Below are 134,600 nucleotides of genomic sequence, written 5' to 3'. Positions count from 1 at the left end.
GGGCCCCGGGCGCCGCCCGCCCTGCGCCTCGGCCCCTCCGCCTGAGCGGAGCCGTAGCGCTGCCCCGGGCCCGGCCGGTAACCTCCTGCCCCGGGCAGGGCCGCCCCCTCGCCCAGCGGGGCGCAGGCGGGCACCGCCGGACGGGGCCTGGCGCTTCGCTGAGCGCCCGGCTGATATTTGACTAAGCCGCCCCATCCCTCTGCGAGGTCGGGAATTTATGCTTACGCCTTGGCGAAATAAGGAGTGAACGAGGCCGGGGGTCAGACCCGTTACCTTCCTGGGGGAGGTAAGGGGTGCCCAGCTGGGCCCAGGACTCGCGTTCGGCCACAGAGCCGACGAGAGCAGAAAGCGGAGAGGTTTTTCCTCGCGCCTTGGGCTCCTCCACAGCGGCCTGCGCCGCTGAAGAAGCCGGCTCCTGCCCTGCTACGTAAGTACACAAAATTGAAGGCGGCAGTTCCGTGGCCATCCTTATCGGCGTTCATCCTGTCACAAAATAAAGATACTCCCTCGCTGTATGAAGAACACTTTGACAGCACCAAGCAGAGCAGGTAAAATTGTGTAAGTCAGTCCATTTGATAGAAAGTCAAGTAATTACAGCCCAGCCCCTGGTAAAAGCGGCTGTATGGAGAAGCCTGACTGCGCTTGGCATGCTCGTGGGCAGTAACTGAGATGTCAGGTGAAAACACAGAACGTTTTGGGACGCGTGCTTTGCTGTTCCCCTGAACCCACCGAAAAACTCATCGCACACAAGCCAAAATTCCAGTTCTGGAGAAAGGCTTTTCTGACCTAGAAACAATATTCACAGTTTTCGTTCCAGCTGAGTCACAGATGACTTTGCAGGACGTTTCTTTTCAAGGAAACGAAGGATTCCTTGTCCTCTGAACAGCTCATTCTCTGTTATGCTGACAGCCGAAGTGCAAGTCCGAGTCAATTAGCAATTCTTACATGCAGAGACTGGCAAACTTATCTGGAATTTTACAGTGTCAGATGATTGGCTGGATTTGCTCGTTGCTTGTGAACAGCTGTCTTTTTACACAGCTGCACAGACCAGACCGCTGGTTTTTGCCTAATTGATTCACTGGCATAAATGTGGCATGTTAAACCTCACTGTCTTCAAAAGAATAGAAGGAAGGACAACTGGTGTAGGTGCTCTAGGTAGAAAAATGACGTCGGGAAGAGATAAAAACCTTCAAGTGGCAATTGTATGCTGATATTTATCAGCATTTTAAAAGTTCAGCCACGGAAAGAAAATATGTTCTGACTTTTCACCCAGTCTGTGCAACTTGTTACAGAGATGCAAACTGACATACGTGGTACGTTTTTGTGTCTTTGGCTTAGTCATGCAATTGTTTTAAAATGGCAGGCAAACAAAAAACACAATTAGAAGGAATATTAGCAAATAAATTAAATACTTCTATGTTTCAAAATAACTTTGCTAGGATTCTAATGAGTCATGACAGCAAAAATGCCACTTGTAGGAAAGATCAATAAAAAATGTAATGCTATTATAGTTTCACTTGAATGCAGTAATTTAATAAACAAATTTACTTTAAAAAAGTTTTTTTCTATTTCTAATAGTCTGTCCTGATGCTTGCTGCTTTCAGTGCTTTCTCTGGGAATAGCATTTTATGAGAAAAGTACAGTCACTGGAAAACTGAGGCACAGAAAAACCTACATGATTGTTCCATTGTAGCATTGGAAACATTGCATAGGTGAGAACGTGAAACTAAAGTTTCTCCTGAGTTACTGTCTGTCCTTGCAAACAACTGTAAGGATAAAAAAGATTGCCTCAGCTTGGCTAAAGAGATCTGAGAGCATTTGACCTACACAGTTCAAGTGTAACCTTTTTTAACTCTTTCTTTGAACACGTACAAACCCAGTAATTTCTGGACAATTAATACTGTGGATATTAAAAGACTAGCAGATTTCTGCTGAGTCCTACACCAAAATATTCGTTGCGCTGTGTGACTTGGCTTCCTTTTCATCATAAATACACCTAAGCTGCCTAGTCTGTTTTTTGATAACTTGCTATGCTTCTGCAGCACAATGGTCCTTGTTCTAAGACTCAACATTTCCTTGAAACTAAATTTCTGGGCATTCTTCAATCCTCAACTCAGTAGTTCTGTTTTCTCTTTTAATTCTTTGTTAGCCCAAATCAAGTCCAGGTGTTTATCAAGTAAAATTAAAAATATATATTGAGAAAAAACCCCAATGGATTCAAGCTATTCAGTATGCACCCCACTTCCAGAAAATCAAGCTCTCCAGTTCTCAAAAGTCTGTGTGCTATTTAGAACTATGGTACTTGATTAACGTGACAAAATTATGCCTTTAATTAGAGTAAAATTTCACAGTTATTACTGACAAAGTGAACGCTTAAAAAATCCAAACTATCTGTGATTATCTCTGAAAACTGTAGAAGGTTTTTGCTGGATTTTTTTATTTCACCCTTCCACACATACCTCCTTGCTTTTATCAAGATCTTTTCAGTGGGGTTTTATACGTATAATGGCTTCACCATAAAAAGCGTCACTATAATTTCTTAAAGATGGTTACACTAAGAGAACTAATATCATGCCTTTACACTGAGAAAAGAATTATCTCTACTGAAGTACTAGATTGAAACCACAGAATTAGCTAGTTTTTTCAGTGCAAGGCTATAAGCAGGCCTAAGTCTTGTCTCCCAATACAATGTTTTCTCTACAAGCACCCCAAAATAAATTGCATCAAATGTCATGATACAAAGGATCACCTTAAGGAAAAAAAAAAAAAAAAAAAAGGGTGATTTGTCCAGTAAAAAAGACATGCCCCAAGATATAAGCCTGAATTTGTAATATATGTGTGTGTATTCTCTCAATGTACCTAGGATATGTTGAACACGTATTATGGTCCTGATACAATGAGCTGTGTATCCTTGTTCCTTCATGAGCATTTCAAAAGCCCAGTTTTAACTTTGAAAACTGGCCCATCTGTTTGGGGAGTACTTCATGAGAGCCAAATTTATCCAATGAGTACAAGCAGAGATATCACTAGCTAACTTCTTGGCAGTACTGCATAACTCTTTGAAAGTTATGTGTGGCTGAATGTTTTGTGAGGAGTCTTGCCTATTATTATAGCTTGTATTGAATATTGAGTTTAGAATTACTGTTAAAATGTGTCTTTTATTGCAGATAAGGAAATGGTTCCAAGGGATTGAATCAGTACTGCCAGCCTCTGTCATTTCCAGAAGCTGCTTATCAACCTAGTCTGAAACTCCCTCTGTGTGCACTTACACAAACCACAGCATAGTAATACTCTGGTGTTTCCCCTGACTTAATTTTCCCTTTCTGCACTTACTATCAAGAAGCAGATTTGCACTGTGTTTTCTGTTGGTTTTGGTTTGGGCTTGGGATTTTTTACCTATTGAAAAGCAAGAATACTTTAGTGTACTTTCGTAAGACACTTGAGTAGAAGGATGAATTTTATTGCTAGCTTCGACAACAGTGTTTGCTGTTTCAATAGCAAGTTCTGTGATTCCCTGGGACAGCTTTGTCCTCAACCCAGAACATCCCCCTGCTGGAATTTTACCATGAACTGTAACACAGGAACAGAATTAAATTCTGTGCAGGGTTTTGAGAATAAGAATGATACTCTTCAAATCAATCAAATCAAATCAAGAGCTTATGATTTCTGAAAGGTCATTGTAGCTAAAAATGAATATTTAGGTTCAGCATAGGGTTGACTGGGTGCCATGTCGGGCTTGTGAGATGCAGGTCAGACAACGTGACATACTGGCTTCTGCTCCTTCACGCTAAGGCTGCATGAAATCAATCATTCAACAGCGTCTATAATAAACTGTGCGTTAGGTGATGCGATCTGCACTGGCCAACCTTGAACTTCTATAAGGCATAAAGTTCCTTCCTAGAGAGAACTCTAATAGTCCAGGGTGAATATTACATATGTATGGATTACAGTGGTTAGGTCTTCGTCTAATGGGTCTAAATCTACTGGACTAGATGTAATCTTCTGGGTAGTCATGGATGAATGAACCGAATAATATACTGCTGTGGTTATTTGTGGAAGTGAATTGACGAGTCCCAGGGAACTGATTTAGCAGTGCCAAACATTTGTAATGATAGTATTGTAATGGAAGAAACATTTTCTTCTAATACATTTCTCTGTTCTTATTAATCCCTTGTAAATATTTATGATAATTAATGCTTTATTAGTTTTAGAACTACTGTGAAGAGTGAACAACTTTAAAAATCACGTAAGTGATAAAATATTTGGATAAATTAAACAGGCGATGTTTCACAACAGCAGAGTACTGCTGCTACTTTTTATAGCCCTTTTTCTGGAACTCCACCTTACACAAAGAACGTGATTTCTGAACTTCTTATATACTTTCAGAATACTGCACACAAACATGTAATTATTATGGAGGGAAGGGTGCAGGTGACTATGCTATCTGGTACTCATGTTTATGCAGCACGTAGAAGTTCAGTTTCTGTAATGTGAGTTGTTTGGAAATCAGATTCAAGACCCTTTAACAGTAGTCATTTTGTAGAATGGGAAACAGAATACAAGCATAAGCCCTCCCCCCCCGCTCTCCCCCAAACAACAACAACAAAAAACCAACCCCCAAAAAAGCAACAAATGTAGAGCTAAAATGACTTTTCACAAACAGCCACAGCAGTCATAAGTCTCAACAGCATTTCTGAGCTGCTGCCAAGGACACTGAAGCAATAGTACCAGACAAAGCACAGTAAGAGTCTCCAGATACATGTAAAGAGGAAGGGAGATGTAAAGTTATTTTGGGCAAAAAGAAACAACATACTTGGTCAGACTCAAGGCAGGTAGAATTCCACTTTTGTTATCAAGAGAATAAGGATGATACATGAAATTTAAATACAAAATGAATTCTGTATTTTGAAATATTGACGTATAGAGATTTGTTTGCCTAAATGCAGGCATCTAATACCAATTTAGATACTTATTCTACCATGCCCTGGGAAGGCAGGGGTTTCCTGTTCATCCTGCATCACCTGTGACAGTGCAGTGTGGATGTTTCAGATATCTTTGGACATTAAATATGGCATCAGACTCTTTTATTTAGGTGCCTGAGTTTCACTCATGTTTTTTTCTGGTTCTGTAACATGCAGCTCACAATAGACTATCCATGACTTTAGGAAACAAAATGAAAGTCTAGTAACTTCAGATATATTGCATTGTGAAATTGCATTTTGGAAGGTTTCATTAGATCTGAGGAGATTTTTCTCTAATTCTGGCAATATTAAGAAATTTAAAATGTGATTGTATGCGTATCTGCATACATGTGAGGGGAGAAGGCATTTTTTTTCTTCCAAAATCACTAGAATAATTTAGCCCAGATTTGCACCCCCAAATTTGCACCAGCCCTGACTGAGCAAAGCAATTTCCAAATCAATCTACCTGTGCATGTGCAATTTAGAGCGCCTTGAAAATGGGCTCTGAAATGGAAAGCTCTGATGAACCTTAATGATGGAGTCATTACGTTCCTCCCAAACGACAGAAAGTAAAACAAACAAATGCTTATCTGGCCAGCTGGAATTCCTGAGGTAGTGCCACTGTATGATAACATATCTGCCACCATTTTAATACATCACCTGGTAGGACATTTGGAATGAATTAATCCCATAGAGTTTACACAGAGAAGGGGCATTTGCTCTGTCTCAGGAGTTTTTTTCCAAAAAATCTATATTCAGGAAATGAGGTATTCAATAAACCTTTGAAAAACCAACCTACCGTTCATGTTTTAAAAGCATTGTGCTGACTACTTGGAATTTATTATATTAAAGGGTTATTAATGCAAATGTCTGTAATTCAGGAACCCTATCTAACAACAACAATCTCAGCACTTATTATGAACCTAATTATCACAACATCAGTGCACCTAACATTTTAACGTATTTATTCCCCTTATACGGCTGAGTAAATGTTTGCATCTTTATGTGCCTGAACATGTTTAAAAATTAACCCTAAGTGGGTATTCAGAGAATGTGACTTTAGACACTATACCAAGCTAGATTGGCCATTTAACTCAGAGGCATAGAATTTCCAGGAGAGAAACCAGACTCCAGAGGTCAACTAAAACACACATAGGGGTTTTAGTGCTGACAACCATCCCAGAATAATTTTTTGTTTCTTCGGACTACATGGGAAATCTAGGGAGAACTTTCTTCTGACAAGCATCTCAGCTGTTGAATATTAGACAACACAATTAATTTGCTAAGTGATTTTCTCAAGATCTAATGGAATTTGTGGCTGAGTAAGGAATGCAATGAGTCCAGAATTAGTACTCTAATAATCAGGCTGTCCTTCTTTGTAACTATAATGAAGGTTTCTTGTTTCTAAAAATAAAAAAGGTAAAATGTATTAATACTTCAGTACTCCTGACAATAACCCAGCTTTAAATCTGGTCCAAAAGGTGATTTTCCTTTGAGCTAGAGAAAAAAGTACCTTTTGCTTTGATTTCATGTTTAGTAAAGCTGTGCTCTGCAGTTGTTTAGTAGCTACTGTACTTCATATTTTTCTAATAGTCCTAATTTTACTATGACGAATAGAACAATTTTATTACACTGAACATAGGCAACCTTCTAGTTCACTTTTGTGTATTTATGAAGGAGATATTACACAATACATGAATAATAACATACAAGATAATTCCAGACAATTGTGTTACACATAGTGGCCCTGTAAATTCAACTTCAAAGTCAAAAAGTCTTACAAAATTTGCCTTGGGGTGGGAGAGGAAATGAGAAAAATGCTGGCTACTGAACAAGTTCATAAATAATTTGCACCTGACTTCAAAGAAATTTAACATCTGATGTATCTGAAGCATTTGGGAAGCAAGAGTACAAACTGAGATCATATCTAAAATTAGGAAAATTGTTATAGCCACTCAACCCTTTTAAATTCAACTTCCAGTGTTTTCTGTCAGTTCCATAAATTTAGCTCAATCTGTTGTACTTCTTTGAGAACTCGAAATATGAAAAAGGCAATGCATCGGGTTTTTTGCATTCTTTGAACTTATTTTATAAAACAATAGCAATGCAGTTTTCAGACTTCTAACCCACTTATACTTTCATCCTAGCATCCAAGCAGAACTACTGTACTAATATGTTCCCTTTTCATAAATTCCAGATCTTTAATAAATCCACACTAGACGCAAAAGTTGGTATTCTTTCTCGTGACTGGATTTCTGTACTACTGGATCACGCAAGATGACATGCCCATTCCACAGAAGGAGTAAGCACACAGTCACATTTCTGTCAAATTAGCCATAGCGCAGGATAAAGAATCTGTAGCAGCTTTATGTTTCTGGGTTGACTTTATGCAGGCTGTGGGAGGACAGACAATATCTGATCTGGCAAAAAGCCTACTGGTAAATATTCAACCCATTGAAAAATGTCTTAACAAGTTTGAATTACTTAAGTAAGTTTGAGGATTCTTCCTGTTGCAACTCTTCAAGGCCTCAAGCCCATTTTAGCATGTTGTCAAGCCATGGCCTCAGGGCCAATACCAAGCCTCTGACCAAGAAATCATATTAAAGCCAGAACATGTCACTGAAGGTGATACATGAAACTTCCTAACTGATAAGTTGTACTTTGTGCAAGTGTTAGATGGTGCCTTAACTAAATTCCAGTTTACATTCCACCAGCCTGCATGGTTTTACTTGGAGAAGTGACTTTGCACTGTAGCTGGAGGTAGCCCATTGAATATTGCATTCAGTCCAAATGTAATTGCAGGTCAGCAGTGGGTGAAGAGAGATAATTGTTGCATGGGCTAAGTTTTGCTTCATTGCAACTTGGATTCAGGCAAAAGCGGATGTACAGTTTTAACAATGTTTTGAGTTTCCATAGGGAGTAAGAGGCCACCATCTAAATACGAGGCTTCCAAACATTCTACTTTCAAAGTGGCTTTAAAAGAAAGGTATATTCCAATCTCTTTTATTAGCACAGCCCCTTCAGAACATTTATCCTTTTATTTGAAGGGAAAATCTACCATTAAGTGATTTGTTAAGATGTTAAAACCCCATTCCATTTTCTAAGAGAGTTTGGCTGGCTCTCAAGCAAGAACGTAGGCTTCTATTATAACATATTGGGAGCTTTTAGAACTAAAGCATTCATAATAAATTTATTCAAATTGACACATTTCTGGTTACAATGTCTTCATTATTTCTTCAGAGTTACGAAACATGAATTATATCACTGTAACCACAACACTAGTCAAGGAAATCTAATTTGCTGTGAAGTCTGTTTGTACAGTCATCATGTAGCTCAAGGCATACATTCGATTATTTTCTTGTACTGTTTCTTATATTGGTGTTATTCCAAAGGCTATAGTGGTATTATAACCTCATTACATCTAACTTTAAAAAATATTCTTACATGGCAGGCTCTAAAAATATATAGCTACATAACAAATTAAAAATAATTACATCACTAAAATCTATTAGGCATACATTGAAAAGAAGTGTATTTCAGATTATTTTATATATTTCAAACACTTTCTTTTTAAGCAGTACATGCATTTTATCATCATAGCCAGCAAGCTAGCCAATATTTTATTCAATTCAAATTAGAGCTGAATTAAATTAACCCAGCATAGAATTCCTGAATCATGAGAACGGAATCATTAACATGATCAACATAAACCAAAAAAGGACTTTTTAAAGCAAAATGAAAAGGTTCTCCATAAGTATCTTTTCTCTCTTATACTTCGTTTATTAAATTCTTCTAACAAGAATGAAGTGAATTATAATTAAAAAAAAGAAGCTGATAGCCTCTTTTACAGCTTCTTAGGATAGAAAGATTTTTTTTCTCTCTCACTTTGCTGTCAGAAATGAAAGCCTGAGCTACAATTATTAAAGGTCTGAATTTGCATTTTTCAGCAATCCAGAGAAATGAGAGCAGCTATTGTTATGATCATTATCGTTATAAAGTTCTTTGTCTATAGATCTTCTAACAAAGTTGTTGGTCAGCTGTTTGTTAGATGCCTTGCCAGTTACCAGATAATATCATAGTAGATCAAAAAGAACAGCAAATTAAAATGATAGCTTTGTATACTCACAGATGGTAAATCCTCTATAAACTAAAGTAACTGAATGCCATGCCTAGTGCTAGAAGCTAACGCAGGAAATTTGTAGAAGCTGAAAATACATTGATGGATTTGTTTGTAAATAGCTGATAGGATTTTTTCTCCAAACCTGGTTCTCTTTCCTCCCAGTTCTTCTTGTTGAGAGCGCTGTACTAGACAACTTCCCAGAACTAAAAACTCCCCTAAGCCATGACCTCTCAAGCTTGCTGTATTCTGAACAGCTATTAAGGAAGAATATTAAAGTAAAAAAGACTCTTGATAAGACCTTGGTGGCCTGAACTACTAGTGAGAAGGACCAGCTTGAGAGAGTAGAGAGTGCAAGATCCCTTCTGGAGTAGCGGAAGAGGGTATCTTCTCTGCCAAAAGTCAGACAAGTTCAGATGGCTCTTTAGGCAACTGAGCTGACTGAGTAAAATAGGCAACCCCAGATTATTCTATGAATGAATCTTTATAGACCTGCCTTGGAACATCTCCAAAAAAGCTCAAGCAGACACCCACTCAAACAGTGCGTCAGGAGCTTATCTGCTGGAAGTACCTGACAGGAAAAAGTGAAAGCCAAGCAGAAGTTTATTGTTCCTAGGAAGGTTTAAAGTATGTGCATTTTATTTCCAGTTTTCCCTTACAAAGTATATTAACTTGTATTACTTTTCACTGTGGACAGGTATGTGCATATCTCTAGTCTTCATGTGGAGCCAGTGTTGAAAGATGGAGTCTAGCATAGTATCCTCTGACAAGTTTCTGCCCTGTTTCACTCAAAATTCTGTTGCTGCAGCAGTTACTGTAGAAGATTGCAGTGGAGGGCTACAGCTACAGACAGTCTTTTTGCCACTGGCAGCCTTTTACAGAGCCTTGACCCCAGGGCCTATGCAACCAACTGCCTATGTTCAGCCTGTTCCAAGGCAGAACAGGAGAGATGAAGTGAGGTAGCGGGTCCTCACATTTTTTTAATGCTTTGGAAGTAAGGCAAGATTATGTTCATCCGTGCAGGCTGGCTGTTAGGTAATCAACACTATGGGAATAAGTGTTTGCTTCCTGGTCCTGCAGAGGATGGGAGGACAGCTGAAAGACAGTGTCTGCATCTGGTGTAGGTTCCCTTACCACCTCTTTGGCTACCTCTGGCAGACTGGTGGCACGGTCACTTCAAAAGCTCTTGGTCCACCTTGCTATGCTATATATGCATTGCAAGTCATAGATGTGATAGAAGGGCTTCCCAAATACATGAGAGGTGGTGTGACGCTGTGGTGAGGCAGGCGTGGAGAACTCTTCTGAGTCTGCTGCCTAGATGTGGACAAGGAACTCTGACCTGAAAAGATCTTCTGAACTGCTTGGCAGCAGTCATATAGAGCAGTTGAGGTATTGCCATTGTTTCCAGAGTTCAGGGAATTAATGCATTTCCAGTGTCGGGCTGCTGCATAACTATGGGAACAGAAATAATTTAACAGGTACTGCAATTTGTTTTCATGCTAGGATTCCATTTTTCAGTGAGTAATAGTGAGAATATATCAAATTGTTGACCCTTTGCAAGCAGGCTTCAACAAAAATTAATTGTTGTGTAAAAAACTGAATTTAATGTTTACAGTGCCATTTGTCACCGAAATGGAGGCTCAATTAGAGTCTCAATGATTTACTAAAGACATTTTAAACATAATGTCCAAACAATGTTACATAAATTAAACATGATGTAATTGAGTGTAACACTAAGTGGCTCATCACTGTTGATTCATGTGGAAATCACAGAAATTTTACTGATCATTATGCATTCATTCAGTATTCATGTAGATACCATATGTGCTTCCATAGGGATTCTACTGTTACTCAGCATTCATTAAGTTTTAATGTACCATTAAAAAGGCATCAAAAGACCCATATAAAAATACTGCCACGAAGGTAGTTCATTTAAAGAGAGTTAAAGAAACATGTTTCGCTTTAACATTGCAATAGAAATTAATAATGAATCAGCAGAAATAGTTCAGGTGAAAACACTGTGTTTGACTGCAAGGCAGACTAGAAAGAATATTTGAACTAAAGGCAATACATTTTTCCTGTTCTCGATTTCTGGACAGCTACCTGTATTTGTAGGCAAAAATGCTCCTTGTGCAAGTACATGGTCTTCATTCAACTGATGCTTTACAGTAACCTTCAGCAGAGTGATTGACTACAGTGCAAATATGATTTTTTAAAAAAGGGGAGAGGGAGTACAAATTATGGCCAGATTGCCTGCTGCATTCAGTTTGGTGGACAGGGATTGAAGGGGGATGAGGAAATCACAGCAGTGTTAGTAACTTGCCCACAGCTCCTTGCTTTTCCTGCTAGGCCTGGTGTACATCTGCTAGCAAAATGTTTTTCCAGGGGTGAGCTCTAGCATATCTCAAGTATTACACTGCTGTAGCACCTTCCACTCCCTGGCATCAGAGCCAGGTATTGAGGCCCGAAACACATCCTCCCTTGTCTTGTGGGTTTGGCTCTCTGAGCTCAAGGCCAGGCCATTGCGCCTGGTGACCTTGGGAAGAGCTCTTCAGACAGCTCGGTGGGGAGGCTGTAGTCAGGGGTCTCCCCTTTCTGGGGAGCTGCTCTTGATCTGAGGCTTTAGTGCTTTGTGCCCACTTGAGCTACAGTTCCTGCTGCATCCGTGCCTGTGTCTGGCCATGGACCTGCTGGTCTGCACCCAGAGCCACAGACTTTTCCTCTTCACTATGGACTTGTCTGCTAATCTGGACTCTTAGCTGACCCTAGCTGCTCTTCCCAGGCCTGCCCTGCTCCCTCACTCAGGGGTGGTGGAACCCAGCTGCGTTCCTATGCTGGGTTCTGACTTGCCATCCCTTTGGGAGCAACAGCTCTTGGCGCTCAGGTGGGAGGTAGCATGAATGTTTGCTTGGCAAGGCGTTTTTTTGTTGTTGTTAAGCTTCTTCATTTCTCATCTCACTTTTGGAAATCTTATCTATTTGTGCCTTGATAACTTCCTGCAAAAATTGCTAACGGATGAATTAGAAAGATTAGATGAGCTATTCTAATCAAACATAGTATGTTGGTAGTGGATTTCAATAGAAATTACTATCAGAAAAATGGATTGAAATTTCACATATAAAGGTGGCACATTTTGGCTGTCAGAGGAATCTCATTATTTTAAGTTGAAACTAATGAACAACTATCGCAGTAAACTGAGCAACCTATGTATCATATCCTCAAGTTTTTAAACTCTTTTGTTCACTGGCCAGAGAACTGAAAAGATCATCTGTGAATCAGATGATCACATCTATGAATAAATAGGACTTCGCCAGGTTCTACTCAGCTGGATATTTAGTACTTTAGAAGTGTGACACACAAACTTCTCTCAAACTCTTGATATTGTACAGAAGATAGGTGTATCCTGCAGGTGACTCGCTATGGCAAACAGCTGCAAAAGGAGACAGATTTGAAAAATAAATGTGGCTAAGAGAAAATATCCTTTTCCCAAGATACTGAGAGAAGCGAGTCATAAGGCATGCTCAGACGTACATCTTTGTTTTGATAAACATCAATGGCATCTAACACATAAAATGGCAAAAGTGTACAAGCTTCAAATGCCTACAGTACAACCCCTTATGTTATGTAAAGACATGAGTGGCATGGAGAGCATAGATGGGGATTGATGAGTTAATGTCTCTTTCAGAAGAACTGGAGAGGATAAAATCAAGCTAGCAAGTGGAAGTTCACAACAAACAAAAAAAAAAGATGGTTCTTCAGACAGTGTCATTAAGTCAAAGAACTCCTTGTCACTGCTCAAAGTTTACTGGAGTTGAAAGAATGAGTAGCCAAGTTCTTGAACAAGACAACTACTTAAGACTATTTAAGACTATTAAATACATAGAAATCTTCTTCACTTAGGCATTATCAGAGCTAAAAATTGTTGAAAGTTGAGCATACCTGGGATATTACTTCGTGGGTTTTCTAATCTTTATGTTTTTCCATAGGCATAAATTTTTGATAATTGTCAAAAGCCAAGTAACAGGCTAAACAAACCTTCAGTTTGATCCAGTACAGCTATTCTTCCATTATACGCTTTAAAGTTGGAACAGCCTATTGCTTGAAAATACAATGATTAATCACTTGCCTTGGTGTAGCAACTTTTTTTGTGTTGAAACATGGCTATGTCATCTTAATCAGTCTTCCTTTTTTTTTTTTTTTTACACTAAACCAACCCCATTCCTTTAATCTTTCTTGACATGTTTTCTAAAGGTCTTATAAACTCTTGTTTTATTCTCTCTCTTGCCCAAATTGCCTTCCATCTTTAGATTATCAGTCTAAAAAGTCAGAATTCAATCTAAAATATCTGCTGCTTTTAACTGCTTTTTTTTCACTTTCTGAGACAAAATTGTCCCAGTTTGTTTTCTGCTATTTTGTTTTCCCCACTGATGATCAGGCAACTTATATTTCACATCACCACCAAACTATGTTTTTAAATTAATGTAATAGTTACACAAGAAAAGACTCACCTACTTCCTTTTTCTGACAATATAGTCTAGCAGACCCTTCCTTACTTCTCTTTTCAGCGTTTTATCTTTAGTGGGCACCAACATATACGCCTTCTACATCTACTAACTTCCAAGTACACCCAACAGCCTAGAATACTTTTTTCTTATTTTGAAAAGTCTCTTTTTTTCTTAAAGCATTAATAGCAGACAGTTTTAATAAAAAAAAAAAAAATAATTAAACCCACCATTTCCAGGTAGAGCCCTGAAGCCCATATCCCCCAAACCTCCCTCTCTTAGGGTCCTTTGTCCTGATGAGCCAGCCCCAGATGAACTCTGTGCATAGAACTCATGCCGGTGTCTCATGATAGCTTCTTGTAGACGTCCCTTACGCAGCTCACAGTAGAGCTCTGGGAGAGCTCTCTTACACAGCTATGCATAAGAGAGTTATCATACAGTTACCAGCAGCTACGCAGACTGTAATGCTGTCCTCTTGCCATCCCTTGGGTGTCTTGGGAGACTCAGGTAAACAGTGTCTCTGAGAGCTTTCAGTCCTCAGCACTCTGGAGATGGTTAAAACATGCCAGCTCTAAGAGCTGGGGCCATCAGCAGCTCAACTGCTTCTTGGCTGTCTCCCAACAGACCTTCTGACCTTTCAAGAATTACCCCTAGCAGTACTACAGCTTTTAATAAGGGTTAACAGTAACGGTATGCTAATCCTTGAAAGTGAGGCACCTAACTCTGCAGCTGCCTGGGTGCTCATCTTTCTCCCACTCCTCTACAATTTAAAGAGGAAGTCTTCTGCAATCCAATTCTTAAGCCTTTGCTTCACCTTTTTGTATCACTTAGGTGCTGGAGTTTAGAATTGCAACAGCTTGGCGTATGTACCATAGGGACTTAACTTGCTTGGTACACGCACTTTGTAGCTGCAGGTGTCTCCTGATGTGATCCATGTTTGCGTGGCCAAATACACTTCAGTTTGCAGAACACAAGTGTTTAATTAGCTTTTAGCATTTGAAGAAAGGGAATAGCATCTGCTGATGGGATCAATCATGCTGTTTAACCAAGGTGGCCAATTGCAGCTCTCTTCACATTTCTGCCCCCATCTCCCTGTTTAGTTCAAGTGTTTCATTTAGAAAACTGCAATCAGCTTAACTATTTTAAAGATGTTTTTCACTGTATTTTTGATAAATCAGAGCTATATAAAGCCTTAAGCAACTGCAAAATAAATTCATTTGCCCTTGCCTTACCACTTCAGGTTAAGTGTGACTGTAGCCATCGTGTCTTAGTTCTCACTCAGGATCACATAGGGGGAAAGAAAAAAAGAGAGTAAACAAACAGGCAGACACACACATACAGCTGGGGGGAGGAATTATGAAATTCTGAGTCCAACTATAGTTTATTATTTTTTCAATTAGAAATATATTAACCATTAATAAGTACGCTAATGGTTACTGTACACCAGCGCTAGTAGACTATGTACACTAGTCCTTGCAAATAGCCACTGTTGGCCAGATTTATTCTTTAACAGCAGTTGCAACTGCAGATTCTGTGGACTTAAATTCCCTGCCCTGCCCTGAGCCGATTGTATGCTTCAACACCTTTACTCCTCTGGATATTCACTATCACATATGCAAGCCCATTCTTTAACATTCTCATTCTTTTAATTATTCTATCACTTGTGAGAATTTCCTTGTATATGTACTGTATTTTAGTGCGTTCTTGTTGCTCTGGCTATGATATCAATTATCACAGGCTAAGCAAGGTCAGTCCTGCTTAGTACTCAGAAGGAAGACTTTAAACAAGTGGCATTACCCTCTGTGTGGTACAGGAAAGGGTGCTGCATTATTTGTAGCTGGTATTTTGCTTTTTGACTTACTGTGTTACAGATTGGTAAATAGTACTAGAAAACCCTGCTGCATTAAAATTTGCTTCTGTATAAAAAACAGATCACAAAAGGAGGTCTAAGAGCTCTGTTCAGTCACTAGACATGATAAAGTCAGTTCTGTAGAGGTGGAAACATCAGCTCTCCAGCCATACTGTATTCTAAGTAACTATATTCTCTGTACCCAGCTTTCCTTTGACACTTGTAAAAGACTATTCTACAACACTTTAATGCTACAGTCTACACCTGACTGATATGTATGAAACAATTATCCACAGACTTCAGTTTCAGTATTTCAAAGAATTCCAATCCTTATTTGAACAAAAAAATGTCAGCTGGTAGACTTCTTTAAATTACTCAAATAACCTTATGTTTTGTCTTTTTAATTAAACCTCACTATTTGTAATACATCACTATGTTCTATGTTTTCCCCTCCTTGTGTCTGTATCAGCTTACTTCAAAATTAACAAAATTTTCTGATCTGTACATTGATGGAGTACTCTCTTTTTTCCATTATTACCTGTAGGAATTCAGGTACCTGATACCCACATGAAAATAAGGTACAATTGTGACCATCTAACCCCATGCAGTGGTAATATTGTAGAACCTCATGCAGTAATCTCTGCATCAAGCCTATAATTTGTGATCAAGTTAAACCTCAATTCACATAGAGAATGTAAATAATGACTAAATCTAACTTTCCGTGGGAAGTTGCTTTAATGGTTAATTAATTGCTTTCATATTAGTGATGTTGACTTCGTTATGCAAGCTTCAGAGCAGCACTTACTCTTGCATTAGTGCCAGCAGCACACAATGTTCTCATTCTTAAATCAGAGCAGGCTTGAATTTATGTCTTAAAAATGACCAAAGACAGTTGTAAAGGAGCCATGACTACTAAAACAGGAACACCTTAATATTTCAAGCATTGCTGACATGGTATGGACATCCTCAGGTGCTGTTCTAGTCCATTTAATAAGGGAATGCCTCTAATCAAAGCCACTGTATACCTTAAGTGACAGTATTTCATTAATGAAGTGATAAGGTCCACCTAATTATATACTGTTAAACATCTGGGGATCCTTCACACTTGGAGGTGTTAAATCATTTTAACAGTTACACATTTGTTCAACATTTAAGTTCAAAATGATATTCAGATTAAAAAAAAATCCAAATAGAGACTTAAAACTAAAAAAGGTGATGCCTCATTGCTTTGACATTCTCTGAGCATGAGAGAATGCAGAAGCAGAACCCCCTATACTTACAATTGCTCTATTTTTAAAGTTTAACTTGAAACTTTGAAGACTGATGGAATATTTAATGAGCATTTTTTGGCACCCTGCAAATTCTTATCTTCACAGTAAACTGAGATGTGGGAGACTTTTACAGATTTACAGTTCACATAACCTGATGCAACTAGATACCACAGCTGCATAAAAATGCAGACAAATCGTAAGATTAAATCTGTGAGTGTTTGATAGCTATGTAAATACTTTTGAATATTCCACTGGGTGATCTATCTCCCTATTTTGCCACTAAATAACCAAGGGAATACGATACTTAATTCATACATGGCACATAGTTAGGTATACTATGAAGAATCATGCCAATCCAATGAAATCAAAGATTAAGGCTTTGAATTTTAGGTATTTCAGTTTATTCTCTCCAATGGAAGAAAAAAAAGGAATGGTCCATTAGCAAATTGTGGTTTTTTTCTGGAGGAGTTCAACTGCATTGATCTTGAAGCTTCCCCTCCCTCACCCCAACCTCCCCCACCTTCTTGATGCCCACTTTTTACTGAAAGTGGATCACTATTAATACAAGTAACAAAACAAGGCTGCCTTACATGAAATGTAAGGCAAGACTAGACTGTATTCTTCAGAAATGCCTAGTCTTCCACTCCGATTAAGTTTTCTTCAGCCTCTTCATCTATTTTACCAGTTGCTCTGAGGAATATTCAAATGACTAAGGAGCAACCTAAGAATTACCTTCCCACCCTACCCCTAAACTCCTGTTTAAGCATTGTTTGCAAATGCCCATGCACTCATGGAAACTAATGCTTTATAAATCACCAAGCAGATCATTTGTTGGAAGAGAAGACAGTTGTTCTTCACATACAGCAGCTGATACCAACAGGACAGCTACTAAAAATACACTCATTATACAATCACAAACTGGTAGCTAGTAAATGTCACTGGCATTTGTGTATAATCACATTGGCTATAATATGTTATTGGCACAAGACCATTCTCAAAGTTTGGGAAGTTCAAAAAGGAATTAGCAAATCCAGCTTTTATGGATTCTTTTTGGCCCTGGAGTTGTATCTATTTCTGCTGGAGATACAGCCCTTGTTACTTCCAGGCCCTAAGTTATACGTGCACAATCACTCTGAAATAATGATTGCCAATAGATGTAGTTGAAATTTCCTAGTTTTAGTGTCCTTTTCAGGTACAGTTGTTTCTCCTTTTCTCCAATGCCAAGAGATTTTCTTTCATAGCTGTATTAGCAAATGTGGAATAATGCCTGTCCTGCGCAGGATTCCATCATTGTAGTGATTACATGAATGGGGATCACAAGTTATCAGGCTTTCAGAGTTAAGCTTTTAGTTTCTGGCTTGTACCCACATGTTCCAAAATGGTACAATATTTGTAGAACCCTGAAGCCAAACCAGAAAACATAAAACATGACAGGTGGGGGGAGAAGCAGCACTTCCTATTGGAAGACACTGATGAAGAATACCAAATTCATTCAACATCTTCCACTGGGAAGCAAATGAAGTAATTCCTCAACTGATAATTTGCCCGTAGAAGATTACTCCTTTATGCATTAAACAGGGGAGGAGCAGAAATATCCTTCTGCCTGTCCTCACAGAAGTGGTGCTTCTCCAGATCAAGAAAAGCAGAACTCCTTTTTCTCTACCTCATCATCTCTCCTTTCCCTGCCCATTAATTTTATTCTCTTAAGTGTCTTGAATAATTTAGGAATAACTGAGTCCATTAACAGTTTTAGTGGTCCTTCCAGAATGATAGAGGGAGGGGGAAAGGAAACGTTCTATTCTTCCACTTAAACACTAGCTGTTGTACCATTATGTGAAAGTGAGGTTTAATACAGCTAAAAGGAAAAAACTATACATCTCTTCCAAATCTGCTCCTTAAAGACATATAACACACCAAAAATGTTAAGGTGTTAGGTGCTTGTGTTCACAAGCAGGAACAGCTGACAAAAAATAATGCAACTTTATGTACAAAACATTGTGATATTCTTGACACACAGTTTCTGTGTTAGTTACCACGTCACGTAGCTCTTACAAGGAAGACAAAAAGAAATGAAGTATTTTTTAAAAGTGTAGTTTCCCGTTACTTGCAAATTTCATGTCATTTTAACAAGGACACCTTGCCTCTCACAAAGCTACCTAAACAGAAATTTTAAAGGAAAAAAAATCCACCTTAGCTGTGATTTTCAATTGGATTGTATAAAATAATACACATAGAAAGCATCCTTTTCAATTAAAAGCTGTGAAGCATTTCTATTGATAGTGCTACAGCTTTGCTTTATCATTGAAATAGACTTCATAAGAAATCTGTCTATAACAAGCTGTTTCAGATTCAGCTATCCAGTCAGCAGCCAAGCGCTAACAGAACATCGCAGCTTCTGAACCTCAGACCATTCTCAGCACCCAGAAACAGTTGTTGTGCCTGTGAAGATGGCAGCTCTGGTCCAAACAAGACACATTTTCCCTTCTGCAAAGAGCTCTATTTGCGTGGCTACCAACCCATCAACTTCAGTCATTTGCAGTTACTCTTCAATCTAGTTGTAGTTGTCCAACATCTGATAGATGCACTCTGGCCAAGCATTCAAGGATGTACACCCTACTGCTCAACAGCATCTTTTCTTGTTTCTGTTTAACAGGATTCTTTCAACCTTGTCAGCAACTGTGTATTCAAATGGGATTCTAACCATCTCCAACTGAAAATGTTGGCTTTGGCTGGTAACAGGTGCCTGTACAAACAAAATTAAAAGCATTAGCTGTTCTCATGTTATATTCTCATCCTTCACCTAGTGTGTGTGATCCCTTACCTCTTGGTCCATATCCATGTCATTTTCCTGTCTTCCTTGGAGATCTTCATGTTGTATGCTACAATATGCTAGGGCACAAATCACAAGTAGCTGGGAAAAACTAGGGCAGTGAATACTAAATATATATCCCCAAAATGGAGACATCCAGTGGTTTAACATCTTTCAGCTGCAAGTATGAGAGCTCTTGCCTTTGCCTTAAAACCTCTAATCACAAGAATACTTCCAAATATTATCTGGTGATGCTCTCCCAGCAAAACCGCTCCCTTCTCCAGGTACATCTGTAGTCTTAATTTTGTTCTTCTGTAGAATAAAGAAAAATTATGTCATCTATAATAACTAATGAGATAATTTTTGCACACACACCCCCCCTTTTTTTTTTTTCTTTTTTTTTCCTCCTCTTCTAGCCTTTCTTTAGAAGTCCTGGAGTCTGAAGTAGATCAAGATCCCACTATGCTACGTGGATATCTGCTGCTTCTTCAAAGAACTCACGACACTAAGTCATAGCACACCTTTATTGGGGTCTGCTATTTTGTCTGCACAACTGCATTGTTTCACTTACTGCAATATCCTGACTTCCCTTTCCTAAACAGTTTGACTCCCATTCAAAAGCAGCAAGGGGATTGTAAGATGTATGGCATTAACTAGTTACCTTCTGTTGGAAGACATCTGTGATACATGTTGCCCAAACTGTAAGTATTGTCAGGCTCCCCAAAAAGTCTGTTTTCCCTGCATGCAAGGAATCCGCAACAAAAATTTACTGCTAACTTGGGCTTGCAGTTGCTAGAAACACTTACTTGTTACTTGAGCAGAAATGTTTTCTTGTTTGAACAATGAATAAACATGTCAAGTTCATCAACAAGAGTTTTTCTGGTAGAATTTAATAAAAGAGTATAAGAAAAAATTATTCTCTAGATATACAATAGCAAGATTTTAAAATGTTTTACATATATAATGTTGGAAGAAGGGTGAAAGATAAAGTTTTGCTAAACAATGTTGCCAGCTAGTAACAGAAAATCTCATCGAAGGGTTTCACAGTACTATTATAGTGTCTGTAGACATTTCAGTTAATTATCAAGCAAGTTCAGTTACACAGACAAGAAACCCTAAAATTGAAGCAAGTTGTTTTTAGTTTTAATCTCTGTTACATAAGATGATATTTGCCTTCAGGAATTCACACAAAAGGGCAATGTACTTTTAACATACGGGAGTAAGGAACATACAGTAGTATAGTTTCGTAGTCAAAACCAAAGGAAACAACAACCAACCATGGTTATTTGACCTTTTCACCAAACCAGAATAATTGGACTATACCAATTTGGTTGAAATAGTGGAATGTCATATAGACTTGTATTACCACAGGTGGAGATTAAATTAGTTTTATGAAATAACTTTGGTCACCTTGGTAGAGAATACAAAGGTTTGAGAAAAAAACATGTAACTCCCTCCCACCCAAAGTACAAACAAAGAGATTCCTTTCACAGTGCAACCTCTCTGTGTCAGTTACAGATCGCATATTGTATAGGAATGCTTGAAACATGGACTTCAAATATCACAATGAACACAGACGCTAGAATCCTGGGAGTGAGTTACAATTTTCAAGTCTGTCCCTCAAGACAGTGAAATCTAGAATGTGAGCCCCAGTTAGAAACTAGAAAAAAGCCCACCTCTTCTTTCTTACCATTTTCAAGTGAAGGATGAAGAGTTGTTTTGCAATCAGATCCTGAAACAGATCTTTTGAACTACCTTCTGGGTTCCCCCCGCCCTTGGAATTAGCTCTTAAATGGAAGCAAGAACAAGGAAAAGAAGGAAGTGGCAATACATGTTGACAGAGGACTAAGATATAGGAGAGAAAATAGGAGAGAACAGCAGTGAACAAATGTTCATCAGCTCTCTCTATGAATTTTTATTTACTAAAACGTTCCTTGAAGGGTTTCAGCATTAAGTTAACACTGTTATTTGTAATCAGTAATTGACTCTGCACTAGAAAAGTAATGAGACCTCTTTGAGATTATTGCACAAAAACCTGGCAGCAAACCGTTAATAAGCCCTTGAAATGCACATATAGATCAGTTTCTGAAACTGAGTTACAGAATGTCTCTAAAGTATAAAATAAATATATTGTTAAAGAATAGAAACTACAATTACTTTTATTTAAATCAAGTCCAGCAAGAAAATATTTTAATATGGCAAATACCCTAGCACTGGCTGCATGCATCCTTAATCTAGCTATTTCATCATAAGTGTGTGATCGTATTTCCACCCCTCTCCCCAAAATGTATAACCTTGACAAGAAATGCAAAATAGATAAAATATAACATGAAACATTTTCTTTTAATATATATTCCATTTTGGTATTTAATGCTTAATCTATAAATAGACACTCTCAGACACAAGAATGCTTTGTAAGTGTGTTATTGTGCTGTTTTAAGATTAAAATATTTTACATGGATAAGTCCAAAGCCATTCATTCTTTAGTCATACTTCCAGTGAAAAAAATTTTCTTCTATTTCATTAAGTATCAAAACTGGAATTTGCATTTTATCACTAAGTGACTATATGCTGATGACTACTTTAAGATATCTCTAGTTCACAAAAAGTATTGCTTATCTGAGTGCTAGGTAAATACTATATACAGGTACTGAAAGAGTAGATGAGAAACATCATGTAGTGCTATTGTTAAGAAAAGTTTTTAAGTAGTACAAAAATTTCCAATAATTTATGTCCTGATTTTTTTTGTCTGTGCTACCAGGAAAAAATTAAAGGAGATTTAAAAAAAAATAATCAAAAAACTTATCCCAACTACTCTCAGCTGAAGGAACAAAACCATCTATTTTTTAACCAGAAACAGTATTGCATATAATTAGAGATTTTCTACTAATTACAAATTTAATTTAACGAAGTAATATGGAGGCAGCATGTGGTAGATTTATATTCATACAATCTGTTAAAGTAATACACAATTGAAAATTAATGATCTAAAATTCTTAGATTGCTTTAAATCTGTAATTTCAACATAGTGCTACATATTGTTCAGTCTTGAAGGCTAAAATCAAGAATTTTTGATTCTCATTCTAACATAAGCAAAGCTCATCTGCACCTTCTCTTAAACCTTTTTTAGCAGCATAGTCAGCTTTATAAAGAGAAAAAGGCAAAATTTTACCATAATTTACATACTCTAATAATCTTTCCAAGGCATCAAAGGACCCAGCTTGAAATTCCTATAACAATTGACAAAAATATATTAACATATACTTGCATTTACATTTTCAAAAATTTGTAGTTAGTATTAAGTTGGCCTATGAAGCAGTAGTAAAGTGCAAAATATTTGGTATAATATCTAGTGATTAGCTTTTGCTTCTGTGGAATACAAATGAGTAAGCCTGGCTCTTCCGTTGACAGATACGGTGTTTGATGGAGGACCAACCTGGAGAGGCGGGGGGAGGGGGGGGGGGGGCGGGGAGGGGGGGTGTAAAAAAGGGAGAGAAAAAAAAAAGAGAAAAGAAATATTAACCTTACTTTTCAGATTCTGCTCTCTGTAGTATGTTACACAGTATTACTTCAATGAAACAGAAATACTGTTACTTCAGATAGCGTTTTACTTATTGCAATGGAAGACCTCCTATATGATTTCTGAACAAAGCACATATGCTACAGAAGTGGAAATATAAGAAATTACTTAAAAACATATTTTATCCTGTCTAAAAATTCCATGTGTAACTATTCAAAACATGCATAATTTTTAGTCCTTCTCCAGACCTGATTCCAACGAAATACTTGAAAAAACATCACTAAACCAAACACTTTTTATTAAATATTGAATAGAGCTGATTTCTTACAAGATCTTCTAACACTCCTTTATACCATGATAATGTTTCTTTTATCAGGAGCAAACTATAACTTTTAGGATAGATAGCAAAGACCTGATTTTCAGCGTAGCTGCATAAACCAACAACTCCAGTTGGAGTTAATGGGAGCTGTGGATGCTCTGAAGAGAAAAATAGTTAAAGAGAAACCTCACTTGACCCATTTTAGGTTAGTAGTTACCGAGGGCCCTTTTGAACAGAAAAGGCCAGCAACACAAAAGGCCACAGATCTGAGCATTGCATACTCAAAACGCATTAAGTAAAATGGCAAAAAATAAAGAATTTGGTTAGTTGTGCCAGCATTTTATTTTTTTAATGATTCTCTCACATAGCTGAAAGAAGGGAGAGTATGGTAAAAGGTAAAAAGAGAAGCAAGCACCTGACAGACCTCTTTCACAATTCAAATGGATCAGGTTATTACTCAGTTTACTAAGCGCAGCATGGAAGCTATGAGGTGAATGCATTTAAAAAGTCCTTTCAACACTGGAAATCACTTTTGTGTGCCAATAAGTTATTGATACAAAATGCTTAATTTCTCTGTCCTATTACTGCCAGTTCTCAGTGTTAAACATAAAATGAGATCCATGTTTTTAATAAATTTACCATAGGCCAAAACCCCTCTCTTTTCTGCTGTCAGACATACCTGTACCACAGCATATGTGCTCTGGGTAAGAGTGAAGAGAACAGCATGTACAATTTTATGTTTGGCAAAATTTCAGTGGGTTCTTCATTGCCTTTTTTGTGTGTGTGTTTCAGGGGTTTTTTTTTGAAGCCCGTTTCTGTGTTGCAGAATGCTTTTCTTTATGCTTACAGCATCTTCATTACTGTAATTTCTTCTTAAAAAGTATAGCATTCTCCTCATCCCCAGTCTTAACATATACTATACTGAGAAAGAGCATCTCCTGCCCACAAGAGAGAAAGGGAGGGGAAAGGACTTCAACCATCATCTCTCTCTTCTTCCCCATGCCGTTCTTGTACCTAGATTGATATATGGGTCAAATCTACCCCTAAGAACATTTCTATTGGAAAAGAATGAAAAACAACATAACGAAGTTTTTCTTTGTGTTCTTTCTAGTAGAAATAGACTTCCTGAATTTTGAAAAGCATATTATGAACTTTATTTTTTAAAACAACTACAAGCTACTGTGCCAACAGCCATGCCTATGCATATTTCCCATAAAAATCAAAACCCAAAGGTCACACACTATGCAAAATAAATAAAGTTCAGTATTATTCAGAATGTAATTATGCATTGGAGAAAAAAACCCAACACCTTAATAAAAATAGATGCAAAAAAAATCCAAACAGTATTTCTGGTAGAACAAATAGATTTGACCTCTAAGTGACTCTGAACAATACAGCATTTTCTTAATCTTATCCTGGTTTTGAAGTGGCTGTGGTTAGTGACGTGTAGTTAGAAGTAATAATACAGTGTATTATCTGCCACTCTTACTGACTAGAGGTCAAAACCTACTTGAGCGTGCTTGTAAACCTTCCGGGAAACTGAATCTTCCTATTCAGTGTAGAAATGATGGGAGGTCTACAAGCCTCAGAGAGGCTGTTGCAGTGCTACATTGAAACAAAACCTTAGGTATGAAATGGATTGTTCTAATATTTGACCATCCACTGAGAAATTTTGACCCTAGGGAATCAAAGACTTCCATAAAACCAAAAAAACCCCTCACATCCACCCACCACACATCATTTGTTTCTTTCAAGTGGGAAAGGGAAGGAAAACAAAAACTACTGAATTTCTTTAACTTTCTGCAATGAGAAATTATTCCTCAATAGAGAATGCAAAATACTAATGCTGGGTCAAGAAAGCTTTGTGCGAGATTATCGTTAAATTGTCTGGTTACAAACCAATAAGGATTTTTTAAGTGTGCAATGTTTTACCCAATGAGAGAAGTATAGGTGAATTTTAGGAGAAAGAAAAGAAAAATTAAGCCACAGTTTTAACCTGAGGGGGGTAGGGGAAGATGGTCCTACCAGGACTGTTGACAAAACACTGAGAAATATCTTACTAATGATACCAAACAGCAGCAGGAGGCTTGAAGTAGATTTAAGAATTAAGGACCTGAGAGAGTCTAATAAGTAGAAAAATACCATCTTCAGAACTTCTGTGTGTTATCTGCCTGCAAAAGATTGCAGCTACTTCAGGTCAAGGTGAAGCTGCTTAGCATGTATCTAAAACCATACCACTTCAAACCATATAATACAAGCAAATAACTGAATATGTTACTGATTTTATGAAAGAGATACTTAATTGATAACTTAAGAGATTTATAATTCATTTTAGGAAGATTTCCAATCGGATTTGTACTGTTTGAAAATATGGACATATGAAGCTTTGCGCGTGCATTCACCAGTTTATTCTGCAAAGCTGAACTCTCTTCCCCACCTCCCTTCCCATTGTTAAGAGATGTCCTGGCAGCACTTTGTGCCAAAGCTAGCTACTTCTAGTGCCAGGCATTAATATGGTAATTTTGAAGGAAGTACCATGAGTTCATTGTTATGGATGCAATGATGAAAACTCACCCTTTTCAATTTGGCAGCAGCTTCTCCAGAGCGGATTGCAGCCAGCAAGCTCTGGTGGATCTGTTCTGGGTCAGAGCACTGGAACGTCATCGCGGTTTGTCTCTTAGTGACAAGGGGCGGGTGGTCAGTGGAAGCACCTGACTGCACCTGACTCTTCTGCTCAGTATTCACATTGCTGCCTTTCTATAAAGGAAGGAAGTGGGAGGAAAAGCAAAACAAAAACCTTTAATCTGAGTTAGTCATATATGGAAAACTAAGTCAACCTGGCACAAGATTGCATATCAAACTGCCACCGTTCCAGTGTTTACTTCATTTAAGATTTCAGAGATCAGCGACATTTCCACTATAGCACAGTTTCTTCCTCAGATAATGATGCCAGCAAAATTTTATACCCCCATTCAAGTTGTGTTTGTGCCATGATCACTTGAAGCCAAACTGATTACACTACTCAATTAAATTTAAGAAATCAACATACAGAACCATGAACAACAAATCATAACGGCTCTGAACATAAAAATAGGTATACATAGTATAAATTATTCTATTTGATTTACTGTTCTTCGAAGTAGGGGATGCTAATTAGGCAAGAAATAATAATTTCAAATAATCTGAATGAGGTTTTTACTTTAACGTTCCCTGTATTCCTGTATTTCATTATGATGCTGTGCTACTGCTAGACACCACAAGGTGTTGACACTGTATGAATAGAGCACTTCCTGGTCAGGGAGCAGTTCAGAGACTAGCATCTAGATAGTTACCTTATTCATTAGACTATTTTGTGACCCCCCTGTTATGGTCTGTAAGGAAGGATTTTTCACTTGAGGCACGGAGGTAGGTGAGAAGGATTCAGCTGCCGAAGCAGCAGAGGAGACTTCAACAGAAAATTCCTCTTTCGGTGCCTGGCTAGTGATTGTACGCATCTTATTGAATGATTGTGACCTTTTGACTGCGGATGAGACAGCAAGAGCAAAAGGGGATGGTCTCGAACTGGAGTACGGCTTTGGAACTGCAAAAGTTCTTAGAGTTCTTAGGTTCAATGGTGCTGGTGGACAGGAGGGAAAACTTGGAGGTTTATTGCTTTTAACAGCGGAAGTGGAAGATTCAATTTTTTTTCCATCATCAACTTTTTCTTCATCGGCTGGAGGAGGAGAAGAACTTGTTTTATGTAAAGACAAAGAAGTTGGATCAGGTGATGAGATTTTTTTTCCCATCTCTGCATTCTTAGCTTCATTTTGAATGGAATTAGGAGCACAAACTGTACTTCTGGCAATTGCAGATGTCACATAATGACCTGAAGCTCTTCGTTGCATCTGCAGATAAAAAGAACTAGGCTTTGTTGTAGGACTTAACGCACTTGACTTTTCCTGAGTCTCAGAAGAAGGATTTGTATTATCCAAGCTTAGCATCAGTGGGACATGCTGTTTGGAAGACTGTGTTTGCGTCCAATTGCTCTCAGTAATAATCTCAGCTCCAGACGTCACAACATGTTCAGAAATGCTGTTCAGTCTGTGCAGCACATCATTTGCTGCTGCAGGTTCATTTTGTGAACCAGCCTGTGAATGACCCACACTTTTTGGAAGATGAGGAATTTCAGCTTTCACTATGAATTCTTTGGGGTCTTCATGCTTCAGAGAGTTTTCCAAAGTAGATACCTCTTGATCCTTATAATCCGATGGAATTTCTGATTCCCAGCTCTTCATTATTTCTAAGGATTTTGGAGGCACTATTTTATAAGTAGTCATTCCAATTTTTGGTATGTAATCCCTTGTAATTTCATTAGCGGGCTTGGGTTTAGGTTTGGTGTCCTGTCTATACAGAGCATGACATTTTACAGGAGAACCATCAGGAGTTTTTGCAGTTGTTTCTGGTGAAGCAAGATTACTGCCATTTATACAAACGTGACTCTGATCTTTCATGGGAATTACTTTTTCATGGGTAACTTCTTGTCTCTCAAGATTTTGTTCCGTAGAATTATCTTCATCCTCTCGTATTCCATCCATCACTTGAAGAAGGGGATTGTTTATATCTGTGTTGTGCTGAGGGACCAGTCCTCTAAATGTGGATGATTCACAACCCTGAGGTACAATAATTTCTTTCTGTGTAGTCCTTTCCAAACTGCTATCCAATGGACCCGTCTGGATTGCAACATCCTGAGTTTTTACTGTGTCCAAGCTGGTTTGATTTGTTTTCTGATCTTGCTTTTCTAGAATCAGTTGAGGATAATTCCTATGACTTACAGAGATGTCATTTTCACATGCCTGGCAGTTTGATAGTCTGTCAGCTTCAAGCTTGTTATTTTCTCTAAAATCTTCTGGTTTAATTTCAGCTGTCTGAAGTTCTTTCCCTTCTTCTGTTGTTGGAAGGAGTTTTGTATCACTGTGATCTTTAAGTTAAAGAGATATTCCAGAATTAATGCAAATGCCAAGAAGATTCAACCTTCCCCCTTACATCATGAAGGCCCGTATCCGAGTATTTAACTACAAGGACTGGCTCCTCACTGATACTGAAATTTTCCTTAACACTTACTTTTAAAGGCTATTTAAAGATATACTTATCTTTGACTAATATTGCTAAATAATAGTATTCTAACTCAGGTATTCTTCCTTAATTAACAGACTACTGGTGCCATGCATCAACGTAATAGAAAAATCTATTCTAGGATCATTTGACAAGTGCTAATGAATTTCAGTTGATTATATAGGCATCAGTGACTCAAGAGCTCAAGGACTATTCAATATTAAGTTAGATGCAATTTTTATTTAGTTCCACACTTTTGTGGCTTCTGTGCTTTAGTTTTAACATTAGAGATGTTATTTGTCAACTACAGCTTATGTATCTGTACAAGGGAACAATTGGAAAACATATTGACAAAAGCAATTTTCCAACTGTATTTTTCCAACTGTTTATCAGGTCTGATAATTCAGTTTTCTATCCCCACACTAAACACGTAGTCATCTCCAAAACACAGGAATATTTGGGTCAAATTGTTTTAAACACAATATTGGGAAAAACTAAATCCTTTAGGGATAATCATTTGGGGTGGTATTTTGCAAAAACCCAACATTTTAAGGATCTTATAAAATAGCAGTTAAAACTTGTATCACATATAAACAGGACTCATGCAGTATGTTGTTATGATTATAAACAGAGGTGTGCTGAATATAAAAGACTATGGAAGGCCTAATATATAAATCTGAAAATCAGTGTCACGAAAGGGTAAAATAAATCAGTCAGGTCACTAAATCCACAGAAAAATTTATGATCCATTAGATGCACAGGATGTCGTAATTTCTTTTCATATCAGCGTGTCACTTTGTTCTATTTGTGTTTAAAAAAATTTGCATTTTCATGCAGAAAACTCATGCTAATTTCATAAGCAAAGAACAACTGATGGCCTCTCCTTCCCCGCTGTGGTGCACTGCCCATGTCACACCATGTGGCAGGATAACGTCTGTGTCCAGACTTCCCTCTCCTCAGCACTGCTCCACCCATACTGCCCTACAACAGCAGGATGCAACTTTGACTACTGCTATAATAAAAAAAAAATAATTAAAAATAAAACACCAAAACCCCAAAACTGCAGTCAATTCTTGTCACCTCACCTCAAAGAGGATACACCAGAGCTAGAGAAAGTATAAAGAAAATAATCTGATGATAGCAATTCAAGAGTTGACTGTATTGTCACTTTTTTTTTCAAAGGAATAGAAAAGTTCTCTTCAACCTTGCTTTGAAGTATTAAAAATGAGTGGGAACTACTCACCATCAGTTTTATTTTGATCCAAAATTCTAAGCTTCCTGTCTTTTTCAAATGCAGCTTGCTCACTGCTTATCTTAGTCTGTAGTCCTCTGTAAAGCACAACAGTACCTTAAATATGCTGGTATCATTCATTTCATAAACACAAGAAACGATGCAAGAGAACTGGCAATATTCTCCAAACACAGATGGACAAAATAGAATCATTCTGCCAAACATTGGAGTACTCAGCAGAATAAATTGTGGGGTTTTGGTTGTTTTGGGGTTTTTTTTGTGTGGGTTTTTTTGTTGGTTTTTTTTTTTTTTTAAACAAGAGGAAATGCTGCTATGATATTTTACCAAAATGACATGCAGCTTTACTCTCTTCTGTGTAAGCAGATGATCAGTTTTCCTTTCTCCTCTCCCCCTCCTTTTGTTTACTCGTGCAGTTTGAACAAGCCCCTTTCCAGTAACAACTCAGTTTCAGTAAAACCACAATGGTTTATTATTCATATAAGAGTGTTCTTAGTGTGAAGTGTTCTGACACCCCCAACATTTAAAATATGTCCTTGATTTTGTCCCTGACACGATATACAGGAAGCTGCACGAGACACTGACTGTATATGAACATATGAACTGTGCAATATAGACTTTTCAAGACAGTAATGAAAAACTTTCTGTCCCTTTCAAGAAATACCTTGAGAACAACAGAGAAACGTGCATGCAACATACTACCTGCATACTAAACGTTTTGCAAATGCATAAAATTTCTGTCCTCAGATCACGGGGGACAAGAGAATCACACAAATGCTGAATAAACCCCTGACCTTTTTGGGGGGAAATATTAAGTCCTTGGCCTAAATACTTAAAATTTCTCTTCAAAAAAAGTTATTAGAACTTCAAATTTACATCTCTAGGACATTTTTATTTTCTGTAGTTACAAACACTGGCATTATGAAGATTCCAATTCATTTGCCACATCAAATGTATTAGTTGTCAGGAACCAGTGCCTTGAGCTGAAACATCTGCTTTGAATCATTTAAAATGAGAACTTCCTCAATAACCATCCATCCTCATGTTGCTTGTATGGTCCAAAATATACTGTAAGTGTCCAATAAACCACTAAACAGAAGCATACGCTCTCAAAATCATTGTTGGAAGAAAGTTGAAGCTTAGTCCTGCACTCTGTACTCTTGCTTATCTCCTTCCCATGAGCGCAGCTGAGGGACTGAACTACAAGTATTCACAACAGGCTGAACTGTTTAAAAAACAAAAAACAGAACAAACAAAAAGAACACCACTCCCCAACCCCCCAAACCAAACCCAAAGCCACAAAACACCACAGAGTATTGTTATAGAAATCAGTGGTTTTGACTGGAATATTACACGCATCCCTGGTTTGATTAAAAAGCACTTCTTCAAAGGAACTAGATCTTACATAATAGATCTGAATTATCAAAAGGTTTCCAGAAATATGTCAGAGAAACCCTAGTCCTCATTCTGGAATCCCTGTGGTATTTCAGGAAAGAAAGGATTGTCAAACTCTAAAGTTAGAACACACAGTTAGATGATACTCACCAGGATTATAGGCCATGAAAGGCTATTACAAGTTAGTGGGGGAAAAAAGAAACATCCCCTGGACAATTGGGCAAACTGGCCCAGTAACACAGGTCTGATAATTTGCAAGTTCAAGACAACTTAAAAATAACATTTGGCCGATCCTCCTCCTTGTAAATCCCCAGAGAGCAGACACTCCCAAGCAAGTGGCACATTTTTTGTCAGGACAGAGCACCAAAGATTTTTGCAAAGCCCCATTTGGCCTTGGACTGACAAAAAAGACCCTTGAAATACAAGTCAAAGCTCTCCATACTACCTTGAAAGTTCTTGGCTACAGGGGCAGTCACACATTTTGGCTTCAGTACAATAATTGAAATAGTTCTTTCAATTTAATTTGGGAACAGTAGCCAGTTTAGTTGCCCCAGGGAACAGAGAAAGAGTGAATTACATTAACACAATGGGACTTCTCTGGACAATCAACATTTATTTCAAGCAGGCACTAACTCATGTTGGAAACCTGCTGAGTCAGGTAGTTTAACAAACATGCTGAAGGGCAAAGGTACAGCATCACCAGAAGGGAAAAAGAGTGGTTAAGGAAACTAATGTGTTTATTCTTTAAAAAGGCAGAATTAACTTGTTTTCCTGAGAGCAGATGGATTGAGACAGGTCAAGACAACTGGCTAACATATAAGAAAAAGACAAAAGAAAAATTTCAACCAAAACAAATATGCAAGCAATAGATAATTATGTCCAGAAGAACAGAAATGAAATGGACAATCTACCTGTTTGTCCCCAACTGTAAGAATTAATTTGTAAATTTTCATTTAACTAATTAATCTAAATCTTTTCATGGCACGCTGCTCTAGTAAATATGCTGGGTATTTTAGAGCCAGGTTCAGCTTTTTGGGGTCCAGCTGTTTGAGTAGTAAGGAACGAGAGGCTTAAACAGAATAGCCTGCAGAACACTTCTTTGTCATTTTTGTTGAAAAGCTTCATGAATTACTGTGCACAGAAGAGTGCTACAATGAAAGCTAAGCATATTAAGCTCATTCCTCTCTCACAATTCTCTATTCTGTGCTCCACAATGAAACAGCACTCTACATTTTATTTGCCTCCCCCATTCCCTCCCCAGTGCTCCTTTCTTTGTCACAAAACGTACTTACTTGCCATCTGTGCTCATATTTTCTTGTTTTTCTTCCTTGAAGCTTTGTGAGTTGTCTACAGAAACACTGCCAGGAACTGGAGCTGATGAAGCAGGATCATTTTTTTCAGTTTCCAGTGGCACCTCAGCAGAGCTGAAGGCTGCAGTAACCTCTCCTATCCTGAGCAAGGTATTTGTACTTTCACTGTCCTCTCTCTGTTGCACACTCATCTCTTCCTTTTCATCAATTTCTTCCAGGTTGTATTCTGAGCTCTTTACACCTACACTCACAGGAAGAAAAAACAAAACAAAACAACAAAACAACCCACAGCTCTCAATGCAGGGTGTAGATACAAAGGGACTGGTGAAGTCAGCCTAAATAGTTTGAAGAAGGAAAAATGAGACTTCTTTCCATAATTCAGGTTAAAGAAAAAAAAAGACAACTCATTCAGAGTTTTAACTTCACAATATTTACTGGTTCTTTCCAACTCTCTCTTTTTACACACAAGAATATGCTCATCACTATGCTACCGTCCACCTGTTTCTGCACCTGTAACTACTGTGTAACATTTTCCTTATTTAACCTAAGTACTGGATTAGGATAGATCAAAATATATTTAACAATAACATAATCCCAAATTTCATGGAGGCACACAGTTTATTTTACCCAGATTTCTTAGTACTTCCATTAGCTCCCCAATGAGGTTTCAAATACATGGGGTTTTTATATCAGAGTAGGTATGCTAGAGAACTAAAGAGCAAACTAAATCTCAGTTTTGCCTGTGGTTTGAACAAGTTTGATCATCACTATCAAAAATTTCCCATAATTATCCTAAATGTATTAAATCATAGAAGTATATTGTGCAGTGCACTGTATACAGCAAAACCACACAAAAATAGAGTACATATAAAAGCATTAATCCATAAAAACAATTAAGTTTTCAGCTACAGCATTGTTAAATTAAAAAGGTTTAGTTACTGGATTAGGACACATGTACATCAGTGTAACTAAAGTTAAACTAATACATCTAGCTATTTTGATTTCCAGAGGGATTAACCATCTCTAGCTTTACTTCCCTGCCAGCAATGTTCCTACAAGATCATGATTCATATTTTTCAGATATTAGTAAGTAGACCATACAATTAACCTCTTGGCTTTGCAACTTGCATTCTATAACACAAAGATAGTAACTCCATCTATATAGTGCAATATGGTGCCATGGAAGACTACCGGCAACAACCGAGTCATCCAAGGCGTGCACTCTACCTGACCTGACCAGGGAATTCTTGTCAGCTTCGCATGCACCAATACCTTTCAGGTACAGGCCTTGCACCTGGGCAGTTAGGTTTCAGACTTTTCTAAGTTGTGTCGGTAAATTTCCGAGTGTAAACCAAGGCTAACAATGAAAACAAAATACTGGCTTAAAGCAAGCAATACTGGAAAGCAGCAGATCCCGGAGTATGAAAAATCTTAAGATTGACTTTTTTTGTACAGACTGGTATCCTACAATGCTTCCAGTACTTCTAGAGAAGTACATTGTTATAGAAACATAATAGAAGACTGTATATATTGGAGAAGATCTCAGTACAGAACAGAAACTTTGATTTTTCCAATAGGGTCATTAGTTAAGAGTTCAGTAATACCAAAGTTACTCATTCACAGTTACAGAGCAACTACAAAAGCCAAACATTTTACTATTTAACTCTAGTTTTTGTATTGCACTCTTGTAATAATGCTTTGTAGTTACACATTAAGCAATGCGATCAACATGTGTCATAGCACCAAATGTAGAGGTGATTTAGATCCCCAGGGAAAGAGGGGCAAGACTGCAAAGTGGTGCAGGTGAGCTCCTTCCATGGGATTTAAAGCACAGGTACATACAAATATGCCACACTGGTATTAAAGGGACTCTGTAAGAATTTACCATTAGTAAGGGCCTTCTCTTCCTTCCCCCCCCCCCCAAATCCTTTCATCTTCATCTAGGGAAAAGTCATGCCAGCAGCCTCATACTTTGGGAGATTATTTTAGTGATAGCAGTACAATGTTATGCGTGCAAAGATAAATATATATGTCAGAAGGCACAAACAAAGCATAACAGAATGTGGGCAAACATCAAACCTGCTGAGACTATTCCACAGCCCATAAGCAGCCCTCAAGAACACTGTCTCCTTCACCAATGAGAACTATTATGCCATGGGCCTGAGCCATCACCAGCCACAAAAACAAACACTAAGGCCTTTCGTCTAAATACTCTGTGGAAACCTGAATTATACAACAAAGCACAGCCAGGACTTCTGACAAGACAAATGGAAGCATTCTGGAGTTGCTATGGCTTTGTGCCCAGGCACTGCTGTCATCTCTATCACTTTTCCTCTGGAGAGAAGTATAACAAAAGCTGAGTTGTATCTATACTGATGGGATGGAAACTTAGCTTGGGTTGGTAGGAGGCATTCCTGACATTCCTGCTACATGAAAAATCTGTCCTTTGCTGTGCTAGGAACACTTCCAAGCTTTGGAGTGGACTAACCTGACCTATGAATGTATAATACCAAACAAAAACAACCCTCACACTTTTTCCAAAGTGCTCTACTTCATTTGTCAGCATATCAGCCTTGCTTGGTGTTAATTTCCACTAGTGGTTTTTCATCTGTTACTGGATCTCATTCCAGACCTGGGCCACCGCTGCTGCAGCAGAATGAAGTCTGAATGCATTTGATACATAAACAACATTTAACAGCCATCCTTCACTTACATCATGCAGTTAACACCCCAGAGGAACAGTTCAGGTTTTACGACTTGTTTCCACACCCTCACTTTAGAGTTTTTATATGCAGCACTTTGCTAGGAAGTACTTACAGCAATGCCGGCTACGTACTGTTGCCTTATTGCTTATATATGTTGGTCCATATATAATATAAATTGCATTTTCATCTGTGTATAATTTAGTTCCATATAATGTATGAACATTAGTCATTGAGTTTTAATTAGCCCTAAAAGAACATTATTTAAAGCCTACAGGATGACATTGTGAAGACATACCTCATAAGATGACTGACATACCAACTGCAAGTCCCCTTTGAGTCAGTAAGAATACCCTTTGCACAACAGAGAATAGGCTGACGCTTCTCTGTGAGCCATTATGCTTGTAAGCACCAAAGCCAGAAAGCCTGACCCCATCATGCAAATCTGCCAGTGTTTTTCCTCTTGACTCTATAGGCCTTAACAAGGGTCTTAACACATACGGTAACCAAGAAGATTATATCAAGGGATTTGCTTCATGGGAAATTATTAAAAAATCTGTAATTTTAAAATTTTTTTTTTAAACACCATTTCATCCTCTTCCCTAGAAAAAAACCTGAGCATTAATTGAACTTCAGGAAGGGGAACAAAAATCGTAATGAGAAAAAAAATTGTTGTTTATAATCCCAAATGTTCAAATTAATTCTCTGTCAATGTTTATTCTAGTAGATGTATGCCTTCAAACTACTTTTGTCAAGGTACAGGCTATATCTACACCAGGGGAAAACTCATTTCACAACAGAAATGTTGCCTATTCCAAATTACATAGCATAGTTCCACTTAATGTATACACATCCATTAGCTATGCACTACTTAGACACCAAATTGAACATTTTTAATGGTTCATTATAGGGCAGAAGGTAATGCTATATTTGCAGCTTAACTTTTTTTGCTTATTTGCTAAAGTAGCAATGCATAACAGAACTACTTTGGGAATGCCAGTCATAGCTGAGCAAAAACTCACAATGCTTCCAGAAGCCTGACAATCAAAGCAGTATTAATCCAAATGGAAGGAACAATCAAGTTTATTGAAAGTTAAAATTATATCCAACTTAGCAATTAAAGAGATATTAAACTATTTTATCTATTTAAACTAATACCCAAATATGCATAATTTTCAAACTAGGAATAGGACAAGTGTACTGCAGTTGATTTTGCTACAGGTGAATATTGGTTCTCACAGCATGATGGCTTTTCCTCAAAGGAGCCTTTATACATAGGCCTCAGGACAGTTTCAGAGATGCCACCAGAGAGCAGCAGTATCCCATGAAAAAGAGAAGAAAAAAACCCCAAAAGGCAGGGAAGCTGTGCTGTGTGACTCGTCTCTACATTTAAAAACAAAAAAAACCCCAACAAAAAAACCCCAAACCAACAAACCCAACAAACCACATTACATGAAGTCTTCAGCAAAGGACACTGCATGAAGACATCGGCAGAACTAGAGAATGAAGACTGTCACTAACTGCAGAGGTAAATCCCAGAGCTCAAACACAGATTGTTCTAAGCCCAGTGAAGATGATTACATTTCTCTACTTCTTTCCATTACAGCTTAAATTAAAATATTAAATTACAAAACTCAAATGCCTCAAGCAGAGGTTCCTAAATCTATGGAAAAGCAAACAAGCCATTTCTATGAAGTTCAGGGTTGTTTATCTACGCAGCACTTGGGACATTACAGTGATGGGAAATGCAGAAATTCTAGCACGGATCTACAATCTTAAAATAGAAACAAGAAAAACTCAAGAAAACCAAACCCCTTGATTTTCAATCATAGTATAATAACTTTGCTCATAATCTTGAACTCATCATATGTAGGTAAACATAGTTTTCAACACAGAAAATTAAGTACTAATAAAAATCATTAAGAGCCACTCACTTAGAAGTGACTACCTTCTAGCTGCTACAACTAGGAAAAGGAAAGGTTACAGCTTCATTACGTCTTCAACTTCAGATTGTACAGTATAGGTTGATACTTCCCATTTATTAAGTTACATATTATTTCCATTAAAGGTCTTTTCTGACAATTTACATAAATTGCCCCAAACACAAACCAAGCCCAAATTTACTGATTTATTTTTGCCCCTTTGCCAGAGACCTAGGATGGCAAGTGACACTTTCAACTCTTGTTGCGGTACATTTGTGTTTTACCACTCCAACCAAGTCGATTGGCATTCCAAATAAAACAGCTGGAAAACTACTTAAGAGTTGCTGTCAACTAGCACAGAAATTGAGTGCTTAGCCTCATGTAATGCCAGTGGCACTCCACATACTTCATGTTTATATATTTCATTCTTAGTGAAATACACTGAAGAGTGATTTTTCCAGACTGTACTGGCACTGATTATTCTAAAAGCTTTTACAAATTTTAGAAGACTCCTAAATGCTCTATCTTGTGTCTGATCCCTACAGTCTGACGCTTACAAACAACAGTACTTAACAGTACAAACTGCATAAATTAAAAAAGTATTAAGTTCAGCAGCTAAAGAATTGTATATTAAATAGCTTTATATACTTTTATATATCACATACATAATACTTTTATATATCACATTTTTTTCCATAGGACCAACAAATTATTTCATTTAATGTATGAACAACTATTTACTCATACAGTTTATATTTACAACCTATGTTTTCACAGGCTGTTCAGATGCAAACAAAAAGGCAGGCACAGATTTGCTTCTACCCCTAGATTATGCAGGTCAAGTGCAGCACAAGGCAGGGTTCTGAAAACAAGACTGGGCTTTCGCTTTTGAAAGGCTTGTTATGAGATACACAAAAATCACAGAAGTACTAGCTTGTCCTGGTCTACAACTTGTGGGGGAGGAGGGAAAAGAGGAATAATGTTTAGTTTATTAAATGTAAAGCACAGAGACCAATAGAAAATACATTGTGTGTGTTTCTGTAGACAGAAAAGGTAAAACATCTTTATTTTAGAAAGTCATATTTGTACTTCAAAGGAAAAGTTAATTGATCTAAAGCATTAAAATTAGTTCAATACTTATGACACATCTATAGTATAGTAATTCATTACTATGAATTATCATAGCTTGCTATGAAGGAGATTTTATCGATGCATTTGGAAAAAGAACCAACCTGTTTCGGACTGCATTTCGGTGGCTCTTTCTTCCACTTCAGTAGGGACTGACGCTGTTGACTCTCTTACTGCAAAAAGTCAAGCAAGAAGCTTTTTTATTGGCTCACAATTTCTGCACCAACAAAAGTTCTAGATAAAATGTTAAATTGTGATCCTACAGACTGGTGAGTTCTTCAAGAAATGCACATTCTCTTAAGCAACCAGTGCTCGTTGTCACATTTCCCAGATATTTTAAATCTCAACTCCTGGTATTTTTGAACCAGAGACTTGAATTTCTGATCAAACAGAAGAATTACAGAAGAACAATACATAACTTTCTCTAAAATTCTTCACAGTGCATTTCCTATTAAACCCTCTCTGATCCAGAGAAGCTCATCTTTTCTCCCCACCCCAGGCTGTCCATCTGACTAACACAAACACAATTGCTATAGTTAACCGAACTACAATTAATTTGGTATTTTCTGCTTTTTTCTGATCCGCATGCCCTAAAACCTGCCTGCTTTCTCACACTTGTGGGAAAATAATGGAAGATTGGCAAGAGGCATTGTAAACACGCTCAAGTGACTTACAGCTGTGGTATAGAAAAACACATGTATCATACTAATTGGTGTTTACCTTTGTGTGTTTGACAAGTAGAACATCAGTTTTCAGGTAAACATAGGCCTGTGATAGACTTAGAGGCACCCTATCAGACATGCTTGAGATTCCTGCCCTGCTGCGGGAAAAGATCAAAGCACCGTGGTAAACTCTGCCTGTGTGAATCCCTGATACACAGGTGAAAACAGCAAGTTCAGTGATCCTCCAGCATAGACTGAGCTCTGCGGTGCCTGTGTCCCCGCTTGGGTGCCTCTGCCCGGGCGCTGCTTCGGGGATCCCCTGGTTGGCGAGGTAATGAAAACAAATTTACGCTTTGCATTTCATCTGTGGTTTTGTGGTTGCTCCTGCGTCCCATCCTGTGCTGGCTCACGCGTTTGGCCTAGTTGGCAGGATCCAGGAACAAGTGTGCCATGGCTGGCAAAAAAGTCGGGGACTGGGGAGGCCACTATGGTGGCTCCCCATATTCTGGGATGACCCAGTTCTGAACACTGGACCCCCATGGCTGCTTTCCTGGCTACATTGGCTCCGCCAGAAGCATGGCCTGAAATAGATGATGGGGCAGTGGTTACCCCCAAGAAAATTGAAATGGCTATGCACGGACTGCCATGGAAAACGGCATCAGATTCTTCCCTCAAGGTAGCGGGGAGATTAGGATGGTTATTAGTTACCAGTCTTAGAGCTCTTGACTGTGACGTTGTTGCATTATGGAGTAAAATGAGAAAATTGGAAAAGGAAGTCAGGGCTTTACAAGATGCAAAGGCGATCGTGCAAGAAGTAATTACTACTCAAGCAGAGCACTGCCATAGGTTGCAAGATATCGTAGAACAGTTGATAGCACGTATTGCTAATAAACAGCAGGGGGGAGCGAGTGAGCAGCTTGCACTGCCTAGCTGCCAGATGGGGTTAAACCATGACAGTCCTTTGTGGTGCCTAATGTGGGGCATGAAGGGTTCAAGATAACCACAGATTTGATTGGAATGTGCCAGATCGAGTTTACAGTTGTTATTGCTGTTTAGCTATTAATCGGCAGACTTCTGTGCTTGCCATGGGGCTTGCTTGCCTTAATGTATGTTAGAGTATAGCGCTTAGTGGCTGCTTTTTGCTTTCGCTGCTTGCTGTACTGCTTATCATCTCAGTCTGATGTGCCTGGGAACATTCTGATAACAGCAATGGCTCATCCATGGATTACGGGATTCAATCCAGACAAGGTAGCAGTAGCAAGAAGTATCAAAATGCAGCTTTTGAGAGGAGCACCTAGCTCACTCAAACCCTTGATTATACCAGCAGTAACAAATGCTACTGGTAGTGTAGGCACCCTAGCAAATACCTTGAGGGAAATCAGGGCTGTAACTTCGGGACCATCTGTGCAGGTGGTGAATAAAGGAAAGCCAGAAAAACCAAAAGGAGTTATGTCATGGGTGACAAGGAAACACACGTGGAATGATCTTGTACAAGCTGGTGTCCCACAGTCAGAAATAAATGGGATTACAACACCAGAAATGTTTCGCTGATGGCAAAAGTCCGCAGCCATGCAAAAAAGCCAGCTGCCCCTGGCCCCAGGCCTGCCTCCCACCTCAAGCCAAGGCACTACCTGGCAAATGCCAAAACAGAAACAAAGGTTTGGCAGGTCCCCCAAAATTGCCACCACTGTAGCCTCTTACCACAAGGGGGACTGACACCCCTGTGTTCCTTTAATAGTAAAGTGGTGGTCTGGGGGGGATTTTACATGTGTTAGCTCTGGTTGATACTGGAGCTGAGGTTACTGTATTATATAGTAATATTAATAATAAAGAAGACACATCACAATCTGTGGACTGGGGGGAAATCTGATCCCTGCCCTCTGAGCTAAGGTTACCGTAACAATAGGAAATGCCACTCCATTTACAATGGTGTTAATTGCCCCAGTTAAAGAATATATCTTGAGTATTGATGTGTTGGCAAGACGAACAGTTGAAACTTTAAATGGTCGCTTCTGCTTCAGGACTTTGCAAGCAGGATTTGCTATTCAATCTATAACCATCTTGTGCAGATTCCTGAAGTAGAATGCTGTTGTGCCACCTGTGCCTGCCAAGGTGGTAACTGTAGAACAATACGGTATTCCAGCAGGGGCAGAAAGAAATTACTCAAACCATTCAGGCACTTCAACAAGTGGGAATCATTAAGGAAACCATGACTGCTTTTAATAATCCTATCTGGCCTGTCCAAAAACCAGATGGTACTTGGAGAATGGCTGTAGATTATAGAGAATTAAATAGAAGTCCTCCCCCAACACTTGCAGTTACAGTACCAGACATGGTTACTCTTATAGAAAAAAAGTCAGCAAAAATTTACAACCCTGGAAGGTAGTGATAGATCTTGCTAATGCTTTCTTTTCGAGAGCCATTACATATTTATATAAAGCATATGCATGTAATGGTCCTATTTGTACACAGCTACATTTAAAGGCATTATATAGGCCATAGGGAAAGATAAAGCAGAGTCAATGGGCCTTGAATACCTGGCAGGTCGATTAAATGGGGCCCCTGTCGAGGTGGTGGCGATACGTACTCAATGCTGTGGATAGTATCAGGACAATTTTTTGCTAAACCCACCACGCACACTAATCAACATAGCACAACAGATGCATGAGAATAACTAATTCATCAATATGGACCTCCTCACCAAAACCAAAGTGACCAAGGAACACACTTTAGTGGACTTAATGTCCAAGACTGGGCTCAAGGGCTAGGGATAGATTGGATATACCACATTGCCTACCATCCCCAGGCTAATGGCTTGATTGAAAGAACGAATAGAATGTTGAAGGAACAATTTAAAAAGCTAACCAGTACTAAAACTTTGCAACATTGGAGCTCACATCTTACTAAAGCAGGTTTTTTTGTTAAATAGCTGGAGTATTCATAATCAAACACCCTATTATCATATTACAACACCTCCAGTACATAACACGGTGAGGACCGAAATTCTTCCAGATGGTATCTCTCCCAAAATATTAACTACAGGGGAAATGGAATTGTTTACTCCGATGGATTGTATGGCAGGACCACGACCTATTAGCCTAGACATGAAGATTCATATAACAAACCCTGAGAATGTCATATGGTTGTGTACCCCAACTTCTGCTCTTATTTTACATCCTCTATTGATATCAGATTCTCGAGTTCTTGTATATCAGGTATCTTCAACAATACCTGCATCTTAATCTAGAAGAGATAGCATTGGAACAGTGTTATTGGTGTCGTGAACCCAACATCGAATTGAAGTTCAATCTGGAAAAGCGCAAGCCATAGCTCTTCAATCTGTGTAGGCAATTACCCCCTATCAGGTTATCAAACCCAGAGTGATATTAGCTGAAGGACCTGGAACAACAACATATGTATTACTGGAAGGAGATGATACTCCTGTTTTCCTCCCTTATCACAGGTTGGCTCATTGTGCTTTGTAGCCTTGTACTACAAGCACATGCCCTGGATACCTGTTCACAAGATCAATGTGTAAATATTTGGATTTGGTTAGCCTCTACTGTAACTAACTCATCTGCCTTTTGTATTGAGGGAGAATTAACAGCTGCAGATCTTCAGAAAACATGTTTCATTGGCATGCCAACCCCCATAGGTGTTTAACAGAATTATACTATGCTAAGTGCTTTTGATATTCATGTTCCTCATTGCTATTTTTTCCAAGTAGGTAACAGCTGTATGCCAAGGAACATTACAAAATTGATTGGCAGTGGACTATCTCCTTTTTCAACACCATAAACACTGCTCCAATTTTGAAGGCATGTGTTGCTTCAACCTAACTGATGAATCAGCCAGCATAGACGATGACATTCAACATCTGCAGAACTTAATGCATCAAGTGATACAATCTACCGGTGGTACCTTGCTGGCTGAGTAGTTTCATTCCCTGACAGGGTGAGTGGGACACTTTATTCAAAGCATTATTGTAGAGATATGTTTATTCCTTTTTCTATATGTGTCTATTACATGCCTCTGTAATTACCCTACCATATACCCTGCGAGCTCAAAGGGACACCTCCAGCCTTGCCAGCCCCAGCAGAAGTGCTCCCTTGAACAAGGGGGTGGAATGGGGGAAATAACGGAAGAATGGTGAGGAGGATTGTAAACACGCTCAAGTGACTTACAGCTGTGGTATAGAAAAACACATGTATCATACTAATTGGTGTTTACCTTTGTGTGTTTGACAAGTAGAACGTCAGTTTTCAGGTAAACATAGGCCTGTGATAGACTTAGAGGCACCCTATCAGACATGCTTGAGATTCCTGCCCTGCTGCGGGAAAAGATCAAAGCACCGTGGTAAACTCTGCCTGTGTGAATCCCCGATACACAGGTGAAAACAGCAAGTTCAGTGATCCTCCAGCATAGACTGAGCTCTGCGGTGCCTGTGTCCCCGCTTGGGTGCCTCTGCCCGGGCGCTGCTTCGGGGATCCCCTGGTTGGCAAGGTAATGAAAATAAGTTTACTCTTTGCATTTCATCTGTGGCTTTGTGGTTGTTCCTGCATCCTGCCTCTGCCAGCTCACACACACTACATGAGCCAATCTCATTATGTAGTATTACTGCTCCTTAAAAACTGAAGATGTTTGGCACTCATATTTTTACTTAAAGTTCTTATCTCATAAGGTGGTATTTCTTTAATGTTTAGCCAAGTTGCCATACTTCCTGTTACCTCCCAATTAAACAGCATACAAAGATTACCAGTCTCACTACTGCTTTCACTTTGATCTTCCGGTGCTCTAGAGGGTGGTGAGGGTGCTTTGCGCTTCATCCTCCGTAGAGAGCTGTTCATGGAAGAGGCGTCACTGTGCGGCAGAGAACCCTTCCGTACTAATTCCAGAGGGGCCTAGGAAGGGAGACAGGGGAGGAAGAAGATTATTAGCAATCAAAGAAAACCAGCAAAATAGCTCTAGTAATTATTCTCCAAAAGTATTTATAATATACATTTGGGAAAGAGAGAATATATACCTATTACCAAACGTATTATATTTCTCCTCTTAATTCCTCTGGGGAGTAGTTTTCAAAAAAAAAAAAATAATAATTCTAGAGTAATTGAATATATTCACAGAGGTACAAGATACAGCAGTAAAAGAAAATCAGTTGTTACATATAGTATAAAAGAGAATTTGAATTCTTTTATGCCCAAAGGCTATTCTAAAACCCTCAAGTAATTCTTTTCTAAAAGTAGCTAAAAATCGCTGTGGAAAGAAGCTTCAACTACACCACACTGCAATGACATGACACAACGTTTCCTTCTCCATTCCTTCAACAGCAGTCCTAATTGGGCTGTATACATAATTATTAGGAATTTTTTTCCCTACTTGAAATACTTGAACTTTTATAAAAAATTTTTGAATGCCAGCTTTCAAAACTTATCTTGGAAAGTATAACTGTCTTATAATACTTACTGATGCTAAATTGTAATAAGTTGTAAAAACAGTAATTATAATACCCACTGATGTTGAAGTATAATAATGTCCTCATCATTGTAGCAAAAGACAAAAAAAATTTTACTTCACAAAAAATCAAAACCATTTAAAAAATGGACAAAAGCTAACTGCTGAAGACTTCATAGTTTATGATATAGCAGTCCAATTGCATTTTAAATTGTTTTAAAAATACATTCTGTGTCTCAAAAAGGCAGTGGTTGTAAATTTGCCTGCCATTCTTAACCGCAGTTTGCCTTATGCTGAAGAAACCTGGCATTTCTACATCTATTAGAACAGTGACGTTCAGGATCCCAGCAATAGAGGAGTCTGTTTTGGTACTAGACACAGCTGCCTATTTCTGTAGTAATTTTGATCCAAATCACTTGTCTAGTCAACAATATAATAAAATACAGCAGTGAGATTAATTTCTTGCTAGACGGATCCACACAGCAACTGGATGTGGGGTCATCTTCAGAGAACTTCTCCGTGCTTCAGTTAACCAGCCCACTTCACAAAGCAGAATACCGAGGAACAGAGGTGGCATAAATACACCTACAAATTTTTGTTTCACTGACAAGACAATCCTTTCAAAAACATCACTGACAATGGAATTGTTGACTGTGTCAATATCCATGGAATAAGATGCTTATTATTTAGAAAGCTACCACTGAACAAATACACATCCTACAGTAAGGGGGATGTTAAAGACCAAAAGCTAGAGTATTTGGCTGTACACAATCAAAACTATAAAGAAAACTACTCACAAGAGAAGTGATACTGGCACAAGAGGTCTGTGAAGCAGTGTTTAGCAGCTCCTGTTAGATGTCAATAGAATACCTGAATGAATGAACTGGGATGGTGAAAACCATCCTCTGAGCTACCCTGGGCATACTCAGTCATCTGTTTTGTCCCACCTCGATGTCAGGTATGACAGATCCCTTAGATACTTTACTGCACTGTAAGGAGCAACACTGTCCAAAATGTTCGCACAATTCTTCTACCACTTTAATGCTGAAGCAAGCAACTCAAACCTTTTACAGCAAAGGAGGACTTGGGGTTTTAAGGAGAAAAAACAAAGCACAAGGTGAGATGTTCTTTTAAGAACAGCAGAGGATATGGACATAGCACTCCAGTCCTAATTAAAAATACTTGCATGCTTTTACAGTTTTTAAATAAGTCAGTTTCTAGATTAAAACGTCACACAACAAAAATCACTTTACACTTTCATAGCTTCTTATTCACAGTTTCCAAATAGCTCTACACACACACAAAAAAAAGAATTAATAGTATTCAGCATCTAAATTTATTCAGGAGGGGATGTCAAATATAATATCTCCCCAAATTAGGCTTTTTTTATTGTTTAATCATTTTTCTCCTTGGTGTTGGGCAGTTCTGTTTTTCTCCTCTCCAGGCTGCAGCCCCTCCATTCTGCACAAAGACACTGTTTCTCTGTTCAAAGGTCTGCATCCTCATCTGCTTCACACAGGCTCCCTCAGCTGACCGGGCTGGCAGAGTTCTGCACATACTCGCTGAACTAAACAGATGTCACCAGAGTTCCCTCCTGCACAGAAAGAGTACGTGTGTAGGGGGGAAATAATGTTCTCAGCGTAAGAGCACAAATGCTACTAGAAGATTTTTATAAGCCTTTCTACTGCCCTTTGCATCCAAAGAAACAAACGATTTGCAAAGAGAGATTTCAAGAAAGTACTAAATGTTCTAGTTAAGGTTCAAGTGTTGAACAGATTTTCTCAGGAATTATTCAACATATGAATATTAAGAGCTTTCAAATCCTAACAAAGCCTGCAACGTGAAGATAGTACTTTAAACAGATGGAAAAAAAATAAGATAATGTTATTAAGATGTATCTGACAAAGTTTTGGAATATACATCTGGGTGTTCATGTGTCTTACCAACTGCCAATGATAACCAGAGCTTTATCAGTTACACTTAAGTTAAAATTCATGTTAGAATCACTAAAGTAATTAACCGTGCTTGTGCAGAAACACCAGTGAACTCTATCATAACTTCCAAAACCATATGCAAGAGTTCCACTTTTCACACTGTACACCCTCCTCATCCTGGAACAAGCAAGAGTGGATATGAAGGTTTTTAGCCTCAAATGTGTACAGACAAATTTGGCACCAAATCCCACGCCACCCCAAGCAGACACTTGTAGAGGCTAGTGCTTCCCAAGTTCCAAGCTCTGTAAGCAGTGACAGACATGGTGCCTGGCCCTTTCTATCATTTCAAAAAACAATGGAAAGTAATTTTGCCACTGGAATAGAACGGGGGGGGGGGGGGGGGGGGAGGGGGGGAGGTAGTATTTGGGAAAGAATGTAGTGGTGGAGCATTTCAGTGTGCTGGAAAGCATACCTCACACCAGGGTCACATTTTCACACCACCAGTACCTACCTCTTTTGCTCCATAGGTAACTAGGTTTAACAGAAGATATACAGGCGACTGGGATATCACAGCACATTGCTAGCCATATTTCTAGTATTTCTTTCTTCCCTCCCTTTGTACAAGTATGCAGGCAAATGGATGTCCAAGGAGTAACAGGAAAAAAAAAATGCATTTGCTCTTACAAGGATTAATGCACTCAATTTCTATCACATGACTTAAGCTTCCCAAAATACTTAAACTTAGCCAAAGTACTACAGAGGAAGTAATATACCTCTGACCTATTGGAAAGAAAGGACATACAGGATATATTTGGAGAAACTCAGCTGGTGTTATTCTGTCCAAACTCCCAGTACTACTCTTCTCTCCTATGATTTATCTACACACTTGCTGGTACAGAAGTAAATACAATTAAGGCGACAAGGTTATGCATTTGGTATAGTGAGAAGTGGATGCATGAAATGTTCCTCACCAATTCTGAATCATATCAAATGATCTTCATGCAAACTTCAGTAAGAGCAAACAGCTAGTCCTGAGCACTCTCTCCTCCCAGGTAACCCTGGCTCTATTCAGGACTTCCCTGATGTCCATAGTGCTCACTAGGTCATTATCCAACCTCTCCTCTAAAGGGCTGACCATCAAGCCTCAGGCAACTGAGCCTCTGGTGTAATTTCTTAAGCATGGAACTCATCCCTCTCAGAAATTTTAAGTAAGCTGTTCTGTATCAGTGGCTAATAAATCTTTTCAGAAATACTTTATGATAGTTTAGTTGCTTCCCACCCTTCCCCCATTCTCCCATCTTCTACTTCCCTTACTTTTCTAAGGGGTAGACTGGAGATTTACATTTCTTTAGGAGTTAGGGATGTGTAAATAACAGCAAGCTATATTTCTACACTTGAGAAGTTCTATCCATCATTTAAAACTGTAAATGTTTTGACTAAAAATCTCCACTTAATTGTTCCTACCCAAGTATAGTTTACGTATGCTCCTTTACAATAACTGAAAACAGTGGAAGGATACAAACATTCATAGGGTAAAATGAAGATATCACAGTCTAGTTTTATAAAGTATTTGGAAGAAAATCAGCAATGGCATTTTGGACATAATCAAATGCTTTTCTTTTAAAAGAAATTTTCTTTTAAAGAAGTGTTATTACTAGAAAATTGCATCCACTTATGAAAACTGAAGATACACATACTGCATTACACAACAGCACTTTGCAAAATCCCTTGAGAGTCCTCTCTACTTGCAAGTTTAAATAAACTAGTTCTAAACATACTTCTGGCAAGAGGCATCTTGCCCAAAATTAGAACTGACAAGTGAGGGATTTCAGTATTAAAGACTAATGTGCTCATTTTCAATCTGATTTAACATAGAAATTTGCTGGACAAATATTAACTATTTAAACTTACTAGTCATCTTCTGAGTCTCATATAGAATGAGTAAATCATGCTACATAATAATGTGTAAAAGCTACCCTTACATCCATTGTACTAATTTGTCCCCTAAAAATAGGAACTTATCTCCAAAAACTAATGCTTTAATCACTCTGAAATTGAGGCCGAAAAAATACCAACCCTCAAAACAGAATTTAACTGCTTATATAAAGAGAAAGCAATTTCTTTTTTAAGGGAAGAAGAGTGGAGAAGCTGTAGGAGGTAAACATTAAAACCCTTTTTCATACTGTGAGAAACTGGACTACAATACACTGTGAATTTGAAGAAAGACAACAGTGAGAGCTCTGTTCCCTTAAAGTTGGCTCATTTCACTGTTGTCTGATGTTACTACTTTGGCATGTTTCTATCAACACCAGGCAAACAGTTTATCCAGGCAAAACTGACATTTCACTTCGTCTTCCTTGTGGATGTTACAAAAGAGATTTATCCATAATAAGGCACATGTAGAAGGTCACCCTGGTCCATAGAAGAAATAAAGTATGTAACCAGTCCGCCAAATAAACTGAAGTGCAGGCTTCAGAACTTAGGCATTCTTAAAAGCAACATGATTTGCAAGGAAATGCTTCTTGTAAGGCAAAAGCAGATAAAAAGTAATGCTAAAGAAAAAAATAAAGTATACCCCAAGTTCTGTAAATTAACTTAATGCAACACTGCAATAACAGCAAAACTCCCAGACATACTAAATAGCCCAGTAAACACACCAATCAGCCTGGTGAGCAACCCAAAACCCACTTTAAATCCTACCAGCAGGACATACATTTTCAACAGTGGGGAATATGAGACACCAAATTCTTTTACTGTTTATAAAAAAATATTGGTGGTCTAGTGTGACCATTATACTTGCCTCATTACTGAGAACTGACTTGGATTAAACGAGTATAAATCGATCACTTTGGGTTGAGAAAACATTAATGCACATGATACAGATGAAAAAATGCTATTCAACCATCAAAACTGACTTTATTCTACAATGCTTTTACGTTTAATTTCAAATTCCATATTTAGGATGTCAATCCTTGGAATAAAAACTGATTCTTACTACGTATTTAAATAGTGCCCAATTTAATTTGTAAAGTTGCAATGCCTGTAAATGACATTTTTATTCAAATAACATTATTTTACAGTGTCCCTTGCCTAACAACTTATGTTTTTAAGGGAACTTTATTTTACAGTTAAGTGAGACTGGAATTCTCAATAGCTAGAGATACCTTTTATTTTATTTTAGAGACTTCAGTGGAAGCTCTGAGAAACAAGCTTCCAAATCTTCCCCTTGCTAGCATTACTTAAGCAGTGCTTGACCTCACAGCATAAACAAGTATTTGTTGGTTTCTGTTAGTGATGAAGCCCTATTATATTTTTTTCTGTTCTCCTAATTATGTGCATACAGTTTTGAAAAATCAAGAGTCTGATTCACCCATGTGAAATAGAAAAGTAAGTTGGAAGGGACCTTTGGAGATCATTTGGTCCAACCTTCTGTTGAACACAAGGTCTTGGATTAGGTTATTGCAGGAGTCTGTCAAGGTATGTCTTGAATATTTCTGGTGAGGGAGCTTCTACCACTTTTCCTGAGTGACCTATTCCAATGTTCAGCTGTTCTCATGGCGACGAGTTTTCTTCTTGTACCCGAATGGAATTTCCTCTGAAGCAACTAGTGCCCATTGGTCCTCATCCTGTCACCATGCATGCTTGTGAAGAATATACCTCTACTTTCCCTGATAACACCTTCTAGGTATCAGAAGAATGTGATTAGATCCCATCTGAGCCTTCCTTTTGCTAGAACATTTACGTTCTCCAACCTTTAAACATCATGGTAGCCTTCCACTGGACTCTTGCCTTGTTTTTAATCTCTATCTTGAACTGCAGGAACCAAATCTGGACATAATAGTACAGGTGTGGCCTAAAAAGTATTAAGTACACCAGATGTGAGGTGGATCACATAGCCAGACCCCAGCCTGTACTAGTGCTTGGGATTACTCCATTCCAGATAGAGAACTTCATACGCATCTTTTTTTTAAATCTCACGCAGTTCCAGCCTGTCATTGTCTCCCTGAATGGTGGCTCTTCTGGTGGACCTACCTCTCTGCCCGGTTTGGTGTCAACTTCAAGTTTGTTGAGGGTGCATTCAACTCCATCATCTAGGTTGTTTATAAAGATGTTTAACAGTACTGGCCATACTACCAACTCCTTAGGAACTCCACCTGACAACCAGTCTGACTTTTGAGCCATTAACCATCACCACCGGAGCTGTTTAGCCAGTTTTTGTCCTATCTTGTGGTTCATCTGTGTAGTCCATACCTTACTTCTTCAACGGAAAAAATGTTGTGGTAGACTGTGACAAACACCTTGCTAAAATAAAGGTAGATGACCTCATCCTTCATCCTTGGACTTCTGCTTGCTGCTAACTTACAAAAGCCTTCCTTGTTATTCTTGACATCTCCTGCCGCTTTGAGCTCCAGGCTTGCCTTTGCATTCCTAACTGCATCTCTGCATGTCCAAGAAGTATCTCTGTATTTCTTTTGGGGAATTGCTCTGTCCCCTTCCCATCCCTCACATGCTTATTTTTGCACTTGAGCTCTCTCAGTAGCACATTTAAACGAGACTGTCTATTTTTATGCCTACTCCTTTTCCCACTTAGGGGAATGGACCACTCTCGTGCTGCCGGAAGGCTGTCTCTGGAAATATCTCAGCACTCTTCCAAGAAGCAGCTTTATCTTCCAAGGAAGTCTCTCATAGGATCCCTCTTAAGAGTTCCCTGATCAAGTTGAGCAATATGTACTATGCAGTCCAAATTCATTCATTAGATGATATTTATTGGAAAGTAGATACTAAAAAGACAAAATATTTTACATAAATTAATAAAATTCAAAGCAAAGAGCAAATATTTGCCCACATTTAAGTCCCAAGCTCTGTATTATCTGATAAATCACTGTGCAATCAAATCAGAATAAAACAGAAGTCATCTTAAAACACACATGCCAAAGGCTTCTAAGTTCTAAGGGAGCTGCACAAAGTAGTACAAAATAGAAAATACACACAAAAATATAACTTAATCTAGACTTCTGTCCTTTCTTTGTGAGCTGTTCAACTTCAGTCAAATCACTTTAGATGAATAAGAAATGTCAGTACAAAATAATAAATCTAAGCAATTTTGTTGAGTGACAGATCCTAGCCCAGCAGTCATACATTACTGTTAGACATAACAGGATATTAATCATTTAAAGCATGTTGACATTAATAAATTATTTTCAAAAAATTTGAATTCAATTAAAAGACAAACAAGAGGAGGTAAAAAAAGATCATGATTTTTTTCTCCCCCAAGGTTCCTTTTATTAAAATACAGAAAGAAACCTTTGTCTTCTTCAAATGATAAAGCTTTTCAGCAGGACACAATACACAAATTCAGAACTTCTGTTAAACAGTGCTCTCTTGTGGTTCTGTGCATCAATGAAAGAGTAAATCATTCCATAAAGATAAAGGAAGTCACAGTTTGAAATTTCTTATCTCTGGGTCTAACAAAAAATTAATCCCTCAGACTTGTATTTCATTTAGTTCTGCATTTTATTTTTCTAGCATGCCAATAACCTCATTTATTAAAGAGCACCTTCAGATACTGCATTCAAAGCAAAGTATAAAATAAAATAAAAAAATAATTTTAGTCTTGATCTTTAGTTAGAATTCACAGTTGACAATTTGTGCAATACCAGGATAATACTTAATGCATCAATTCTCCCAAATTCTACTGGCAGAATTTCTGCATTTGCATGGGATATATAGGCTACTTAAAAATGTAGCCTACATGTCTAGGCTTCAATTAAATACATCCCTATTTGATTAAAATAAAAATGTTACTTTAACTTGCTGGGAGCACAAGAATGTTAAGACTACTCCCCAAGATTTCTACCTTTTTCTAGTAACGTAATGTAAAGAACAAATGACTCATTATCACATATAACTAAAACATTAAGAAATTACTGGAAATGTCAAAACATCAATTACTAGATATGACAAAGTGAGACAATGTTCTCACATTTAAATATATAAACTATTCATCCAAAAGAAGAAAAAGGTGCTCACAATACCAACTTATATAAAAGAAGTTAGTTTTACCTTTTCAAAATACAGCAGCTACTTTGGATACGAGATATGAAGTTTAAAAGGAACACATCTTTCAGTTTCTGTAGTTATTTTCAAACTAAAATTTTTAAAAGCAAGTACTACACTTTTATTTCCCATTTGTTTCAAGCCTCAGCAGATATTAACAGGGTTAATCAGGATTATTATGTCTAAGCGTCTTAAAAGAAGTGAAGCAAATATAACTAACCTGTTCATTCCTATCAAAGCTGTTAGATTTCACAATATCAGATGCCGGTCTGACCTGGGCTTGTGCAAGTTCCTGGGGAGCACTCTGAGAATTTGGCATAGGCGGTAAAGGAGCTCTCCGTTTCTTCGGCATTTCAGATGGCAGAGTGTTTGAATCATACTGCTTGCTAACAGTGTTAGATCTCGTGATAAATGTTGGCCTTGGCTTGCTCATCAATGGAGTTGCTGGGGCACTGGCAGCCTTGGGGTGCAGGGGGAAGAAAAAAAATCCAAGTTACTTATACTTTCTGGAAAACAATCAACAGTATTGATTACTCAATACGAATGTTTCTAGAAGTTTTGCCTATACAAAGTTACACCTTACTTGTTCTTTTTTCTTCTTGCTTCGTTGAAAAAAGCTGAAAAATCCTTTGTTTTCTTTCTCCTTCAGAACATCTAAGTTTTCAGATTGGTAGGAGTCTGAAATAGAAAATAATAGTTCTAGATGTTATTTATTGCACAGATTATTTCTCCTGCATTCTTACAATTTCACTGTCTGTCATAAGCCTCCTGGAAGGATATACAAAACACAAGTCACCTATAATAGTTTTTCTAAACACTGCAAAATGAACAGGTTTCCTACCATCTGTGTTCTTCCTGTCTTTCTCAGAACTCGGAATAGATGAGTTTCAGCTGTTCCTAATGCCCCTAACACCTAATCCAGCCCATCCCACTTGTCATATGTTACGGTTCATATCACAATGGCTGTAAAAGGGAAAAAGAACATCAACCTCTCCAGCTCTCAGTTCCTAACAGTTTAAATTCATGGCAAAGTGTGAGGTGGGACAGGTCAGGCACAAGCCTGCCCATGGTGTGACTACAGAGAAAGATCACCAAAACGCCTGAGCGGTGCTGTGCATGTAACTGCATGGCAGTCACAGTAAAGATAGTCAAGTCCATTCTGGTATCTTGCAGAATTTATCCTCCTTACATTGTCTTATTCGTGCAGACAATTTGTAAATCTAAAGGTTGTCTCTTTTTAATTTTTACTAGATTTAACCTTCTTAAAGAAAACTTATTGAATGCAAATGCAATGAGCAACAGAAATCATCAGCAAGGCCACTATGGGTTCTTGGTACAACTATCAATATAAACATGACTGTAAATGTAATCAATCTATCTAGGGTAAAACTATACAGAAATACTTCATATATAGCTGGGTATATCCACTTCTGTATTATCTTTTAAAATACGCATTTATGATAGGACAGAGAATTACTCATGTCACAGTTAAGCAGATGTTACAATAGGAGCGGATGGTAATGTCATGTAAGTGCTACAGTTTCACCACCTGTTTCAGTAAATCGTACCTTGCAAAGACGGTAAATTTAAATCAACTGGTGATGTGGCTACAGAAAGACAAAAAGAAAGACAGAAAATGTGAATCTGAATCAAGGATGCAGTTATAAGTTACAAACACAGAAAGCCAGGCTGAATCTTCAACATTAGGAAAAAGTAACTGGGTACTTTCCCAAAGTAAAAGGATGTGTATCGTTACTACCTAATGCTATAAGCCATTTAAGAACTTGAGCCTGAAGACATGCAACACAGACTGGAATCTTGTAAATAAGGAGAGACACTCCACTTATATTTCTGAAGGAAAAAGGAAAATAGGTATATAGAATAGTCTGCTCACTAAGTTTTGGATTGTCAGGCAGTCCAAACTTGGAAAATAAAGAGGACTGTAAAATTAAAATATCATCTGAATAAAACAAAATCTGAATTTAAATTCTATTAAGTAAAAGGTACACCTCGCCATTTACTTTCATGAAGAGAGCTGAAAATTCAGAGCTTTGAAGCTGTCTGAAAAACTGAAATAAACGCTTAACTACTTTGTCTTGAGGGAGCTGAAGTATACCTACATTTCCTCTGCCATGTAGAAAGCATATATGCCCTCACATTCTCTCCTAAGGATTTTTGGCTATTGACTCAAATGAAGCACACGTCATACTGTGCAGAAGGCAGCTCTGCCAGTCTGTAGATGAAAGCAGTAGCCAGACGACAAACAAGACAATGCACTAGGGGCATATGTAGTCCAAGTAACATGTTTAGGCAAGTTAAAATATGTTGGTTTCCAGTGGGGAAGAGAAAGATCCTTCATTTTTGTTTTCTTCATGGGAAAAGGACATATTTTCCAAATCTGTCATTCTCCTGTTGTTCAAGATAACTGGCCTTTGGGAAGTAATTGAGAGAACTTTTGAAACTGTAACCACCAAACGATAAGGTTACTGTATTTAGGTAGAAGGGGGGAAAGGACACAAACAAAAAAACCCCAAAACAACAAAAACCCCCAAGTTTTAGAGCAGAAGGAAAGAAAAACAAGCAAATAGAACAGTGGTCAAGACCAAGAGTGAGCCCATATTACTGCATTCTATATTGAGGGAAGAATTTCCTGTAAGAAATGTCTGAAAAAGAACAAATCACACTGTATAGAATTTTTAATCACAATACGATAAATTCTTCATGAAAAAGACAAGCTTACAGCTAAAGGTGAAACCAGACATAGGAAATATATACAAATATAAGTTAATTCATTGTGCCCCTGTTGGACCACAATTAAAAAGAGAATTATTATTCCTTCACAATCTATAAAATTAGCAAACAGCACTTAGAAATATACATAAACACCATCAGAACATTTTAACACTTTTTAAATTTTAAATAATTTTTAAACAAAACTAAATTTCTCTAATGTTTGTTCTTTTCAGCTCCTCTTGATTCTATGTCTCTTTTATGAGCTAAGGGAAAGTTGATCTTTTTGGGGAAAGGCTGGGGGAAAGTAAGGAAGGGGTTGCTTTTAAGTGATGGTTTGTACTTAGCCACCTTTGCTGGTGCCTAACACTTTATTAGAGAATGAAACCTTTATATAGCACTTCTCAAACATAAGTACAGGTAAACTTGTCCCAGTTTCAATTTTGTGGAAGACTAATGACATATATACTAAATGGCTAGCAATTAATTTATTAAGTCAAAAAAACCCCTCAACAAATCTCAATATTATTGAAATACTAAGTAATTATCTTTTCTATAACTGCAATTTACAAAAGTTATCTTACCTCGCCTGATATCCATGGCATATAATTCTCTTAGTCCAAGGTCATTAAGAGATTTTGTCACATCAAGGGGTTCTTGAGACTGGTAATTCTTCAACAGCAGAGTGTGTGAAGGATCAAACTCACATTTACTACAGATAATTGGTATGAGTTCTTGAAGGGGTGAATGTGGACTAACTCTTACTACCGTCTTCTGTGTCTTCTTGTAGTTTATCACTACCCTTACTGTTTGCTAAAGAGAAGAAAATTCCAATAAATACCAGCACAAATTCTGAAAGAAGTGGCATTTTTATAACAGCCTTACAGTAATCAAAGGAATTCCACTTATGGCCAACTTCACCAATGTTATAGATTCAGAAACATTACAAGAGAAACTAAGAACTATTTTGTGATTCCCTTCTACACAAGAAAAGGACACATGAAACAGTCTGCTCCTCCTTTAGCATCTGTCATTTGCCTGTCTGGCAGAGTACATGCTTGGAGTGAGAGGCCCTACTAGGTTAGGTTACATTAGGTAGCTGTAAAAGTCAGCCAAAGAGCCAGGAGTGTACGTGTGTGTGCATATGCGTAGAATGAAGGTAAAAGGGCAGTAGGAGAGATCCCCTGGCCCTATGCAAGTGCTTTAGATAAATTAAAAAAACAGTATTCTTCTATACAGCAGGACAAAGGCAGAAGGAAAGATTTAGGCAACACCTAGAAGTTGCTTTAGTACTTCTAAAAGCTCCTGCCTTCTTAAGAGGAAAAAAAGCCTAGTAACAACAAAAAAGTACAGTATGTATTAAAGGAAAATGAACATACAATCAGAAGGGCATATACATCACAGCATGACAGATGGCACAAGTCATTGATTTTCAGTTTGTGGAAGGCTGTATTCTGCCACACTTCATCTGCAGAATTTGTCAAAAGGACAATAAGGCGTGGGATTTCAAATAATATTGTAATATTTCCTTCTTTTGGCAGCAAAGATGTTTGCTGCAACAAACTGAGATATATTTTACCTAAGAGGAGGTTATCAAGAACATGGAGCCAAGCATTTCACAGGGGTACATGGTGAGAGGATGAGACACAACAGGAAAAGCTGAAAAAAGAGGCTCAGCTGCCAGCTTAACTTGTTGCATACAATAGTGATTCTAATTTCTCAATACACTTTAATTGTAGCTCTCACCTCTGGTATAACCGGAGCAGGTTTCTTCTTATCCATTTGTTTTGGCTTTACAATCACCTTTTCCACTTCAAGCATTCCCACTGGTGTGTTGGGTTTAAATTTAATCTGGCTGTTTTCTGCTGATACCAACTCTATGGTATAACTTGATGGATTTAAGTGGTACTGTGCACAGAGAAAGATCAGCAAGTCCATCATGGGCTTCCTGTAAAAGACAAATGGAACTGTCACAATGGATGACAATTAAGCAGGCCATAACAAAACGTGGTGCTAAACATTTAACCCAAATCATCCTTTCCCTTCCATGACTAAATAATTACTGCCGGGCACCAACTTTAAACATCTTCAACATCAAAAAGAAAAAAGGCAAGCCAAATCCCAAAAGGCACCACTAAAAAGAAAATGAAACCAGCTCGCACAAAAGTATGCCAAGTGCTTGAGCAAAGGGGGAAATTTTTGCTTGTGTGAAGTGATGCTTTTCCCGAGGTCAGCAGGGACATGTGAATTAGCCACCTCATTTGACATTTAATGGGAACTGTAGCAGTGGTGATAAACGGTATTCATTAAAACCAGCAAAAGCTGTTCCTTCCAAAGCTTGAAATTTTTATATCCATTCTGAGGTTACGAGGGACTTTATTTTCAGAAATTCTGAGCATGAGCCATTTGGAGGAAGCAGAAGAAATGAAGTTTGAGGATGTCACCTTTTAAGGAGGTCGTGCATTAGGGATCCCAAAACGAGTACCAGGTATTTAATACAGACAGAGGAAAAGAAGCTAAATGACAATATAGTAGTTGAATGTAATTTCTTGAGAAGCTCTGTGTGATGCAACAGATGTCCTTTTCACAGTGAAGTATGGCAAACTGAATTTTTCGTATGTAGTCGCTAACTGTATGTCCTTGTTCTCTCAGTACTCAGTGAAGAACGTGCAGAACAGTGTATTAAGATAGGCTGATAATTCCCAGTTGCTACTGGAATAAACTTATTAAAGCTGTACTTTAAACAGAAGTGTCATAGAAGTTTAAATAGGCCAAAGGTAAGAAGAGTATCCTAACCTTGCATGTTACAGCCACTGAATAAGGTTATAGTACTATCAGGTCACTGGAACTGGTCATTCCTCAATAATTTTTAGAGTTGGGTAATCATCTGTAAGGAGCATTTCCTTTTGATGCCCTCTGCATGTCTCAGTTACAGCTACAAACAGGGAAATCTATCACCTGCTCTGTCTCATAAGCATATTATGAAAATAATTCAAAAGTCTGTGAAGCAATCAAATGCTATGTTGAAAAGTACACTGAAGTTTCTAGCAGAAAATTAATATAGGGTTTGGCTGGTATGGCTTTATCAGAAATCTTAAATTCTAGATATAATCTCATAACAGATGCAGGTATTCTGGTAGCATAGCCAAGTGTGGAAAGAGATAGCTTCTACAAAAAGCCATCAAGCTAAGCAGAATTCTAGATAACATAAAGATTGTGAATAAATTTATTAAGTAGGAAGTTAAACCAGACTTTTCATGTGATGTGGTTCTTTAAAAAGAATTAAGAATGACTCAATCTTAGAAATTACTGTGAACACTGTTCCCCCACCTTTAATTAACCCTAGAATATCATGCCTGTTTTCACTTGGTCTTAAAGAACAAGTGTTCCTTAAGCAAACTGCCTTCTGATCTCTAGAAGCAGGGCTGGATGCCCTGGTGCACATGCTGCACTTCTAGAAGATGGAAACAGTTTTAAAGCTGACAGATATAGCTACTGAAGACCTGTTACTTTGGTTTTTTACCCACAGAAAAAATTTCTGCTTGCTTAAATGGCAGGAGAATACTTGCCCTCAGGAGACAAAGGCAGGAGGAACAATAAAACCAAAAAACATGGAGAAATGATGCTCCAAGGTGTCAAAAAGCACCTATCAGGTAGTCTGAAGAGGTATAGAAGAATGTAATATACGTCTGTGCCTTCATCTAGATGATATATATCATCCTGAGGGATTCCATGAGAATGCACTGAGCACTGCAGAAAAATAACTATTCCTCCCTTTTCACATAGCTAAACCAGAGAGTTTATTTCAATTCTTTTCTTGCATATATTACAGCCTGCACCGATTAGAAGAAAGAAGAAACTACTCTTATTTCTTGTACTTCTAACCCATAATAGAACAAGTACAGCCATCTCGCCCTAATAAGAAAAGAGCTGCAAATGCAAATCATGTCATTCCCCCATTTCACTGGGGGTGGGGCAGGAGGGAGGAGGAGGGAGCCAGAGGAGACAGCAGACACTACTTCTGTAGTCACCTTTCTGGTTATCAGCCTAGCCAATAAGTTACCCATTACTTTTTTTTTCCTGGTGCATTTTTATACACTGACTAGCTTTAAAAGCTACGCTTCCTCTGGCCTTCAGTTATTGGAGAATGGTAAGAACGATGAGAATTCACAAGCAAAGATCACAGAAGGCCGTCCTGTGGAAATGCACCATGGTGACAGGGGCAAGCCCTCACATTAACCAGAGTCACAAGAAGAGACAGAATGGAAAGTAAGGAACATAGCTGCTCACAAACAACAGAGAGGTACATGCAAATTAGTACATGAAAACAGTGATCCAGTGCAAATTTGCTTTCCATTGGTACTTCCAGAAATGCCCTGCTTGACTGGAGGATGCTAGACTTTAAGTCCCTCCTCTACTGGAGGCCAAGACACCTTCAACATCTGCTTTCGACAGACATTCCTACAGCGATACAAAAAGCAATCTTTTTTTGTAATCACATCCTCCAAAACTTGTAAAACTATTTTTTTGCTAAAGCCTTCAAGGATTGCAGGTAGAGGAACGCCATAATTAATACTTAGTAAAACTCCAAGAAATGGCCATCAGCTCTCTCGGAGTACATCATCTGGTTGTCCTCCTTTATCTAATTTCAGTAAAATATTTATCTGCAACATCTTTAACTTCATTACATTACTTAGTTTTCCAGAAATCTCAGATCATAAATTTATTTACATATTCCTGCACCCCTTCATCTCTCATCTATTTTCCCCTGGTTATTCCTACCTGACTAAATAACAATAAAAAGTGGGGAATAGCAGCCTCTCATTACATCACATCACTGATAGTTAAACAATTAGCCTTCACCTAGAACATATCAAACCATGTTATGTTTGTAACTGTGGTGGGTTGACCCTGGCTGGACGCCAGGTGCCCACCAAAGCCGTTCTATCACTCCCCCTCCTCAGCTGGACACAGGAGAGAAAATATAACAAAGAGCTTGTGGGTCGAGATAAGGACAAGGAGAGATCACTCACCAATTACCATCACGCGCAAACCAGGCTCAAATCACGGAAAATTAACTCAATTTATTACAAGTCAACCAGAGTAGGGTAATGAGAAATAAAATCTCAAAATACCTTCCCTCCACCCCTCCCTTCTTCCCAGGCACAACTTCACTCCCCAATTCTCTACCTATCCCCACAGCAGCACAGGGGGACGGGCAATGGGGTTTATGGTCAGTTCAACACAAGTTATTTTCTGCCGCTTCATCCTCCTCAGGGGCAGGACTCCTCACACTCTTCCCCTGCTCCAGCATGGGGTCCCTCCCATGGGAGACAGTCCTCCACAAACTTCTCCAACATGGGTCCTTCCCACGGACTGCAGTTCTCCACGAACTGCTCCAGCATGGGTCCCTTCCACGGTATGCAGTCCTTCAGGAGCACACTGCTCCAGTGTGGGTCCCCCACGGGGTCACAAGTCCTGCCAGAAAACCTGCTCCGTGGGCTCCTCTCTCCACAGATCCACAGGTCCTGCCAGGAGCCTGCCCCAGCGTGGGCTTCCCACGGGGTCACAGCCTCCTTCAGGAGCTGACCTGCTCCGGCGTGGGGTCTTCCACGGGCTGCAGGTGGGTATCTGCTCCATCGTGAACCTCCATGGACTGCAGGGGAACAGCCTGCCCCACCGTGGTCTTCCCCACGGGCTGCCAGGGAATCTCTACTCCAGTGCCTGGAGCCCCTCCTCCCCCTCCTTCTTCACTGACCTGGGGGTCTGCAGGGCTGTTTCTCTTACATGTTCTCACTCCTCTCTCTGGCTGCTGTTTCCGTCCCAGCAACTTTTTTTCCTTCTTAAAAATGTCATCACAGAGGTGTTACCACTATCACTGATTGGCGCAGCCTTGGCCAGCGGCGGGTCCATCTTAGAGCCGGCTGGTATGGGCTCTGTCGGACACAGGGGAAGCTTCCAGCAGCTTCTTATAGAAGCCACCCCTGAAACCCCCCCCACTACCAAAACCTTGCCACACAAAGCCAGTACAGTAACCGACAGTAAAAAGTGTCACTTCAAATACTGGATGAAGTGTTGAAAGGAAAAAAATGCATCAAATTTCTACACTCGTCTCCAAAAATGAGGGCTAGAACCTTGCTACTTGAAAGTTGAGGTTATGACACGATTAAACTTTAGGAACAAGCTCCTCCTATCCTGAGGCTCACAGTAAGCACCACTGAACAAATTATCTGTCAGTAACCACCAAAAGTATTCCTAGGTAAGGATGGAATAGAGAAGGGGGGCAGGGGGGAGAAGGGGGGGGGAACCCTACACACACTTTGGCTTTCTATAGATCTCTGATTACTTAAGCCTATGGCTTCATGGCCTTCCTGGCAAAAATATTTACTAATCCTATTCTCTAAAGAGAAAAAGACATTTGTTTTCATGGAGGACAACAAAAAACACCAAAACCCCCAGAATTTGTTACTAATAAATGTTAATTACAATAGGTTTTGAAAAGTAGGGCAACACCACAAAGCTTGTTATTCACTGGCTAGCTATACAGAGTTAACCAACAGTTTATTAAGAATACCCTAATGACTGAAAATACTCAAGAATGGATCAAATGGAAACTCACAAAGGACTCTAAGAAAAGACGTTCAGCAAATTTAAGGTCTCTGAGAGGCATCTGAAACTGAAGCCCTAAACATGCAAACCTGCAAAAATATTTGTCTGACACACCATTTCCAAATAAAATGCATGTCACTATCATATTGGCCTTTGAAATCTCTAAGTTAATTTACTGAATCACACAATTGAAACTAATTATTCAATTTTGAGAAAACTTTTTCAAACTCTGCATTTCTTCCTTGTGGGAAAACAAAAAACTAACTTAAAATGATCAGGCTGCTAAATAAAATAGTTCAAGTCATTTTTTTTCTTCTTTGGCTGCAGAAAATTCTACCGTCCTATGCTATATTTAGAACCAATGGAGAAGATTCATAAAGTCCAATCTGAAAAACATTCCAATTAAAAAAAAAAAAAAAAAAAAGAAAAAAGGCGGCGCCAAAAAAGAAGGCGCCAAACACTTCACTCATTCCTTCCTCCAAAAGACTGTACCCTTCACTTCCTATCACTCACTGCTCTTGCCATGTTTTTTGGGGGAGTTATGCGTGTTTGCTTTTAAATAACTGCTTGCCTCGACCCCCCTGCAGGACTCCTGGTGATAGGAGAGTGCGAATGTCACTGTCAGATTCTGAACAGATGAACTGAATCACTATCACCAACTGCTACAAAATAGAAATTGGTGTCTAGGCTTAAATAAGAGAATCCACCCATGCCTGAAGTTTCAGAAAGAGAAATTACCTATTTCAGTCCTCCTTCCTTTTCTCAGTCTCTCAGTTTTTTTGCTTTAGCTGCCCACAGATCAACTCAAGGATCAAAAATTATTCTCTCTTGTAATCTTTTTCTCTAAAACCCCTTTTGGATTTCATTCTGATCCTCTTCTACCTACTTCTACTCACTCAGGATATTTATGTATGTAACATCTTGCTTCGTTCTACATAGCTCTTGCTATCCACTATGCCAAAGCAGAGAGCAAACCAACCCAACTTCATCTGACAACAGTAGAGGAGTTTCTTCTAGTGGACTGTGGCATTTGAGGACACAGTTGTACAAACTCAAGAGTTTTGCTTTTTCTAGTATGAGATTTTAAAAGGTATTCTCTCCTCAGGAGCTTTGAAGCTGCTCATCTCTGATTATGTACAGGAAAGAGACAAACCAGTGATTTATCTATGTCATTTCTAGAAGAATCTTGCCTATTTGTCCACAAAATTCAACTATCAAGACAGAGCAAAACTAGAAGATAGTTTGAAGGATGTTTCACAGTGGACTGCAGGTCCTGCACAGTACCTCCCCTCATTCTGAGTGAGCTTGGCAGTGCTAATATAGGTTCTCATTTGCAAGAGAGCCATTTATGAAATTAATCACATACAGTATCTTGATTGGGAAAAAAAACCCAACAAAATAGTAACTGTGGGATAATAAAACTAATGGGGAAACGTGTGTACTTCCTGATAAGCCTGTGAGCCCTACCTTGAACACTGAGTAATTATACACAATGTAATTTGACCAAGGGAAGATATGCAACATTGCTTTCTGTCACTTTGTTCTGATCAAAGCAAGATAGAGGGCACACAGTACTCAAGTGTGGACAAAGGGGTTGAAAAGAAGAAAGAGAAGTGCCTGACAGTATACACATGGAGTCTCACCTTTAAAAAATTTTAAAAGCAGGGGAAGGCACCGTATTTACAGACAGCAATGTTCCTTGCTGTAAACATGCTAGCACAAACACCATAAAGCATCATAGTAGCCACCAATTATGTCAGAAAACTTCTTCTGACAAATATAACCTCATATTTAAGTTATCCTGAAAATCACATGGGGGAAATCCACAAAAAAGTTCCACTGCAGCTCTGGTGAACAAGCTGGTATTTGATGTCTAAGCAATGACCTCCTGAATGCTAGCAAATGACAAAGCATGCAAACAGATTGGAGCCAGACTTTATCTCTCACTAAGAAGTGAAGTAGTTGTAACTATGCATTTACATTGCCTGGTTTAAATGAGTAAATTAAATCAGCCTGCTTGCTTTCAGCAGTGAAAACACTGGCAATGCACTAACACGAGCACAATATACAGATTGTTTCTTTATTTCAGCTTACAAAAGCAACAAACTGGCATCCTAATTGCTCTGATCCATACAAGGCCTTGCATAGCAGCCTTCTTCATAGATGGTCTATGATAATTAATTTAACATTTTAAGTCCCAGGATTTATGATTTCAAGTCACCAGTCAATGTCCCGGTCTTTCTGAACTAACGGTGACCTCAAAGTTATATGCACAATCTATACTACCAATTAGCAGACTGAAATATGTATTTCAAATTAAAACCAGTTAAGAAAATATATTTGTTAAAAAAAAAAATGTCCAAAGCTGTAGCTAGAAACTATTTCTCTGAAGCATTATAGATTTTGTCTGAAGCGATGACACCTTTTTTTAGGACTGCTAGTAGTCTATAGGTAGTAGTGCTGAGCAAGTGCTGAACATATGACTTTGTACCCAAATAGGAAGCAGGAACTCATCTTAAGTCTAAAAGGAAAACTTATGTGGGAAAATTCAGTGAGTCTTACAAACCAGTATTTTTCTATAATTTGCAATGACTAGAAAGAGCAACAGGTATGGCTACACATCCTGATAGGTGCCATACAGAATTTCTGAATCTCAGAAAACAGTCTTCCCAGAAGGTAGGTAAATGCATAAAGTGTATGTTTCCACAGCTACCCCAAAATCATAGTAGAATCATAGAATCATTTAGGTTGGAAAAGACCTTTAAGATCATCAGGTCCAACCGTTAATCTAAACACTGCCAAGTCCACCACTAAACCATGTCCCTCAGTGCCACATCTACACGTCTTTTCAAAACCTCCAGGGATGGTGACTCCACCACTTCCCTGGGCAGCCTGTTCCAATGCCTGACAACCCTTTCAGGGAAGAAATTTTTCCTAATATCCAATCTAAACCTCCCCTGGCACAACTTGAGGCCGTTTCCTCTTGTCCTATCACTTGTTACTTGGGAGAAGAGACCAGCACCCACCTCACTACAACCTCCCTTCAGGTAGTTGCAGAGAGCGATAAGGTCCCCCCTCAGCCTCCTTTTCTCCGGGTTAAACAACCCCAGTTCCCTCAGCCGCTCCTCGCAGGACTTGTGCTCTAGACCCTTCACCAAGTTCGTTGCTCTTCTTTGGACACACTCAATGTTCAGGCTTACACAACTCATATATTTTACTAAGTGATTAAAACCTGGATGGAGGTCAAAGTAAACTAGAGCAAGAAAGGAAAATTAAGTATAACTTACCTCCCGTTAACTGTAGTATACTTGATCACATCTCCTGGCAGGACCACTGACAGTTCAATATCTTTATCGATTACATTCTCTTTCTGTTCCATGATGAGGTTGCCTGATTCTGTGTCATCAAACAGAGAAACACCACTGGGTTTTGTTTCAGATGGAGGAGGCGGTGCTTTAGATTTTCTTCTGAAATAAATGGACAAAAATCAAAAGTCATGTAGGTATTTATACATATGATTCCATACTGGCAAACCAACAAGTCTCAGAACAGGAATGAACCACATTCAATTCTTTTCACTTGGACTGCATTAAGTGATATGTGCAAGGAAGGGATAAGAGAATAATTTAAATATACAATCAGTGGTGACAGAAAATACAACTGGCTAAAGTATCTATCATATTAAAAAAAAAAGCGCAATAAACATCAAGCCCAAAACAAAAAAAGTTTTTTTAATATACATTAAAAAAAGTAAATTAATTACTTTTTTTTTTCCTTTGGGTTATGCAAAGGACCCTATTTGTGCATTCTCCATACAGATTTACTGGATTAGTATAAACAGAAATACTGTACAATGAAGTATGAAGCCAAATTGCACTGACAGTATGTTTAATATATAGGATAGATTGGTGAGGGAATAACCACACTTTTCTTCCCCAGATTTTTCTTTTGATTATTAAAATCATTGAAACAACTCCTACCAGCTCTAATCTATTTAATTTTATACAGTAATAAAATAGCAGGATAACCAATACTATGTCATAATATTTCTTGACATTTCAGTCACAATATGTTTTCATATTTCCCCCTCAAAATATACTGATTTCCTGTTTTATTTTCTCACTATCCTTTCCCATCAAGAGTATAAGCCGGTGTATTCTTTAATGCAAAGAGCAATCACTAAATAGTTTTCACTTATTTCACTTAAAAAAAAAAAATAATCCAAAATGGTATAAAAGGAAAATGCTCTACATCTCAATATATTTACATTACAGTAAATTCTGAAGGCAGGACTCTCCTGTCCTACAACGTATAGTCCACCATCCCCTTTTATTCAAATAACTTTCCACAACTCACCAGAATTTTCACAAGTAAAACATACTATTATTAAGAATTTCACCATTAGAAACAAAGCCAAAACACACTGTGGAGACATGCTACCTCATGAGAACTTTTAAATTTCTTATAAACATTCTTTTAAAAAGCTTGGAGTCACATTCACAGAAAACTAAAATACATTTCAAACATAATACACAAAGGTTCCAAAAATATGCTTGCAATTTAGATTCTGGAGCTGTACCAAAGTTTTTTTACTTTAAACGTAACCAAAGAAATTAACTTCTGTAATTGTCCTACAGAATTAAACCAAAGATCTAGCATACAAGAATTAGAAACACACATCTTCCTTGGGAAAGAAAAGTTTAAAGTCACTCACACTGAAGAGCAAACAAGGTCCAGAGCAGCAGCATTGCAAAAGACTGCGTAATGAGACTTCACATGACCATCTGTTGCTGAAAGTGCTTAGAGTTTTGAACTTCAGAACTCTGTGCTGAATAATTAACTATTCACAGCCTCTCAGAGCTAATCAGGAATACTCACAGACCTCCAAACACACCAAACGAGGATCTGCCATCAAAATTCATACCTCCTCTCTGTTAATGTTTTAAATTAGTTTCAGTGTACTCCACATACAATCCAAGACGTGCGCGTTAACTGCAAATTTAACTTTGGTCTCTACAGCAGCTTGCCTGCATTGTTTCTGGGTTATGTGAACATTGCAAAATGTATGAATCAAACTTCTTTTTTACTCCTCCCCAACTTGTTGCCGGGGGGGGGGGGAAGGTGTTGCATGATTTTTAGCTCATGTAACTGCCAAAAAGAAATTATTAGTCAATAGTGAGCATCAATACAACTATTTAAAAAAAACCCAAACCCTAAAAACTCACCCAACGACATTAATACCAAAAACCATGCAAACCCAAAGTGAAACAGTACTGCTTTTCCCTTTCTTTCCTCATTCTTACATCGTTAAGTGACTTCAAATGACTGTTAAAAGATATTTGTTGCAACTGAACTCAGAATTTAATCTTTGAAGACTGCATGCCACAGAAAGATTTGTTTGCAAATGCTAGTGGACTCTATTTTCCATTAAGCAGAAAAATGAAATTTCATTGCTGGAACTCTACTATAACTGGAGAGCACTTAATCACCCACAGCAATAAATGCACTGTCCATATCAGTAAGATGCAGATTTATACAGAGTCTAACTTAGACTGTTGTGGTGGGTTGACCCTGGCTGGACGCCAGGTGCCCACCAAAGGCGTTCTATCACACACACACCCCGGCTCAGCTGGACAGGGGAGAGAAAATATAACAAAGGGCTTATGGGTCGAGATAAAGACAGGGAGAGATCACTCACCAATTACCATCACGCGCAAACCAGGCTCAAATCACGGAAAATTAACTTAATATATTGCCAATCAACCAGAGTAGGGTAATGAGAAATAAAACCAAATCTCAAAACATCTTCCCTCCATCCCGCCCTTCTTCCCAGGCACAATTTCACTCCCCAATTCTCTACCTACCCCCTCCAGCAGCGCAGGGGGATGGGGAATAGGGGTTATGGTCAGTTCATCACACATTGTCTCTGCTGCTTCATCCTCCTCAGGGGCAGGACTCCTCACACTCTTCCCCTGCTCCAGCGTGGGGTCCCTCCCACAGGAGACAGTCCTCCATGAACTTCTCCAATGTGGGCCCTTCTCACAGACTGCAGTTCTCCACGAACCGCTCCAGCATGGGTCCCTTCCATAGCGTGCAGCCCTTCAGGAGCACACTGCTCCAGCGTGGGTCTCCCCCAGGGTCACAAGTCCTGCCAGAAAACCTGCTCCATGGGCTCTTCTCTCCACAGATCCACAGGTCCTGCCAGGAGCCTGCTCCAGCACAGGCTTCCCACAGGGTCACAGCCTCCTTCAGGCACCCACCTGCTCCAGTTTGGGGTCCTCCATGGGCTGCAGGTGGATATCTCCTCCACCGTGGACCTCCATGGGCTGCAGGGGCACAGCCTGCCCCACCGTGGTCTTCCCCACGGGCTGCCAGGGAATCTCTGCTCCGGCACCTGGAGCCCCTCCTCCCCCTCCTTCTTCACTGACCTGGGGGTCTGCAGGGCTGTTTCTCTTACATGTTCTCACTCCTCTCTCCGGCTGCCATTTTTTGTTCTGCGGCAACATTTTCCCCTTCTTTAATCTGTTACCCCAAAGGTGCTACCACCGTCACTGATGGGCTCAGCCTTGGCTGGCAGCAGGTCTGTCTTAGAGCCGGCTGGTATTGGCTCTGTCAGACACAGGAGAAGCTTCCAGCAGCTTCTTACAGAAGCCACCCCTGTAACCCCCCAGCTACCAAAACCTTGCCACACAAACCCAATACAACTGTAGAGAGCTAGAACTGATAAAATACTTTTGTCAAAACTTGTGTGCAACAGCTAGATAGATGAAGTTCTACATATTTATAAAGAACACACACACACACACACACACACACGGGGTCAGGCAGTCTAACGAGGTCGGCTAAATCTCCACGTACAGAGCTATGTGCCCTACCCATCTCTAGCACGTCTGCATATTCTTCATGGTTAGTTTTGCTTACATTTCCCACCCCACACAAAGGAGAAAAATCTCCAAGTATACTTTCTCAGAAGTTATGCTGAGTTTTTGGCAATCTCTTATTAAACAACAGGGATCCCAATACTTTCATTTTCTGTTTCCAGCTGCCATGTCTCTTTTTTCTTCATTTTTCACCAATTCTCTCATTCTTACCCCAAAGTATTACATTTGGTCTCACAGCTTTTTCTTTTCTTGAGTTTGTGTCTCTACCTTGACACAGAAGAGGCTGCCTGACAGGTAACAGAAGCCCTGCACCCCCAGCACTGGTATTGGGCAGCAAGAACAATTCATTACCATGACTACATCTACAGGTGCCAATCAAGAGCAGCAAGTGACAGGATAGTGGAAATATACCTTGCAAGGTAGTTTTAACCAACAAAACCCTCCTCTCCTCTTTTGCACTATGGGCCCTCCAAGAAGCTGACACAGGTGATTTCTCTTACAAAGACATCCTCCACATGCCATTTTATTCAAACACCAAAAAGTAAAACCAGCATTAGCACATAACTCCAAGTCTATGCCACCATTTCAAACACTTATGCATCATAAAGAACAAACAAACAAAAGCCCAGTTCTCTTTTGCTGCTTCACCTCTACCAGGTACTCAGCAAACCTGGAGATCTGCTGGTTTTTACTGAATTTGCTAAAAAGACAGAGGGAGTGTAAGGTAGTTTCTTCTAAAGAGAAGAAAACCCTTGATTTTTAGTAAGACAAAATACAACCATAACAAAGAGAATAAATTTGCTATCATATACAAATAACACTTTAGAGGTCAGAAAAAAGGTGTGGAGTAAATGGAGCACAGCACCTTTCATGTTCAGAAGATAGCTTCCAGATATGCTAGGAGCTAAGCAGACCTAATCTAATTTTCAAAGTAAATATTAGAAGGAGTTAGAACAGCCAAAAACATGCTCTTTATTTTCATGGCTACCACAGAACTAAAGGAAAGCTGCGGGAAGAATCAAAGTACAGCTTATTTAAGCTATGACATAGAGGCAGCTAAAAGTGAAATTTTAACCAAATAAGGGCACAACTCATAATATAAGAACTCCTCTGGAAATTGTGCTGCAGTATCCCACACAATGTAGGTCCTCACTCCTTCCTAGTCTCCCCAGGTCCCAGCTCCATCAACTGACTGACCTTCCCTACACCAGATGTTAAAACTGCCAATCTCTACTCACCTGAATGGATGTGCTCCCCGCTGTTTATCACCAGGTAAACAATTCCAGCTAGCTATTATGCTGGAACTGCTTGACTGTCATCTTCTGTTTAACCAGTTGTTTAAGACAAAGCAGGAAAGGAAAAAAAAATCCAACCAACCAAACAAGAACTCGCCCTTTTTCTCTGATTCTTCCTAGCCCTGGAAAAGGCAACCCGAGGGACACCCACAACACTCTCACAGGGTCCCACAAACACAAGCTGGTACAGCCTGGGCAGAGTTTGTATTTCCCTTGTTACCAGTGCACCTGGAGCCCACTGCTTATGCCAAGTCTTTCAGCTAGGCCTCATCTTGTGAGATGATATTGTTCCTAAGAGAATTGATTCATATCTCTGCAAAATTTAAATTTCTGAAGTCCCACCTGCAATTCCCACCAGTCTTTGTGACAGAATACAATTCCTGTAAAGACATTAAAGAATTCTTTCAGCCCAATGCAGATAGAAGACTTTATCATTTTAAGAAAAACAATACATCTTTTAAAATCAAATGCAAGGCCATAAAGTCAACATTTTATGTGCTACAGATCCCACTTCTACAGAATAAAGTGTCATTACTATATCTCAATATACCTCCTGCTTGCCAAAAAAAATAATAGTGTCAGTGATCTGAATGTGTGGAAGCCCTTTTTAAAACAAAGGTCTGGCATAGTAAATAAATAAAGCATCTATTTATTTGATTTTCAAAAAATTCCTGTTAGAAAGTTACAAGCAGTATATTTTTAACTATCAGTAACTAGAGGAAGGCACTTTAAAATAATGAGAAATACTTGAACTGACAGTGACCTGGATATTCCAGTTATTGCCAGCAGTTCCTTTCAATAAGGATCACTTTCCCCAAAAAACTGGAGGAAAAAAAAAAAAAAAAATCTATCTACTAGATTTGTGCACAACCAAAGGCTACAGCATAAAAAACCACCACCTCTTCAAATCTTGGTATCAAGGAATATTAATGTGTACAGCACCTCCCCTTTTGAACACAATTACATGAGACACTATACAAAGACAGCTTGATAGCCCTCTCACTGAAATTATCTTCAATCTAACCTCCAACATCATAACCATCTCTCAAGTTCTCTATAGCAATCACCTAGGACAGGAAAGGTCATAAGGGACCCTCACCTGCAATTCAGTCATCTCTCAGGTACTGAAAAAGTTCATTAAACATAGTACAATAAAAACCTCCTACTGCACAACAGATAGGCTTAAGTTTGTTAATTTGACTTATGGCACCACGAAGAACACTGGTTTATACAAAGAGCAACTACACTTTTTTTTTTTAATATCAAACTTTATAAAATTATGTATGCCAAAACACAAGCAGCACTTAATCTTAGTTTCACTCAGTCAGAAAAGGATCTAGCTCTACTACGATCACATCACAAGAGGAAAAAGGCTGCTGTGATAAAGCTTCTAGAGCTTTTCTTGCCTTTGACCTCTCACCCCAAGCAATTATTATAATGCTTTCTTGATTATCACAATAATGCTGCTCCACTGCTACGCCAAAGTAGCAGACAGCCAAAACCTTGCACATCACCTGCTCAACCAAAGAACAGTTGAACAAGAGTTCAGGCCTACATCAACTACATTTATTTGTTTTGTTTACAATAATACATCAGTTTTGGCCAACAGGCCCCTACTTTTGCCTATAAGCATTCCCATCTCAATACTCACCTTTAATACTCACAGAGCAAATCTGTCTTCTATACTAAGCAACAATCACGAACGTACCAAATTTCCTCCTGTTTATTCAGTTCCCTTTTGGGGGATTATGGTTTCACAGCATCACCACTGCACATCTTCAAAATCAAACACTACTTGCTAGGAAAAAGCTTGGAGACAACTGCAGCATTACTATCTGATTCTGCCCATCACAGTCCAGCAATGACTGAACTTATCAATGCAAGTCATTCAAAAAATCACTGCTATGTGTTTCAGGGCATATGTATAGATAACCTCTTTAAAACAAAAACAAAATAAAACAAAACAAAACAAAAACAAAAAAGAAAAAAAGGAGGAGGGGAAGTATTTCATAAGACATAAATGTTCAGTAATCCACATTTCAAGTTAGTTTGCAAGTTGGAGCTCCCAAATTGGGACTTGATCAAACACATGAAAAATGCAGTGTTTTACAATACTGTCTATTGTCCATGGGCCAGTCTGAAAGCCAGCTTCACCTGCAGTATAATTATAGATGATTTTTTTTTTCTTTCCTTTAGTGAAATGCAGCATGATTTTCATTCTTATTGCTCTTAATCCAAATACTAACAATCGGATTGACATATCTATTCCACATGAATTATTTTTCTTTTAGCTTGAGAACTGGAATACACAGCTTTTCCTGTTAATAGTAGCTACAGAGATGTTGTAAAGCCACCCTGCATAACGTTGTGATAGATTGAAATGAAAATACTCAAGAAATAGGACCATTACTCTTCCCACCCCCACCAGCACAGCAAAATAGCCTACAGGTGAGCACAGGATTTATTTTCTATGTAGATGAAGCTTTTTTTCCTGTCTATGATCTGATACTTGGCATCTAGTCTCTTAAAGCAAAACAAAACAAAAACCCACCTTCTTCCAGAGATCAGTGAAAACAAATAATTTAACAATGAGTAATGTGTAATAAGGTATATATTTACATTAGAGATTTCATTAAAAATCTGTATTTAAAAACAAAACCTTAACAGCTAACATCCTACAACACATGAGTTTCTATTTTCCTGTGTGCTATTAGCAAAGAGCAGAAAATTCCTGAATCCCTAAATTATCTGTTCATCATTATGTGGAAACATTGCATGGTATCAGTTAAAATCAACAGTGTCATAGTACATACCACTACAACAGCATATGTACGTGTTTACTGCAAGCATACGTCTTACCATTTTGCAATACTTGATTGTAAGTCCACTTGCTAGCTTATCTTTAAAATTATATTTATTTCATACCACAACACAAGGTGATCTGCTTTTCTCATTTTCAGAGAGACTTCTCTTTCACATCCTGGATTCACCCATTCCCATCCTGGCTTCTTCCAGCCCAAGTCTGAAGCTGACAGAAAAAGAACTGACTGGAAATCCTTTGCTTTACACTGCCCAATGAATTGGAACTGTTCTCACAAAAACCCCACACTTTTAGCTTTTTCCAAAACAGGAAAGGCTATTTTGTTTATAAGCTTCTAGAGATTCTCCCCCTTAATGACTGTCACACTCAGAAAATGGAAGACTACCACCTGTAACTATATATATCTTAACCACCTTTCACTGCTGTTTGCCGCATCCTACCTCCTCCATATACACACATTTCTAAAAAGTTGCTTGAAACAAATTCTAGAATTTTTTCAGTCACTTAAAGTTTTAGATCAAGAAGCCAAAAGTTATGCTACAGCTGTATCAAAACACACTCTGCACAGCTGTATTGTTCTTGTGATTCAACAACTGAATTGAATACTAACTAGCATCAGCAAAAGTCTATGTATTTTAATGTTTGGTAAGAACAAGGACTCTTGTTGTCACTCTTGATTTGTCACAAAATTCTCCTGCCAGAAAAAGTACAGTGGCTTCTATACAACATGTTTTATGTTATGGCATGCTCATTGGCAAATTACAGTTCACTGCTTAGATTCTCTGATCAGGGCTTGGAATGGGAAGTCCCTAAATTTACTTACCTTCCGCAACCTTTACAGTTGCATTGTCCCAATTTTAGCTCTAATACTCCTCCAAATAAGACTGCAAGCCATCAGTCAAATCTAATGGAGAACAATGATTGCAGAAAAGAGTATGCTTTTAGGAGCACCTCCAGATGAAAGAAAACCTCTGAGATAAAGAATGTCAAATAAACCATTCAGAGACTAACATAACATCTCAACTTCTTCTGTTTTCTTCAGAGTCACTCTGTCAGTTCCAGATGGTCAGCGCTGGTTTTCCCTAAAGCTGGTACAAAACAGAATTTATACCATGACCATCCCACAGCAGGAAATGGGCACTATGTGGTAGAGGTGCATGAAATGACCAAGACATTTCCTTGAAACTTTACGACTCACTAAGCACCTAAGGCTATGAAGGCAAACTCCCAGAACTAACAGTCAACAAATAGGCTGTGCTCCTCAAGAACACAGTTCCCACCTTGGAATGGACCTAAAGATACAGAAATGAGGCAACTCCTGAAAACTACCCTTAGTTTACAGCAGAAGCCCATGCAATGGATCAAGTTAAGCGGCATCCTTTCTTCAGGTAAAGTTACTGTCTACTGGTAGAGCCCATCTTGTGTCTAGGTCTTGCACTGAGAGACTAAGACAAATGAACATCTGAACAGGGAAAAAAGGCTCAGATGAACTGGGAAACAAACCACAACCTGCAAGGAGATCAAGAACTAAGCTTGAAATAAACTATAGACTAGAGAAACTAAGCAAAGCAACCAAACAAAAAACTCAAAATGCTGACAATGTGAAGGAAAAAGCAGAAACCGCTTTTTCCTAGTCATTGTATATTTGTTGTAAAGACAATTGAACTGAAAAGTCCAAACATCTCACCTCAAACAAGTATCACAGAATGGCAGACACGGAAAGCATCACAACCACTCCCAGCTTTGACTCACCTTTTTATAAAACATGAAATAGGTATACAGTCATTAGACTCAGCATGAATCTTTGCCTTTGCTTAAGATGTATGGCTGCATGCATGCACCATCAAACTTCTTTGTTCCTCCCTTCTTACATAAAACAGTCTAAATTTTTCCTATGTACGGAAATTAAACACTGAACCTAGTCTTGAATGGCACATTCAGCTTTTGCTTTCAATTACAGCACTGCTTGCCAAGAAACAAACAAGTCACCAGACTGATAATATTGTGTCTTCTTCTAGACATTGATTATTTTGTTTTCACATAACTGCATTTGGATCACAGAGAAGAGACTCCTCAGCAGTACGTTGCTTTCTTCTCTAATGATGCAACACATTGTCCACATTCACCTTTTAATTAAAGTCTTAAAACAATATTGTTTTCTTAATCACAATCCTTAAGACCACACAACTTCTGGTACATGACAAAAAAGCTATTCCAAAACACTAAGATTTGTTCTGCATATTAGTAGACTTACAATTTTGTTTTTAAAGTATCAGCAGACCATAATGTGCAGCTTCTAAAGTGGAAACACTTCTTCCCACCCTCTAACTGAATGTCTGAACTTCCTACTTAGGTCTGTGGCTGATGTTTTGTAAGAATAGAGACCCACATGGGACTGTAAACATAAAATTCATCGAAGAACTGTTCTTGTTTCATTCCTAATGAAGCTTTTTCACCATGTCTGGCATTCTCACACTAAGATTAACCAGAAAACATTTAATGTTTATCTGAAGACTTCCACTGAGTCTCTAACTTGCTATCACCTCTACTTATACCTAAATCATGCTCAAAGAACAGTTTGCTGTTGGTCATGAAAACCACCTCTCTTTTTGGTGGAACCTAAAATATCAATTTTTAACTGGAAATTGACTAGTTGAAATGTCACATTCTATTCATCTTGACTAAGTTAATACCAGGCACACAGGTTTCTACACAAAATTTGGGTTGCCAGAAGTGCTGCAAAAAAAGGTTACTTTTGTTTTAACATACTGTAGTATACCAATATTTATCCTTAACATTAAGCAGTCTAAGTATTTGCTGTACCAGCCTCACGGCATCTATGTAACGTGTATATCAGTGTTGATGCTAGGCTTTCATCTCTAGATCAGTATCACCGTTTGGCACACTGTCTCTATTTCTACGATAAAAGCACCAGCTGGATGTCAAGATCAAGGTATGGATCAATGAGAGTCAAGCACTGTCCATTCTTAGGTTATCCCTTCAAGTCAGGCTTATGGTACATGTAGGACAAAATAAAGGAAAAATATTTGCTGTACTTGCTCCAAAAAAAAATATCAGCTTTCAGGTTCTAAATTCAGCCACTTAGTTATTTGAGGAAGATTCTGAGGCTATATTGTAGGGATATTGTGCCTAGCAGGTGGCTCAACAGGTACCAAAACCCCCCAAAGTTCAGAAGCACATTTTAAGTTCAAGTTCCAGTTAAGTTCAATTTACAATTCGTATCTTTTGTGGTAATGGGGTATTTCACAGTGCACTTCTCTCTACAGATTCCCAAGGCTGAAAGGAGACCAATATTGCAAATAATACTGGTATTTTAGAAAATATTACATAAGAATAAGATGGTACTAGAAAAGACACAGTGGGTAAATAGCTCTCCCAACACAAAAACGTATTGTGCAACTGATATACCAATTGACATGCCAGTAGTAATGCTATGGGTGATAAGATTATTAATAAACTGATATTTAAAGATTATCTCTATGGGTTTACCCAGTGAGGTTCCAGCAAACAACAAATCATCTGCAGATATTCCTTAATTTATGCCCATGTTCAGATGACTGCTACAACAAAAGCAAAAAATTTAAAATACGTACGTTTCCACTCTCTTTCCATAAATAAACGGGATCAAGAAAAGAAGGCATCCCTGGAATCAAGACATGTTTTCAAAGCTCTTGGTAGAGAAATGTTTTTCCTAGCCAATGGGATGTGTGGAATCCCCCCCTAATTAGCCTCATAGCTCTGAAGAAAAGAATTTTTTTAAAAAAAGTCTTATCCTAGAGGGAAATAAATCACGGGACTGGGACGGTAACCATGACAGTAAGGTGAAAGCTTAATGGAATCTTTGGACGTCTGGTTCACACTAAAAGCAAGAAAGCAGCAAATGAATCCTACAGTTCCCTCCAGACCATTTGGAACAGACACTTGCCTGTCTGTTTGTCTGTCCCCATAGCAGTGGCAGTCTTGAAAACAGAAGAGACTGTATTCGAGCCATAATTCATGCAATGTTTTCTCTTATTACAAGGAAAAACGGGAGATTCAGAAGCAACATAAACACAAATCTAAGGTACAGGCATGTTTTTAATTGTGCTCCTCTTAGCATTAAAGGGGCACCAACTCCGGTATAAGCGTATGTAACATAATTAAGTCAAGTACAAATTTAAAACTTTTCTAGAAAAATGATTCATTCATTGCCGTTCAAAGCCCAATCATAACTATTATTACAATGACCTTTTCAAGCTCACTTAAAACATATGAAAGACTACCCAACTCCTGAGGAGAGATAGCTACTGACTTATAGTGTTGTCTTACACCATCCAACGAAACATAGCTCCTCTCTAGGCGTTAGAATTGCCTCACCATTAGGAAGACAGCCAAGAGCTCAGAATCCTAGCAGGCAACAGAGGATAAAAAAATACTTTATACTATAAATTAGCATAAAATTTATTATTATCACTGAGGAATTACAGACATGTATTCCGATACAAAAATTCCTTTACAGCACATTGTTGTGCCAAAAGTAGTATTTATTTTTCTCCTTAAAAGTAAATAAAACAAACAAAAAAGAAGACATGTAGTGGAAAATTAGCTCCAATGACATTACGTCTAAGGAGGCTAAGAACTTAGATTTCTGAAGTAAATAAGGCTAACAAAATACAAACACAAACTTGGCATGTCCATGTGCAACACACCTCTGCAGCAAGCAATCTGTTGCAATCTATTTGCAACCTTTTCAGACTATCAAATGAAAAAACCACAGTTTTTTTAACATAGTTCTACTACCAAAAGAGAGTACGAAAAACTTGAATGACATTCAAAACTATTAAAACTTCTTATGACTTACTTAGCCTTTATTATATTTACAGTTATGAAAACAGCCTGACAGAAAGGAAGGAGACCAGGGAAGAGAAAGCAGTAAATCTGTAACAGTAATTGAGTAATATATAACTGGCTGAATAAACAGGAAAAGAAAACAAAGAGCAGCTTGAACTGAAAGGGGGAGCTTAACCTTTGATACACTAATAAATCTAACAAATGCTTAAAACTCAAGCAAACGTATGTTACCTCCACTAGGAACAAACCTTCAAATCTTTTTCAAGAACTGCTATAAAAGGATGGTCATACAGATGTTTTTCTCCCACGCCCAGTAAAAAAGTTCAAGGGCTTTCAAATAGAGCAAAACCTGAATCTGCCCTTCTGGCTGTTACCTCCTAGTCATGAAAGCAGGTATAACACCACTGTCTTTTCAAAGACTGTAGATGAAAAACACCTAGCTCTGCTCATGGCTTTTTCAGCTGCTATTCTGAACATCAATAGAGGTAAGAATTGTCAATTTATCTGAGCTTTTCTACTGCTGCTTTTCTCTCCTGTTCAAAATCAAGTTTTAGTAGTAACACTGGAGGCAGGAACTGGATGGATTTAGAGGTTGGGAAAGGTAGGGAAAAGAAAAGCAGAACCAGTCAGTATCACAGCGGCCAGGAAAGAGGCTAATACAGACCCTTCCTTTTTCCTCACATACAGACATATCTCAAATATAGGAACACGGGTGTAGGTAGGTAATAGATAAAATATTGCAGGACAGCAGCTAGGAAGCTTTGCGGTAACAACAGGGAAGACAAACTTTACTCCCTCTTCCTTTTAGCTGTTATAGAAGGTTGGGTTCAACTGCAACAGTCCCATTTCTCAGCTGAAAATTCAGATACAGGAAGAATAATTGAACTAAGCACAGCGATGCAACTTCGGGAAGCACTGCAGCTAATTTCTGTTTTTCATGCAGGTCTTTGGAAGAGAACAAGTTTTCTCCCTTGTAGAAAGCTCTTCAGCCACCAGAAGCCTTCTCTTAGCAGTTATGCCCTTTAACTACCAAAACGTTTTGTACATTTGCATAAACAAGAAATACGATGGTTTAGTAAACTGGAGAACAGACATGATATTAAGCATTGGAAAGGAATGGAAAGCAGGGAAAGTTTCCTACCCTGAGCAAGAAGCTTCAAAAAAAAAATAAAAACACACACATAGATGCCATGTGACATGGACATGTGTGTGTCCATGAAGAATGGACAGAGCTCCTACTCAGACAACCATGTCAGCAAACAAGGCACCCTAGTTCATTAAAGGAAAGAAAACGAAAGATAAAGTTAAGTTCAGGCTAACAAATTGTACAAAACCAAGCACTTTCGTTACTAGATTGCAAGAGAAGCATCTTGGCAGTTAACATCCTGAAAGCTAGGATGTAATAAAGAGGTTTCTCGCAAAGTATGAACAACATAGGTTTACTTCCCCAAACAGAATCGCTGAGCATCTCAGGCTAACACTCCTTGCAAAACTAAGAAGAAATGCTTTGAGTACCCACCTGCCACCAGATCCTCCTGCTCATCTTTCACAGCTTCTCCTCAACACTCACTCCCCTCCCTGCATCCTCCTCAGAAAGCGAAGTGGGAAAGCCTCTTACACCTTCAGGAACAGGGTCACATTTACTACCTCCTCAAATGTCAGTGCTGCTGCTGGAACCCTAGCCTGATCTCTTACGCATCATGTGTGGGGAGATGGGTGGTACAAAGCACAGCTGGAAGCCCTGTCCCAGCTCTATTCATAGCATAAGCCCAACCAGCAGTTTTCATAGCCACCTTTGCTGCCTCTGACAGCAGATGCTCCCTGCCCTTTGTCCTACTTTAAGTTAAACTCCCTCATTGGTTGGCAATTCAGGGCCCCGAATGAACGCTATTATTTCCTCCCCAAAGTCATCCCCATCTACATACAAGAGCGGTCATTAGCCACCTTCTCCACTTTCCTCTGCACACTCAGAATCCCCTAGACCCATTTCTTACTGGATTCTTGCAACAGGCAAGGATGCAAGAAGCTATTCCTTCAAAAAAAGCTGGCTCCCTGCATGATGGTGGTAAGACCAAAGCTATTTTGGATGACCCATTACTTTCATTAGAAAGCCTCTGCTCTTTCTGAAAAAGGGTACAGGACTGCAGCATTAACTATAAAGTAGGGAAAAATTCTTCAGGAAAGAGAGAAGCATACTTCTTACTAACCTGTATTATAATCAGCAGCAGCAGTCTGCTCTGGGGAATGTAGAGAAACTTTCCTCTACAACTATGCTAATGAAGAATTTGCTGTAACTACTATACTTCACTCCTGTATTCACTCCCTCACCCTTTTCAACTTTCACAAGTTTACACCCAGTATTCTTCACTGCTGAGTTATTAACATATTAACATATGATTCAGTGCCAGAAGCATACTGACTTAAGTTAAACTGCACAAGATTTCTTAAATTTTTTCTTTCTTGCTGTAAGCAAAGTGCAACTTGGCCTTGGGCAGTTAATTAGGTATTTAGTCTATTTAGGTACTACAAAATTGTTTTAATGCTTTCCATGATAAATGAAAGTGAAATATAATATTCAAGCAATATACAGAATACACAGCAAGGACTCTACTAAAGACATTGACTTTTACAAGTTATTACAAACAAGTGGGGTTTTTTTCAAACAAAATCTTCAATCAAAATCAGATGAAAGATGGTCAAAGTCAGAAAAGCCTTACAGTCTGCATGAAATAACAACATTCCTCATTTAAAATAATCTCAGTAACCTCATTTGAGCTTCTAGGCCCCAATCATCAACTTAAAATAAAACATGGAATAGCTTCTATATCCAGAAACACACCAGAAAATTTCAGCAGTCCATCCACATGGATAAATTTACCGGTCTTTATACACCCTCATCTTTGAGCCAGAAACAGGATTAAGAAAAGCTTTTGCACCTTGGACTAGAAGAATAACATACTTTCTCTGAAAAGAGGACAACAGACATTAATTAATTATTCTTTCTTTTTACAGGCCTACATTCGAGTTCTGGCAATTTATGTACTGTCCTACACCCAAATTCTGCTTTCCCTCAAAGAGCAATGACTTAAATGCTACCACAGATATACAATGATTGGTAAATATTTTTCCTCACAGCAGGTGTTAGGACAAGCTCAACCAAACAAGCAAGAAAATGCTCTGTAAATACCAACATTTCCATCTAGTCTTGCAAAACGTGTCACTTGACATCAACAAACACTTCCAGAAATCCCATTTACACCAACCAGAACAGTTCTGTGGGTCAGAGTTTTATCCATGTATAGCAAAAAAAAAATTTATTGTTAGTATGACACTCCCCAGTAAGATAATACAAGTATTACTTTGAAGCCATTCTGCTGATCATCTAAACAAGAAGAGGGAATAATAGCTAAAATTGACTATACTACTTTTCTGCTTACCTCCAAGACAACACAGGTTTTTCTTCTCCATTAAAATCAAGTGAATTTCTTTCAATAGCATATGTAGGTAGAAGGGATGGAGTATGTGTGTGCATGGCAAGCTCACTGTTGTTCACTTCTGCTACTGGTGACATCAGTAAGCCTACCTATTTATAATCCCACCACCTGACCAAACAGCCTGCAGAGTACATCTAGAGATTTGTATAGCCATTAATCTTGACAGATCTACTTCAGCCAATTCAAAAGAGAGTATTAAGTAGCTTTGTTATGTCTTCTGTGGCTTTATACCATAAAAAGAATCCAATCCTGTTTTCCGCGCCCCTTCTATTTTTGCAAGACAAGTTGAATGGGAAGGTTTAGAATTAGGACTTTCTTCCTTCTATGCTTTTTAGCCTTCCCTATTTCTCTGTCTGTAAGATACCTGACTAAACAGTTCAGGTGAGCAAATTTTAGTGATCAGTGGAATATTTAGGCAGGAGAGGCAAATACCCTTTTACACCTAGTTAATTTGATCATCAGTACTACCTACAAAATTATTGATGAATTATCTTGATGAATCAACTTCACAAAAGTACAATATTTATGCTATCAGGAAAACAAAAAACAACTTTGCAGTGTTTGAAGTACAATAACTTACAGAAGCTGGACCTCATTATCAATTAAAACCAGAAGCTGCTTAAAAGCAATTCTCAATTCAGTTATGTCTTCCCAAAGTCAAACCTAACATGTACAGTCATGGTTTAGCCCCAGCCAGCAACCAAGCACCACCCAGACGCTTGCACACTCCTCCCTATTTGGTTGAGGGGAGAGAATCAGAACGGTAAAAGTGAGAAAACTTGTAGGCTGAGATAAAGTCAGTTTAATAGGTAAAGCAAAAGCTATGCACGCAAGCAAAGCAAAACAAGGAATTCGTTCACCACTTCCCATCAGCAGGCAGGTGTTCAGCAATCTCCCCATCTCCAGGAAAGCAGGGCTCCATCACGCCTAACAGTTACTTGGGAAGACCAACGCCATCACTCTAAACATCATTATTCCCCCCCCTTCTTCTTCCCCCAGCTTTACATGCTGGGCATGACGTCATATGGTCTGGAGTATCCCTTTGGTCAGTTGGGGTCAGCTGTCCCAGCTGGGTCCCCTCCCAACTTCTTGTGCCCCCCCCCAGCCTGCTCGCTGGTGGAGTGGGGTGAGAAGCAGAAAAAGCCCTAACTCAGTGTAAGCACTGCTCAGCAGTGTCGTGGTTTAACCCCAGCCAACAACTAAGCTCCACGCAGCCGCTCGCTCACTCCTCCCCATCCAGTGGGATGGGGGAGAAAATCAGGAAAAGAAGTAAAACTCGTGGGTTGAGATAAGAACGGTTTAATAGAACAGAAAAGAAGAAACTAATAATAATAATGATAACACTAATAAAATGACAACAGTAGTAATAAAAGGATTGGAATGTACAAATGATGCGCAGGGCAATTGCTCACCACCCGCCGACCGACACCCAGCTAGTCCCCGAGCGGCGATTCCCCATCCCCACTCCCCAGTCCCTATACTGGATGGGACGTCCCATGGTATAGAATACCCTGTTGGCCAGTTTGGGTCAGCTGCCCTGGCTGTGTCCTGGGCCAACTTCTTGTACCCCTCCAGCTTTCTCGCTGGCTGGGCATGAGAAGCTGAAAAATCCTTGATTTAGTCTAAACACTACTGAGCAACAACTGAAAACATCAGTGTTACCAACATTCTTCGCATACTGAACTCAAAACACAGCACTGTACCAGCTACTAGGAAGACAATTAACTCTATCCCAGCTGAAACCAGGACAAGCAGTAACTAAAACATCTCAGCATTATCAACATGGTTTTCAGCACAAATCCAAAACGTAGCCCTGTACTAGCTACTACAAAGAAAATAACTCTATCCCAGTCAAAACCAGCACACCATTGTGTGGACTGCTTGCAATTAAGTCTGCCCAGGGAATGGGAAGGAATGCAGTCAACAAACTCTTTTGGGCAAGCGCTATCATCGATGGCAACATGCTACAGGTTCCTATCATTGGTAAATGTTGCTTCTAGATCTGTATCAGGCCATGTAGTGTTTCAAAGTGGCTTGTGCACCACTACAGTGAGGGGATAACATCTGTGTGAGTGCGTGAGTGCTGAGTGAACATTACTGACGATTCCTTACGTGGCCTCTCTTACCTGAGAAGTCCTATCACCAGCATCCATCCCCCATTATGTAGACAAAACAGAAATCTAAGTCAGTTTTCCTAAGGTGTGTAAGGTTGAGTGAAACAATCAATCAGATCAATCTGTTGTGTTCCAAGTCAACTGCACTCTTCAACCAAACTTCAAGAGTTAATGATACAAAGAATAGAAAACCTTGAAGCAATTTCAATTGCTTGAAAAGCTGGGGACAGCAATAATGCAGATGCAGCCAGACTTGCAGGGCTAGACCACCAGTAGTAAAACTTTCAGTGCAGACAGGGTATCAGTGTTGCCTAAAATACCAACACATTCCCTATAGCTATTATGTCCTACACAGGACAAAACATTTCGGAATTCCACTTGGAATATATCCAGGTCTAAGGGCTGTAGCTAGAAATAGTCAATTAATTTTCACAATAATAAAATATCTGATTATATTTTTTTCAGTCCCACTGGTATTATGTGGTACTAAATTTTACATACTGTTTACCCACTTAGCAATTACCTTTTTCTAGCTTTCCCATATTAAGCAGTAAATTTATCACTGTAGAAAAAATTATGTGGTTTTCATTCAGGGAGTCACCAATGGAATTTAATACTATCAACCACGATTAGAAAGTGCCCAGCATTTCAGATAACCTGAAAGGAAAGAAAGGAAAAGTTATCCATTTCTGCAAGTACGTACCTGGCTATTTTCCCTGCATCTCACAGAAGTTATTTTTACTTTTCCCCCTCTACTGATATCACTCAGCATAGGCTACTGGTACTTTTTTTTTTTTTTTTTTAAGTTCCTAGAAAACTTGTGGAAGGCAAAATGTTGAGAATTTTAAAAGACGGGGTGGGAGGAGAGCTTAGACAGGGTATTAGGAAAAAACACAAAACACCATCTAAAGGAATGGAATGAAAATGCTTTGTTAGAATTTCTTTAGGATTAGAATTTTAAAATGCTTCTAATTTTCCCATAAAGCATCTACTTAAATTACTCATCTTGGCATTGCTGTATTAGCAAACATTCCCTAAAAAGGAAACATCAGCTGACTAGTATCAGCAGCAAAAGGGAATGCATATAGATGGATCATAAACATGGAATTTACTTCTTGTGCGTATGCTTTAAAAGAAATAAACAATCTAATTTTGCTAAATACAATGACACTGTAGTGCTAAATACAAAACATTTTCTAGAGGTCCCTGTATAGGTGACATTTTTAGTACAGGTGTTTCATGCTCTTTAATCCACAGAATTGTTTCCAAGACCAAAAGGATATGAAGACTTGCACATACTAGTGAGGGCAGTAAAACAAAAGCTTCCCAATATTAATTTTTAGATCTTCAATGCCTTCAGATTCACTCATCTGTGATTATCCAGAGCATTGAATATTTCTGCATTGAGGAAAAAAACAAACCAAAACAAAAAACCCTCCAAAAGCCCAATAGGCTGTTAGAACTCAACGGATGTGTATCAATTATCTGCAAATGGAAAAGCTGGTCAGAATTATCTGTTTTTTAAAAATCCCCAACAGGGACATATCTGTGAAGCTGGGAGCTCTTTGAACCTATTGTCTCTATTGTTACAAACAAAAGACTGTTTTTTAAAACTATCTGATATTTCATCTAACCCTGAAATAGTAATGATTATTTTTTTAAATAATATCCATGAGAAACTGAAGTCTGAAAGCAGCAAGAATAGCAGGAAACCTGGATTACTAGGCTAAGAATTGGCATTCTTCCAGATTAAATTCTTGCTTTATTAAATACTCTATTTCTTCAGTTGCTTTGTACCTACTGACATGACATCTCATCTGTGATGGATCAACACAGTCAAGTGTCCAGGGAAAGGCAAGGAGTTTTGTTCTATCAAGAAGAACTTAAGAAGAAAGCATAGATAAGAGGCTTCCAAATAGCTTGGAAGCAGACCAAGGTCTTGTTTTTCTTATGCAAGTCACACAACAAGGAAACTTGATTATAGATTGTATAATCACGCAACATTAAGGGGGACTTAATTATTTTTCCATTATTTAACATTTGGTTTAAGGATTTTATGCAGCATCATTAGACAATTCTGTTGCATGTTCTCTTTTCGCTTACTTGGAACAGTCAGAACACAACAAATTGGTACATGTAGAAATGGTAAAAGTAAGAACATGAGAGCTGAGAGACCACATCATTATGTCCCTTACATGAAAGCCATATCAAACCTTTGACCATCCCTGTCGATCCTCTCTGAACCTTTTCCAGTTCTATTATATCCTATTGGAGATGACAGTGACTAGAACTGTGCACGGTATTGTTATTACAGATTTATACAGTGGCATCATTCTCTTTTCTTCTCTATTCCTTTACTAATATACGTGGCAAACTGATTTGTATTAAAATTATCTAAAGTGAATTTAATCTCATTTTATTATCCATCTATTTTTGTAAAATCCCTCTGCAAGTCTTCAGAGTCATGTCTCCTCTCATTACTACAAAAAATAATTTTTTACTGTTATCAAACTGCCACCTCACTATTCAGCTGCTCTTCTAGATTATTAAGATGTCGAACTAAGAGTTCCAGCACAGATCCCTGTGGAACTCCAACGTGGCCTCCCCTCACCTTCATAGCAGACCATTTGCCATACCTCTGTTCTTATTTTTGGGCAAATTATTTAGCTGTGCAAGGCCTACCATCTTATGCCATGTTTGTTTAGTTTTCCTAAAAGGTTAAAGACTAGCAGATGCCTTTTGAAAGACCAGAAAGAGTGCACCAGCTGGCTTTTCCTTATACATTTGGTCAGCACAGCACTTAGATTCTTTTTACATTTTTACAGCATTAAAACATTTACACTGCTATATTGAAGAGTTCCTCATTTTATTTTAAATGTGCTTCTTGCATCACAGTCTGCATAGAAACAGATTTTGTTTGTAAATTCAGCCACCAAATTTGTAGTTTATCTTGGAATACTAAGGTGGTACTTAAGAGCCCTCACACCAAAGCTGTCCTAGTTGCTGTGCAAATTCAGGACAAAAAGAGAGCGCCTGCTCAGAAAACTTTTGGAGACAAAAGGACAAAGCCCATATTTGGGCTGCCTGTCCACAGCATGGCTTCCCTTAAAGTGCTCTATGACCCTTTCACCCCTCTATCTCAATTATAACCCTCTATCCTCATTTTCACATCATAGATCACTCCTCTCTCTACTCAGAACAAAAGGTAATATGCAAACACTAACATATTTTATGACCTTACTGAGTCATATTTCATCTCGGCTGCTAAGGATCTGCCTTACTATCCCACAGATGTTTTAGTATTTTCTTCTATGCCAACTCTCTTCCTGAGAGCACTTTCTGTAACTTTTTCCATGGGACCACCACCACCTTCTCACCTAAGGCTCTACCTGCATTACACCTACAAACATCGGACAATTAAGAATCCATAATATTTCTTGGTAAGTGTGTAGTAATACATTACAACTTCCCTCCCTTTTAAGGTCAAAGAGAACCACAAATCAAGGGACTTAGGAAAATTCGTACGGATTAAGCTCTATAGAGGAACACAAGGGTTAAGGTAAAATGAGCAGCAAAAACCCCCAGAGTCTGATGAGAGCAAAATGCTTCCATTCACGCTCCCTATTCAGAGGAAGTGAGAATACTAATAGCTGTTATCCAGAAGTTTTTATTTACTTAAACCCCTAAAGAACTGTAAATTGCCAGACAATCCTCAGCTTCTGAGTTTTGGCGGAATGAGACATATCTGAGAGAATATGACACTGAAATGGAGCGGTAATTAATCGCCCAGAAATTACCATTTTGGAAAGGCAACACCTCTTCCTCCCCAATATTGAAGTTACAATACAGAAATTGCAAACTAAGCTATGGTGGTGGTACTGCCATAGCACTAGTGGATACCACAAATAAAATATAAGAAATAAAGAGACAACTGGGGTTGTAAATTGGGGGAATTTTTTCCTGGTATTATTCATGTCAACTTGATATGGCTAGGTAACAGATGGTATATTATGTTTTTCCTGCTTTGACACAATTTAAAAACAAGCTACAGATGGCTATAATGAAATCCTCATTAACACACTTATATTTTCACGGTTTAGTATAGCAATAATGAAACTTTCAGGTCTGGAATTTCCTGTTGGCTAATTAGCGGTTAGGTTAATAGCCCGAGGAAGTGCACAACCCAAAAAGTTTCCTTATTGTTTAATCATATAATTACTATATTCATATTTCTGGGAAAGCTCTCAAGACAGATTTAATGTCACAGTAAAGCTACCTTTGTAACTCTCCCTCTGTTTGTGAAACAACTGTATGATTTCATTTAGCAGAGTGTGTAGGCAGGAAAGCTATGAACAGGCTTAGTTCAGCTGCCTCTGGGAAGTTTCAGCTTGTTTTTGTTTTAGAGATGCCAACTTACACTTGCAGAATTCTTCAAATACACATTACACTTAACACTCTACAGAAAAGCTAGGATCAACAACTCTTGGTCTATTGCTACAATGTTACCATAAGTTCATTGATTAATGCTTAAATAATTTTTTTTTTTTTTTAATCCCAGTTTATAATCCTCCACAAAAGCTTGAAATACAACATGTGTTTAGCAGCACACCAGGATATCACTAAAACTGGGATCTAGAAAGAGAGAGAGAAAAAAAAAAAGAATCACCACAAATCCTGTACTCGGGTTATTTCCATAAATGAAGCTGCTACTGTAAAACAATCAGGCATAATGCTAGCTGTAAATTAAACAATAAGATTAAAATAGTAGTGAAGGATGTGGTATTTGCAGCTAAAAGCCCTCTGAGGTTTAGTAATCCACACACCAGTTACTAACTGATGACACCCTGCCTTCATTACAGTGTTACTTAGGCTACAAGATTAGAGCTGCAGTGAACAGCCATCCCCACACCCCTCATGCCTTCACTGGGTGGTACAGGCGTATCCCCAGATAACCGATACCTACGCTGGTGCTATGGCACAAGAAAACTGGTAGCTTGGCAGAACCAGGTCCCAAAATATTATTGAACATTGTTGTTGCGTTTTTTCTTTTTTTCAACTGCATCACCAAAAATCTACAATGAGAAAATGCAGTACTCTTGTGCATACCGAGTTGCCAGGCAAAGACCAACGGAAACAACTGTACTGCCTTTTGAAGTGCTAGAGGTTCAAAAGAGGATAGCTACTGCCAAGCCATCACGAAAGGTACATAATGTGGAAAACTTGACTTGTGACTGAAGTTGCATAGTTAAAAAGAGCCAGTATCCAACTATTTAAGAGTTGTAATGCTAAAAACATCTTTTAAACTCCCATACTTACTTATGACAGAGAACCATAGGGAAGGAGAATTTGGATTTTCTAACAAACATATTATTTAACAAACACATTATTATTATGACTATTCCATAAGATTCTGGAGCCCTCCCATTTCTCCACAATTTATTTAGACAACATTAAAGAGAAATTAAACAGTATTATCTTCCTTAACTAGCGGAAGCGGGAGCCACGAACAACAAAGACTTTCTGGAACATTAAATGTCGCTATGGGATTCAACAATCAAATGTATCCAAAAACAAACAACTGAAAAAACCCCGCAGTGTTTTTGGACATCTGAGAATTACAGCCCCAAACATAGTTACTGTGCTTCCTTAAATCACTCTCGGAGGCCTAGAAAGTTAATCAGAAAATGACAGGCAAAATAAAGCTCCCACAGTGATTTTCTTCTGGAAAATCCCATGCTTTAATGGAGAAACTTTCAGATCCAGTTTCACAAACAAGTTTTCATAATCATATCCATTCCTTGACAGAATAGTCTGTACTTCAACAGATCTTTTTATGGCTTTGTTGCTGTAAGGAATTTAGATGTAGCTGTAGTAAGAAGTTGAACAAGTTTCTTGTTCTGAGTGTTTAGATGTAGCATAACACTGTTTTTAAAAACCTGTAACTCTAGTCAAGTTTAGTAACACTTACTCTCCTCCTCCCCCCAAACCAAAAAGCTAAAAATAATTGCAATGTTTCAACGCTAAACAGTTTGTGAAGCAAGGACACCTTGTGTCTGCTTCATCCAGCTCTCCCTCACTCCATTCTTCAGAACTGCATATCTGGTGGTGTTTTCTTAATCTTTTGAATTCCTGTGCTTATCAAATGATAAATTAGAAAGAAAAAAGAAAAAAAAGGAAAAAATAACAAAAGCAAACATTATACTACAGTTACAAACTTTGTCATGCAAGTTTCAGGTACTTCCTCAAAGTGAAGTAAACATGAGACAATGGAAAAATTACACAGTTAATTGCACTGGGATCAATACTAAAATTTGTAATGAAAAGCCCTCCCCTTTTTAATGACGACATCAAATAATTCAGATCAGAGTTTGTTTCACAGGAGCTGAAACTCATTTACAGAAGGGCCTTCATTCCAAAGGGGTAAGAAACCATCTGGGGAGCAAAAGCCCACAGTTGCAAAGATGGCACAGGGGAAACAACATGCCTCAGGTTACCTGCTAGCCATACGACAGGAATGAGGAATCAAAAACACAGTGTTCTTTCATACTTAACATGCACACACACAAGCTCCTTAATTTAGATAAGCATGTATCTTTGGAATCAGTATCACAGACAACTAAACTTGGAGTGTCCCACACTAACTTCTGGAAGGGGCGACTAGTCATGTTTAGGGATTCTCTCTAGCATTCAAAACAAGAAAGCTCAAATCAACAAAGTTGGAAAAAAAAAAAAAAGAAAACATGCCTTCCAAAATACAGACTTCATTCTAGATATACTAGAGACGGTATGGTACCATTAAGAAAATTTTAAAATATCTCCAAAAAGATCAAACATAACAGGTTAGCATCCTGAAAGTGCTATTTGTGTCATTATGATTAAAAAAAAATATGCTCAAGTTTGGTTTTGTCTGTTTCAAACCATAATTCTAGAGTAATATTCAGAAGCGCAAGTGGCCCAGTCATACTCAATCTCTATTATACATTGTAGTATTGGGGAATTTACTGTTTTATTTTATTTTTACAAAATCTACAGTGTAGTCCTAGAAAAATGCTCCTGTCACATGGCGGGGGAGTGGTGGTGGTGGGGTGGGGTGTGTATTTTACATAGCAAAAATTGACAAAACTCATGTTTCATCTTCCACCATTGTAATATTTTGCTGGAACGCCCACTTGACTGTAGAAACCTTCCTTGCACTACCTCAACAGTAGCTCATAGGCTCCTTGAAATTGCTACTAGATAAACCAGATATTCTAGAAACTAGTTACAACACCCTATATTGCATGGGTGTACAGCTCATCACACAGTACTACTATACCACTTGTGCAGACTGTCTCCCCTGTGCAATAGTACAAAACAGATGCTTAGCAAAATTTTGTAAGTTAAAACCTCCCAAGTTCTTATAAACTCTTCAGAGAGCAGGACTGTCAGCTTGATTTTCTACCTACTCAGAAAGGATTAAAAAAAGAGGTGATATAAGTATTCAAACATTTCTATTTGTGTGGAGCACAAATACTGAAATCCTATTGAATGAAAAAGCTTACAAAGAAAAAAATGAATGAAAAGCAGGAAGAAAGAAGATATGCCAACAGCACAGCTTAAAGAAGCTGACTTCTGCTCGAGAAAAAAAAAAGGACAAAAAGGAAAATATTTACTCGTGCAGTAAGAGGCCTCTTATGCTATAGCAAGTTCACAAATATTTCTAGGTGTCTCATCTTGATGTGCTGCTAAAAAACCATTACATTATTGTAGAGTGATATACCAGCCACAGAACATTTGGTCTGCTTACCCGATATTACCTACTTTTAAACATAGGCATACAATACACCAAGTTTTTATGATTCAGTGTTTTACTTTAGCCCTGTAAACTTTGCAAGCCTTCAACAGAAAGGCAAACAGTTATGGTAGGTGGCTATTTCTGGCAATTTTTTTTTCTATCAAACATCAAACAGTCCAAGTTAGACAAAGCGTATCACAGAACTGAAGGAACAGCATGTATCAACACTGGGGTTTTTTGTTTGGGTTTTCTGTTTTCTTTTGCTTTCCCCTCCCCTTGTGGGCTGTTTGTAAAAACCAAAAAGCATCTTTTCATAAAGGTTCCTAAAGATAGAAAGTTTTATAGATAAGCTCAAGTGACAATTTTTTAACTTTTATTTTAAAGATAGATATAAATAAAAGTACCTATTAAAAAGATAAGGAAGGGCATACAGCATGGTCATGAATTTCACTTTCACAACAGCAAGGACAGATTTTTCTTTCCTAATGAAATAAAGTGCCATCACAGGCACTAACAGGCTTTTATTCACAATGCTGAAGTCTTAACAGAACTTGGATCACACAGTATACAAGTTTTTAAATGTATTTTTTTAAAATAAAATTGCAGTCTTTTTGTGATCTAGGGTATGAAGTGATACATTTTGCTAGCTGAAATTCTAATACAGGAAGAACTCAAGCCAGGACCGTGATACACAAGAATGTACATGCAAGTGTACGTTTCAATATTCTGTTTTCTGTTTTAAGAAAGAGTGATCAGAATTGTCCATGACTTACATTTGAGTCATTTGAAAAACATCCACTGAACAAAACCCAGGATCTAAAGTACAATGAACTTGTTCCTTCCATTGCAATTCATAGCAGCCTGAAGAGATTCTGCAATAACTACCTTAAATCACAGACACTTTACTTTACACATCCCCAATACTGCAGAAGCCTGATGTGTGGTAGAAAGAGCAAACAAGCTTCCTAAATAAAGACAAGTAACCAAAAACTTCTCTGTGACTTTCCCTCACATCCACTTCTTCTACCTTTGGTTGTTACTACCTGGAAATATAGGCTTCTGAAAACACGTATTTAACTGCAAATATGAAACCACTCAAAACTTTTGCAAAAATAAAGCATAGTCTTGTAACTGTTTCTTTTTAAGCTATTTGTTAATCATTTTGCTTAGATACACATTGCATTTACATTAAAAGTAATTTAAAAAAATGCAACAGTTGTCAAAGAATGGAAATCCTTCTGCCAATACTGGAAAAAGAAAACTCTGCATTTTTAATTCTCACCATTTAAGACTTTCCAACTCCACATAACAAACAGTACAACCTACAGGTACAGACTGTAGTATCAGAAACTTCTACTGCTGCCTTTAAGATTCTGTAAGAACTCAGACCCCACATTCACACACCTCTACTTACAGTATACAAGCAAAATATGTGAATTTGGAAAAAGAAACATTCTATTTCTAGAAAAGGCCAAGTATAAATTCTGCAGTTAGGTCACAAATGTGAATGTAAGCACCTGCTTATCAGAGAAAGCCTATACACATTAAATACACAGCTTGATACTTACCATGCTCTCACATTTTACATTACAGAAAAATACGAAGTCCTCAGCAAAGACACTGAAGCCCAGAGGTGTCTGAATAACACATGCCGAGGGTTTGCTAGCCCAGACTCGATTTGTCCCCTTAGTCACTCGTCCTGCCTCCGCACAGCATGAGTAGCTCTGGGGGAGGCAGCAAGTGCTCTGTGAAAGCGAGGAAGCTGAGGCAGCACGATCAAACCAACAATGCAAGCGTGGAAAGTTCATTTCATTAAAATAAGTAACTACTTTTGGTAGCAAGAAAATACTGAAAGCACATAGAAAGCATTACAATAAAAATTCTTACAACATTAAAAGCACCAATTTTAAACGCTCAAAAGTGTAGCCAAACACCCTCCTTGGCCTAGGGAGTAGCAAGTCAGCTTTTGGTATATACTGGGGACAGGTGGTAGGCAGTGGTGGTAAGCAAGCCTGGGGAGCCGCTGCTGCCGCCTGCATTGAGCAATGTTGTTAGTGCTGCCACCTGGGCAGAAGGGGCAAGGGAGTCTGGTCTGTGTTCCCTGCCAGAATGGCAGAAAGAAAATACCGATAGGTAAAACCCTGCCTTTCTTTCATCCAGAGATGCTAATAAAGCTAAGCTGGCTGTGAGGAAGAAAACAGGTTATGCTCTCCGAGGCAGATGAAGTGCTGAAAAGCTCCTTCCTATATGCTAGCTCGGTGTGAAATATCCTCAACATCGTATTACTTCCTATACATGAAAACCAGAGTCTTAAACCTGCAGGTACTTACCCCACCAAGATTTGAGCAACCCTTTAAAATGCTGCAAGGCAAAGCACAACATATCCCTCAAAGCATATTGCTGCTTTTAAGAACAAAGTCTCTGTGACATCCTTCAATTAAAGTCAACAAAAATTCATATGTTTTGAATGCAAAATAATAGCAACTATCTCCATAAGAAATTCTGTGTCTACCTAGACAATCTAATTATAAAATGAAACCATCTTCCTAGAAAACTGACTATTACCTGGAAAAAAAACTTCATGCATACATAGGATTGCTGGAACAGATGAGACCAATTAGCATGCTCCTTCAAGTTATTGCTGTGAATCGACACATTTTTTGCCTTCAGTTCCAATGTGATCTTTCCCTTTCAATGATGAAACTAGCCATTGCTTAGTGATTTCATGCCATAGGTGAACGAACCAGTATTGCTCAGAAATCCTCTTTCTGGTTCTCCATCTAAGCAGGTTGCAGCAGGGACAAATAATGCCACCTCACAGAAATTTGGCGAAGAAATGTGCTGTACTATCCCAATTAGACCAGGTCTGCAGTCAGGACTACAGACATTTTATAAGTTCACAAGTAATCTTCCCGCCAGGGATGTGGAAACAGAAGCTGGTTAGTTTAAGAGAAGCCATGAAAAACAAAGCCACAGGGTGGCACTGCAGGTAGGCTATATTTTGAAACTACTTGGCTTCTTTCTTTTCCAGACAAATCAGACCATATCTAATGCCATCTGTATAAACCAGGAGACTGGTTAATTAGTTTTTCTTCAAGCATTGTAGTGTCCGGCAACAAATATCCCTAGAATACAAATCACATCTTAGAAGAGGTACTCTACCGCAGAGGTATCGGGGCATTTTATAAATTCATTAAATGGTATTTAAGAGCGTAACACAAGAATGCTACTGTAAAGATACTCTAGGAATTGAGATGTATTTTGAGTTTGTCAGTTCATTTTGAAATAGTTTAAGAAAAAGATCTTCATAAAACATGTGCATTTTCATACCAAAGCTAAAGAATTTTCTTCATAGAAAAGTAGCCCTTTATCAATGTTGAGGTGGCAAAAATCTCTAAACTGTTCTCTCCCCTTCTGAAAAGAAGGACAGTATTATCTTATGAGAAAGTGAATGAAAGTCTGTGAAAAAGTCTTAATACTGCATTCAGTACTGTCACATCCTTTTAAAACGTTTTCCTTCTCATGTATAAAAGAATCATACGTCATTTCATCTGAAACAGAAGACTTAGTACAGCGATATTTCAAAGCTATACTTAGGAGTCTATTTAATGTGCTTCATTGGCTTCTTCTCCCCCAAATTTCAAATCCCTGGCATGTGAGTTAAAAGCCAAAACATTTGCAAGAAAAGCTATTCTTATTCATTTAGTGAAGAAACTGATTTTCAAAGGAGATTTGGAGGTCATCCAGGATTGCAACAGTTACTTTCCACTTTATAAAACAAAAGGTTCCTTCAAGGTATAAACCTCATATTTCAGTAGATTCTAAACTGACAGATAATGTATGACTATGCATGACCATTTTAGTCACCTGAAGTCCTAGATCATTTTAAGTTTTCAGGTTGAAAGTATGATCAGTAACAGTCTTCCTTGTCAGTTTCTAGTAGTAAATGAAAAGAAGCAAAAAGTTCTATTTTAGTTCAGTTGCATCATATTATAAATTAGAACACCAGTTCATCTGCTGTCATTTTTCTTACCCCAGAGGGCAAGAATTCTAAAAAAACCCCAGAGTTTTATTCCCTCAGACAGAAGTTCAAGAGTGGATTAGTAATTGTTTCAACTACCAAGTAACTGTAAACCATTCTTTCTGCTACACGATTGCTCCTTGTATTTTTTTAAACTGTTTGTATATGGAGATTATATTGCTATTAAATAGCATGACATTAATATATTGGCAAAGAAATACAGCAACACAGCAGTGACTTTAACACCAAGGCAGATGATTATGTAATAGTATTGATTCCCAAAGCTATACAAATTTGATTTGAGCATATTATTTACCTCTTTTGCTGACTCTTACACTAAAGCACTCTACATTCTAATAAACGGTTTCAGAACATGTGCCTGACAAATACTAAATTAACAAGTTAGTGACCTGGTAAAATAAACCGATTTTGGTACCAAAATCTCAGTGCCTGGAGTCAGTATTTCTTAAAAACGATATATTTAAGAGAAAATTATTTAAGATCCCTCCAAAACCCCTACCAACCAACAACAAAACACAGAAGAAAATACTTATTACTGGAAAGACTTAGCTATAATTATTTTCTCTGGGTTTGGAGACCAAGGGCTTCTGCTGAAGCGTTTGCTTGTAGACACTGAGTAACTGTAATTACAACACTTCATACAATAACTTCCCAGTTCATCAATTACATAAACTATAATGCTGTTTACATATAACACAGCAAGGTCACGTGCTGATGCAACTAATGGAAGTGAGCTCCATTCATTCTAAATAAAAAGAAGTATTTAAGCTAAAAATAAACACACTGGATGCAGTCTCATAGTGCTTTGAATAGGTTTTCTGTCCCACCTCTGTTGCCACCTATACCATTATTAATGGAAAGCTAAACAGAACTGGACAAATTCATGTAGGTACTTTGCTAATCAAGGCCATACCCTTAAAAGTATGGCCTCTGAGAAAGCCATGTGTATTAAGATATATTCAGGAAGTAACTAGCATGTCTTCTGTTTGAGTTCCGTTTTCTTTCGCTTTTTAACTTCCTTACTTAAGGCAGAGAGGTGTTCATAGTTAATTTGTACATATTTTGCACAGGTTTGAAATAACACCTCAGGACAGCACTAGGAAGCCTATACAAATAAATTGCTAATTTTGCTTATCATATTGCTAATAATCCAATTGCTAATCATAATTTCAAAACTAGCCAATGCATTAAGCTTCCATAGTTGGTCATTAGTAACTTGAGCAGTAGTTGGTCTATGATATGCCATTACAGAACTTTTCAATTCTAGATTAGAGGTTACACACGCACCCCACCAAGAAAAAAAAAAAAATTTAAACGCTACAATTTTACTTACAAAAAAAAATAATAATCAAATACCAAAGAAAGGATTCTGCCAACCCTAGTCCTGTCTCACCCACTGTAGAACAAACAGAAGAATCATCTATGTTTTCACATCTTGGGTATCTGAGAACTTCATATCTATTTATTTATGTAGGTGACTAAATAGCTGCCTTCATTTTTCAAATATCCTTAAACAGAAGCATTTGTTCAAGAACATAAAGAAGTTAAATGGCTGCATAGCTTTTGTCACTGCAATGCAAAACATTTACGTCCAACTCTTAACAACTGCAATATCACACAATTGTATGCTCTTCCTCAAAAGTGCAATCAATATGTAGCCCAAATTTCTATACAACCCAAAGGAATTGAGATATAAGAAAACACATTCTAAAAAGCACACAACTCCTAGTCAGTGCTGTGAGACATTCTTACATTCCCATGGAAAGTCAACAGTACAAGGAGCCACATGCTCCCTCGAGGCCACACACAACTGAACTGTTGGACGAAGAGCAAGTTCTGGTCCCCATCACTTGTACATACACATAGATCATGGGAATTAATTTTCTCTGGGTCACTTGGCTACACAGCTGTGCATGTCATTTGTTTTTAGAACACAAATGTCTGCCTTTAAGTGAACAACAAATTACTGCATAATTAAAAAAAAAAATCCAGAGAAGACAAAAACATCTGTACTGCTAGTATGGTATGCTTGAGAGAATAAGCTAACAACGTATGCAAAGCTCCGGTTTCACTGAACAGTACGAGGGTACCTTACAAGTACAAATTTTGCCAAATTAAAAACTTCAGATGGGTGACTATTATAATCAGATCCCTCCCAGAAGGAGTCCAAAAACTATGTTGCAGAAGCCCCATCCCATTATGACATTCTTGTGTCTGTCTCTTGCTGACATATGACTAGAACTTATGCTAACTTCCTGCATTTTTCTAAGGGAAATAAATTTATTTTATCATCTACTTAAAAGAGAGATTAACAGCAGCTATCAAAATTACCCACTGGATCAAAAAGGTATTTTCACTCCTGGATTTCTACTCAGTTTTAAAATGTAGCCTGCATACATGAAGACTTCTTTAACAATTTCTGTAGAACTGGGGAATGAATGTGCATGGAAAACAGATGTAGTCATGTAACCGCAGCTACCATAACATGCAAGTGACTTTTTGTTGAAAGTGCTTGGACAGCCACACATTAAGTTTGCTAGACAAAGTTGGTCTAGTATTGGCTCAAATATACAGATAGGGATCAGGAGCTAGGCTATGGCTTTATTTGTCACTTCAGATATGTACAGAGGACCAAACAAGCTGTGACTTACTGCTAGGAGACACCAGAATTCACCAGTCAGATTAGGGCTTACAGTAGGTAAAGACAGGGGAAAAGGACTGCGTGATTCTGGGTGCCTTCACCCTCCTCCTCCTCTTCATAAGGTCCACCAACCTTTCACCATCTTCTATATCTAAGGATCAGCCACTAGCTCCACAACCTCACTGGATCCTACTGCTAATCACTGTATGAATTACTAAGACCACACCTTCTAACAACTCGCCAACAGCCTGGCTGAATCTGCTTTCTAAACAAAAAAGAAAATTAACATGGCTAAATAATGGTTACATAATGGCTAAATAATAAAACACATTGCACCAGTGCACTACTTCTGTGTGTGCAGTCACATGGTTTCTCAAGCTCACCATAATTTTTAGTCTCATAATTCTATTTTCTGCATATTTGCTGATGTGAAGCAACTGGGTTGAACGGGGAATACATCTGTCACAGTAACATTGAAGACTCTGTGAAACATTTTTTTAGACTGTAAGTTTACATATGATCCAGCAGCCTTTAAAAATATTCTATACCGTTAGCTTTTTGGGGTCAAAGGTGGCTAATAAGAATACCAGGTGGTTGTCAAAAGCAAAGAATCATAACAATGACATAAGCTTCTGAGAAAATTGCAAGACAAATTTCACAGCTAGGCTGAGCTATCATCTCTCTGTCTTTTTACTGGTGTTTTTTAGTTCCAGTTACATGGCTGCATAACTTTATCACAGCTGATGCTAAGTGATGCAGCTAAGTGACTGGTGAAGGAAAAGACAGAATCATAGCATCATTTAGGTTGGAAAAGACCCATAAGATCATCAAGGCCAACTGTACACCTAACACTGCCAAGACCTCACCTTCTTCATTGGAGGGGTGAAACCACTGCTTCAGTTTTTCCATTCCTGTTCGTATTTTTATTTTTTTTTAAATAAGAAAGAGAAAGGAAATCATCCCCACATGCTCATAGCGGGCAAACCCACAACATCCCACTGGGTAACACTCACTAGAAGTCCCAACCTTCCATGCTTCTTAAGTGAGGGGGCTGGAAGTGAACAAGAACACAAACTTAAACTAGAACAAACAATCTTTCTGCTCTTGAGCTTACGTGAAGCTCCATGCTGTGGTCAGTGACAGTTGTCACCAGATTCCTGAAGAAGAATATGTATATTGAGTGTAGTGTTTTGTGTACTTGGAATTCAAGACACTTAGCTTTCTTTAGAAGCTGTGTTAAGGAAAGTGCGCAATCAGAATTAATTTAACGTTTGGCAGATTATTTCTACTGTTGGCAACTGCCAACAGTGACAACGTATATAACTTTGTTACCTGAAAATATGCAGAACTTGTAAGATTAAGCTCTAGGAAACAAAGGAAAATGCTTGAACCCAGACACTGTCAGTGAGTATACATATAAAAGTATGTGTAAGCATATGTAAATCAACATAACAAGTGAGTAAACAGTGATTCAAGTAGTATTTAGAATTAGATCCTTTCACCTGCAAAACAGTCTTGCTTATATGCCACAAATAAATATGGATGGATGAATGGATTGCTTGATTTCATCAGCACAAAGACAGACAATTCCACATATTCACCCATACTAAGGCTTGGTATTGTTGTGTCTGGTCTTCTAACCAGAATTTAAGATTAGTCTAAGTTAGTAGCAGGAGAGCCCAGTCTCAAGATGTACAGTAGAACTTGTTTATGATACTAGCCTGAAGGTTTTTTTGCTTTTTTAAACATGTAAGTACATTGTAAAACTGAAGACAGTAGAAACTGAAACAGGCTGGCTGTTTGCCAAGATAGAGCAGACCCTTTCCTACATTTTGGAAAAGGTACATACAAGCTTAGTTGCCAAAGGATCCAGCACCAGAGGCACTATGGAAAACATGCTCCTTATGGTTTTTTTTAAATCTTTTTATTTATTTTTATTAATGATGACCTTTTCATGTCAAAACAGAAGCTTGATTAGTGAAAGAATTCATCAGAATTTATCAGCTCCCTGTGCTTAATTTCTTCTTGACTTAATTCCCAGGATATCAGTTATTTTTCTGTTAATTATAAGGTCAAAGAGGACCCCATGGAAGCAATAAGCAGAAGGAACTATATAAACAGAAGACCGGATCTTTATTGCAAATGTGTTTCCTGGAGGAAAGGAGTAAATCAGTGCAGATAACATAGTACAGAAGCAGGAAAAAAGTTTAAAAAAATAAGAATCACGTTCTAAAACAATCTGTCCAAAAGATTTCTCACTGGAACATAAGTAGCTCTTCAAAACCAGTGCCTTGCTGAAGAATTTACATACTTGCCAAGGTTTAAGTTACTAATCAAAAGCAACAGCTATTTGCTCTGTGGATGAAAAGTTGCGATACTTGCTCAAAAATTTTACAAACAAACAAACCACAATCATTTTAGGGTGCAATACAACCTGCACAGTGAAAACTGTCTGAGTGTGTGACTGACACAAGAACTCCAGAATACATCCCCCTTCATTAGAAGTTTTAAGAAAAATAATACTGGCAGTATAATTAAGAGGCCTTCAGAGTACTGGACCAGTTCAAATAATGCTTAATGCTTTTCAAATCCACCACTTAACAAGGTCACATCAGGGTAATTCCATGGCATGTCTCCTGATAACCACACTTCTGGCCTGTTAAAGAAAACCATGCGTTTATAAGAACAGCCAGAATTTATAATTTATCTTTAATGGCCACAGGGCATGACTACTTAAAAGTTATACGCCTCTTCCAAAACTCTTGGTTTACCCTAAAACATTACCTACCCTTATTTGATGAACTGCTGCTACAGACACCAAGACATCCCATAACTGACAAATATGTTTTTAAATAAATTAGCTTCTGGCCCCAGAAAAGGTTCTCCCTCCAAAGAAATTACATATCTCTACATGTAATATGGTATACTCCCAAGTACATCCAATATAACTCAATCTGTATACTACAGAACTCATTCTGTTTCAACAAAAAGACTTTACTCCTGGTTAATTCCTACAACTGTTTAGTACAGACAAGAAACAATTCAAGATTTTGAGACTTCTTCCTCCTATCCCACCCCTGTGAAAAAGTAGAAAGAAGCAGATTAGTGAGACCTTAATTCTTCAAAAATACATCCATTAATTGATATTGGCATACAGTTACATCCCAGTTTTAAATCAAAAGTTATTTCAGTTTTAAATCTAAAGTTATTTTATCAGCATTTATGTTAAAAAATAATGGAAAGTGCTCCAATAGGTATCTCCTGAGAGCATCTCACCTCCAGTACTTTCGAATGGACAGTTTTCTAGCGTACACAAATAATGTGGCAACGTAAGCATGATTTAGAAAATAGCTCAAACACCAGGAGTGTAGCTTGTTTAACCTAATACAACCAGTTCTCTCAACTGCAAAAATTTATAAGAGTAACAAGTAATGATCCAAAATAACAGCACTATTGCCCTTTAAAGAAGTTGCCATTTCAAATGTGCTACCATCTGAATAACAAGACTGAAATGTTTTTTGGAACATTATATTATAGACATATTTTTCCTTAGGGATTACGATGACTTGTTACATAAGCCTAAACAGCTCCTGCAACATCCTTCTCTCACAGAACTTCAGTGAAACGTAGATAAGCAATGGTAAATAATAGAAAAGTCATTCTGAATATCAAAATTCATGAAAACTATAAATTTGGAAGATGAATTTATAATTCAGCATAAAGTAAAATCAATATTAAAACAATATTAAGTTTATGCTGTAAAGCCTTCAAGAGTGAAGATTCTTTCATGAGCAAAGCACATCTGCTTTCCCTTACAGGTCTGCATAACTGACTCACCATGGCCGCCTTCTCACTTTCTTATCAGACTCTTCATTCCTCTACTGTGCAGGCATCAGCAGCATGGACTGGCTTCAAATCTGACTCATGGTCAGGAGTCTTACTGCAGGGAAGCTAACTCTGCACTTGAATACAAATACTAAGAGACTGACAACATTCTACTAACCAGCATAAACTGCTATGCTAAAACCACTCTACCAAAGTAGTTCTGGTTTTGAGGACTTATCCCCAAAATTTTCTATAAAAACACATGTAATATTACAGAAACATCACTTTAACCTTTACCCACATACTTTCATGAGTTGTTCCAGATTCAGCTCCTTCTGCCTAAGAGAAACTTACTTATATTTCTTAAATAACAGTCTAGGCTACCCTACAGCATGCTACAGATCTACCATGTGGGTTGGACAGATGATCTTCAAAGGTCCCTTCCAACCCAAACAATGCTATGCTTCTAGGATTTCCCTGAAGAGACGAGTAAACTGGTGGAAACCAAAAGCAGAAAAGTAATTTGACTTTCTTCCCAAAGAGAGAAAGCATACTTGGATATAGTGCTTAGAGGCATAAAAACTATCAAATTAATTTAAGAAAAAAATTAAAGGCAACATCATTCTAGTCAGCATTGAGGAACAGTAGAACAGTACACTGAGTGGAATAGGGGCAGAGAAATGCTTTAAAAGACCTTACGAGAATAAACAAAAAACTGCTTAAGCCTATCGAACCAAAATTTAAAGGGGCTAGAAGTGAACTCTTGAAAAAAACCAAACCAAAACAAAAAGTTAGGAGAAGGAAAGGTCAGACATCAGCAAGGGGAGAAAGCCACCTGGCCATTTCCAGATGATATGACTAAGTGGACACAACTTGAACTGGCAGGGTTTAACAGGCACTGGGGAAACAATCCACAACCCCCTCAGTAAACCACCTTTGACCTGAATATAGGAAAAGGATTTTCTATTTGTATAATCCAAGGAACCATAAAGAGATAAAAATAACCACATTCTGTTTGTCCCATTGAATAGGGAATTAAAATAACTGGCAACATTTTGTTTTAAGTCATGAACTAAAGGTGGATTCACCAGGTCACAATTGGAAAAGAACTGCCAGTCCTTGATAAGCAGGGCAATTACCATTCTTTTATATACAGAACTACTCTAAAGGAGTACAGCTTCCTTGCACAGCAATAATAGCATATCCTTTGATTTATACAGTAGTCCTCCAGCAATACAACCAACATCCTGTTTTCATCTCAAAGTACAGCTGGGCTGTCTACGGGCTTTATCAGAGTTCCTATTACTGACTGCTTTCTCATCATGAGAAACAGCACCCTCCAATTTAGCAGCATTTTATCTTCCCGGTTCTTTCCTTCTGAAAATTCTAATATGGTACCTACCTAATCTACAGAGTATATTGATGTGTACTAAGTGCTCTGAAACAATGTGACTGAAGTTTATATATATTAACTAAAAAAAAAAAAAGTAACACATTTCTCCCACCCAGGAAGTCAAGTAAAACATGAAGAAAATTCAAAGGAGAAGGATTTTCTTACTTTATGGCTTTCAGAAGAAAGGACAGAAATACTGCTTGAATGATCTAAGCTGTAAGATTTTATAAAGCCCTTAAAACACACACACACAAATTCCTAAGATCTGAAACCATGTCTGTAAGTTCTCCCCGGATTTAGATGTCTTCCCTGAATATAACAGACACTCTCTCTAAAATGCCTAAAAGAATATATGTATAAAAAATTTTGATTAGACACTTCTCAGATTAAGTCTTTAATAATTCTGTACCCTGTGTTATCACAAGTCAGAAATCCAGTATTTTTCACATTCCTACCCATGAAAGTAACCAGCCAAACAGCATTTTGAATGACTTACATGCTCATACTCTGTAACCATGCAGTAACTCATGAACATGCCATTCACATGTTGTCACGCTTTAGAAATAGAAAGACTAAGAGTGCTTAACTGTTAACCACTGTACTTGCTCACAACAGTTTTAGAAGAAAATGTTGCTTGTTGCATACATTAAATCACTAAAAATGAGGAATGTTTTCCTAGTTATATCTACAAGACATCCACATTTTTTACCAATTTATCTTCAAGCAAGTGGTAAGCACATGCCAGCAGAACGTCAGTGGAAACAAAAAGACAATTACTAACACCAATATAGTGCAAAATTCTTTATTAGACACTAACAACCCTGATTCAAGAGCACTAGAGAACCTTGGATTTGTCTACAATGGTCAAAAAAGGCCTGGGGTGGGTTGGGCGGTGGGGGTCAAGAATCAGCAAAATCACCACCAACACAGCTACAGCAATAGAAGCTTCAGTGACAAGGTGTAAGATCAGAACATCACCTAGACCAGAGCTTCTACTCTTGTGCTTAGTGGTAGGACTAGATCAGAGACAAGCTGGAGGTAGTTCATTTGCTAAACCGTCTCCAAAATTTGTCACAATTTCCCCAAACTTAACTGCAGTACATCAATGTTTCACAGAATGTTGTAATAAAACTAAAGTTAACATGCTGAAAACCAGAGCAGTCAGTCAATCTGGAAAAAAAGTTCATGGGCAGCTATTTACACGGATGATAAAAGCAGAACGAGACACAAACAAGAGTGCTAAAATTCAGCTGCAAACTCTGAAATTGAAACATTCACCCTCACTGTGCCAGTGACCTAAATCCCATCGACCTCTCCTAAGTGCCACATTTTCTCTCTCCCAGTAAGAGCTGGGTTTCAAACACTGCCCAAAGGAGGAACTCCATGGAAAGAACTCTGGCTTCATATCGGAGAAGAGATTCAAGTTGTGGCTAATGGCAATCCAGCTGTTCTTTTGACACACATAGAATGATGACAACCAGAATTTTGGGAATTTTTATTACATGGATATAAAGTCACTACCATAGTGCTGCTAGCTTAAAGCAAAAGGCTCTCTTTGGATCCAGAAATTCAAAGCTGACAGTTCAACATCATCCCCAAACTGTGAATATAGGCAAGGAAGGAGGGCCTAAAGCAACAAAAGCCTTCCCTAACCTTAAAAAAAGAAATTACTTTTTGTGATTACAAACAGCTTATCACTGACTTCTCCTAACTGAAGAAAAGGACATAAACAGGCTGCAACAAACTTACTCCGCCAGCAGCAAACCTACTCAGTTCAGAACAAGACACTGAAACTTCCTTTCACCTAGATTGTCCATAAGGGAGGGAGATAGGTATGCAATCTCTGTTAATTATACAACTACTATCAAAAATCCCAAACAAAACAAAAAAAAAAACCAACCACAAATGGGAGGGAAAACAGTGAATCTTCATATTCAGCACCAGATCTCTGAATAAATCGGTCTTTCTCATAGTCACCAAACCACTTCTTTCTCACTGCCACTTAAGTATTTAACTGAAAATATTTGTTAATCAAAGCCACAGATAAACACAATGGTATGTAATACTGGTACAGCTACATCAGTTTGGGGATATGATTCATATTTACCGATGGATCTCTTTTTGCTGTCAGAAGACAAGAATTTCTTAATGGGTTGAGCTTAATGACTGAATTTTTACAATTTCAACAAATGCTATGCCATGTTTAGCTACCCCTTCCTATCTTTGACAAAGTATCACATGCTCCTTTACAAGCAGACTAGAGATCTTTCTACCACGTTAAGATTTATTCACATGATACCACAAACTGACTCAAGGAAACACTTACTCTCAGTGTATGACTGAGATGTGAAACGTGATGTGACAGGATGCAGGAAAGGCCAATAACTGTAGATAGAGTTTTCCAGTTCTCATTGGTTATTTATTTTATTTCTAAATGAAAGTTAAAACCTCATAATATGATTACTTCTAATCTTGGAGCTTTTGTTTACATGTAACAGAAGAACTCTTTACATACTCAACCATTTTTCCCTTCTGAGAGTATGTTGTTGGCAGATGAACTGCATGCTTCTCAATTAATCAGGGTAGAATTTTGCAAGGGTATTTCTATCTTAAGTTGCTAAAGTTCTTCCAAGTGGCTCTAACAAACATTTGCTTACAAAATAAATGATTCACTGGGCACTTGATTTCCTACTACAGATCTCTGCACCTTGAATAGGAAGAGGCAGCATCAACTTGTCAAGACTAGAGACAGATTTCATTCAGGAAACATGAAAGAAAATCCAGTTGTTCTTCTCTAGTGGAGACTGCATGTAGGACATCTGTCTCTTCTGCAGAGGGGCAGAACTTTGACACCATACAGATCTTTCCATGACACTACTCAGTCAGGGTACCACGTAATTTTAAAATCTCCATCTACAGTCAACACATATAAAATACTGCTTAGCATTGTATAGGATGAAATTTCAGCATTTATGTTATGTGTCATTATTTCCAAATATTCTCAATTCTACCATAAAAAAACATTCTGGATTAAGTGCTAGAAAGCAGTCTTTAAAAAAAAAAAAAAAAAAAAAATCCCATAAACCCATTAGCTGGCAGGCTTTACATATTGCAGCTACAGAATCCAGGAAAATTTTTTGGTAAGTAAAAGCGGGGGAGGAAAAAAAAAAAAAAGACAGAAGCCTATAAGCAGTATGCTAAGGAACACCATCAGAAAGAAAAAATAAGAACCAATCAATTTATTTGAATATTTCTAAAACTATCATAGTAAAAAACCTCCATTTTTTTCCTAAAATAAATCATTGTCTATTTTAAGGCTTCAGTTAACATTTACAATTCATTGTGTTTCCCTCCTCCTCCTTTATTCATTTGAGATTTACAGATAAAGAGGCATTACAGCAGTGTATTTTGGGAGGAAGACTGGAAAGTTTGTAAGAATGTTTGGGCAGTGGAAATATGAGAACAGTCAAAGAAAGATACTTAGAAATAAGACAGAGATTCCAACAGTTCAGACAGTGATGTAAGATCCTCACTACTTTTCCAAAATAAGCTGCTTCAGATTCTCTCCAATCCCGTTCACTACTGCCAATCAGCTCTGAAGGAGTGCTTATAAAATGCTTTGGTTTTCCATACCTTCTAGATTTTCACCTTGCTTTTCTATAAAAGTGAACAAGCATTGCCTGGCATGTTGAGACTATCTCAATGATACCTATGGGGGAGGGGGGAATATGTGCCCTACACTGCAGAAGAATAATCAAAACAAAACCCCAAAGTTACCTAGATTTCAAAATCCTCTGATCGCTGTACGTATCACTTAGAAGAAAAACAGACCCCTCTCCCCACCCTCCCAAAAACCCAACCAATCAACCAAAGAGAAACAAAAGAGAAGCATTAAGGAGCTGAAGGAATAAGGACACATCTGACCCAGTTCCATCAGTTCATTTTCTACCACAAATGTCCTGATAACCTGTCATGCAGACATCAAATTAAATATATCTAATTTTGAGGAAGGACAGTACAGTATAAGTTGTAAGTAAACTGACTTAGTTGAAAGGAGAAAAATAATAAAATAAATCCTATTTCATGGCTTTAGCTGTCACTGCTGCCTTAAGATCTCAGCTGCAAGTCCTGCAATGTCCAAGGCACTACTCAACTGTAGGTAAGTGAGCAGACTAGCACAGCAAGTGCAAAGACAGCCCATGACCCCTCTTTAAAGTGTGAATGTGAAGGGGCCTGGGAAGCCCTTCTCCCCTTAAAACACTGTAGCAAAAATAGTCTCCATGCCCACTTAAGTACAAGGTAGCAAGATGCATTAAGCTAGGTAAAATGCGATACTTAATATTTAAACACAAAGGCACATTTATAAAAAGAAGAATCTACAGTTTCAGGGTGAAGTCAGGGGAAGAGAAATCAGATACAGGCAGAATGGGTCACAGAAAAAAAAAAAAAAAAAAAAAAAAAAACACCAAACCAAAAACAAACCAGCAGATGGAAGGACCAAGCTGAAGGGCCAGGTTCTTTTTAAATCTCAAAATTTAAAAGAACACACAAAACCAGAATCCAAAATGCTAAAGCAGCAGGAGTCTATGGAAGAGTTTAAGGACGGGGTCATACACTGCAAAATAGTTTAATGTAATAGGAGGAAGGAATCTCCTCCCCTCACAAAGGAAGAAAAAACCTTAGGTGTTGTCTTAAAGAGTATCTGCCACCAATAAAAGCAGATGGGGAAAGACCACTTTCACTTCCAAATGTTAAAAACCACAACAGTTACAGTGCCTTAGGAATTGTTACAATTCTTCAAAGTTCCTAAGCATGATCTATAAGAAAGGCTTTTTGAAAAGAAGTAGTAGCACATTGAAGTTTAAGATTCAGCAAAACAGGACTTTCTCCAAGTAATGAGTATTTTAAAAACTGAATGAGGTAAAAATAGCTCAAGGAGGGCGCCAAGGATGGAATTAGTGAGGCTGCTCTGTAGTGTGGGTGGAAGGAAAGGATCAAAATTGCAGGCAAGGGGAAATGAGAGACCATGAATCAGAGACCAGCAGAGGATACAGAAAAGTTTGTCTGGAGACCTCATAGAGTAGATGAAGAAAGCAGTAACTCTTAAGAAATGGAAGTCTGTGAACATAGGGACAACTTTCAACACACAGCAGTACCTAATTTTGAGGAATTAAAGCTTCTGAATAAAAAAAAAAAAAAAAAAAACAAAAAAAAAAACCCCAAACAACAACAAAAATTGTCAAAGCCCAGATTTGTCATGGCTTGACTTTCTCATTTTACACAAACTCATGAAAACCATCAGAAATTCCACTTCTGGAAATTCCACCTACTACACGATCGTCATCAACTAACACCTTGTTTGTCTTGCAAACTAAAGAATTAAAAAAAACATCCAACCATGCAAATAGTTTCTATGCTCTCAGAGCCAGAATGGTTTCATATTTAATTCTGCACAACATGCATTTTTAATGAAAAGAACAAAAGGTTTAAGTCCACAGCTACTAGTGAAGAAATATGTACTTCATTTTTGCCTGAAGGAGTTACAACCCAGCATGATGAGTTGTAAACATTTGTTTTCTCAACTTCGTTAATAACAGACATTTTGGCTCCTACTTTTTTTTCCAGATCCAGAGACAAAACATTGCTTCTCCCAAGTAAAAAATGCTTTCAACATTGCTGTCACAAGAACAGTTAAACAATAGATACCTCAGTAGATTGTCTTGTACCTGCAGTATTACATCCAGTTTTGTCAATGCAGTTTGACAGTACAGAAGAACTGTACTAGGTTTTACAAAAGTCAAGAGCAATACAATGATACTTAAACACATGATAAAATAGTAAATGACAAAACCCAAACTTGATGCTCTGTATTCTTCCCTATTGCCCTTCTAATCACCTTGATAGCTACACATGCAAAGCATCTGGGCAATAGTAACACAAAGTTTCCACTGCTACCCTACTGATGGTCCCATATCCTTGAACATTCTTATTCAACTCGCTTTATTCAGCAAGGCTCCCAGCACAACAAACTGGGGGTGAGGGGCAAGGTCGGTGACAGACACAACATTTTGCAAAAAGAACAGAAAAAGGAGTCCCTCCAGACAATTTTATCAATAATATGTTTGTATTATAGGGACAACTGAAGAACATGCTTATGCCTTTCCCATAGCAAAACATTTGCAACTTACCTGCTAAAAACAGAGCCTTAGTTTTTGGAAGAAAACGCATCTGAAGGTCTGACATGAAAGCCAGGTAAAATACCAAAAGGGAAAATTAATTCCCAACAGGAAACCAAGGCCCATGAAAAAATCCAAGATTTTTAAAACAATAAATCAATATTCAGGGATATTAAGTTGAAAAGGGATTTGATTTTAAAGAAAAATATTTATGTGTCTAATGCTGTTATTTTGAGATAGACTGGTGTGGGTTTTGTTTGGTTGGTTTTGGTTGGTTTTTTTTAATTAAGACAGTATCACTTTGTAGGAGAGATGTAGGGCAAAGAACAAAAACTGTACCATTGTTGGCATTTCAGAAAAATTCAAGCTCACAACATTTCTTGTTTAGGATAGAGCAATTGTTTGCATTGTTTGGGAAGGAAGAGAGGTTGGTTTGCTTGTCTATTTTTAAATAAGATTGATCTACGTTTTCAAAATCAAGTAGCTATATTTCCAGAACAGAAATAAAATTCAAAGAAGTGTGCAGAAAGGATTTTTAAAATACAACTAAGAAAGGACAGCTTGGAAGCTATTTCTTTAATGAAAACCTCTGTAGAACTAAAGCTTCCAACAAAACCATGCTTTCTCACACAAGAAAGCTTATGCCTAGCTAAAAATATTCATGTGCTCTATTTTCATTAACTGAAAATAGAAATCCTGACAACCCTAGTCTCGTAGCACAGTCAACATATATGCAAGCTCCCCAGGGAGACATTTCATACATAGATTAGGGATCAGTCCTCTAACCACCTACAGCACTTTGATCATTTGCAATCACCAAAAGATACACATAAACATGCATGCCCCTTCTGAATGTCCCAGCAAATAAAAAACAAATCCAGGAACTCTCAATTCTGTAAAGATTCCCATGGCATTCCACTTCTGACACATAAAAAAATGTTTCTTAAACTATGAAAAAATGTACTTCTGTCCACTAGTCCATCACCATGCAGATTTTAAGTCAGAATGCATCTACTGGAACTCCAGTTAATAAATGTTTAAGTTTACTTTCATACAGAGAGTTACATTTTTAATTGTGGGACCTTACCTTAGGAGAGAGTTCAGGTGAAACCTCAAGTTTTCAATTGCTTGTTACAGCTCAAAACAGCAGGGGTGGTTTTCCCCCTCAAACTCTCCATTGTCGCATGCTGCACAGTCAGAGTTTCCTCTTCATTGTGCCAATGCTGAGCATGGCCACAGAACTCTACAGGAGTCTAGGAGCCAACATCTCAGCTTCTTGTCATCCTCTAATGCCCTGACGTCAACTCTCTGAGTTTCAGAACAGTACATAGTGACAGCAAATACAGTAAAGAGCAACTCTTTCTCAAACAGTAGGCAGCTACGTGAACTTAAGTCAGAGTAGCAGGTCAGCTGTTGGGGAAGCAAGTGACAGCCAGGTGAAAAGAAAAGAAAGCACGCAATCAGATCTGTTTTAACTTGCAAGCAGCCATAAAAGAGAACACCTGGCATTCCTTGTATCCACTAAAATTAAGAGAGCAGCTCATTATACCAACTTGTTAACTTCTAGAGAAAAAAACCCCACAACTTAGTTGAGCAGGCTAATGTTATTACAACTCCAATGACTGGCTGGATAATTTGGCATCTGCTGCTCTCCAGCACACGTAAAACTACAACAGTGGCAGCTAAAAACAACTGCAGTCAAGCTAGAAAAACTTGTATGCTTAGAAACTTTCTTCCAACCTACAGTCAAGAAAGTCAGAAGCAGTACGGGACTTCACAAAGGGAGACCTAGTTAAATAGTACCAGATTACAGGAGAAACCATTTACTTGTTACTTTAAAAAATTCCTAGTGAGTTCATTTATCTGTCAGATGACAAGAATCCTGTAAAGACCTTCAGTTTCCTCTGGAATCTAAGCTTTTGGTCCCCTACAAGGGGCTCAGCTCTTCTACCCAACACAGATGCATCTACTCAATACAAACAGTGATCTTCAGGATTACATAAACACTGCAATCTCCTTTAAAGTTCACCAAAAATAAAAAATCCAGTAACAACAAAGAAAAGAACCTACCCTAAGGTAATGCTGAAACCCACCTTTTAGTCTCACTTTTTCCCCCTCACAGGCTTCTGATACCTCACTAATTATCTCTCACTTTTTCTTTTCACAGGATACCATCACACTTGGACAAAGCTTTGAAATAACTCTGCTGATTTCTCTATTTGTGTACTACCCTCCCACACATTTTTTCACCCTAGTATCCACATTCCTCAACTGCCTAAGGTTTCCTTGATCTCATTCCCACAGCAACACACTCCAACAGTGAACATTACCAGTGACTACTCTATAGGCACCCTGCTATGACTTCAGACTTGACAAAATTTGAGTAATCAAACCAGCTTTTAAATACAACATTCAGTTCATGGCACCACTGTGTCATGCAACTATTTGACATTGCCTTGGTTAAGGCAGATACATTAAAAAGAACAACATAATCACCTCAAGAAGTATTAAGTGTATGTTCAGAACTCAGCTGGCAAATTATGCCCTGGAATGATGAGCATTCAAGTAGCTCCTGATGGGCATGCACCCACAAAGCAGCTAATTCCCCATTTCAAACATCCAGCAAACTCTATGGTCACAAACTCTCAACGTTCTTTCCATTTTGTTGTTGCTCAATTAGTTGATCTTCATCAGTCATGAGGCTGAGAAAAAATGAGCTAACTATTTATCTTGAAGTCCTCATAAAGCACATCTAAGATTGGACAATTTGCTATACCCATGCCAGACTAACTTCTGACCCTAGATAGTGTTAACCAATGAGTAGCACAAGCACAAAAGAACTTGCATTTCTTCATAAATACGTCTATACAATTATACAGAGCAATAGCAACAGCTAATTCATTGCAAGATAAATATGTAGTTTCGGCCCTGACCTAAATCTCAACAAACTGAGCAAATTCAGACACACATCCCCACCCCTAGTCTGCTGCTGTGGCTTGGCAATAAAATGTTTGGTTTGAAGCTATTGCTACACTTTCTGTCCCATCCCACACTCCACAACAGGGAGGACTTTCATTCATACTTGGAACAAACCTGTGGCTATGTTGTGAACTGACTCAACCGACAATGTGAAAGAGAGGAAGAGAGCTCAAATCAGTATTCTAAGCTTGATGCCAGACACTTCTCAACACTGAGCCACAGCTGATATCTCCAGAGATCCGTAATCTGATTGAAATGATTTGATAAAAACTCAATGGTTGCACACACAAGAGAAAAGCTAATTTTCTTGTTCTTTCTGAAAACATCTCTCACTTCCTGAGACAGCCCTAACCACGGGAAAGAGACTTCTCTCCTGTTCTTATTAAACTTTTCAAATACATTCATTAGGCCAAGCAACAAGGGAATGGGAGCACGAAGACACACGTGAGGAGTGTTTCTGGCAGTAAGCTAACCAAAGCTCAGTTTGGCTCTGCCAGCCCTGGCCCCCCACCCCAATACAACCATCTCCATCTTCAGCCCCTGGAGAGCAGCTGTATCTCCTAAGCATGTTCATTAGACATGCAAACAGAAAATGACAAAACAAGGGGGTTTTGCTTATGTAAAGCAGGTCAGAAGCTGCTGTTCTGAAAGTAAGCATATAGCTTTAAATATAAGGGAACAAATGAAATAAAGTAAAATTATCAGAAACTGATTAGAATTGAATTAAAGGTTGACCTCAATATGCATTCTAATATTTCAAAGGAAATCAACCTCCCATTTACCAAAATCCACTTTCACTCCAATATTTTAACAGCATATTAACTTACAATACAGTTCTTCATGGTAAAAGCCTGTGTCAACTAGCGAAATCTACTTAGTAATGTAAAAATTAATTTACTCCAGGGTACAGGATCGCTATCCAGCAACAGCAGGAAAACTGTATTCAAAAGGTGGGATACCAACCACAACCACTTTTTAAGTATTAAAACACACATTTTCCTATCATCCCATAACACAGCCAATGCATAAAGTCAATTCAGCTTTGTGATGAACATAAGCAGACTGCGTCAACTGGCCTGGCAGGAGAACACTGTCCTGAGTGCTGCTCAGGGCAAGATAGATGAGCTATAAAATGCCTTAAAAGTCAGTCCAGCCAAGTTTCTTCTGCTACCAGAAGAAACTATGTGTCACGTCCAGCCAGTTACCGGGCACACCTCCTATTCACCGTATTCCAAAAAAATTCCAGCCAGTTATTGGGCACACCTTCTATTCGCCATATTAAAAAAAAAAAAAAAATCCAGCAGAGGCTGTTTTTTAAAAAATCTTTACTGATTTACCTTGATTGTACAGTGAGAATAACACTAGCATATTTTTCCTCAAATTCAAGCAAACATTTTTAACCACAACCAGTTTTAATAAACAATTTTTCAATAGGAAAGCATAATCCTGCATGCAAAAAAATTGTCTTCCAGGATATAATTGCATGATCCTTTCCCAGAGCTTGTCCCCATAGAACTGATAACAAAATTCTATATTGAAGAGCCACCGATGATTGAGTTACATAGAAGTTCCAAGGCAAAATAAACACCAGTGCTTGAAAACTCACAAAACACCTTTAACAGCTCCAGCCTTCTTGGCAGTTAGCACAAATAGACTTTCTAAGCTGTGAAGAGTTATCAGAAATTACACCACATAACTTCAAACAGTGATTTAAGAACACACTTGCTGGTAAACAGTTTTCAGCTGTGGATTAACAACATTCTCCACCTGGCTAAACAAGTTAAGAAGAAATATAATGCAGTATCACATCATTTGGTAATATATTTAAAGAAAATTGCTAATTCAACCAAAATTCTTCCCAGATTGCACTATTGTTCCTATCGTCTTAGAGAGAGAACCACAGTACTGCTTACTACTCAAAAACGTATCTGTGGATCATTTTCAGCAAACTGGGAGTTGCCGTTTTTGCTGGTATATCCAGATTTTTTTTCCTCAAATCCAACATTTTGATGAGCAAATGAGACCATCTTCAGGAAATAATTAAGACTGCCAATAAAGAACTCTTGTTGTAACAAGAAAGGAATGGTAAACTGATTTCCTAAGTACCAAATTATATGGGAACAGCTGATAAAAGGCCTGAAAATATATCTGCAGGGCTAACACAAATGAGCACTGCTGTTAGCTACATATTTTTCAACACTGAGATGTGAATGCTGACAGATGCTTGAAGTCACATTAAGGGAACAGACCACTTTTCCTGACTTATCTAAGTCAAGCAGCAGCCGAAATTCAGTATAAGCAACAGCTTTATGGCAGGCGACAGGCCTAGAGAAACCGTCAGAACAACCAAAATTTTAATTGTGCCTTTTTGCTTGTTCCTGTCCACAAGTGAAACTGAGGACCTCCAAGACATACCGATTTAGTCGCTTCCTAACCTGGTCTCATGCTCTATTAGCCTACACTCAGTCTTTTCAACTGTGCTTACGTATCCGATGTCTTAAAAATTCAGTAATTATCTATACTGGAATTACACCTTCTACATTGATTAACAATATAAACTTAATTTCTCAATGACCATACATAAATGTGGAATTGCCACAAGGCCCTAAGCAAATAAATACCCCTCCTCTGTGAGTCTTCCATATTCACCACAGCCATGACTTCAGACTGATCTGATTGCTACTGAAAATACTACAGTAAATTACCATCAACTGTAGCTGTTTATCCTGTATTCACTTGGTCAGAAATCCAATTAATCCATTTTTGCATATAGTATGGAAGCTTCAAGAAAGTCTTGCTGTTAAAAAATACACTCACCATGTATTTTGTCCCTTCTATTTACAGATAACTCCAGCAGCCTTGTCAGTATTTTGAATCCCTCAAGTTCCTACTGAAGTGATTGAGTGAAATAATTTTCTTCAAACGTAGCCAACTACTTAACGGAAAGTCCTCCTCCTGATCTGTAACCGGGGTAGTTCTACTTAGATTTAAAAATACGTTCTTTAAAGTTATGTTTTCCAACAGATTATAAGCAATTCGTCAGAGGAGCTTAACACGTAAAAACAAACCAGCCAACCCTTTTACTTCTCCCAACAGATGCTGCTTGTTTGGCTTTTTTTTTTTTTTTTTTTTCCACTTCCAATGCGGGCAGTTACCACAGCACTGAGAAGCGCCCAGCTCTCCCACACCGCCACTTCCACACACACAGAACTTACACCTTACAGATGGTCAGGCTGGTAAATTCGGCGCTACAGAGATTGCCGAGAGGAGCCGGTCCCCGACAGGTACTGCACTGGCGGTTGCCGGCAGTACTGCAGCCCAGTAGAGGCGGCCGGACGGCGGCGGCGGCGGCGGCTGGCAGGTCGCGGCTCGTCGCTGAGGAAATGCCCCCGGCCAGGGGCGAGGGCTGGCGCCGCAGCCCGCACACGCACGCCGCTGCTCAGCCAGGCACCGCCGAGGAGGGCGCCGGCGACCCGGCGGGCCTGTCCCGCAGCCAACGTCCCGCCGGAGAGCCCGTTCTCAGCCGGGGGAACCAGCCGAGATGCCGTCGGGGCGCGGGAAGACGGCGCTCGGCCCGCCTGTTCCCGCCGCGCCGGCAGCCGTTTAACGGTCGCGCTGCTCCATCTGCCTCCGCCTCCCCGCTCACGGCTCGGCCCGGCCGGGGCGCTGCGGGCCCGCCTGGAGCTTCCACCCCGCACCCCCCGCCGCCGAGGCCAGGGGCGCACCCTCGCCCCCCCCCCGGCGCTGGGGAGCCGCCTCTCGCCCCCGGCCGCCTCCCAAACGCCGCACCCTGCAGCCAGACGCGCGCGACGCCGGCCTCCTCGCCCCGAGCTGCCCCCTCGCACCGCACCTCACCTCACCCGCCCTCGCTCGCTTACGGCCCGGCATGACCGCGGCTCCCCGCCGGCTGCCCCGCTGGGGCCGCGGGGTTGCCCGGGCCTCCCCCCCCCCGTGCGGTGATCTGCGCTTACCCTGAGGGCGGCGGGGCGGCCGCCTGCTGAGCGCGACCGTCCATGCCGGCGGCTGAGTGAGCGCAGGCAGGTCGGCTCTCGGGGGCAGGGCGGGCGCAGCCGCTGGGACCCGCCCGCACAGCGCCGCGGCTCCCCGCCTCACCTGCTCGGGGCGGGCCGAGGAAGACGGCCCCGCTCCGCCGCCCCCAGCGCCGCCTTGCCCCCGAACCCAGGCATTCTCCGCTGTTTACGGCGAGGCCATGGGGCGCCTTCCCGGGGCGGCGGCCACGGCCCCGCTGGGCTGCCTGCGCCGGGGCGGCCGCTCGCTAAACCACACCTTGGGCGGACGGGGAGGCGGAGGGGGGGGGGGGGGGGGAACCACAACAGCGAACAAATCTTCGCGGCGAGAAACTTGAAACGCGGAACCTTCCCTGCCCCGGCACCCGCGGAAAAACAGAGACTCCCTGTTCCCGTCCCGGCTCCTCCCTCCCTCCCCTTCTCGCTGCCCGCCCGCCTCCACGCACCCGGCTCCCCCTCCAGTGGCGGCTCCACGCCCGGCCGGTGCGGGGACTCGGCTCGGCCCCGGCCGCGGGCTGTCAGCGGCCAGCGGGGGCAGGGCCGCTCCTCTGGGCTGGAATTTTCCTCTCCCCGAGCAAAGCGTCTCGGCGGCAGCTTCGGGCTCGGTCCTTCCCCATTCCAGCCACCAGGGCGCAGGGCGAAATCCCTACAGGTGGGGAGAGCCGGGAGAGGAGCCCGGGGGCAGGGGCGGCGGTCAGCCCCCGCGGTGGGATCCAGCGCCCGCAGGCAAACAGTTCCGCTCGGGGATCAAAGCTAGGCCGCCCTGCGCCCGTCGTCGAGCGCGCCGGGGACTTGTCCCGCGTGTGTGCGCTGAAGTTTCCGTGCAGTTGTCCCCCGCACCCCTAGGCTCGCCCCCCACCCCTCATCCCTGGCCGCCGGCGGGCGGCCTCGGCCCCGGGGCTTGGGGGCGGGCAGCGGCCCCGCGGCCGCCGAGCCGGCTGGAGCGGGTGAAGCAGAGCGCGACCTACCCGTGTCAGGAAACTAACTACCGGTGTTAAGAATGGTTTCAGCTAGACCTTCAGTTCGCTCTCTGAGCGTGACGGCACTTCAGTCTTGTCTGTGTGACAAGCTGCCCCTCTGCAGTACCTAGTGAGCAGATGGGGCAGGACGCGCTACTTGCCCGCCTCAGCACGGAGCACCCTTCCAGCCGTGCCGTGCGATCAGGAGACGGTACGGCACGGTAAAATACAACTCTTTATGCAGGGAATATTTTGTCTAGTGCTTAACAGGAGTTGAAAAATAGCCAAAGACAAAACATTTACACCTTTTTTTCTTTCCATAGGGAAAAAGCAGAACATCGCATTCTAGTATAAATGTCCTTTTTCTGACTAGTTCTACGATTATGTATCTGGAAAAAATATTACAAGTGACCATTCTGTGTTAATATTATTCATAATATGGACATTGTCTGGTATAATACTGTATATAGTATAATACAGATCTTGTACTTTAATAACATTTTGCTTCTCCCTGTATGCCCTTCTCGTTTGTACTGTGCTTCAATAACGATTTTCTTGTGCTTTGATTTTCTGCTTCTTCAATGGAGATTAAATAACCCTGAAGCTGCCTGTTTTGACAGACCCTAGAGGTTGTTCACACCCTGAATAACCACATGCCATTATCAGGCACGCCCTGTTAATCTGTGTACCTTACTTAAACCAAAAGATAGAGTTTCAATGCTCCAGTTTTCAAAGAGATGGTGTTCACGGAATTGATCGATAAGAATCTCAAGAACAATCCCACCAAAGACCTTATCTAAGTCTCTAACCCTTTTTCTCTTTTGACAGTCCACTTTCTTTTCTCACGCTCCTCAAACTGTTTGGCCACTTCCTAGGTTAGGATGAAGGTTGACAAATAATTCTTTTGTATGTTGACTGTTCCTGCAGTCAGGGCAGGGTAACATTCTGCATTCAGGCCGTAGCCTCAGTTTAAGTACAAAAGAACTTCGTGTTTCCAACCAGCTACTTTTTGGGCAAAACCATTAAGTGACTGCATCTTCTAAATGGTAATGAAACTCCCACGTTGCAAAGGTGTGAGACGATTCAACACAATAGTGCTGTTTCAACTGAACTGAAGACCATTCTAGCTGATTCTATATGTTAGAATAATTATGTAAGTTGGTGTGATGCTGTCATCCCTTCTAAAAAACTTTGCTGAACCACCAACAGATAAGGTACTGTTGTACCATTCTCTTCAAAATCTCATTTGAAAATCACTATATACTGTGCTTTAATTCTTTTGGCAAGTACTAATGCCATGAAGATTGCAATCTACTGAATAGCTCACATGGGCTAATAATAGAAACTCAGCAATGCCAGGGAGAAAAGTGACATCAGGGAAATAACCTAAAAAATTTGTTAGTGGTGGCAATTTCCAACAGAGACTTGGGAATTATCTAAAAAAACAGTTCACTGAATAATGCCAATCTCACTTAAAAGGGGAGAAGTTATGCTTATCTTCTAACACTACCACTTCTCTTATTCAAATCTCAGTTGTTAACACGTCTGAAATGCTGATAACTGGAAACACTGTAGGCTCTAAACTTGAGTGCCTGCAGGCCACGTTCTGCAGTGACAGTTTTATGATGACTAGACTTATAATAGTGGTTTTAGGAGATACTGGGTATGCCATTTGTCCTAGGGACCTCCGTTTCTAAAAACAAATTCTAGACTCCTAGAGCACTTTGGTTTTTAACAACAGAAAATCAGTTCTGTGTTCGAGTTTTATAAGATGTTGACAGAGTCAAACTCTCTTTTTTTATTTTTCTATTTTTAAAATGTTCACAACTTTGTCCTGAACTCAAAATGTTGCTCATATAAAGCAAATGTAACTCTCATACACAATAAACAGAAGGCTGCAAGAGGGAATACCAAGTAAATGGGCTATTAATACACTATTCATGTCTCTCCTATTGAATAGTTGAAAGAACATTCAAAGAAAAGTTCCGCAGCTTTTTTAAGCTGATCTGTGAAGATATCATTGTAGCAGTTAATGAAGTGGCAGGTTATTAATTTCACAGTTGCAATAATGTCATCCTTTCTCTACGGTTTGAGATAAACCAAGCTTTTAGCTGGAGGCATTAATCCGTGTGACAAACCGCCACCCGCTGCACTCAGTGAATGCACTTGGTGCCATTGTATATTCAGTATAAATGTTTGCAGATTAATACCCAGTTCTGATTACTGTTAGCATAACCTTCAAGTTATGCTTGTAGTGAGAACTGTTAATTCGAACTGCTCTTTGAAGGAGAACCTCCTGTCTTAGGTAGAGATGTGGAGTTCCAGGCAGCTCACTAAGTATGGGTTTTTCATACAAGTTAAATTACTAAAAACAAAGTCCTGCCTGTTCTGAAAAAACGGTAACATCCCATAGCATTTTTCATAACAGTCAGGAGTTGTCCTAGATGGCTTTGGGAAAATCTCCATGCCTCCACCCACACGGTAGCATAGAGGTGGTGGTTGCTCTCCTCTGTTCAAGAGGTTGCCAGAAATGTGGAATACAAATATTTTGGGATGAAAGATGCTACAGAAATGTACTAGACTGTATGATTTTCAAACAGGTATGCCCATTATTGCCTGCGGTGAAAGCTATTACAAGTGTTAAACAGACTACAAGAGTCTTACGATATTTTTCACTGTTGCAAAGGCCTGTTTACAGGGTCTTTCTTTTAAAATTTATTCATATATAACAGCATATTAGTGGCCTTTCACGATTTAAAGATGTAACCTGAATGCTCTCTTAATGTGGTTTTGTACACAGAAAATCATACTGTATCACACAGTAGTTGTTTTGAATAATAGTGTGCAAAGTAGGTGTGAAATAGAATAAGGAACTGAAGGGTGTTTTCCTTGTTAAATTAATTTTATGATGCATAATTAAAATATATTAGAAAGCTGATCTGTTTTATTCTGCCAGTATAGCAGATACGGTAAAAACCAGGTTTCTACCCTTATAGTATAAAGATAAAACAAGTAATTATTTTATGACTTGCTTTTGTTTAAATGAAAACTAAATCTGTATGTAATTTCATTCTACAGAGCAGGCAATCAGCTTACATCCCATCCTGTTGAACAGTTGCCTTTTCTGTGTTTGCATTCCAGCATGTGGGTGAGGTTTTGGGAAACATGCACACATATGCATATAGCCACTGAAAGTACTGCTGTAGGCACAGGGACAGGTTTTTGTGCCCATCTATGCTGTGCGCTTCATTGAAGAACACTATAGACATCTCTTCTATAAATATACAAGAGGAATAGTAAGCATTTTATTAACACCTTTTTTCTAAGGAGTTTGGGGAGCATTTCTAAATAGTAAAATGTTACCACCATAAAGAAGTTAAAATTGTGATTTCTATTTCTCATGTCAAATAACCTTGGTGCCTGGAGATTACGCAATTTGCTAAAATCACAGCTGGTTAACAGCACAAATGGATAGCACTACTTTATATCACGAGTTGTATTCTCTACTCTCATCAGCAGATGATCTTAAAGAAAACTGGATGACAATAATAAAAGGCATCCGCCTGGGTGGATGCCATATTTTTAAGCACATGGAAAAGTATAAAACTCCTTTTAAAATGAGTAGGCTCAAAATTTGCATCAGATTTACCACGTAGGGCACTGATACATGGATTTGATAAACATCTGAGCATAAAGACATCCTATGCAATCTGTTGATGGATTTATATTCAGGTTATGGTAGGGCTACTGTTGTTTTTTTTAAATAGAATAGAATAGGAATAGTTCAGTTGAGAGGGACCTACAATGAACATCTAGTCCAACTGCCTGTTGATTGTTGAAGTGCAATGGAATATATAAAAGAATGATTTATCTCTTCTTACACAAGGAAAAAGTAGAAAACAGATCAAGTTAGGACTGTCATATCAATGTGACCCAAAGCAATATTAGAATTGCCCTACAGCTGGGTTTGTACTGGTGTACTGCTTTGCAACGGAGTCCAATTACAGTAACTAAAGCACCACAGACTCCACTAACCTAAACAGGATTACACAGATAGTACCATTTAGTCTTTGCGTTTAATGTTATATTTCAGTAATTTATATGTAGGTCACATCTATGCTGGCCATCTACACAAAGACAGGTTTCACCCTGAGAAGGAGACGGATCATGTTATTCTAAATTGTAAGCAATGCAGTTGTCTGTTTAATGCTTTGGCCTGATAGATGAACTACGAATAAGACTACAAAAAGGTACCCCGTACACTGTCAGATACAGCAGTCGGTAATTTTTGCCTTTTATAGAGAGTTTTCCCAACAGTTGCTACTACATATAGTAGTAAATGCAGGGTCAGATCAAAAAATATTTTCTTTCATTAATACTGTCCCAAATATATTTTGCTCCTAATGGGTACGTTACAGGCATTTACTTTCTTAGAGATACACTGTCCTTTTGGGTCACATTTAAGATTAGCATGATGCATTCCCATTGCTACCATTATGTTTTCACTCTACTAGTGTTTTATTTTTGCCTTTGGATCATCAAGGTGAATGTTTTACCACATTACATGTCATGATTTGTAAGTTTGTTTGTTGAACAGTATTTTGGGGAATGCATTAAATAACAATTAGTGAGGCATTCATGTGGGATGACTTTGCACTTGAGTAATATTAGAAAGCTTCAGATGATGTGGAGTAGTGAGTGATTTAAGATATAGAATCACATATGCCTTGAAGTATCCTGTTACAATGTTAATTATTTTTTAAAACAGCTTTGTCTAGTGCTTTCAAATCATGTTAACCACAGTAGTTGCAATGAAGGATAGATAAGAATTCATTTAAATGTTAATCTTACCTAGGGTTTACAAGAAACTACAAGTTCACTACATTGCTATCATGCACTAAATTTATAGATTATGAATGTTTATATATAACTAGGAAAGTACGCTGTGCAAAAATCCTCAACACTTAAGTCTGTAAAGTCTAAACACTAAAAAATATTTATGAAGAAGAACACCTTTGGAAAAAAACACATTCATAATATTTGTTCAAGTGATTACTAATGCATTAACTTATATCTCACTGTATCATACAAATAACACTACAAGAAACATAATCTCCTTTTTCTACTAGGAAAAAACCACTTAGATCCAAAAGAGATTTGGGAATTTCTTCAACAGAGATACAGAAAGCATAGCAATAGCTAAGTTATCAGTAAAGGAGTTATCTTAGGTCCTGAGAGCTATATTGCTATGGTTGTACTGTATCATGAAAGCAAGATATATTAGCCCAGAAGCTTTACGCTGCACAAATTTGTATCTCTTGGTACTTTAGCTAGCTCACTCAGAACTAGGCCAAGTAACTTCACAGGGCTCATGCTTTCCGGACATCCTCTGAGGCACTACATACATTAGGTGGAATCTAGTGCTTTATGTTAAGATGCTTTTGAAGCATGTATAGGGAGTTAAATACTTAACTTGGATGTTATGAACTGCATGCTCTGATTAGATAACTGAATAAAAGGTGAGGAGAGAGGGAAAAGGCACTCCTCCTCTGGAATGCTAACAAGAAAGAGACGCTGCTCTGTGTACAGCATGCTTATTCAGGTATGCTTTAGGGACCTGTTGCTGGAATGGACCCCACAACAGAGCTCCCAAGGGAAGTATTTATCACGTCTGTTTTAAACACAAGATGGTACTGAGATATTTAGCATAGACAAATCCAAGATAATTCTGGTCACATGTGTGCATACAGTGAATTCTAGGGACCTGGAGAAATCTATTTGTTGAAAAAAAGGCTCATCCCACCTTAAAATGGTGGGAGTTTCAAGAATACAACACTGCACCGAGTTCTATTTAAGTCACACTGTAGGCACGTATGTCGCTTCATAAATCCAGAAATTATTAGTGCTTTAAGCTTTTAGAGAGCTGGATTTTTTTTTCCAATAAACGTTTGACTAAAAGTCATGAACAGATACTTACATAAAGGTTTGTCAGAGTACCTGGCAGAGTTTACCAACTGTGATAATTCCCACAACCTTTTCAAACACATTTTCCAAGTATATCATTTATCGCTATGATTCTAAGAAGCAAGAATGAACATGGGTAGGAGCTCAAGACTTGTGTATTACAGCTGAATGTGGCTTTATGTCTAGTATTTGCCTCATCAGGGGGAGATGAAAGATCAATTGCAGAAATTCTTTGAGGTCTTCAGCTGAAAATTATTACTTATTTGAGTTTGAGAGTTTGCATAAATAATTTCAAAGCCCAGCTTCGACTCTGTTTCTTTTCTGCAGTTTGCCTTACAGAATTACCTCATTAGTAAGCATCTATGTATAGTCAACACAGCTTGTGCAGACATGTCAAAGACAGTTTGAAACTAGCAGCTGCATGAAGCTCAGCATGGGCTAACAACTCATTTTCAGAGCCAGGTTTCCTGGAGAATGTAGAAGCGAAATTCTTTATCTATTTGGCTATGCTTAGCAGCAGTACACAGGACAGAATAGCTCAAGGGTAGCACAAGTATATTCCCTCGTACATATGCACCAGTATATGTATCACTGTATCTGCCCTGTAAACCAAAAATGGTAATTAAGCAGCAAAGTAGTCTCACACATAACCATAAGTCAATGGCAACATGGACTGAGAAAGCTGTCTAGCCTTTGTATGTGTTGTATAAAAACATAACTTGTATGGGTACTATTTGTTACTGATTTACCAAACTGCAGTGTATATATTCAGCATCTTGAAATGCTTCTAATTTAAGCAGTTAAGTTTTAGCTAAGTTTAATTTTATTTAAGAAATATATGAGCATTTTCTAGCACTAGTTTTCCCATTTTTTTAATGAGAACATTAAAACACCATGGGAAGCACTCTTCCTGGCACAGAGCTGCTGTTACTTCATTCTTCCTTTCCTCCAAACTGCTATGCTAAAGTCACTGCTTACTATCCACTGAGTATAGCACAGCTTAGAAAGTTTCATTCATATCTTGACACAATCAGGAGGGAAAAAAAGGCTTAACAATCTAGTTTGGTTTTGTTCTGTTTACTATGGCATAAAAACATACAATGACTCTTAGAATTCTCACATGCTAATTACTATGTATACATGCAGCAGTTTACATTGCTTTTTACTGTATTTTAACATCTATTAATTCACTCTAGTTAAGTACTGGGTACTAATCAAAGACAAAGGTTGCATGAAATTGTCCAGATATTTTCGTTAAAAATAAAGTAAAAAAATAAACAAGCTAGGGTAGAGCTTTAAATGCTCCACATGGAACCAGCAAACAGAAATGCCATTAGCTCAACCAATTTGACTTGGGCATTAGACCAGATTTAGAAGACTGTGCAATGTTCTATGCATAGCAGTACAACTGCACAATTAAAAGATCTGAAGATTTAACTTTTAAGTAGCTCGTTAAAGGTATTTTTAACCTTTTCCTTTGAAAAGAAAAACCCAACTAAACACAGCAAAAAGATTTTGAATGCATCAGGCAGTCCCACTCCGTGACCAATGTGTAGCTCCAGTGTCACACATTTATGCCAGGAAATGTGAAATTGCCATGGTCATTCTACACTGGAGCCGTAGGCCACTCAGCTGCTGTAACAGCACTGCAGCTATTTCTGAGTTTGTGGAACGGGGCCAATGTTTTTCCCAGAAACAAAGGTTAGAAAATGAAAAGAGCACCAATTTTATCTCCCCTATCTCTTCCTGGAGAAGATTGGGCAAGTTAATGGGAAAGAAATCCATCAAGAGTTATTAAATACAAAGCACCATCTCTGGCTCAGGAAGCTCCTGAACCACAGATTGCTTGGTGATAGGAATATCTGTGGAAGTATATATGCTTTTCCTTCATTTATAATGTTCCCTCAGCATCCATTTTTGGACATTGTCTGAGACAGAATACCAGGCTACACAGTTGGTCTGACATAGAGAGAGGCCATTCTTATGTTCTGAGGTTCTCTAGATATATTTGGAGGTCTGACTTTAAAACAGAAAGGCCTCATTTTTTAATAAAGATTAAGGAGTGCTATAGATGTCTGTAGTTTCTTTGAACCTACTGTAATTATTATTTCAAGGTTTTGCCTTCAGTCTTACTTTTTACATTGTAATGCACCACACCTTTCAAGCATTAGGCATTCAAAGAGCTGGTAAAGGCAGTTTGGTGGTGTTAGGAGGTAAATTACAGCTCTGCTGAATGGCTTGCTTGGGTATTGACTTCAGAAGCTCTATGTAATGTGGTGATGCTGAATGGCCTTATTAACAACTCTGAGGCCAGTGTGTGTTAAAGTGACAGCGCTGGGACAAGAAGATATTTTATCTCTCACTAGCAGTGTATGAAATGCTTACTGACCTGGTTGAACCTTAAAAGTCAGCCCATTACAGTCAAATACAAGTTATTGGGCTTCATTCCAGGCTAAGATTCGCAAAGATAAACATGTATATGCTAATTAAATGCATCAGCAACTATTTAGTCTAAACAGCTAAAGAGAAAAGATTGAAACAGGGTTGAGCTGCCCAGATGCAGAAACAGGAGAAAATAAGGGGAAATAAAGAGCTAGCTTAAATGGTTTGTACTCTTTTTTATTTTACTACTTATGAAACTGCATTTGAGAAATAAGCAGCTGTAGACTCTGGTCAACATGATATCAATTTGGGTTGAGTCACAGAACCATTTTTCAAGTGAACTAACTCTTCTCTCTTGATTTTACAGACAGAACCCTGCTGCATAACCCATTTTAAGTAATTTGAGATGCACCTTAAAGAATCCTTGGCCCAAGGGCAAAAATCTTGAAACATTTAAAGTGAATGAAAAAGACCAGGGAGGTAAAGATGTACGGTGGCTCAGGAGATAGACTCCTGTGAGGGCAAAAGGAAATGTTTTAAAACATAGACTGTGATTATCAGTGTTAAAAGTAAACATGACGTTTTTCAGCATAAAATATGAAGACTGAGATGACAGGAGAAGAACCAAGAGGTAAAAATGCCCAGCAAGGCCAGACTACATGGTTAAGGAACATGAAGGTACAGGAACAGATTCATGGCCCAAGTAAAAATAATGTTCTTGGGCTGGACAGAAATTTAACCTTGCATACTGAGGCTTTAATCCCCAAGTCACTCTGTCCTCTCTAGATCACAGTGACTATTAGGCTAGACTGTATAAATATTTGCCACCATTTCTAGCAAATAACCTATTCCTTTTTTTTTTTTTTTACTTTTTCAAGCCACCTTTTTTCTACTTCACATGACACTGATGAAAAAAATGCAGAGTGCATAAAGAAGAGTGCAGTATGAATTTTGCCACGATTTCATCCTTAGTCAAGAATGAGAGAGTTTAACGCTGGCAGTCTTCAAGGTCTGCGCTCCGATGACTTTGATCAACTAAGACTGAGTCAGGAAAGAAGATTTGTTATCTTAATGTATGAACAGAATAGAAGCAAAGTGATGCAACTTCATCAAGCAGTTACCATTCCTATGTAAACCTGAAAGGTAGTGAATGTGAATCTGAATTTAGGTCTTTCAAACTGAAATGGCAGAGACAACTAAATTTCTAATTATCTGGGCTACTGCAATTTTTGGTTGGAATTAATGAATATAAAATTAAATTATTTTTGATGTTGTTTTTCAATAAAATAACAGATATTTAATCCTTCTTATGATAAGAATTATATCTGTGTCGTGGTTTAACCCCAGCCAGCAACTAAGCACCATGCAGCTGCTCACTCACTCCCCCCCTACCCAGTGGGATGGGGTAGAAAATTGGGAAAAGAAGCAAAACCCAGGGGTTGAGATAAGAACGGTTTAATAGAACAGAAAAGAAGAAACTAATAATGATAACACTAATAAAATGACAACAGCAATAATAAAAGGATTGGAATGTACAAATGATGCGCAGGGCAATTGCTCACCACCAGCCGACCAACACCCAGCCAGTCCCCGAGCAGCGATTCCCCGTCCCCACTCCCCAGTTCCTATACTGGATGTGATGTCCCATGTATGGAATATCCTGTTGGCCAGTTTGGGTCAGCTGCCCTGGCTGTGTCCTGTGCCAACTTCTTGTGCCCCTCCAGCTTTCTCATTGACTGGGCATAAGAAGCTGAAAAAATCCTTGACTTTAGACTAAACACTACTTAGCAACAACTGCAAACATCAGTTATCAAAATTCTTAGCATACTGAACTCAAAACATAGCACTGTACCAGCTACTAGGAAGACAGTTAACTCTATCCCAGCTGAAACCAGGAAATCTGTTACAGAATAAATTTGTAGCTGACAAAAAGTAAACTCTAGTTCATAAAGATTTAAATCACTGACAGTTAACCTGAATACATCTTTATTCAGTTAATATGATGCTTATGAATTGCATATCAGACTAAATATATGTTCTGTTGAAAGCAAAGCAAACAATAAAAGTGAATCTGTTGTATTCTAAGAGTCAAGGAGTCACAGAAACATGTATTGCTTCTCCAGTAAAACATAACAGAAATTACTCTGTAGAAAGAAGAGAACCTGTTCTACTGATTCACTAATGCAGAACAGTCAGACACCATGGATGAACTCCAACCTACTGGCTCCAAGGGCAAGATCCTTTGTGATTCTTAGGCATGCAAATTTACCTGATTTTTCAAGGTTCAAGCATAGGTGTTTTCAAGGTTTTCCTTCTCCCTACCATTCAGGCTAAGAACTCTAATTTTTCAAAGGTCATAGATAAATTTAAGTCCCATTTCTCATTAAATTAGTTCACAAAAGCAGGTAAAAGACAGGACTTAGATAGGGATCATTTAGATGGGGAATAATGAGGAAGGGGGAATTATCTTAAAACTATTTTAAATGTATGTGAAAGCTTTTTTTATTTCTTTCCTAATACATTTTAATATTGTGGACAACATGTACCTTGCTTTATATGTGATGTAATACAACTTGCATACTTTTTCTTTTATTAAGACTTCTAATCTTGATGCTACTTATAGCATTTTTTTCATGCAGTTTATGACTGAGATTTTAATCAGAAGCCTGTTCACCTGCATGAGGCAGACAGATGGAAAATGCTGTTCTATCTTCTGAGTGAATTTGTACCAGGATCTCCATCTGTGCTATACAGGTGCCTGCAAGGGTACCAATAAAAATTACTGATCGTTGCAAAGATCATCCCTAACCGATGGCTCTTTCAATGTTATTTTTGAACACATTCCACAGGTTTCTTTAAGTTCAGAGAAAGATTTGAACCACAGTGCTGAAGGAGAAAAAAAGCCACAAGGCACAGTTCAGAGCAACAATTTTGTAATATATTGAAGTTCTATCCCTACACATGTCCATTTTTCTAGTTTTAACTGAGTGTCTCTCTTAACTCCAAATTAAATCACGAGATATTTTCTGAAAGTTAATTCTGTGAAAGAATCCTAGACATCTGGGGCCTATGATAAGAAAAGAAGCACTTTGCAATCTTCAGCAAAATAGAACTTGGGGGAGATAGTGAAGGCAGTGTTTGGAATTCATTATTGCAGTCACCGTGAAGAGAATCTTCTCTGAAGAGCTGTAGCAATTATGTGTAGCTAACTGTTACAAGCAGGAATCTAAGTTGTATACAGTTCCTTAAAACAAGACTAAAATCTGGACGCTTTCTCTGATGACTGTGCAAATCAAATATCAGGTAAAAAACAAGAGTACAGCACAGAAAAGGTATCCAAGTTCAGTATGATATGACAGAGAACACCAGGAATCTGTAATGTGCTTAAGTCATGACAACTTTACCCTGATGCTGGGAAGAAGAAAGTGAAATAATATTTCTTAAATCCTTCCATGCAACACAGCTTACTCCTTGTGTTTATCCAGCAAACTTGCCTTTCCAGAGATCTCTCCAGGTTGCACCAGATACCAGCAAGTATCACACGTTGCAAAATGCCATAGCAGACAGCAATCTGATTAGAACTGTAGCATTTCATTTGCAAACAGTCTACTTCAGTTACAGATTAACAGAAAGGATTTAATTTGTTGAAGGAGAAAATTAGTGGCTGGTAAAAGTGAGGTATGAAAAAAGCATGCTGGAAATTACAGGAAAACCTCAGGACCTGATTGTAGTATATGATTTTACTTTTGCATACAGTTTATCATTTTTATGTGAGAAGTCTCATCAAGACAAAATATACTTTCCAGGGATTATTAATGGTTTCACCTTGTCCAATGAAAAAAACCAGTGATTTTACTGAATTGTAGAAGTCAGCTCAACACCTCTGAAGTCAGGCCTCAAATTTACATAGTAGGCATGACAAAAAAAATGGGACCTATTGGGAATAGTGGAATTATAATCTAATCTATTAAATTTTTTAAGATTGCCACCATGGAACTGGTGATAAAGGAATGGGGTGGTAATGCCTTTTCCCACTTCTGCTAGAAATCTCGCTCCTTATGTGCTTCAGGATCTACTTCACCAGCAGATCCTGCTTGAATAGTACTTGTGTTTAATCTGCACTACATGAAACAGAGAAGAGGAATAATGAGATGGCTAGAATCCCCTGCCAAATTTGCAACAAACAGCAAGTTCTAACAACTCCTCCCATCCTCCCTTTCACTACCCAGAGGCATAAAAAAGTCAGCTAACTGTTGCAATTTAATCTCTTTAGCAACATCTGACCCTGCAGACGTAAGAGTATTTTTTGTATTCTCATACTTAGATACATGCACTAGGCATCATAAGCCTAATTTACTATAATATTATAGAGTCCATTGTAAGGATGGGGAGATTCTACAGAAAGAGACCTCTGTGTCAGCCAGCAAGAAAAACTTTCCTGAATTTCTTCCCACCTGGCAATCACTGTAACCCTAGTCACTTTTCAAATTGTTAAGGCTCATAAACTATTTTACTGGAAGTGTGAATAAGCAGAAAGGCCTCTGTATTAAAAATACGATTGAGAGCAGCAAGTCTTAGCACACCATCTGCAGTGATTGCTTTCAAATATTTATTATGTAAGTTCCACTAAGGAATAGTCAATAAGCTTTGTCAGAGAGCTGATGAGAGTTCAGAGGAGAAAGCTGTGTGTCAAGCGGCTTGTGACAGTATAAAGAGACTACAGAAATATATGCATCCAAGGGGAGAGCTGTCAGGCACTTAGAAGTTGGAATATAGCATTCAGTCACTCTCAGTTTCATGAATATGTGCTGGATTGTTACATGAAAGGAAACTGCAGTTCTAGCGATACTGTGTTCTGCAATACAGGTGCGTCTGCTGCCAAGGTTGACCTTCCTGACAAGCACCTTATCCTCGTCTCAATGCCCTGGATTCTCAGTGATATACTTCACAGACACTTTGACATAATGAATACAGACTTCCTCAGAATATTGTCTTATGGCTTGTGATAAGAATGAATGCCCAAAAGTAGAATGACTAGACTCAAAAAGAGGCAGAAACTCCTCTTGTTCCTCGTTCTCCATTTCTTAAAGCTCTATTATCAACTGTTACAGGCTTCTAACTTTAACAGTCATCTTCTCATCCAGAGGCACCTAAGGATCAACAACTGTCTCATGAATAGGATCTCAAGTGTTCTGTGCTTCAGCTTGTCTCTCCTGCAGACTAATACTGCCCTGCCAGTGTTTGTTCGGCAGTTGCCATTGTCTGATACAATGGGCCCAGGTTACCATTTATCAGACCTGTTCTTCCAGCTAGTCTACATTCCTTGCCCCTGCCACTTCCAGGATGGGGAGATCCTTTATGAAGATACTTCCTGAGTCTCCCAAAGGGGCATGCTCCCTCTCCACGAAAACAACAGTAATCGCTTCCATAATAAATTTAAAACTGAAACAAATACTTTGAGAAATATTTTGAATAATAGGCCTGATATAATGATCTTTTTCCTCTTATGCTTCTTGGTTCCAAGAAAATAAAATACCATCTTTCTACACTCTTGCTTGATTTCATTATGTCTTTTCCAAAATTTTCATATTTGCAACTTTTGCTGCTCTCTGCAAGTTCAGGGCAATCTCTGTGGAGTAGCTTTACTGACAAGGAGTTTAAGAGTTTAGCACTGTGCACAAACTAAGTGCAAAAATTTATTAAAATGCAAAGGATAGAAATTAGTAATAATAATTTTAAAAATTTTGTAACTAAAATGAGAATGTAGCTCAGCAAGCAAAATGGTATTTTTGCTTAGAAATATGTTTGACCATCTCTTACTACTCTTCTCACAACCACATTTTTCAGCTGTTTCATATATATATCCAGCTATAGGTTCTCAGTCTTTAGAGAAGGCAGGTATGCTCAGTAAACCAAGTATCACAAAGCTCCCGATTCATGCACCCTTAACTGAGATAACCATAAATAATCCCTTGAATTCACTGTCAACTGGAGAGGAATGATGTACTGAATAGTATGAATGCCCTCTGCAGGTAGAAAAAGAAACCGCTATAATTCTGGTATTGATTTCAGTTTGTCTATTTACTAAGTAGATACTAAATAAACAAGTCTATATTAGTCCTTATTAGCCTGTTCTGACATTGTCTGAAAATTGTAACTGGTAGAGTGGTATCTCCTGATATCGTTGATAGACAGTTGATAATCCATCACAGACTTTTCACCAGTCATAAAGACAGGCTGTGTCTATACTGCTGAATTATACAGAAACATGGAGCAAGATTGAACCCTGCACCCTTGTTCATCAATGCTGCTTAATTGTTACAACACTCTTGGCGTAGTTTGACTGTACCAGCTAGTATTCTCTTCCATACGCTCTCTATAACACTATCTATGACTGTTTTACCATGAGCTGCTGCACATCCTTCACATAATTCTAAATATTTTGAGCTGAAAAAAATCTCTCTCTCTCTCTCATGCACACATGTACATGCACAAACAAATTATGCCTAGAGCCAGAGTAGTACTCTATTTTGTCCAGGGGACATCAAGGGCCACCTCCTATGTATCGTGAGTATAACCAGTTCTGTGCCATTTGGCCTCTGATCTGGAGACCAGTATCCACTTTCTAAAGCCTCAATAACCTATTGCAAGAGCCAGGTTTTGAGGAAATCAATACTGCATTTTCCTGAAGGGCCAATTTAGTGTGGGGGACACCATATGTTAGGTAGCCCACAAGCATCAGGTGAAAACAGCTTCCTGTTGAAGCTATTATCATAACAGATGCTAAACCACCAAGCTTATATAGGCCTGCTCTGGGCCTACTGCTGCTTCTGTCCACTACATGTTCCCAGAGGTTTCAGAGCCTCTGTCACAGCAAGCTCCTATTCTCCACAGAAAAAGAGCAGTCAGCAACTACTCCATGCCTGAACTCCGTGACATTCAGCCCCATGACCTCTATCTCAGCATATCCATGCTGGTTTTCCAGTTGGCCAAGTCTACTGTGGATGAGATCAACAAAAATATAAATATATGCACTCAGTTTAAGAGAAGAATGATCTCATCCCCTAGCCAAAGATGAATGTGAATAAAAAACTGTTTGAAGACTATTATGAATTCAGAGCAGAAAACAAGGCTTTTAAACAGTCTTTACTGGAATAAGAAGACTGATGTGACATCATGTGGAGCACAATAAATGTCATATGCAACAAGAATAGCAAAGCAACAAAAGCACTAAAAATCAAAACCAAGAAAGGATGCTGGTGTGACAAAGAAAACTCTATGGCCATGCTTAATTTTAATAGTCACTATCATCCTTGTTATTTCCAAAGGAGCTCCTGACCAATTCCATGAGAACATGCCCAAAACATCTTGCTTTGGTGTAGATTCACTCTAATGAATGGCCTTGATCTCAAGCTGCATACGAGTTGCAGTTCTAAGTTCATACACAGTACAGAGTAATAGCTGCATTCAAAGACTCTAGCTGTATAGATAAACGACTTGCTTCTATTTGTCCCTAACTCTGCCATGGAAGTTCAGGTAACACATACAGTCCACAAAATCAATATACACCATTACAATGCTTGTCTGTTCACTAAAAACATGAACAAATGACTTCATCCCTACATTTGAGAAAGCAAAGAGAGGTGTTCTACATACAGGAGCCTAAGCTGCCAGCAGAATAAGAACTGAGGAGCAGAAAACTGTTTGATCAGCTTTGAGCTCAGAGACATGTCACAGCATACGTAACTTTCAAACTGGATTATTGTGACATTGGCAGTTACAAAAATACCTTTCTTTTTCTGTTCATGCCTACAGCATGCTTGAAATTCATCAATCTCCACGTATATAGCTTTGGACTTGCTGGGTAGTCTGATTCATTCTCAATCTATCAAAGATCATAAGTCATATTTAAGGTCCATGAAAATCACATTGTATGTATGCTTACACAGTTTTGAATTAAATCCTAATTTACATTTTATTAATTTATTTTTTTCTGCTGGAAATGCAGCAATCTCAGCAGCTTACAGCAGAAAACCTAACACACAGACATGCTTCTCATGGATGCTGCAGGTGTCCCAAGCACTGAGGAGTATACAGAGCAAATATAAGAGCTGTGATTATTTGAAAATGCTTTTTTGAAGGTCCTATATTAATGTCCCTCCTTTTTTGTGCAACCTAACAGAGAGCAGATAAATCTTCACTTTTTTCCCCTGATGCATCTGTTGAAACACCAACGGAAAGTTTATCTTTAAGACTAAACCTATAACAATGGGCTTAGCAGCAAGAGGCAAAGACTAGTACCTTGTTTTATTTGTATGCTGTGTAAACTATCTGTTTTGCAAGTTTTTCTTGTTTTTAAATTGCAGTTTCTCCTTTCCAAAGAATGTATGGGTCATTTTGGTGTGGGGGTGGGGTGGGTGGGGTGTATGCACACATATAATTTCTACTTCCTAAACTCCACTGTAGTGCATAGTCTACTCACATTTTCCTGGAATTTATGTAACCCAAAATTTGTTACTTGCCATATACTTCTAACATTAATTATGAGTTCTGTAGCTGTCTCCATTGATATGCAAGCTAACACTGTATACATCCCTTTCCTGCCAAAGGCCAGTCTAAGGACATGGACCTGTTGGAGTGAGTCCAGAGGAGGGCCGCGAAGATAGTCAGAGGGCTGGAGCACCTCTCCTATGAAGACAGGCTGAGAGAGTTGGGATTGTTCAGCCTGGAGAAGAAAAGATCCCAGGGAGACCTTAATAGCAGCCTTCCAGTACTTAAAGGGGGCCTACAGGAAAGCTGGAGAAGGACTTTTTACAAGGACATGTAGTGATAGGACAAGTGGTAATAGCTTTACACTGAAAGAAGGTAGATTTAGGTTGGATGTAAGGAAGAAGTTCTTCGCTATGAGGGTGGTGCGGCACTGGAACAGGTTGCCCAGAGAGGTGGTGGATGCCCCGTCCCTGGAAGTGTTCAAGGCCAGGCTGGATGGGGCTTTGAGCAACCTGGTCTAGTGGAAGGTGTCCCTGCCCATGGCAGGGGGGTTGGAACTAGATGATCTTTAAGGTCCCTTCCAACCACAACCATTCTATGATTCTATCATTCTAATTCATCCTTCCTTCACAAAGTGCCACCACCAGTACACCATTTGTCACATTTCTGACTCCTTGTCAAATCTCTGCCTTCTTTCCAGTACATATACCTACCTCAAGGCAGTTACTGCCAATGTTAAGCTTTTACTATTCAAACAAACCAGCTTCATTAACTTGCCAGTACATTTAATTAAAAACAGACTATATACCTTGGGTGGGGTTTAGCAAAGCTCCCAAGCTAGGTTCCTTTTCACACTGTTGCAGAAACCGAAGTGGGCATTTATCAAGGTGGCTGCAAGTAAAA

At 38.7% G+C, this 134,600-nt stretch overlaps 1 protein-coding gene across 7 annotated transcripts; it reads right to left on the bottom strand.

Moving 5' to 3' along the window:
• Window positions 1–21,833: 21,833 nt before the first annotated feature.
• COBLL1 (cordon-bleu WH2 repeat protein like 1) lies at window positions 21,834–116,109 on the bottom strand. Of its 7 annotated transcripts, none has more exons than XM_049805493.1 (14): window positions 115,988–116,109; window positions 64,876–65,055; window positions 56,726–56,927; window positions 55,564–55,792; window positions 53,818–53,856; window positions 52,833–52,927; window positions 52,470–52,709; window positions 43,564–43,708; window positions 38,246–38,318; window positions 32,376–32,639; window positions 29,683–29,768; window positions 26,681–28,305; window positions 25,923–26,105; window positions 21,834–22,945 (listed from the first exon to the last, which is right to left on the bottom strand). In XM_049805493.1, the coding sequence occupies exons 1-14, from the start codon at window positions 116,059–116,061 to the stop codon at window positions 22,859–22,861; spliced, it is 3,522 nt and encodes a 1,173-aa protein (XP_049661450.1). In that variant the 5' UTR covers window positions 116,062–116,109; the 3' UTR covers window positions 21,834–22,858. The 7 variants fall into 7 exon arrangements, with proteins under 7 accessions (XP_049661450.1, XP_049661468.1, XP_049661427.1 ...); XM_049805511.1 differs by having other exon boundaries at window positions 115,846–116,094; XM_049805470.1 differs by lacking the exon at window positions 115,988–116,109 and adding an exon at window positions 80,874–81,007 and having other exon boundaries at window positions 32,376–32,634; window positions 38,250–38,318.
• Window positions 116,110–134,600: the final 18,491 nt, after the last annotated feature.

This window comes from Accipiter gentilis, chromosome 1, assembly GCF_929443795.1.
Source record: "Accipiter gentilis chromosome 1, bAccGen1.1, whole genome shotgun sequence".
Taxonomy (NCBI): domain Eukaryota; kingdom Metazoa; phylum Chordata; class Aves; order Accipitriformes; family Accipitridae; genus Astur; species Astur gentilis.
Note: the sequence above shows the minus strand (reverse complement) of the source record. Positions and strands in the feature narration are given on the sequence as shown.

What these genes read in the sequence shown, in the direction of transcription:
- COBLL1 (XM_049805470.1), bottom strand. Translation starts at nt 81,007, where the DNA reads ATGTCACCAGTAGCAGAAGTGAACAACAGTGAGCTTGCCATGCACACA. An exon ending in CTGCTCCGGTTATACCAGAG is followed by an intron (nt 55,793 to 56,725) that starts GTGAGAGCTACA and finishes TCTTCTCTTTAG; the next exon opens with CAAACAGTAAGGGTAGTGAT. An exon ending in GCTTTGATAGGAATGAACAG is followed by an intron (nt 43,709 to 52,469) that starts GTTAGTTATATT and finishes CTCCCTTCCTAG; the next exon opens with GCCCCTCTGGAATTAGTACG.